Source organism: Lonchura striata, chromosome 12 (assembly GCF_050655825.1).
Source record: "Lonchura striata isolate lonStrDom1 chromosome 12, ASM5065582v1, whole genome shotgun sequence".
NCBI classification, from domain to species: domain Eukaryota; kingdom Metazoa; phylum Chordata; class Aves; order Passeriformes; family Estrildidae; genus Lonchura; species Lonchura striata.
Genome location: NC_140714.1, coordinates 4513501 through 4637441, shown reverse-complemented (window position 1 = coordinate 4637441; position 123941 = coordinate 4513501). Strand labels below are relative to the sequence as shown.

At 40.9% G+C, this 123941-nt stretch overlaps 1 protein-coding gene and 2 long non-coding RNA genes across 9 annotated transcripts; 2 read left to right on the top strand and 1 right to left on the bottom strand.

The window, feature by feature from the left end:
• Positions 1-20294: 20294 nt before the first annotated feature.
• LOC110482200 (uncharacterized) lies at positions 20295-35993 on the top strand. Its single transcript, XR_002467375.4, has 3 exons — positions 20295-20432; positions 24308-24445; positions 28520-35993. It is a non-coding gene; the product is annotated as an uncharacterized LOC110482200 (long non-coding RNA).
• A 5324-nt stretch (positions 35994-41317) lies between these two features.
• On the bottom strand, positions 41318-85460 carry MDFIC2 (MyoD family inhibitor domain containing 2). 7 transcript variants are annotated; one of them, XM_077786170.2, is made up of 5 exons: positions 84862-85460; positions 84095-84182; positions 50518-50586; positions 45405-45626; positions 41318-41810 (listed from the first exon to the last, which is right to left on the bottom strand). In XM_077786170.2, exons 2-5 carry the CDS (start codon positions 84180-84182, stop codon positions 41551-41553), a joined length of 639 nt encoding a protein of 212 aa, XP_077642296.1. In that variant the 5' UTR covers positions 84862-85460; the 3' UTR covers positions 41318-41550. The 7 variants fall into 7 exon arrangements, with proteins under 7 accessions (XP_077642296.1, XP_021406435.2, XP_085446425.1 ...); XM_021550760.4 differs by having other exon boundaries at positions 84849-85457; XM_085590299.1 differs by having other exon boundaries at positions 41318-41695; positions 84849-85437.
• LOC146766232 (uncharacterized) lies at positions 58020-79906 on the top strand. Its single transcript, XR_014958104.1, has 4 exons — positions 58020-59255; positions 59987-60092; positions 74280-74340; positions 75757-79906. It is a non-coding gene; the product is annotated as an uncharacterized LOC146766232 (long non-coding RNA).
• Positions 85461-123941: the final 38481 nt, after the last annotated feature.

Genomic DNA, 123941 nt, shown 5'->3' with positions numbered 1-123941 from the left:
AATTCACAAGATACCTATTTTTTTCCTCAACAGTTTGTAACAGCTTCTTAGATGTGTAAACTGGCATTTTCAGGTTTGTATTAAAATACTGAGAAATAGATTTATGTTTCCATAGGCTACTTCCTATGTCCAGACAGACTTCTGATACTACCTTACATGTACAGTTGTTGCATAAATGATATGTTAACGCATGAGAGAAGCCATTCACTTGAAACTGTTCAGAATGATTAAGGGCTTTAATTACAGCCCTGATTGAAACAAGGCTTTTGGTAAATAGCAAAATGGCAAAACTACACTGTTTCATTACAAGCCTTCCTTTGATGACAATGTGGTTTGTCTCTGTTTCTCCTCTTATTGTCATTTCACTCATCCAGCTCTGATGTTCAAATCCCACCTAAGAAATGGTAAGAGGCTCTACTTTAATGCTTACCTGTGAATAAGATGTTGGAAGTGCTGGTTTACTTTTGACACGCTGCCAAGTGCCTGTGCTGTAACAGAGGAATTAGATGTGGGGCTTGGTTCATCTCTATGTATTACTTTTCCCAGATCTCAGGTAGATGTACTCATCATCTTGCATGAAACCACGTCAATGCCTTTCAGCAGGAATTCTCAGGGCAGTGTGATGATCATCTGGGAAACCACTTTTCTCCTCCTTTGCAGGGGACTGTTGCCTCTGGTGGCAGAAACTTTGGTTATATTTAGATCCTCCAAGCAGCACCACGCAGAACACAAGCTTCCATGAACTTCAGCATCTTTCTGTCCAAGCATTTCACATGCTCCTGAATCGTCTACATAGATTTTTTTTTTTTTTTAAATTTCTAATTTTAAACAGATCTTTCACTGTAGAAATGTTGGAAAGTCTCTTCTCAGTGCTAGAAATGGCTTGAGTGGGTCGCAGATGCTCAGGAGTCATCCTCCCTCCTTCTCTCCTCCGGTACTTTCTGGAGTTAGTCTAAGTAGTCCTGAATGAAGAAGCAAATCTTCTCTCTTCCGAAGCTCCTCATAAATGTGCTTGCAGTTAATATGAGTCCTTTTATATTCTCTCCCTTCAAATTCTTTGGATTAAAACAAATACCGTCTGGTTCTTTTAGCTCTTTTGATTATATATTCAGAACTATTGTGTATCCTGGAAAAGGAATTCTTTTCAGTTTTCACTTTTCTTGACAACAAGCTGAAAAATTTCCCCAAATGAAAATTTCCTGCAAAAGTCTTGGTTGGTTCCAAGACCCATTTTTCAAATAAGTAACGTTTTGATGAAAAAATGCCAACCTGTTCTACTTAACAACTGTTCGTAGAACTGACGAGAGAAAAACAAGGAATTGGAGAAAAAAATTACCGAATCTTTTATGTAGAGTTAATCTTTGAATATTCCTGTTGTTTCAGTAACAGACAAGATGTTGGTACAAGTAGATGAATATTTAAACATTAGAGTTGACACTGACTTATCTTCTCGATAACATATTGATCGTGTTCTTTCTATAGAGATTATTCCGGACTTCCCATGGAGTCAGGGAGCAGCTTAATGAAGTCACAGGCTGGATGTTTATGTTGGTATTTCCTTAGAGGTTGGTTACACAATCTGTGCACAGAATAAACCCCCACAGATACACCTCAGATGTAAAATCAGTGCATGTTTCTGCCTTTTCATCACTGGTAGCATGTGTGATAAGGTGGAGATGTTGGTGTTGTGATGCAGTCTTGACTTAATATCTGTTATTCATTGCATTTAAAATGACCAATAGCTTTTGTTTTTACCGAGGCATCTGGAAACTGATTCAGGATCCCCTTCCTATGGAAATTCATGTTTGTCAGGCATCAAAATGATGTCTGGAAAGAAAAAAACAACACAGCCCTCCCCAGCAGCACCTGTAAATCTGTGCCCATGATTTTGGAAAGCCTCTGAAGGGTGCTGTGCCCAGAAGGGTGTCCCAGTGCAGGAGCTGTCACCAGGTGAGAGGATGACTGCCAGGCAGCCATCGCTGCTACAAAAGCTAATGGTGATAGAAGTATCCTGCTTGGATTAATACAGGATCTGTGTTGTATTAGCAGCACCAAATGAATTTTGCAGTGGATGGAGATGTATGGAAAGAGAGGTTCTAAAATGAAAAACATATTTATTGCAGTAGGATATATGCTAGTGTCTTTCAAGAGAACTTTTTTTAAAAAAATGAACAGTGCTAGGAAGGAAAAACATAAGTACACAATAAATCATGACTCAGAGCAAAACTCTCATTGACTTTCAGAGGAAGGCAGGATTTAATTTTCACTGTAGTTATTAAGAAATGCCTCTTACTTATGTGAAGATGAGAGGCAGAGAACACTGATCTGTGGGACAGTGAAGAGTTGTTAAAGCCATTAATATTTAAAGTGGGCAGTACGTTTGGGGTTCTTATAAATAGCTGCTTTTTGCAAGCTTTGCAAAGTCATGCCCGTGCTCCAAGAGCCTAAAAATCTTCAAAGAATTATTAGTCAGCCTTGCTGCTCTCAGCCTCTTTCTTGCAGATATGTTGGGCTTCATCCAAAGGGTGCTCAGGGCAGCTGCAGTTTTGGGCTGTTGAAATTGTTTTCACTTGGGAGGTGCTCCCAGTGAGGTTGGAGATGCCAGTTCTTGGTGGGGAAGGTGTTTCCCCTCCCCACTGTGCTCTGGGGAACAAGCAGGCAAGTTTCTGAAGCTGGGGAGTGCGGCCTTCCTCTGCATGTGGAAATGCTGAATGCCATCTGAACGTGGTAATGAAAACCACCCATTCCCCAGGACATTTTTGTGCTTCTCTGAACGTCAGCATCGGGCAATAGGGGAGACTTTATGTCACGGGATTGCTCTAAATATAGGTCGCCAAATTGTCTTCCTTGTCCAGGTTCCATACAGACATTTTTAGGTTTCAGTCCAATTAGGTTTAACCCTAATTTGAGATCCATCCTTGAATGAACCCTATATTTGGAGCCAAACTTGAGATGTATGATACAATTTTTGATAATACAAGGATCTGGAATTTGGACAGTGCCAGAAAAAATGCATATATTGATCCAGGGTTGTTTTAAATTAAACTGGGTTCCCTTAAAATATTCATGAACTGGAAAGGGTCAGTTAAAACCTTCAAGCTAAGAGATTTATAACAGACTTATCAAAGCAGATGCGTTTTGCATCATTTCTAACTTTTGACTGGTGAGAAGTTTAGATTTTTTATAAATACATATACATTTTCTCTAGCAAATGTGTGTGTATATTTATATAGATATAATTTTTTTTCAAATACATCCCCATATGCACCCTCACTCTCAGAACATTTTGCTTTTACTCTCCCGGCGTTTCAGTTACTTTGCCTCAGCTGTGCACCGTGTTGCCTTCCAAATGCAATGCATCATAAATTCATGATGGTTTGCCAAGTAAAAGAGGGCATTGAGCTTCTTTATGAAGAGGATATTTTTGCAAACTGGACCTCATCTCTATCCCAGTGGAATTTTCTGATGCTTCCCTATTACTCCCGTACAAACTTTTAGGGAGTTATAGATCAGACATCAAAACCAGTAATTAAAGTCCAACTTACTCCTCTTCAATATCTGTCTATCCTTTTCATTAGGGAGCAGAGACATTCCCTTCCTCTCCTATAGCAGTCAGTTTAATGACCAGCCATCAGCTCTTCTGCTTCTCAGATTTCTGAGCCTTCCAGGTTGAAGGATATTGCTTGTGCTGTTGTGTGTCCTGTAAGATGTGTGTTGTGTCAGTCCCATACACAGAGCTGGGTGTTCCAAAATATTGGCACACATAAAATTAGGTGCAAAACAACAGTTACCAGGTGGCCAGTTTGGTTTTGTGCTTGGAGTCTGGATGGATGTGGGCATTGAAACAGAGCTGGTTCCTCTTTGCTGGGAGGAGTCACAAGGGACTGGGAAATTCTGAAATGTCTGAAGTAAGCCTGGTGTCTTTTAGGGATATAATTTTTTTTAATTCAAGCATATTTTGAAACCTTCCAGAGTGCAATAAGCCTAAAGAGGCCTGTGTGTAGCACTGACCATCAAGCCAAGTTTGATGTTGGAGGTCATGGCATTACTGCAGTTTGTACTAGTTTACCCTACTCTCCACACACATGTCCTGCTCCCATGCAGTTTGCTCTCCTCTGCTCATACCACCCCAGATCACCACCTAAAAACCTCCTGTAAACAATAAGCATAAGAACACAGCACAATTTCCCTGGAAAACACACGTCCTTGGGTTTTTGGTTGGTGTTGTTTTGTTAGTTTGATTTTGAGCATTGGCAGAACCTCACTGCAATGTTTCCAGATGCTCCAGCTAATTTTGAGTTAAGAGTAAGTTTCCAAAAAGCCTGGAGAGAGGAGAAACCTGCCCATAGCAAGGGGTGGAGCTTGTTCCTAGAACAGCTTCAGTGCCTTATGGAAGAAAAACAACCCTGGGGAAGCAATGCAGGTTTGGTAGATCTGACCTCACATGCAGGCAGGGTTTAGCTGTGTAAAGACCTAATGGACCTCTATAAACTCCTTTCAGCTTTGGGAATGGGGCTGAGAAAACCCTGTGCAAAGCAACACTATCATGGTATCAGCAATGGTCTCAGAAGGAGGCACAGGACGCTTTATGGAGATCCTGGGTCTCCCTGCTTCAGGACACAAGGGAGCTTTTAGCACTGGCAGATGAGAGCTCACACAGAGTACAGCTGAGGAGCTTTCATTAGTCTGTGACCTCTGCTTTAATGACCTCTGATTTAATGGCCTCAGGAGCAAAGAAACTCCTGAAGCTCTTGCTGGGATGATGGGCCTTTGCAGAGATCTGGCTCTTCACTGCTATTCAAGCCTTGGAGGGGTAATTATGCTACAAGTGATTCATTCACAAGCAAGAGAAAGCTTGTAGGCTTTCAGCTGTCTTTAATTTTACATTAGACAAAAAGTGATAAAGAACTTGTTTTCTGTAATCTATGGATTTAACTTTGAATAGCAGGTGGTAAATGTTCCAACAAATATGTATATATATCAAATCAGTGAGTGCCCAAATATTTACATCTTCAGCCAAACAAAGGCTGGAGACTCACGTTGCCTGAGGGGAAGATTGTTTTAGAGAAACAGGTTGAGAGGAAATCAAGAATGGGAATTACAAATCCTCTTTCAGAGATGAGGGGTTATGGTAGAGAGGAATCATGTTCCTGATAGATCACTGGCTTAGGGAGATAAGCCGGCTTGCAGAAAGGGGTGTCCCGTTGTCTTTTGGGCTGTGGCCTTGTTTCTTTGAGTACTGTGCACATTTGAATCAAAGTCTGCACAAGGAGCACGCCAACAGTAGTCAAAGTTTGTACCAGGTTTCCCAGCATGGGCTGTCAATCTGGTTGTATGGCAAGGGGATGTGATCTGAGGCTGATGGATGGATCTGTGCTGGATGGCAAGACTAGCAAATCTATCGGTTCTCCAATGCTAGGGTGGCAATCCGTAGGGGCATCAGTGGTTTTGTGGTGGTCCATGAGCCCCAGAAGTCTGGGAACTCTCACATTAGTATTGTAAAGCCTAGCAATTATGTAACTGGTCTGCCATTTACAATTTTCACACTGATCTGACATTTAAAATCTAAGAATGGCTAAAACGATGATGTTTTGTGTTTACCAGAGGGCTGCTAAGCAGAGCCAAAACTTCTCTGGATAGTGATCTCACATGTTTCTAGCCTTCAAGGGCTTTCTGTTGCACTTGAAGAAATTGGGAAAATACAAGTAACCATCATTTTTTAATTTCCCATTTTTATGTTCCTTTTATGTTTTGACTCAGAGAGACCAAAAGTCCTAGCTGATCTCTATATACCTGCTTCTCTTGTATATCCTTTCCTTTAAGGTAAATAATTTCCAGCTCTTCCCATAAAGATTTTTGCATAGGTTTGATTATTTTGTCACTCACCTATAAATTACTTCTGAGTAATACCAGTGTGTTAGCCCATAAAGCAGGTTCTGATTCATACACTGGAACAATTAATCAAATTTTGTGGTTTCTTATGGAAAAGTTGTGCATCATTTGCATATGCAAAACTTCAGTAGGACTTACGGAAGTTAATGGCATATTTTCCTACTGAAAAACTCCCTGATTTTTTTTCAAAAGGTGTTGCATGTCTCTGTTGCCAGACTATCACTGTAGAGGATAAAATTTTGTATGTATCTGTGCACTAGTGCGAATTCTTAATCTTCAGGAAGCTTTTCTAGAGCATCAAGAAAAACACCATTAGCATAAGGCACAAGATAAAAGTCTGCTTTTGACCTTTGCTTGTGGGCTATTTACAAGAAGCTGGAATCAGGCTCACACTGCACTGCCTGAGCAGTGCAAAAATAAGGCAAGTACAGGCTAAATGCCAGGATGAACAGGTACACTTTGCTAAGCTTTGGATGTGTTCAGTGACAGATGCTGCAGCCTGGAGGTTTTCATGGGTATGTGTCACCTGTCATGAGCTCCAGATAGATCCAGGCCCTTTTTAGTCAGGGAAATGCAGGCAGGCACAGTGCTCAAGGCAGAAGGAGGAAAACAGTGAAGAAAGTAATCTCTCCTCCCTCATGGCTGGTGCAGCCTTTCCTGTACATCAACACAAGCTAAATCTCTCTTGTCCAGACTTCCACCTCCTTTCATCTCTGCTGTTGTCCCTTTTAGTGTCGGACACAAGCTGCTTCTCTTCCTATGCAAAGCTCTTCTTAGTCTCTCTTGACCTTGTGTTCATCATTGGAATTCCACCATTCCATCAGTAAATAGAGATGGGGCTTTTTTTTCTGACTTACTACAATGGAACAGAGGCTTCCTTGTCCGTTGGTTAAACACTGTAATAATGCACAAGCCTTCTTTTCTTCCTCCAGCTCTTTCCCTTGCTTCCATACTTGAAAAAATAGTTATGGCTGGAATTAAGGGTTACCCATTTCCAACCAGGAATAATTGACAGAACCCTTACAGGACTGGTACTTGGTGTTTCTTGACCAGGATAACTGAGGTAATAAGGAATGTATTAGTCATCCTGACATAAAAGTAGGAATTTGCATCATATAAAAAGTTTACTCTGACATCCTTTACTGGCCATGTCACATAGGCAGGATTCTGCACAGTTTGGTAGAAGATCAGATTGAAAAATGAAATGATTGAAACATGAAATTATTAATTGTTGTACATCTCTGAAGCACAGCAAGTAGGAAAAATCCTGTGAAGTTGAAGGGACATTGAATTTTTTTGGAATTAGATTTCAGTGTATCTGTAACTTCATGAAAGGAAAGATAAAAACATTCTGGAATTCAGCTATTCAGTTTGCTATATTTTACCATATGATTGAGTTTAAATGTATTGGTGTATTGGATATGTTTTTTCCATTTAAAAAGCTCTTGTAAATGAACTATTTATTTACATGAAAGAAAAGGATTTCCAGTGCAGCCTACAATACTTCTCCCTCCAAGCCTGCCTTGAAAGAAGCTTGCCTTTTCATATTTGGCTCCAGCTTTCAAAGTTCTCAAAATGAAAAAAATAGTATTCTTAAAACTAAATAAAACATATATATTAGTATTTCTGGCAGAATGAAAGAGCACTTCTTCTGAATAGACCTATTTGAATGGCTACTCAATGTTTTGTAAGAAAAATATATTAAAAAGTTGAAAAAGCCTGCTGAATGAAGGTAAGGGAGAGAAACAAAATATAAAATGTGTCATGTGAAAAAAAAAAAAAAAAAGGGACCCTTTATCCAAGAAGATCTTGGTAAAACTTTAAATGGAAAAGTGACACTCATCAAACGATTTCTATATCATCTGCACTGAATAATTTACTTTTGGGTGAGATTCACTAACATCATTGCAGAGGAAGTGTAATTGAAAATTATGAAAGCTATATCTTTATTGTGTATTACAGCACATGCCTTTGATATGGCGTTATGTCTGCCACAGCGGGAAGTGTTTTTCAGAAAAAGTCAAATCTCTGGGACAGATTCTCAGTGGTGTAAATCAGTGTTACTGCACTGACAGCATCATATGTGAGAAAGCCTCTGCCTGCTTCTTACATGGGTAGAGCTAGGGAAGAGCTCTGCTATTTTGTTTATTATGGACAGCTCCAATGTGACCTTAAAATTCTGGGGTCTTCTGCTCTAAGTTTATATAAATATCTATTTTCTCCCAGTGCAGTTTAAGCCAGCCTCGTTAATGATCACTATTCAGTGTCACAGGTCGCCGTGGTACATCCTGGATCTAAGCAGCCTCTTGTTCGAGGCCTTGACCGTGCACTGGCTTTGACAGCACAGACACTTCAGCTTCAAAAGGTGCTTCAGAAGTGGAGTCTGGGCAGGAGCCGGTCTGAATACAGAACTGGTATCTAAATCGATGAAGATATGCTGGCTAAGGACTTGTAAATGTGTTTTACAACGTACATGGCAAGTCCAATGTATTTTTTAATTCCTCCGAGAGTATCTGAATGGTTTAGGCTGCATTCCCTGGTGATTTAGAGAAATTACCCCCCCTTGCCAAGGGCTGGCAAAAAGGGGCAATGCTGGCTTAAGGCACTTAAGCAATGTTTGAGCAAAATGTTTTAGTCTGGCCACGAGTGTTGGGCTGAGCTCTGGCTGGGCAGAGCCCCAGTGCCTCAGGAGAATGGCCACCAGCTCCTCCAAGCTCAGCTGCTTCCCAAATGACTTGTGCTGGTGGAGAAAGCCTGCCCAAAGTAGAACACCATGAGTGACATTAGCATTCGGAGAGCATCTGTTCACCCATCCCCAGTTAGCGTATGACTGTCAAACTGAGACACACGTCTCTTCCCAATCCAACTCCTTAACCCCTGCTTTGCCTAACCCACTGCCACGGCTCCCAGGGCCGTTTCTCAAGGGAGAGGCAGGCCTGAGCTGTGCTCATCCCATGGCACATGAATTAATGATGAAGGCCTGACTACCTTATTAGCAAACATCCCTCTTGGCAGTGCAAGGAGAGTGCCTGACCCCACTCTGGGCAGCTCTCAGATGTACCTTATATCTGACTCTCTTGGCCGTACGCCCTACCCTTCTTGGGGACGTGGGTTTACTGTTCTGGAGGAGAGGTGGGAATTTTGGCAGCCTTGGCAGCTAGGAGGTGTTAACCATCATGAGTGAAAATCTGTGAGGGTGGTGTGGGGACCTGGACTCAATGAGGTGCAGGTTTCTTCTGACTTCTTCAGGTGAGCCTTAGCTAAAAAAAGGCCAGCAACCCCTCTTGTAGTCAGTAAGAAACAGTGCCAGAAAAAGCCCAGGAAGCAGAATTCCACACCAGAATTGCCAGGAGTACTTATTCACAAAGGGCAATGGCACAAAGCACTTTTTCCTTCAATGCAGGTTTGCATGTCTCCTTAGTGCAATTTCTGCCCATGGCTAACAGAAACCCTAATCTGTCCCACTCTGCTGAAGTGTGTGTGTATGTGTAGATGAGTAGAATCTGAGTATTAATTAATATTTGAATAATAATTCAGAGCACCTTGCATAGCAACTGCTGTTTTTTGAAGAAAATGAGGTAATTTTGTTATTTTAAGTAGTGGTCTTACTGTCTTTGCGTTGGAGATAACTCCAGAGCTGACACCATTAAACTGTCAGCATTTGCCAAGAGACACCACGCAGTAACCACAGGTTTTGTTGTGCTACCCACCATGGAATGCTGGCTTCTCCAGGAGCTCAGGATCAGGACTTGTGGTATTGATCCAGAGAGGGTTTTGGCTTTCAATATCCTTTCAATGCCATTCATTGACAGTCCTGTGAGAAATGCATCACTTGCTTCATCCCTAAGTCAGCAAGGGTGTTCAATTAGCAGCTGGCCTTGTGTTGGAATATTGGATTGAAACCCTCAGGGGTGCAGGTTTGACTGTCCAAAGGGCTCCTCGTGTGACCTTGGGCAAACACCTTAATCCCTCTGCTCATGTGGCCATCTGCCCCCTGCCCAGATGTTTGGGGAGGTTCTGGCACTCTTGTGCCTTGATCTTGTTTTCAGCTCTCACAGTGCAACTGTGATGTGAATATCAGTACTTAGAAGAGTGCATTGCTTGCTCGGCTTCTCTCTTCAAGAGATTTTGAACTTTCTCTGAGTTAATTTATTTCCTAGCACAGAATGATTTTTAATCAAGCTTGCTGCTTAAAACTTTGCAAGCAGTCAAGGGGGTTTGCTCAACAATGGCAAATTTATTGTTTTCCAAGACTAGTGAAAAATGCCAGTGTGCTTGTATTCCAGTCCCTGAACTGTTAAAAAACCCATTCTCATAGGTGTTTTAAATGTAATGCATTTTCAGATACCATTTTTAAATGTCCAGTGGATAGAATTTTATTATTTTTTTTTAATTTCCTTCATCTGATCTAGGTCTTTGATAAATACTACAGACAAACTGAGTGCTGTAGGATCAATCTTGACAGTTCTTCAATAAAAGGCTGTGTGGTTCTTCGTCAGTGTCTTCCTTTCAGTGACAGCTGCTTTGTTCTTTTTCAGTCAGATTTTCTAGTTAACACATCAAAAGTGTATCTGTGTACATGAAGTACTGAGAAAACAGTTCAAAGAGGCAGGAGATTCACTTTTAACTCTTCACTGCATCTCCCTGCACTTGTCACAGAAGATAGCTTATACTGAAAGCTTCAGAACAAGGTGAGTAGTTCACCAAGGAGCACTGTGAAGTACAGCACATGTGGATTAGTCTTAAAACACAACCTGGTCAGTCAATCCACTTACCATCCCAAATCAGCTTTCTTTTGAGCCAAGCCATTAAGTGATAAGAAGTTTTCAGGTTTAGGCAGCAAAAGCCTCACATTGGACACAGATAAAGCCATATGTTTGATCCCGCACTGAAGTTTTGTCTGATGGTTCTTGCTGTGGTGTCAATACCTTAAAACTAATTAAATTGAGTTCAGTGTTCAGTTTAAACTTATTTCTTTGGAGGGTTGCCATTAGCTTCTAAACCAAGGTAAATAGTAAGGACAAGCAGGTGCTTTGCATATCATTTATCTTATCTATTGCGACCGAAAACTTATTTCTGACTGCATTTTTAATTGCTCACGCTTCAGCCACCAGTTCAGCAGTGTGGCACAAAACTTGGGATGCTCTCTGCTACTTCACGGCTATTAAGCAGTGCTCAGGTAAGGAGCCAGATCAGCAGAGAATGTGCTAACTCAGGAGAGCATATTTCAGGCATCCTGTCCTAATCTGAGCAAGGTTTCAAACCTGTGCTAAAAATCTGGTAATGTTAAATCTTACAGGAAGTTCTGGGTTTGAGTGCCTGTTCTCATGAGCTGTCTCCTGAGTAAGACCAGAGAAAGCAGTGAGATTAGCAGGGATGTGAGCCTCCTCCAGGATTTCTATCAGCCCTGTGGCACTACAGTAGTCACAGTGGCAAACTCTTAATTGCTCCTATTTCTCTCGTTCATCCTTGTTTTTATTGTACAGCAGCTCAGAGCATCCTTGTGCCTTTGCACTTAAAGCTACTCATTGTATCCTAAGCTAGAGGATGTGCCACACGTCGGTGGGAAGGAAGAGGAGATGTCACTGTCCCAGCAGTGCCAGGAGGCAGGAGGGGAGCAGTGACCCCTTCCCTGCCTCCCTCTGTCCTTCACCCGGTGCTGCTCGCTCCCCTGTGTGGTCTGTGGTGCAGGTAGGGGCTACAGCCTCTGGTGGGGAAATTTCCTGTCTTAGCCAGACCTTGCCTGTGAAGTGTGAGCTGTTAAAGGCACACAGGAGCTGTGTTTGTTCAGAGGCAGCTGTGTTCTCCCTAGCTCAGCACTCCCCAGCAGCTTGCTCTGACATGTCCTCTGTTTGACTCCTGCAGATAATGGAGACCAGAAACACGAATCTTCCTGGAATGAGCCCCACCAGACAAGCTCTCCTCAGGCTGCCCTTGCTGCACCCTCCTGTGGGACAAACAGCCTCAGCCACCAGGCGACAGAGTGTGTGGGAAGGCAACATCAAAGCCAGTGCTTGTTACAGACCCTTCCTTGAGTCCTGTCATCTCAGGAGTGGGCTGGACACCCCGGTGGCAAAACCGCCACATTTCCACAGGATGGGATTTATATGGTCAGGGGATTTGTGTAGCAGCTCTGGAAGAAACCATCAAAGGAAGGACAGCTGGTTACAGGAACAGATAAGGAGGTATGTACCACAGAATAAGGATTCTTGCAGGAAAACAAGGGGGAGCTGGTGATTTATGTGCAATAGAAATCAGTCATCATTAAACCAGATGGGTTGGAGGAATGAGAGGGTGGGGCCCTGGGAGGAGGGGAGTCAGTCCAGACACATCCTCCAGGAGACACAAAAAACTGCACTGGGCTCCTCTTGGGTGTCAAGGAAGCAGGAATATGTGCAGGAGGGGTCCTCTGGACCTTAGATCCTGGGTACATCCAGCTGCTCTGCAAACATGAGTGAAGCACCTCTGCCTAGCAAGAGTCTTTATTCCAAATTCTGATGGGACACAAAGCTGTAAGGAGACAGTGCTTAAATGACTGAAAGAGAAAGATGGCCACATCTGAAATTTTATGTGGACATATTTTGGTTACAAATGAAGAGTCAACAAAGTGAAACTATGTATAATTAAAAGCAAGAGGTGGAGAGAACACTAATGAATGCTATAGGGCTTCTGGTACAGAGGATATGTTTTATATCAAATGTATAGTTTCAGTGTTTCTGGAATATATTCTACTATGTGACTAGTAATCATTATTTCTGGAAACTAGGCTTCTCCCTCTCATCTATACTGTATTGTCAAATACTACACGAAATTTACCTAAACCAAACAAAATAAATACTACTGCAGATATGATTTAGGATATAAAATTAGGCACTGAATGGATAATATAATTGATTTTGATATTTAAAAATTCCCAACAGAAGACTCCCTTGGGGTAGCTGGATGAGTGCTTAAATATATTTGTTTTGTACAAAGATGACGTTGCAGGTAGCTGAAGGAGATATCCAAGGAGTAGCTGAAGCAGACAGAGTACAGGGCAGCTGCCTTCCAGAGAAGACAAGTAGGTACAAGAAAGAGGTGCTGGAGCAACCAGGTCTGTCACTTTGTCCTCCCTTCATTGTTTCTCTGTGCTTACATTTCCCAAAAACATTGTCCACCAAGTTTGCAACTCCTTTGTTGGTTCCTTAAACCTCCACACCCATTTTGCTTCCACAAACAGGATTTTTCTTCTTACTACATTGGCTTGGATATAAAATCTGCAATGCTGGCCCCATTTTAACCAAACTCCTGAATCTTTTACCCACCCTGAAAAACATCAGTGGGAATAGCCTCATTAATTTCAGTGGTCCTCTGCCATCAGCTGGTGTTATTAACAGTAGTGAGTGAAGGATCTGGAAAAATGTTTTTTATACACTGTCAGCCAGGTAGAAAGGTGGCAAAAGGAGTGCATTTAAAATCAGCATTTATTTGTCAATATCAGAGTATGCACTGTCAGTAACCTCTGGCTACACTGTTTTATCATGTCAATATTTCATAGCATCATAATGCTATTATACGGCTGACTAATGGGAATGGCTATTAGCAGTGTTGATGTAGTTTGAAAATAGCAATCCATATTTTATGGACCAGAAAGAGACCGAGCCTTTACCTTAGACCTTAGCAAGCATAAAAAGGGAGATAATGTAAATGAAATTTACCTTCTCATTTCCATCTTCCCCCAATTAGTTCATAATTCACATATTGTCCGTCTGCTTTCATGCTTTGAATGCACTTACACAAATTAAAATATCCTGAGGAGGTCTGTTGAAAACTCATCCTTTTCTAGGTTGAGGTAGCACAGACAGCCTTACTAAATCACAGCTGTCCTTTATGTTGTGGGCTAGGCAGTATTTGGAATGATTCACTGAAGTTACTGACTGAGGATATGGACCATCACTGCAGGGTGTCTTGGCAGGCAAGAACCTGGGACTGTGTCTCCCCAAGGTCTCAACTGCTGACCACAATACCTGTGACCACAGCCAGGCTTGGGACAGATGGAACAGCTTAACTGGGAATGTGCAGATCTTACACATGGATATAGTCTTCTTTCAGGCACTGGTCATGTTTACCTGTGGGAGTATGCAAAAATATTAAATGCTTTGGTGCCCAGCAGAGAAACACACAGCTCTGTCCAAAATCCCAGTTCCTCTTACCTAAAAATGCAGCTTCCCTTCAGTTTGGAGGTCCAGAAGGAGACAGACACGTCTGCTCTGAATCTGTGCAAGTTTCTAATACATCCTCTGGAAGGGCCAAGGAAAAAACCTATTAGGCTGTAATCATCCATCTTCTGCACTAACCTGCACTAGACCTTCATGAAGTTAAATCTATGACATTAAAGAGAAGAGAAATGAACATTGCAAATGGCCTGTGAATAGCCTGACTCTGAGAAGCTGCCATAATGTGGTTTTACACAGGCCGACTAAATATACTTTAATAGTAACCTAATGGTGGAGCTAGAAATTAAATAGATTGTGTGTTAATTAGGTATTGGTTAATGCTATTATTTCACTTCATTATTCCATATTCCACTGTTGAAAACTGGAATCCACCCCGGTGCTGAGAGGCTGAAGTTGTCCCAGACAATGCAGAGCTGCAGAGGATCCCAGGCATGTAATTCTTACACCCACCTGAACCTTTTGGGGTGTGACACAAGCACATTTACTCAGTGAGAAAAACTGGAATAACACATCTGAACTTTGTTGCTTCAACAATTAGCAGCATATTATTAGTACATTATGAAATTATTCCTAATGAAAAAAAAAAATCTCCCCAGGCTGCAAGATCATTAGTAAAGTATTCAGAGAAGGTGATGGGAAGATTTTGTCAATACATCCCATTAAAATGTTTTAGATTTTTTACCTTGGCCTTTATTGTCCCCATTACACAGTATGCATTATTTATTAAAAATGCTGGCTACACAGTAGTGGGCAGCAAATTGCCCTTTAAGCCAAGTATTAATGAACAAGTGTTAAAACTTCCCAAGAAAGGGAGGATTTGGAAACACAACCTTTCCCAGATAGAAAGATGAATTGTCAAAATTCATTTTACACGATGGCCACCCTCCCTGTGGATGCAGTGGGTGATAGTGCTGAGATAAACTTGGTGGAAAGAGTGGTAATGTAGCTTAGTGAAACTGAATTTATCCCAAGGCTTCTTTAAACTCCTTTGTCATGAATGTTTCCCTTTGGATCAAGGCACTAACTGTACACAGTATTTTCTTTGGTACAGTCATTGGTCCAGTAATGTCCAGGAGTTACACTGCATTGTCACAACAGTCAGTTCTAGAAAGAAAAGGAGGGGAATGTAAAAGATAATGATGTTTTCCTGGAGGGAAAAAAATTCTTACCTATTTGAGTCAGCATTGTGGATGCTCAAATACTTGATGGTTTTCTATTCAGATTTTGCAGAAAAAAACCCCTTATTTTCTTTTTTCCTCTTGAAATCAGATGCTTTAATGTTCTAGTTATGACAAAAACTAGTTTATTTTTCTCTTTTTTCTTGGGTTGGTTTTTCTGGGTTTTTTTTGGTAGTCATGTCATGTTTAAAAGTCTACACTTTCAAAAACAATTGGCATGCCTTCACCTGTCCCTTGGGACATTTTATTAGCTCCTGATTCACAGTCAGCCCAAGCCTTTGCTCTCTGGCAATCAATTCTCTTGGGCAGCCACCCAAAAAGAGCAGCTAAACCCAGCAATCTCGTCCTGAAATCCAGAGTGATGTGCTGTTTTTTTGTGCTGGGGAGGATTTCAGCATTCCTGGGATGCCTGCCTGGAGGTGCTGTCCTCCCTCCTGAGCTGAAATGGGGTCCAGCACCAGGGACAGGAGTCTAAGCTCAATGACATGGTGTTTCAGCCCCTGGGATCTCAACCAACATGAACAATTACAGCTGTTGATTTGCAGGATGGGACAATCAGATAATTTTCTTCTTTCACTGTTTTACTGTTAGCCTCACACCAGGATTTCATTCCATGAAATCCATATGACTTCAGTCTATATTCTCCCTAAACTTTATAAAAACATCCTTTGAGTACTTTAAACTTCTAGTGCTTTTAGAAAAGTTAATTTTCAGTCTTTTCTTTCTCCTGGTTTATCATTTCCCAGCTCCTGCCATGACACAGCTACAAATCCTCTGATGCAAAGCCTGCACCATCAGAGACCAACAGCTGCTTATCCAAGCGAGTAGGGAAGAATCTGCACTTCAGTAATTAATGCAGGAACCATCAGATCATATGAGACCCCAGGCTATGGAGACATAATTTTGCAGGTAAAAATGACCCATAAGAGCTGCCCTGGAGCTAAATGTAGTAATCTTTACAGTAGGTCAGAATGAAAGAGCAGGCCAAAGGAAATGCCTCCTCCTTGCTCATGTTCCTTACAGGCTGGCACATGTCTTATATTTTAAGACATCTCAAGCCCTTTCTGCTCTAATTATGTGCAATGGTCTCTTCCTCCCACCTCTTTATTTTTAAAAATTTGCAGAGATCCTCCTTTCAAGAGGATCTTTCTGTTGGCAATGGGCTTTGTAAGCTGCTGACTGTGAAACCTTCCTGTTTTAATCTATTCCAAACTAGCACTGCACTGTTAAAACAACTCTACTGCTTTTCATGCTGCTCAACTAGCTGGGTTGGAGTGCTGCAGGAACAGTCCTGATCACAGAGTGAGCTTTAAAAGCATATGATTTAATCTAGGAAATTTGAATGGAAATATTTTAGGGCAATATTTTCATTTTTTCTGGTAGTTAAAAGGCATTAGGAAATGTTAGCTTGGAGAACAGAGTGCAAATAAAGCATTTGTACAGCACAGATAAATTATTTTCACCCCATTTTACTGAAACAGAAATCATAAGGTTTTTTTTTAAAGAAAATTGTGGATATGAATTTGTAATCCAATATTTATTGGCCCAGGTTTCTTCAAAATATATGGTTTCCAAATCTGAATTTAAATATTTATACTCTAGCACATATTCCTGATATAGCTAATATAAGTAATATATTTATCTTTCAAGGCAGCAATATTTTTTCACTCAACCTTGACTTTCAAGTTAAATATGCGGGTGGGAAGTGGTGCTATCTGGAGGTTGTTGTCACTTATTTCTATGTAAAAATCAAGATAATTCCAGCTACTCTTTTAAGAAGCAGCATTTTTTATTTCTGTGTTCCAGCTGATCAAGCAGGTTATAATGGTTCATTGTTACGTTTCATTTTTCCACCTTGAGTGAGGCAGATTTTTGTATGTGCCTTCCAAAATGAGGAGGTGAATTTCCACAGCCACTGTGACTGTTAGGAAAAAGTTTAATGATAAATTATGCTTTTCCCCGTAAAAATCCAGGATAAAATTTTTGTACACATGAAGTCGGTCTTGCATCATTCTCACACTTTAAGGGGCATGTGATGGGTGTATATTTAGAAGAGCATGAGAGGGATTTAGGGTAACTGAGACTCTTGTCCGTATCTCTGAGTAGGTGGAAACATCTGCTTCTGTAGGACATTTTTGATAGATCCCAGAAATATTTTTGTTTGGGATCAAATCCAGTGCATTTATAGCCATTTACTACTGCTGAGGAAGTGATCCCAAGACCCAGCACTTCTTGAGTTTCCAATCCTCAGTTTCCCTCTGCAATGAGTTTTCTTTTTATCAGACAGAATCCATAGATAAAATAAATTTTACTTTATTATCTTTGTGCTGAAGAAATAACTTTTCTCTTGGAGAGGCCTTTCCTCCATCATTTTTTCATCTTTTTTTTTTTTTACATTCCACTCATTTGTACAGCACAAGCAGATGGCAATGGGATTTTTTTTTCCCCCTCTGGGGAGGTTGCTTTTGCCTGCACTGGTATCTTCATCAATGACTGAGGGACCCTGTGCTCACTGCCTGGGGAAAGGACAGGACCCTCTCAGCAGATGTCTGGCTGGGTACATGGGGAAGGGACATGCCAAACGGCATTCTTGTCCTGGGAAGCAGTTTTGTCCTCTTTTGGAAAGTGACAGTGCTGGTTTTCTTCTCTCCTGCTGAGGAGGTTTGAGCCAGCTCTGGCAAAAAGCCCAGAGGTGTAGCTCCAAAACTGATCCTTGTCCTTTTTGTCCAGAGCATACATACAAACTCCCACATTCAATAGTGCTGGTTTGTAGAGGGAGCTGACACTGGGTTTCACTGAATTTTTGCATGTGTAACCCACCAATTAGTCCAAAAGTAATTGCATGGGCAGAAGATTCTGCAGCTGCACCTCATTCACTGTATCTTGAGCTCTTCATACAGGAGGACAGCAGTGAAAAGTCTTCCCTCCCCCCTTCCCAAAATGGAAAGTGTCTCATACAGCAGCTTTGCAAAAGAAGTATTATTCTGTCAATACAATGGCCCTTGGGATGTCAGTGGTAAAAGTTAAAAAATCCAAAGTCAAGAGAAAAGCCTAATACAGTTGCACTGACTTTGCATACACTTTGAATGAGCCATCACTATGTCAATCAAGTGTCTAACACAGAGCAATCTCACAGTGTCAGTGCAAGCTCTGTGCTAAAATCAATGGCAGAGTTCCTATTAATATTTGGAATTTCTATTTTCTTAGACTCTTAAAGCTATTTTCATATCTCTTGAATATTCAGTAATGCATGTGAGAAATATTGCTGCTCTTCAGCAGTCTTGTTTTCTGCATTAGAAGTTGTGTGACAGTAAAGGGTTTTTTATAAGCCCACTTGCTGTCTCCTTTTTTCACAAGGATGCCTTGAAAAGATCTCTGCTCAGCTCTGTGCACATATGCTAAAAGAAAAAAAATGTTCCCTATGTGGTGAAACACCCTGAGGTCTCTAAACCTGCCATCACTGCCCCTTGACTAGAGTCCAAGCAACCTTAGAGAAGAATTTTTTGGTGAAGGCTTGAGTGTTGGTACAGAAAGACTTCTTTCTGCCCCTCTACAGACAGCCCTGACCCAAATGCCTGCCAGAGCTCACTGCACAAACCCAGCCACCTGGAATTATCTGATTCCTCCCATAATTCTGTAAACTATAGAAGGACTTATCAGTGCCTTTAAAATCATTACCCAATGCCCCATTAAATTTCCCTTCAGCTGAGTTATAAGATGGGAAATAAGAGACAGCAAGCAGAGAATATCATTCCTCAGCAGGGCATAGCCACCTACCCCACCAAGGGAGCAGAAGGAGAAGCAGCACTGAGTTTCTGGAGATAATGCTGGCACATCAGCATTAGGCAATAATGGGGAATGTATTCCTCATCCTTCTTCTCCCCCAGACAGCTAGAGGTGATATATCTTTTGGCACTGTCAGCCTAATCTAGGTCAGTCCTATTGTCAGGCTCCTCAAATAGTACCTGTCCACAGTTAAAATTTATGTTGGAAAAGCATTAATGCAAGCTTTTAATAAGATGAAGAATTTAACAGTATGCTGTTATCTGGAGATGATATATTTTATATACAGGAGACATGTTTAATTAGCTCTCGAATAGGCAAAGGGGCTCGTGCAGAGCCATGGATCTACCTTCTCTGCTTCCCTTCTGTAATTAGAGACAGCAAATGCAAAGCACACATTAACTTTTCTGGTGGCTGAGCTGCCTTGTGTGGACCTTCATACACACTGCTGCTCAAATATAAATTAGCCCTTGTGAAGTATGCTCAGTGGATAAATAAAAAGGAGAAAAAGGACTCCTTGAAGCTTCTCTGCTAGGTGCCCACAGCAGGGGAGGAGCCAGGAGCTGCATGACCTGCGAGCAGATCAGGTCCTGCAGGGAGGAGGACAACCCAAAGAGGTGGGTGAGATGCTCCTGATCCAAGGCCCTGCCTGCACTCTACAGAGCCACCTCTGCAGCCAAATCTTTCTCACAATCATCTGGTGGGAATGCAGGGAGCTGGGCTGCTCCCATCCTTGTGAAACCCTTCATTTCCTCCTGTTCAGCCTGTTCCAGAGGAATAATGTTCAGACACTCATCAGAAGGGAGGGATTCACCTCCCTCCTGCCTGGGGGATGCTCTGCAGCCAACAATGTGGGTGAAGGCAGCAACACTGTGAGCTGGAGCCCCCACCGATGGTCCTGTGCAGGTCATTACAAACACCACTTCAGCTGACACCACTTTTCCCCCAGCCCTCCTCTCTTCCTCTCCATGTGCTGCAGAACCAGGACATTTCACTCCTGCTGAGCAGTAGCCAAGGGCATCTTTGAAACCCTGTGAGCTTTTCTGCTCATCATGTCCAGCCCCTGCCAAGGCTTTGCTCCAGACCATGGCCCACCTGTGCACCAAAATGAAGCCCACACGAGTCAGAAGGTTGCAGGGGTGAGTGTGGTGCTAAATGACCCCACACTGCTTCTCCTGCCTTACCTTTTCCTGCCCAGGAGATGGTAGATACCCTTCCCAGATGCTTCTTTGAGCCACATCCAGCCTGCTCAGCCCTGTGCACAGCCCAGACCTCAGAGTGCTCTGCTCCACCATGGATGGGGTCATCTGGCAGCTGATGGCTCAGGGACAGGTTCACTTGGACCCATAATGGGACAGCCAAGGTAAGCACTGCTTTGTAGTGATTTTTGTCTCTGGCTCTGACCTTTGTCCCTGAGGACAGCTTAAATACTCTGCGAGGGACTTTTTAAATGCCAAAATGCTTTGTATGGATTGGTGATAGCCAGCAAGTCTGCTTCAGAGGAGACACATTTATTAATGCACCACCATGTTATATCTATATAGAGAAAAGTCAGGAAAAATACTTTAGTCTTCTCATAATGATGATATATACGAGGCTAAATAGACAAATATGTTTTATAAATATCGTCTTATAGGCTATTAAGGCTTTTCTCCTGGCTGAAAAGATACAAGAAATCACCATAAACTAACTAAATTTAAATGGCTTCTGTTAAAAAAAAAAATCTTCCTGCTATTAATAAGTTGTTGAATAACAGGCATTTAAAGAAAGGCATAACTCTGATATTAAATAGATAAATGTAAAATAATCTGTGTGCATTTAAATGTGAAGATCACATTAGGAGTAGAAAATTACAAAAATTTAAATACTGTAGGAGGTTGTTATGTAGGTAGTCTATAAAAAACAGGCAATTTGGAATTCCTCTAAAGAACATAAACCCTAGATAGAGCTGCTAGTTCCTTTGATAAAGACAGGTCTCAAGCTGAAGGTTTGATGTATAAAACCCCCAAAAGGTGTCTGAGCTATCTTTTTCTAAGGGATTATATAAGATAAAAGCTTGCACTGTAAGTCCCTATTTTAAGAAACAGAGTTGCTAGGAAGTTGCTAATACGAAAAGGCTAATTGTGCATGCAATGAAAGTACTGCTCCATTCACAAAATAAAGTGCTAACGTTTTAATAAGGGCTGGAAACTGTCTGCTCAGGAGCTGCTGCAGGGCGTATGTCACTCAGGGGCTGCTGCCTCCTCCCCTGGCACCGGGGCTGCTCCTGTCCAGTTCCAGCAACAGGATGTGCCATGGACACCATGGAAGAGCTGCTGCCACTTACAGCAGTGCTGGAGAATAAGAGGAATATCCAGGATTTGCACAGATCAGTCTTCCCAAACTGTTCACATCTCAATTACCTACTTCTTTTATTCAGTTCATCATGTTTTCTTCCCCTTCCAGCTTCCAGTTTCTCCCCCAGAATTCCAATCTTCCTGCATCAATTAGCTTGTTTGCCCTGAGATATTTTCTCTTTTGGATGTCAGGACATGGCTGTCCAAGACACAACATAGTTGCTCAGCACTTTTCTTGCTGTCAGAGAACTGAGGTTTTCATCCCTCAATTAATGTTTCATATCTTAAAATGGGCTGGTCCCCCATCTGGTTGTGCCTTCCTCATTCTGTGGACTAAGAGTGCAGATCTGGATTGCTAATTTAACTGGTGCCATTAATTGAATTTCTACAGCTTGTTGAACTTTGTGTAGACTTCAGAGGCTGAACCCAAAGCTGGTGTGAAATGTCATTCCTCCATTGAATTTTCTGATTCATGTAAGCTAGATCCAGAAGTGTTTTGTGGTGAGGCCCTGGCACAGGTGCCCAGAGCAGCTGTGGCTGCCCCTTGATCCCTGGAAGTGTCCAAGGCCAGGTTGGATGGAGCTTGGAGCAGCCTGGGACAGTGAAAGCTGTCCCTGCCTGTTGTAGGGGAGTGGAATGAGATGATCTTTAGGGTCTCTTCCAACCCAAAACATTCTGTGATTGTATGTTTTTAATACAGGATGAAGTTAAAAAAGAGCTGAGTCCAATTGGGGCAGCAGGAACCCTATACCCAGTACCACCACATGACCTCGTGGCTCAGGGCAGACCCCTCTCTTCTCATCTCCTCTTCCTGGGCTGATCTGGGTGAGACCCTGAGTTCCCACTCACAGCATTTTAAGGGCTCATTTTGATTATTGAGGTCTTTTATTCCTGGCAATGCAGCAGGTTATGGCTGCGTATAAGAACTTGTATTAGAACTAGGGAACAGATTCTCAGCTGCTGTAAATTGTGTCACTTCATGAATGTGGCTACTCTAGTGTTATCAGTGTAGCTGGGTTGATGTACAACAGCTGAAAATCAGGCCCCAGAGCTTCCTTTTATTAAAACATTCTTGATCTGTAAAATAAAGTTGCGAATAAGATGCTGGTGACAGAAGGGGATAGCCTGCTTTGTAGTACCTTGTTCACTAACATTTTAAGTGATATGGAAATTCAGTTGATATTTTGCCTTTAAAATATTAGCTAAATCATTCTGTCAACACATATTTTTTAATACATATCCTGCCTGTCAGATTTTACACTTAATCTTGGATTCTGTAGACGGCTCAACAGCATCGCTTTCTTTAGCGACTCCTGCACCAAGGTCTCCTTTCCTGTTATATTCAGCTTGCATCTGTTTAAACACAAGATATGAGATAAATGATAGTGCCAGGCTTAAACATACATCATCAGGACTCTGATGTGAGGCTCTGGAAGTGGCAGGCCAGATGGTGTAACACAAAACTCAGACATCACAGTTTGTCATGCCGTGCTCCAGTCCACCGCACTAAAAATGGACTTTGCTGTGCACTTAGTCAATCATCTCTCTGGTGACCAGAAAGCAGGGGTCAAAACAAGAGGTGGCATCAAACAAAGGCTGTGGTCATGCTCGGCAGCTGTTCAGCCCTCCAAATCTGGCCATCGTCCTTGCTAGCTGCAGAGATGGAGTTAATAGTGGCAGGAAATATTCCAGATAATATCAGTCGATCTGAAACAACCACTCTAACTTTTTTATTGTTAACATAAAAGAAAACATGTTTATTAATTCTGCAGAACAAAGCCAAGAATGTAAGAACCTGTTTGGAATAATGCTGCATTAGGGAACATTTTTTTTTGGAAGACACAAGAGATCAACACATAAATAAATTCCTGTGATGTTTCCTGTAAGGGAACTATGTAAATGCCATTCAAAGAAAAAAAAAAAAGCAACTACCTTGCTATATTTATGTGAAAAGCATTCATCAGAGAGTAAGAGAGGAGAGGCAGAGCCAAAAGACACTAATTTGAATGAAAGTTGTTGGCATTAATTTTGATTTATGATATACAACCACATTTGAAATGTGGCCACACATTACAGTTTTTCCATGCTGACCTCAAGACTATATTTAGAAGCCATCTTACTGCTGAGCAGGACTCAAGGTGGTATACAAGGAATTTCTAGGAACAAGTGTATTTCATGATCATTAATAATCAAACCACTTGTATTTGGAGGCTAATTCATCACTATACTACTTCAGTTTTTGGGATGTGCAATTTCAGTGAAACTTGAGAGTTCAATACTTTTCAAAGAACTTGAAAACCTCCAGTACAGGTGCTTTGCCCCAGTTGTGTATCAGTGCAAATCCTGGAATAATTCGGCAGTGAACCGATCTTCTGGTGCTAGAGATGAGGAAAGCAAAGGAACCACAACTTGCATCAACAGAGCAAACACCTTCCAACCCCACAGAATTCGAAATGCTGCTCCTAGTTATTAGAAGAATATTTGTTATATTACACAGGGCAGGTTTGTTTGTTAAACTCTTTCAGCTGGGGAAAAACACTGCATGGGAATTTGCTTTCATTTAGCAAGGTAAGTTACTCCTTGCACTGCTACACTTTGCAGTAGAAGAGAAGGTTTCTTTGCTCATAAAATGCTCATCTCTGTGAGATTTTGCTTTATCAAGCAGCAACCTCAACATATGTGTGAGGAGTGCAAAAGATTAAAATAAAACAAAGCCACATTAAAAAATATTTGCTTCAATCTACTATTCTTTCTAAATTCTCAAACTGCCCTGAGCATAGATAGGGCTGAGCAAGAGGTCAATGTACCTTTACAGCTTGTTTGGCAACATTTATCTATGCACTGTGAAATCCAGTTTAACCTGAAATGGGACTACATCTATAAAACTTAAATGCTTTTCCAGGCTCCTGCTATGCCCACAGAAGTTACACTTGCTCAGCTGTGGATGTCCTTTGAGCCAGGTAAAGGTGACATGGGAGGAGCAAAGGTCTGTCCCATCTGGAAAAAGGAAATCCAAACACAGAATTATCCCTAAATACAAGTAAGTGGAATTGGTTTTAATTCTTTACTTTACAAGGAACAGATCATTATTTGTTGCCTAGAAAGAAATTTTTGGAAGTGACTGTTGCTGATGCTGTTAACTTTTTGGAAGAGGCCAGAAAAAGTAGAATCAGCCTGTTTTGAAAGTGTAGAGTTAAGCTGAATTGTATTTATGGGAGCAAACCACCAAGAGCCCATTGGTATTTTATAGAGATTTGATTTGATAGGTTATTGATTTTGGCTTCGGGGGATATAGCCCCTGTTGAGAAAGTATCAAACTCACACTGAGTAAAATTGTCAAAAGCCTTAAAACCAGTAGTGAGGGACTAGCTGGCTCTCACTGCAGCACTTCAAATGGAGTGGGGAAGATATGCCTTATTGCCTCCAGACCTCTGGAAGCAGTTATGTGTATTAAATACTGGAATAACTCGATATTTTAAAAGCTTATACGCTCATCCAAGTAAAATGGGTTTAGAAGACTGCTGGGAGTTTCATTATTTTATGGCTAAATCGATACCCAGATTTATGCCTTTTGGACATAGAAACTTGAGTTTAATTGAGAAAATGGATCTAATGAGGATAGACATTTTTCATGCAGGTGCCCTTGTTTAAAAACACACATGCACACAGCTCTGTACCACATAAAAAAAAAAAGCAACTTAATTTTAAAAGCTGAATAGACCCACCAGAGAGAGTGACACACCCTGAAAACTGGGGAACAGCAAAGAAACAGTAATACTTCTGAACTCCTGAGAATCCAAAGAATCTGTTGTTGTTCCTGAATAAAAATTTCATTAGTTAACACAGAAAAGAAAATTATTTTCCAATGTACCAGAAAAATAAATGGCCAGATGGCAGTAACCTGGCCATCAAAATCAGAACTACTACTGATTCAAAAGCAGCATCACTATTTCCTATTTGCCCACTCTCTGGCAAAAGTGTGATATTTATGGCACACTTTTCCTAATACAAGCTATTATCTATAGAGATGAAAATAAGAAGGAAGCTCTATATTCAATATATTTAGCTAAATTCTGCTCCCTGTATGGAACAATTTTTTTAAAAAAGCCCTAGACAAGAATGTATGCTTGTGCTGAATTTTATTCCTGTCTCCAAGACCAACTTTAGACCACATGCTTTGCCAAATCGAAATCAAAGTGCAGAGTAACCCCACTGACTTCAGTGAAATAACTTGTGATTCTGTCCCATATATTTGTTTCAGTACGTGTTTCATTGGCTATAATAAGCAGAAACTATTTATGACACAAATTTCCTGGACTTCAACAGGCACAATTAGCACTCTGAAGGGCAGAAGAAAATGCATAGGAAAAGCTTAAAAGTAAAGAAATGGAGATGGAGAAATCATTAACATCTCATTTCCTCTATACATGTGCTCGCACACACACATACACACAAATGACTCTCCTTCGGGAATGTACACATCCTGAAAATCTAAATTACACGCTGAGAATAGGTTTGTGTTGCAATGTACTGCAAGAAATTTTCAAGTTTGTAGTTGGCAAGAAATTAGCATTTACTATATAGAGAGACAACATGATGGAGTATATTTTGCTCTTTATGCTAAACTTCCATTGATTGCCATGGGAATATTCTATGTGTGGAAAGGCGGTAGGAGCTGTGCCTTTAACAGTAAACAACAGTGATAGTCAGAGATGTTTCTGTCTGCACTGAAATGAAGTGCTAATAAAAAAAATCTGTGTTCTTATTGTTTAAAACCCACAGTCGATAGATTTTTATTTTCCCTACTGACTTGAAGAGTAAACTTCTATAAACAAAATGTGACGTGCCTATCTTATTAAATGTAATTTAAATGAGCGCTTGGTAAAAAACCCAAGGAAGCCTTCAATGGAAAGACTCGAGGATGGGGCTTGGAAAGTCTCAGGTGACACTACTTTTTCTATGTAATTTCAGGTGTGCTCCTTGAGTTTTCTTGCAGAAATTTTGGGGAGCCAGGTTCACGTGAGGTGCTTGGGACAGTGAGGGGACAAGTTGTGAGGGGGGCTCAGCACGGTGCCCACTGAGCTCTGTGGGTGTGGGTCCCCACGCTTTGGTGACCCATACCCAAACCAGGTTTGACCTTCAAAAACGTGAGAGTGGTGCCTCCTCCCTCCCCTGAACTCCCCTGCATGCCAACCAGTGTCTCTTTTCCTTCCAACCAGCTGGGAATTTTAATGGCCATGAGGGGGACTGATGCTTAGGCTTCATGGGGGATGCAGTCCATGGTGTGTCCTCCACCCAGCTGAGTGGACTTTCCTTGGCAGCCAGGTTTATCCCTGTGGTTACTGGCAGATTTGGGTAGAATTATAAGCCCACACAGAGCACAAGACCACAGCCTGCAGCAGCAAACCCCAAGGAGAGGTGCCAGTGTGACTTGGTGGCCCTTGGGATTGCACTCCACGGTCCAGGCTGGCCTGAGCACCCACAAAAGTGCAGCTGCAGCTACCTCTGTAAATACCTCCCAATAAAAACAAAAATCCAGAGTGAATAACTGCAGGCTGTGTGCTTTGTACCTATTACTGCTTGCTGCACTGAGAAAAAATCCCCGGGAAGTCTTCCCTGTTTTATTCAGGTGAGCAGGTTTCTATTGGAGTTAATGGCATGGCTGTCGTGTACACCGAGCTGGATCTGCACAGGGTTTTGCCCCAAGTAATTTTACAGGCAAGTGCATCCCATGATGGGTTGATCAGATGTCCTGCACAACTGTACAGCTTTGTCCCATGACTCCTGTGTGAAGCCTGGCTGTTCCTAACTAATTCTTCAAGTGCTGTGTGCTCAGGAGGAATTAGCTGGTTTTAAAAATAGATTACTTCCCGTCACATCCCAGTATTTTTACTGAGTGTTTTTCGCACTAATTTTCTGTGTCTCACTGATACTGACATTTCTGAAGTTTTTTTTTCTCATAAACAGCATACTATTAGGGGGAAAAAAACAACCCTGGAAAAAAATCTGTAAGGATAGTGCCAAGGAGCTGTGAAGTACTGGAAGAATTAATGTTTTCTGGTATTGATGCAGGTTCAATATGGATCTAATTTTTCTGAAGTTTGTGTGAATCTGGAACACTTGGTGAAAGAAATCATTGTAATGGTTATTAAAAATCTTCCAGGTTGGTACTGCAAGGAGCAGTTCAGCATCTCTTATCAGGGACAAGTCCGGGGCAGAACAGCATTGCCCAGTGAAGACTGACTCTATACAGAGGATACAGAGCCAGCCCAAATTCTAAACTTCTGCCATAACCTCACCTTAATGAACCCACTCACAGCAGTATTGGGGTGTGAACCATACACTGAAAGATAAAGGATATATTTTTGCCTGTTAGTGTCAGATTGTAATGGGATATTTGGAATGACTATGACAGCCCCATCCTCTCTCCCCTACAAAGAACACTCGGGCAAGGGTTATTCCTCTGGCCTCTCCTTAGAGAAGGAGGAGACTTTCAGCTTCATGATTAAATCTATCTAAACTGCTTAAAAAAAGAGTCTGCACTTTCATGCTAGATCAATTTGTGTTAGGTTTTTGCCAAGCAATTTTTTTTTTCAGGCATGTTTTTTTGCTTTATTCTGTACATGAATAGCATCCAGGTAAAATATTTTTAATTCATTTCAGGCTGGATTATTGGAAAAAAAGAGATTTTTTTCTCCCCTTGTTGTTACTTGATTTAATTAGTGCTCTGTTTTCAAAGTGGCAAGCCAAGCTTTGCCAAGTCTGGATCTCTGACTCATGCTTAACAGGGTTTTATAGCCCCACCTGCATCTAGAGGAAGAAAGCCCCAAAGCTTTATTTTTAACTCCATGTACATACCTAGTCCATTCCATTAAAGCACACGAATGTCAGCACCCTCTGCCTGCCCAGTGCTGGTCTGGGGGGAGGAGTTGGAGCCCACCAAAAGCCACATTCTAAGGGATCTGTGGGACAGCCCTGCTGCAGGCAGGGATGGGGCAGGCAGGGACCATCACTGATGTGCTGTGCTTGCTGTGGACACTGTGTAAGTGAGCCTGAGGGGGAGAGAGCTTCTATTTTTGTCTGATTAGTTTTGTATTTTCTCCTTCTCTTACAGGAACTTGCCCCCCTCCAGAAGCAGAGGACCATGTAGGAGGAGCTGGGGCTTCCTGCAGTGGTGACCCAAAATCTCATTTACTTACCCAATATCCATGTGAGAGCTGTGACTGAGAAAAGGTGCACCTGCAATTCTCATTTTTCCCCCTCCTCTTTTCCCTTTCCCAACCCAAATGCTCATTTTCACTCCTGAACCATGTCCAGATGCTGATTGAGGCTGTTGAGGTGTGGATGAAGTCCTTTTCCCACCTCACTGCCCCTGAGGCAGGTCTCCCTCCTTCACCAGGAATCTGGGTGACTAAACCTTTAATCCCGTTGGAAAAATGTTGTGTTTAACATTGCTGAGGCTTTTTGCAGGATGGGGCCTATTTTGATGATTTTCTTCAGTTTGAAAAGGTTTGTGGTGAAAAAAGCTGTTTAAAAATGTGGAACCTGTCCATGTTTTGACTGTTAAATTTTTCATTTTGCTTTGAAATGATCTTTACTTTCTTCTTTGGGTTAAAACCAGTAAAAATGTTTAAGGGAAAAAAAAAAATGAAGAAAAGGTTTCAAAATGACCAAAATTAGTGATTTGTTTAACTCTTTTTTTCCCCCAGTGGTCAGCTCAGAAATAATTTTTTTTAACAATCCCTTCTTTCTTCATCCTGAACAGGGACAAAAGAAAAACCACTGTGAGGTCAAAGCCTGTGACAAGGTGGCAGAGCCCCAGTTTCCCAGGCTGTGCCCAGAGCCACCCTCCTGTGAAGGTGTTGGGGTCTGCTCCTCCAGAGGACCCCAGACCCCTGTGCAGGAGGGCAGGGGATGGGGAAGGATGCTCCAGGAGGTGGCTGATTCCTTCCTCTTGCCTCTCTCAGGGCCAGGATACCCTGGCACAAGGTTTTCTGCTCCCCCTCTGCTCTGCCTCATCCCTTTGGCCTGCAAGGGCCCCAATCCTGCTCTTCCCAACGCCGCTGGCAACCTCCCCACTGGCTTTGGCAGGAACAGGCCTTTTGCTGTTGATTTTTTTCCCCTGTCAATCAGTTAGTTTGACATCTAAATGTCAAATGACACCACATGGCATTTTTTTTTCTTATTTCTTTTCTCTTTTTTTTTTTTTTTTTTTTTTTTTTTTTTTTGTGCTTGTAATTTAATTGCAAGTGCAAAATGGTGGGATCAGTGCGAAGGGTTTTGAGAGAATGTATCATTAGCAAATTCAATTAGCTGGCACTTGTGCCTGCTGGCATGGAGGGCTCTGAGAGTGCCAGGGAGGCTGGTGCTGCACAGAGGGGGCCAGGGCAGCTCTCCCAGCCTTCCTGGCTCACCTTTTCTCCCTATCCCCCAGGGGCAGGAGAGCCTCCTCTCCTAAACAGCTCAGGAGAAGAGGCTGTACAGTCAAATCCTCCCTCTGCAATGATAATAACACAAGAGCCTGTCCTGCTTCCAGGAATTGTCTTACTGCACCAGCATTTCTTCAATTGTAGCATCTTTCCTGGAAATAGTGTTACATGACATGCCCTCACTGCCTGTCTCAGTGTGAATGAGAATACAGCAAAGCTCATGTTTTCCATTGTTGAGATACGAGCATAAATCTTTCACTAATGCACTGCTGTCTTTTATTATAACAGTCACTGCAGCAGAGAAAGGTATGTCAAATCTCTCCTTGTTGGTACAGTCAGTTGTTGGCATTGCCCTGACACGTTGTTTCTTTCCTTAAAATGGCTTTGTAAAGGGACTGAAATGAGTTGCTCATCCTCTGGCAGCACCTTTGCGTGTTTTGACAAATCTGAGCCTTCAATGTTGTAGGTATGAGGGTTCAAAACAGTGGGGAAACAGAGCTGGAATTATAGGATTTGACAAAAGTCAGGGCCAAGTCAGAAGTGATTGCTCTGGATCTCCTTATCAGGGCTGATACCTGCCTGAGGTGAGGGATGAGGGCAGGATGAGGAAGGGACAAGCCTTTGGTTGTGGGATGGCTGGGACCATCCATCCCATGCCTTCAGGATGCTTGTCCATCCTCTGTGTCGCTATAGGACACGTGAAAGAGCAACACGAGCCACTGCTATTTGCAAGGTAAAGCAGAAGGTTTATTTTCTGACTCCAACTTTTATACTTTCCCAAAGGTGACATTGGATTGGAGAATGAATGGGCCACCTCTCCAAAGACATTGGACAAACCACTACTACATCAAGTTTCTCCACCCCCATGAAGGAATGCAAAACAATATGTTGTTTACAGAAATTGTGTGGGAAAGTTTTCTAACAGAATGTAAACTCAGAAGGCTTTAGAAAACTTAAGAATCAGGGTGACACCTCTGCATCACCTGCTGATGTGGAGAACCACGTCCTGCCTGGCAGCCAGCAGCAGGAACCCTCACTGCAGCCTGAGGATGCTGGTTTGCAGGAGCTGAGGGAAGAACAGCTAGCTCAAAATCAGCACGTTTTTTCCCTTTTCTCTGCAAAGGGAGATCTGGGCTGACCTGTGAGGGTCTGAGGTCCCCCCCAAAAGGCTGCAAAGCATTTGGCATCGATGTGAGGAAGCAGAAAGTGTTTGGCAAAGCTCCTTGGCATTTTTTAGGTTTTTTTTCCTCGACGCAGCACAAGATATTTTACAGCTTTTGTGAGTCTGTAGAGAGGCTGGTTTCTGGCATGGGGCATGCTGGAGGCTGCAGGCTGTGCTGGAGCCTCAAGAGTGCAGCTGGTCTTTAAATCCAGCTTTATAGGAAGGAGATTTTCTGGTCCCACTGGAAGGAGGTACGGTCTTGTGACAGTGGAAATAGAGCAGGTTTAGTCTGGTCAAATGGGGAGTATTTCCAAGGAAACATAAGTTTTTTTACAGTGTCCCAAAGCTGAAGCAAGTCCAAAGTTTTCAGTCCAATTGTCTTGCTTTCCCAGGCTAATTTTATAAGGAGGCCCTAAAATGTGAATGAGGAGTGATCTTGTTCGGCCTGAAAAATAAAATTAGCGCCAGTATGAAGAGGGCTGAATCCCAGACAACCTCAAATGTCTTTTTTACTTTTTTTTTTTTTTTTGATGGAAGGATGCAAAGGCTCAACTTAAAATGTAACTGTAGTGCTTTTGGAATAACTGCTTCAGATTTGCCTATGGTTGCAAACTGGTTTTTAGTGCAGTGAAGGAGAATAGTGATGCTCTTTCTCTTGTAGGACTTTCTATTCTATCCCAGGACAATTTTCCTCAAATCTGCTATTTGTCTCAGGTAGGAAACTTCATCCCTCCCAAGTCAGCCTGCCTTTCCTTTTCTTTCCATTTTGTGCTTGGCACTGTTAGAGTTCTCAGGAAAATTTCAACAAAAATCTGTATCCCCCTAGCCAGGAACAAGCCTGGATTGTACCACCTCCCTCCTCATGACTGCTGGTCATGTTTCTTCTCTTCCTTGCCAGCAACTTTGGAGTTCATCTTGAGTCTCTGCTCTTCTTGTTTGTGCCTTAAATGCATTTTGATCCCCTCTCTCTCTTTCCCACTGCAGCCCCACACGCCAGCTCACCCTCTGGCTGAGCCATTCCAGATATGTCACCCCTGGGATTCCAGAGGGGCTGTTAAAGAGCAGCGATGACAAACCCTGGCTAACCTGGGTTGTGATGCCTCGTGGCAGTGGTTGCCAGCAGCAGCTGCTGTAGGTAAACCAAAACCTTGATATTTATACCATTTAGGTTGCCTCACTCCCCCAAGTGCAGCTCCACAGAGTTGCTCTCCTAGGTGTGACTGTTTAGGGTGCAGTCCTCCCTGTAAGTTAGACATTCTCCCATAAAACAAATTTCAGCAACTTCATTCAACTTCTATATATAAAGTTTCTCTCAAACCTTTTTCAAACTAAGTCCTATCTCCTCCCTAGGAAGCATCTGCTCCCCATTGCCAAATTCTTCCACGTTCCTGTCCCTTTGGTCGTGTTTTCTTTAAATCCTTTAAAAAATGTGCATTTTGGCTGTGCGGTCATGCCAAGGAGTGTGAGAGTTTGCACATTTCAAGCAGGGATTGGCCCATCTCGAATTGGTGCATCCAGAGAACCTGTCACAAGTTCCTTGAAGCACTTCTGCCTTCTGTTGCGCTGGCACGGAGCTGACGGGCGCTCATTTTGCATGTCTCGGCTCCGCGCTTGGCTGGGGAGGATATTTGCAAGGCTGGATATTTCTGGTTCTACTCCACGGAAACCTTAAATGGAGTATTTGCTGTGCCCTGCCTCATGAAAAGGAGCCTCATAAAAAAAAAAAACCAACTTTGAAGGCTCCTGTTCAAAACCCTGATGTCAGACCCGCCTGGGTGGTGGTTTGTCTCTCTCCTGGTTGCTAAAGGAGTTTCTGAATTTTTTGGCTGTCGCCACACTCCTTTAGCTCCCCTGCAGCTCTGCTGGCTTTGACTTACCAATGGCTTTCATAAGGCTTTTAATGCCATTTCCACTTGTACTGCTCCAGCCACTTTCTCCACATGGGTTCAAAGATCTGGAAGTGGCTCACAAGGTGGTTTGGGCTATTTTCCACTGTGGAGGGCTGTACTGGTGCTGTTCCCTATGCTTTGAACCACCCCACAGGGCTGACAGCTGAAAGTGTTTATGGTCTGAAACCCCAGAGCAGGTCCTTTTCCATGAAACTATGTCTTTGGAACCTTAAGAGCTGCGTTTCTGCTCGTCCCCTTGGGACTTTTTCATCAGGCAGTGGCAGAAGGAGCCTGTGCTGAGCGATTAGCAAAACCAGCAGCTGTAGATCCCCATCATGCAGCAGGAGCCACATCCCTTGAGGTTACCAAATAGCAGTGACAGCATAGGGATGCAGGTCCATCTCCCTGTCTCTTCTGTCAGTGGTGACTTAATAACCTGGCACCTGGAATCCTCTCATTTACATGAGTAAGAGGGAAGAATGATTGATTTAAAGCCTCCTTTCTCCAAGTAGATGCCAATTTTGTCTTGCCAGATAATATTACTGGTGCCTTCTGACCTTAAGAGAGAGTAATCTAAGTTAAATATCAGGCATTTGGATCTTGGCAAAGTTCAGATTGCCAAAATGAAGAAATACAAATAGCTGGGAAGGCGACGCTGCGCCTTCCCTGGATGGCTGAACAAGTGCCATTAGCGCTTGAGTGTATTCCCAACTAGATATAAAAGGAATCGGGAGTGTTAAGGAAAAACAGAGTAAAGTGAATGCCTCTTACAGCTGTCGCAATGGGAAAGTTGCAACATTTGCTTGTAGGAAAAGATGCAGAAGCACACAGAGTACCTGTTAGCGCGAGCGGAGCCAGACTTGGGCAGGCTTTCAAGTGTTACAGACACAATCCTGAAGGCTATATGCAGAGCAGCATGACTTTTCCATGATGCTGGTTAAGAATACGTGCCATTGCAAAAGGATTTTTTTTTTTTTTTAAGGCTGCCTAAGTTTTCTTGGGCCTTTATAGAGCAGATGTAGCTTAGGAGTGTTGAGTGCGAGGGGGACTGAACCGAGGGAACGGCATCCTTGGCTGTGCTATAAACACGGCTTGTCCCTTGGCTCCCCTCGCTGCAGATCAGGTTTCTAGCTGAGAAATAAAGTTCTCTGAGGGAAAAAAATCCATCCTTGGTCCCTTTGTTCTGCTTTCCCATGGCAGACTGTGCAGTCTTGTAGTGTTCCCTCTTTTGTCTGTGAAGTTATGAGCTCTCTGGCTCAGACGTAGCTACTCCTATAAACAGGGGTTGTGACAGAGCCATTATGGGCAAAACCAGAGCGAGTTATTCCACCAGGAATTCTGGAGTTTGGGGAAAAATATTTGTTCAGATAGATTTTAGAAAATTAAAGACCTTATGCAGGAGGATTGTCAAAGAGAACTTTTTCTGGGATAAAAAGGAAGGTTTTTCTTCTAGTTATTATTTAATATTTTCATGAAATTAAACAGAGTCTCCATTAAACCTGAGTTTCCAGGACTTTCCAGGCTGCCAGGCAAGGGCCTGGGTCATTCCTCTTTCTGTGGGGTGGCAAAGCCCTGTGGGACTCCCCAGGGAAATGAGCATTTCCCAACACGCATGGTGCTGCAAGGTCTGCTTGAGCAAATGATCTCTCTGTCATGAACAACCCTTTCACTGGAAAATTTATCCTCAGCCTCAGCTGGGATGATTATACAGCTTCTAAGGGTATTAACAAATAGTGTTGGCTCTGGTTTTGTCTTAAGAAGGTTTCTATCACAATTAATCTTTGCCTACTCTTCATCCTTTCTTGTTTCTTGGAACATAGAGACCTTGCTATAAATATCTGTGAGTTTAAATATGGATTTCTATGTGCACATATAGACCCAAGTGCACAAATGGACATTTTATCATATCATACCATGCTGCATCATATCATTTAATACAATATTGTGTGTCTGCAGTGAGAAGACACATTTTTCTGTCCTGGTTAGTCAAAGTGAAGCATCAAAGGTTAATTTCTTTCTGTCTGAAATTTGCACGCAGCAAGTTAGACATGACTTTACTGTGCCACGATAAACTTTGCATAGTATACCTTGTATAAAGGTAAAATACATTTTCCATGACTTAAACCTTTGTGGATCGGTGCTAGGCTAAGGGCAATTAGATTTAACATCCCTGGAAACTCCAAAGGCATTTTAAAGGACTCGCTCTTTTGTTCCAACTCTAGCACTCAAAAAGACTGAGACATTTTTGGAATAGGTTTTGATGGACTTATATGAAAATTTATATGACTAAGAATTGGATTTGTTCCTCTGGAATATTATGGATTATTTTTATGTGGGAATTACATAAGTGTGCAGAGCTGCATGCAGTTGGCTTAATGTAGCTAAAAATATATATTCTGATTTCCATTTGGAAAGGTAGCTGGATTTTTCCAGCTTCCCCACTCAGTGATGACTTTATGGTGTGTACGGGTTATAGATTACAGGAAAAATTGAAATGCATAGTAAAATCAAGGGGTTTAAAATGGATTAACATTTGATTATATCTTTGAGAAGATGAATACTGATGTGTGTCCTTCTCCACTCTTGATTTTGAACTGTGGTGAAATCCCTTACAAATAAAACATATCAGAGAGACCACCTGGATGTAAACAAGGACAGGAGTGGGCAGCACATGAGAAAGCAGAAATCTTTGAGGCCTGGGGCAAAGGCTCATCCTGCTTTCATCCCATGGCTCATTTGCCTCTGGTGTGGCAGAAATCACAAGGATTACCCTGACAAGAGAAAACTTCACAGAGCAATTGGACATCACAAGTGAGGAGCAACTGCTCTCAGTTACATTACTCAAAGATACTCCATTTCTCCCTGCCTCTCTCTTTCTCTCTCTCCATATAGGAGAATTTATTTGACACAGTAGTATCCAAAAAACGCTTCTTGAAGAAAGAATTTTTTCCATCTGTATTTTTGATGAAAAGCCTCATGAAGTGGAGGCTGAACTCTCCTGTTCTAACAGAGAACACATTAGAAAACCTGATCCTTTTATTTTAAACTATTGGCTGCCCCACTAACACCAAAATTTGGTACATTTGGTACAATTCCACTTCCTAAAATCTTTTGGGGTATTGTAACCTGGTGTTGCTTCACCTTCCACATGAAGCAACACCAGGTTACAATATCCCAAAAGATTTTAGGAAGTGGAATTGTGGTCCTGTGGGCAGCACTGCTGTTCTATTAGAAGGGTTTGTGTGATGTCTGTATCAAGTGATACAGTACAGTGACTCTCTAAAGGGAAAAATGATGTAAATATACTGCAAGAGAAATGAACAAAGGGTGTTCTTCTAAATTATCTGCACATCTGTGACTCACCTAGAACAAATACAGTATAAAATTGCAGAGCTGACAGGATGCTTCCATCAGGTTTTTAAATGTTGTGTGAGATGGAACATGTTTTATGGCATAAAACCCAAACTCTGCTTTTATTTTGCTTCTTCTGTATGTTTTCTAAAATGGACATGTCACTTTGGCTGTATAATCATATCATATTTAGATTTGATTTAAATCCTGTCTTTTCTCAGCTGTGCTCGCTAATGGAATCATTCATGCTTTTTATACAGTTGATCTAATAATATTTTCCTCAGTGCTCTCTGGCATTATTTTTTACTTTGTTGGAAGCATGGCAAAGCTGGCAATATAAATTGAGTCTGCATTTTAATGACATTGGTGGTGATTTTTTCATGCATTTGGATAAGGTGGGGTTTTTTTTCCTCTCTTTGTACCATGGTCATTTCAATATACTGTGGTGTGGCCATGTGAATGACTGATTGATCTGCAGGATTCTTTAATAAGGAAGAGGAATTTTCCAGTATTACTTTGCTGCTTAAACTGCTCTGTTCATGCAGGCCATCAATAGAATGCCCATGAGATATCTTCTCTCTTTATTTTCTAAGCAATGTACTCCAATGACCTACGAACTTCTCTGTTTTATGTCTCTGGTCCCTCTTCAATACAAATAAAATGGTGTCTCCTACTGGAAAACACTAGGAGATGACTTTCAGCATTTTCTCATAGGAAGGTTTCTCAAATTTCAAATGAGGATTGGTGAACAAACACTTCTCATTTAGTGACAATATATTTTTTTCTGGATACACTTAGAAAGAGAACAAATTATGGACTGCAGCAATGACTGTCTCCACTACATTTTATACTTGCACAACCCCCATGATGACTTTAGTGATGGTGGGGGAAGAGGCACAAGTGTGGCCCTTCAGAGTGGGTTTTCTTCTTATTTTGCAGAGGGTCCAAGATGTCATGTGCTACCTCAGGAGAGTGAAGCCCTTTACAGAGGCAGCAGATGCAGTTCAGCATTGCTCATTCTGTTGTGCTTCAACTCTGACCACGGAAGCGCCAGCTCCTGGGACAGAAAGTGCTCTGTTTACACTCAGACCTTGGCATTTTTCCTAAGGGTACCAATTATAATGGTGTTTTTTGTGATATGGGCACACATCCATTATGAATTGGCTTGCACCCACCAACTCATTTTCTACAGGCCATGGAACATCCATCAGATGGCAACTATTCCCATTCGTGTGCAATGTTAAGGAAATCTAGATCATTACCAGCAGAATAATGAATTCCCTAGAATTGTTCCATTGTGCAATTATATGAAGTATGCTAAGAAAAAGGGCAGTTTCTCAATAAAGTACTCCTTTTTATTTTCCTAAACCACAGGAATGATAGATTATTAATCATGATTAATGCTCAGTTACAGTGAATTATAGTGGAGCAGTGCCTGGAAATCCCAGTCTGCTTGGTAAACTCATTTTCTTGCATAATAGGAAACTTACCTTGCATTTAAGAGAACGCAAACAGATGAATGCAATGGAACTAACCATTTCATACAATTAAAAGAAAAATGTACTAGGTACATACATTCTTAGTCTGACAGTCTTGAACTTTTTTGATACTGTACAAGCATAGTAGAAGAATACAATTGCAAACATCTTAATTGTTCCTGTATTTTGCTTTCTTCCTGAGAACCAGAGTCTTCTAGAGCTCAGCTGTGTCACTCATCCTGAATCCCTAAGCAGCACTGGATTTAAGGCAGAGCTGTACATTTTCTGGACATTTGGAAGATGTTGGTTGTTCTAGCTGATGATTGCTCAAGAGAATACAAATGCTCAAAGTGCTTTAGGAAGCAGAGGAAAGTCGAATGAGGTAAAGTAATATATTTCATCCCTATATTTGGGGTTGTATATGGGATAATTTTTGCCAGCCCCACATCTAAGGGACTCATTGTACATGGAGAGTAAGGCACCAGGATGACATTATGGAAGGGCTCATGGTCAGTCAGAGAACTTAATATTCTTTGAGATAACTGAATATTAAACTTTTGGAAGCCATCAGAGGCTTTTCCAATATTTAGCAAACATCAATTCCCCTAAAGTTTACATCCTAATCTGTATTGTATTCTGAGAACAGAGTGAAAAGAGGTGAAAAGACATTTTTGTCTCAAGGATGAGACTGCTGGGTCATTTCCAAGAGGAGATCCTTAGAGAGGATCCCATGGTCCTTTCCTGTGGAAGGTAGCAAAGCAGCTCTCCGTTATTCTGCCTGTCTCTCTCTTCCCCCAAGCAATCTGTCAGTGCATTTCTGGTGCCGGGGAGAGGCGTCGTGTCGGAGCGCTGTTCCCGTTTGCAAAACGGGAACTTCTATTTGTTGTTCTCAGGAGCTGGTTTCACGCACTGACATCTCCCCAGGAGCACAGCTGAGTCCAACATGTTCCCAGCAGCCATCCACCCAAACGCCTCCCACTCGAGCACCCAGACCTTCCTTCCCAGTAAATAAAAAATACAGAGACAGCCTCGAATTGTTCCAAATGCTTTGGTTTCACTGGGATGTCTACCCATGTTCAGATCTAATAAATGGGTATTTTTCTGCACTAGGAAGTCAGTTTAGTGTGGGAATAGGATGGCTTTTCAAAGAGTTTCTGGAATAGTTAATGGAAAAGTCTGACTTTCTCTGTTGTCAATGTGTTTAAATGTTCCTACGTGTCGTGAAAGTACAATGTTGCAATTAACAACTTTGTGACAGAAAACAAAGTTATCATAGGCTGCTGATTCTACTGTGTTGTATGAAATAACATGTTTTTCAAGGTTTCACTGCTCAAGAAATGTCTCAAAAATCTACTTCCTAAAGCAGGAAACTGAGCAGTGGGCCCTTGTACACTTCAGGCAAGGAGCTATTGCTGCATTATTTAAAACACCACCCACAGCAGCTCTCAATACATCCCAGTGCGATTCCATTCATATTGCTGGGACATCCTGTCCAATCATGGCTATAGTAATTCTGTCTTTGACCTTACCTGTGCCCTGTATTAGACATGACCTCAGTATGCCAACCTATGGATTACAACACACATAAAAAAAAAATATTCTGAATAATGATTCCTAGGAAAAGAGTTGGAAAAAATTCCACATTTGTGCCAAAATCCCCCAGTCCAGTTCCACAGCTGAATGAGTTCACTTGCCATGAGTTATACTGGTGTGGTCATTGTGTTTTTCCTTGCAGACTCAGAATTGGTACAAGACATCCTGGCTTGAAAGGCAAAGTCTCCATCTCTGATTCCCTCACTGACAATGTTTTGGGGTATGCACCCTCTGGTTTCCCCTCTTGGGCTCTGTCCAGCCATTACACATGAAATCTCCCATTCTGGAGGTTGGCATCAAAAGCAAGGACTGCCAATGTACATTTTTATTGGTGCTTCTCTAGGAAATGGTATGTGGAACAAGCATCCCTCTTTTCTGACTCCTAAATGCCTCGGGTCAGAGTTTTTATTCATAAACACTCACATGCCACTTTGTAAAAAGGATTTAAAGGATACCAAGGTGGTATAGAGTATAGAATGATCCAAGCCTCTGTGGCCTGGTATGTAGCAGTGAGAGTTTAGCTTAGCTTTGGAAGATTTAAGATCAAAATTCTGTGGAAGAATGCAAATCGAAGCACTAAAACTCAGCACTGCCCATCCTGGAGTGGGTGACCCAAACCAGTACCTCCTGGAAGACAGTGGGTTGTGCTGTGGGGTTTGGGAATGATGTGGTGATGAAGGACTAATGATTTAGCTCCTTTAGGTGACTACAGCTCACGATGTGACAGTGTAAGATAAGCAAATCTCTTCCATTCCCCACCAACATCCTGGAAGGAGCAGAGAAATGAGGTGTTCTGGGCTGCTCGCTGCATTGCTGAGGTTTGTTGTCTTCTGGTCACTAGGCTTTGTAAGATGCTTGGAAAAAGGTTATTAGTGGTTCTACTTTTGCTTTCTGATTTTTTGAAAGCATGAGTGTTCCAGAAGGGGGATAAGGAAACTACATACACATGGCTGTTTTCTCCCATTAAATGTTTGTGCACCAGGATTACGCTGATTAATAAACAAGTGGCTTCAGTGATTTTAGAAATACTTAATATTCCAGTATCTTGCCAAGGATCCTTGTTTGGGATTCCACAGGCTCTTCTGCACTGAGATCACTGAGGGTTTTGGGAGAAATTTTAGTGCTTATATAAAGAAAACACTGACTTTGTGTTAGTCTATAAATACCTAATATGAGCAAGCAATTCTGTACTTTCCTCTGTGCTTAATACCTGTGTTCTGCACCCTCAGGCAGATGAATTTACATGCTTTTCTTGTCATATGTGTAATGTGCAACATGTATTTCCTTTTTATTAATCAGACCTGCCATCAGAAAGGAGATAAAAGGAGTTTAAGCCCAACCAGGATGGATACTGTCATATTGTTATCTTTTGTGCACAGGTGGAGATGCCTGTTTGCACGAGAATCAGAGGCAATATTCTGTTTCTTGCAGAAGTCTTACAAATGAAAATCAAGCAAAGGAATTACTGGATATCTATGGGGTAATTTTCCTCTGGAAGTGTGTAGTCAATTCCCATTTAGGCTAATTACATTAAGAAGCCCTTTCCTATAACTAATGAACAATAGGCATAACCTCTTATTACATAACCATGGGCCAGCACATTAATACACTGTCAAATTGAAATACCCTGTGAAAATGCTTCCTCCACAAAAATCACTGGAGATTTTCAGTGACATTTGCTGTAATTACCAGTAGCATGGTTTCTAATTAATTAATTTTTTTTTCTACCTATACTGGGCATATAAGAGTGTTTTAAGAGATTGAATAAATAAATTTTTAATTATAAAATGATTATATATCATACATTATTTATAATAACCAACAATGTGTAATACATGTTTAGGTATGAATCCATTAGGAAGATGAACTAATATATATATCAGTGCTAAAATAATGTCCTAATTTGTTCTGTGTTTATGAATGGCAAAATCAGTGTTTAAAGCAATTAAAGGTTTATAAAAGCTTGGATTGACAGTGGGTAAAGCAGCAAGCACACTTGGCACTTAGGAATTCTGTTGTCATCTATGGCAGAGAAGACCCCTTTTTGTCCTTTATTGGTTTCAGCAGTTTGTGATATCATGCCACCAGAACAGTACAGATAGAGAGACCTCCAAGGAGGGAGCAACAAGATGCACATAGTCCTCATTGACAAAACCTCTGGCTATGATTAATATTTCAAAGAAAAAAAATCTCCTTTGTAATGTGTCAGGTAGTTTTGAGGAATTTTGTCAGTCATTTCCCTATTAGCGGTAGCAGACTTCTGAAATCTCCATGGCGAGTTCCAGGCACTCCCCGGTCTCGTGGCAGGACTCCAAGAGGCTGCAATCAATGTCACAGTCACAGTTGCAGTCGTTGTTGCTGTGGTCTTCGTCAGAGGTCTGGTAATATCTATTGGATGGACAACAGGTATCTGTCAGCCAATGTTCACAGGTATCAGGCAGCATTATAAGAAAGTCCCAAAATTGGCAGAACAAGCAGGCCAGGATAAGTGTTGCGCATTCATCTAAGAGAAAGGAAAAGCAGGGAGACGTAAGAACAAGGCCAGTGTGGCTACACAGAAGTGAGAGGGTGGGCTAAAAATACATTGATGATAACTACTTCCATAGAGACAAGTGAAAAGTTTATTTTCTATTTTAATTGCTCTGGAAAAACAACAGCTGTATGAAAAGAATTTGAATGGAAATATTATGTGGTAGTGAAATGCAGAAGAAGAAGCCCTTTAAACCAAATTTTATCTTCTCATGCCTGGACAGCAAAGAGGCAGAAGAGACACAAGAAGCTGGGAGGGGACACAGCCAGGACAGCTGATCCCAGCTAGATAGAAGGATAGTCCAGACCATATGGCATCAACATAAATTAGGCAGAAAACAAGCAGGGGTTTCTGCTCAGATAACTGATTTGGCATCATTTGGTGAGTGCTGAGCAATTGCAATGTGTATCCCTTGTTTTGTATATTCTTATTCTTATTCTTATTCTTATTCTTATTCTTATTCTTATTCTTATCCTTATTCTTATTCTTTATTATTATTATTATTATTATTATTATTATTATTATTATCATTATTATTTTGTTCCTCCCATGTAAAACAACTACAATTTTCCTATTACACTGCATTTATCTCATCCCATGAGATTTCTTCCCTTTTCCCTTCTGGTACCCCCATTCTGCAGTGGGGCAGTGGGTGACGGGTTCTGTGGGGTTGAGTAAACCACAACATCAGCACAGGTGACACTGGAGTTTATTTTCATTTTCACAAGAGTTTGCACTAAAAATATTTAAAAACTACCAAGGACAGGGAGGGAGAGCAGGTCTGGAGAAGAGCTTTCAGGAAGGGCAATGTGCCTCAGCTCAGGGTCCTGCCAACTCCCCACCAAGCAGGGCTCTTACCTTTTCATTCACCAGTGTCAGTTGTTCAAAGGAGACAAAAGTTTGGAAAATAGATTATGTAGGATGTGTATCTGGAGCCAGTGAATATTCCTGAAAACTTGCTCACCATGACTAAAACTCTGTGTTATGTTTGTGCCCTCCCAAAATCAACTAATTAACTCCTCACCCCTCAGCCTCCAGCATCTGGGGAGACTGCTTGGGTGTAGCAGGTGTGAGATTCCAACTGTGTGAATCCAGTTGGAGCACAGACCCAGACCTTTCCTTTCCCTTTTTTTTCTTTTTTCCCTTCTTGTTTTTGGAAAGGAAAAATGCCTTCAACAATATGAGTGTCTTTTCATTGGTTCCTTCAGGAAAGCATATGGTTATAACCACATTTCTTGCCCTAGGATGACTAACTGTGAACTCATTCAACTGCATTGGTTCTGTTGTGGCATTTTCTAGCTCACGTAACATGAAGTTAACTGCCAGGAAGTTTCCAGAATTATGCTTTTTTTTTTTAGAAAGCTTTCTTGATGAAAAAAACAAAATTAAAAAAAATCATTCCAGCTTCTTTATTAAAAAGGCAGTTAAAGCAGGTAGAACGAACAAACAGCATGTGACTGAACTTCTTTCTAAATGGCATATTATCACCAATGTTATCAATTTTAATACTTATTTAAATATGTCAAGATCTATTTAGGTTCAGACAAGCACAACTAACTTCTAAGTCAGTTCTGTTGAATAAGAATGACTAGATTTTGGTGATACTCAGTAAGTTCATGCTTATATTTTTTCCTAGCTAAATGAACTGAAATAATTATAAAATTGAAATAGTTAATAAGGTGACACCACTGTACTTAATTGTATGAAATTTACACTGTAGAAAATGTAATCATTTTATCCAGTAATTCTTGGTGTAATTAAGACTATTCTTTTTAGATCTCTGATGTTTATGAAATTTCTTTCCTATACATAGATGTGAGAGACAGAATTCAAAGTTATGTCTTAATTAAGGATTTGGCAATTTTTTTCCTCCCTCTCCAAAGATCCATTTTTTTAATAACAGGTTTTTTTTCCCTGAATGTGTTAGCCATAATGGTGATTATGTAATCTGGAGAGAATAGATATGATTCTTAGGGCTTCATCCAGGAAAGAGAGCACACAAAAAGCACAAGATTTTAATAATAAAGTAATGTTTCAGCACAGACTCTGTGATGTGCAGTAAAGATGCTTTTAAATTCCCATCAGAGCACACACCATGAACTGTGATAATGGATGTAACACATTTCAAAAAATCTGCATGTGTGAGGCTTTTTGGTCCTGTTTTAAGTGGGGTAATGTATATAAATAATAGATATTAGCAATTAGACATCGATTCCTATGCATTCATTTATATATTTGAAAATAAATTAGCCACAAACTGCATAAAAGAAGATGCAATCTCTTGTTTTCCCCTCTGTTTTCCCTGCTGTTTGCCAAACGGCATTACTGCGTTCATCTCAGTGAGAACAATGACCTCAGCTCTCGTTCTCTACATTACTAGATTAATTAGCACAAAAGAAGAATTTATAATCATTTTTCTAGCATGCCACATCTCTAAGTTTTCCTGCTCTTGTTTGGTGGCATCTGCTCACACAGATGATGCTCTGAACAACCCTGGTCCAAAGCTTGCTGAGGCCTTTCTGGTCATCCTTGGTGAGACCTATGAGTGTTGTGTTTGCTCTTGTCTGAGCCCTGGGGACAAAATAATCACCAGTTTCCTCATCTACTGTTCTGCCTTCAGATGTTCTCCAAGCACCAGCAAACAGGATTTGGCCTCGTGCATGTGGAATAAGCAGTAAGTTGTCAGAGTGGAGTGAGCTGAGTATGCAATGACAACCACAAATCTGTCTTCCTTTGGTTTTCTTGGCCTCTATCCAGCCCTTAACATTATTAATTAAGCACAGATTGGTTTGGGGTTTTTTTTGTTGTTGTTGTTTATTTCCTTCACGTTTAGCTTTTTTTAAGGAGAATGAAATTTGTTATTTGCATCACATGGCACACACCTGTGTGCCAGTAGTGGTTGAGATAGACCTCAAATTCAAAAATATGGAGTGTGTGAACAAGAGGACAAGTCCCCTAAATAAAAGAAATACTTCAGATCATTATCTGAAATTAAGCATATTCCAATAGATGTATCACAGACATCCCTTTTGTAAGGATCTGTGACACAATAGAGATGTTAATGATTCTTGGAGAACAGGGCACTTTATTGTGTTGATCTGTATTTAGAAATGCTTAATTTAGGAATTGTTAAATGATATGCACGACAGATCCCAGCTCCATTGGATATAACACACTAATCCATTATTGCAAAAGGCACTCAAAAGAAACTTCTGAAATACTTCACAGAGCCTTTTTTTAACATGCACTGGAATAACCAGGAATAGATGTATCTGGTACTGACACTGGTGCCTCTGTGCAAACTCTCATTACTAAAGTACAAATGCTCTGTGGCACAATAAGCTCTAAGCTCCTCTTCTATGACTTTAGTATCACTGACAATTTAAGATCATCTTCTAGAAATTCTCATCTACCACACAAATGTCTGCAGGGCAACTTAACATTGCTTTTGGCGATGTTCTTGAACCTCCTGTTCAACATTTAATTTCGAGTTGGTTATACATAGTTCTTTTGCAGTGGGCATTATTTAGAAATCAGCTCAAATGTGATCTGTTTTATAAAACATACCATCACTGTCTCTCTGATGTACTGATGCATCATCTTCAATGTAAGTGAATTCTCTGCATTTCTCCAGGGAAGCAATGGATGATCTGCTTGCATCTGACAATTTCTTCTCATTCTTGGTACCCTTTGATGAAGCGTCTGTGATGCTGAATTCTGCGACAGAACTCATAACAATACCTTTCATAGGCTTTTCATCTGTGTGTTTTTCATTTGTAAGCTGGTTATCTGGTGGGATTAGGAAAAGAAAGACTGTGATACCAAGGCAGAGATCTAAGAGAATAACATATGCAGAATTTTCAAACCTCCAGTTGTTTACTTCCAAGGCCTAACCCTTCTCACCTAATGATTTCAGTCTCTTTACAGAGGTTTATTCATAGTAAAGGTATTTGTGAACTTGCCTTCTAAGGTTTGCCCTTAAACCCAGAGGACTTAGAGGCTAAGTAATAATTCACTTCCAGTGTGTGGGATCAGGTTTGGAAATAAAACAGAACTATTGCCTCAGGTTGACATCTATTTAGTGTTTGATATCCTAACTTCAATTTGTGACATAAAAGAAGGCAAAACAATTATCTTGCTATTTTTCAGCTGCAAGTTCATTTCCCTAAATTAACAGCCAACAATGTGCACGTAGGTGGTACCTGGATGCAGATGTGCCAGCTCACTGTGGCTCATAATGTTGTAGAAAGACAGCCAGATGGTCTCTGTTTAGCATCCAGATTCCTTATTTCATAACTTCATCCCCACTTGCGTTGTTGGCCTGGAAGTTAACCAGGAGATGGGATACTTCACATGCTGTCAGCGTGCCAGAGAGGCAGCTCAAAAACCAGAGGGAGAGCTTAATTTTAAGCCCCAACTAGGGGAAAGGTTAAGAAGAGTTCTGAGTTCAATTTATTCTTGAAGAACTTCTCAGACACAGATAAACATGGGTTGATATATAGTTTCACCCACTCTCTGAAGTGATCAAGTGGCCAAGAGACACAGTCATTCTCTTCGTGGCAGGGATGATAAAACCTCATCAGTTCTTATCTACAGCTGATTAACTCCTGTGCCTCACATCAAGCACAGCCTCACTTTTTATCTCACTTAAATCTTGTGATATGCTTGCTCTTGAGCTATATACAGAAAATCAATCTTTACAAACACCTCAGTTTTGCAAATGCTACTTTCTGAGAGGAGCAGTAAGTGCTCTGAAGTGGTTCATCTGCACTTGCCTGAAGGAGTCTGAGGAGAGGGCCTGAGTATCTCTTGGTTTTTAGGTACCTTTGGCTTCTGACACAGGTTAAAGAAAAGCCAAGGAAAGGCAGAGAATGAAACCTTGGTGAGACTGCAGCTGCTCCATCAGTATCCTTGCAGCAAGAGGAGAAAAAGTGGATGGGATGGATGGATGGATGGATGGATGGATGGATGGATGGATGAATGGATGGATGGATGGATTGCAAGGTAAGTGAAAAACCAGGGCCACCATAAGGCTTGAGGAGGGGGGAAGCAAGGATTTGAGAGATAAGTAGCACCTAGTTTGAGTCCAGTGAAGGCCACTGAGGTGGTAAGGGGTCTGGAAGACCTTCTGCATGAGCAGAGGCTGTGGGAGCTGGCTTTGGTTGGCCTGGAGGAGAAGGCAAAGAACAGTGCTGGATGCTTGGCTCCCCTCCAGAGCCAGGATAATGGAGAAGCCAGACCCCAACTCCTCCCAGCACTGCACAGATGGAAAACAAGGAGATGACATGGTCAGAAGCTGCAGAAAAGGCAGCTGGAACTGCCCAGGGAATTAATTCCTCATCATGGGAATCTGCAAAGCACCAGAACAGACCACAGCAAGGCTGTGGCTGTGTGAAGAGCTCAGCTGGGCATGGACCCCAGCAACCTGCTCTTACTGTGGGTTTCTGGCAGAGGCCAAATGAGGTGATTCTAGAGTCCCTTCCAAGCTAATTTTTCTATTATTTCTATAACTCCATTTACTTAGCAAATGAATAAGCAATTAATTTAAATTTCTAGCCGTGTTTCTAGCCATTTTAGACAGTTTTACCTGGAGAGATACACAGAAGCAGAAAAGGTGGGTAGAGGTTAGTAGAGTGAGATCTTGGGATAAGATAAGCACAAAAACTAGGCTATCATTTTAATTTTAAATCACTGCTTTAAAATAGTGTGTTGGCAGAGGTATTGTCTTGATTTTGAAGTCATAATGACAACAAAGTCTACTGTGATGGAAATGTGAATTTCCCTGTCCTGGAGAGTTGGCCTTGGGCAGGGAGCGAACGATGGGATGGAGGCAGTAAGAGAGCAGTGGCACAGAGAGGAGGTTCAGAAACTTAAACTGTCAGGTTTTTTGAGTATTGTGATGAAGGAAAGCCACAGGCATGATGGGAAGACTGGGAGAGGCAGTGGCTCCACTGGGTGTGACCCAGCAGTGCAAAGCACAGCAGTTCTCCCCTGAGCTTGTACCCTTGGTCATAAGAAATCAGCATCTGAGGCTGGGCATGTCTGGTTTTGTCCATCTGTGATGATTTGTTGATGGTTTTCCCCTCAAAGTAAGCAAATTCAGCTTTCTCCCCCCCCCCCCCCGACTCTTTGGCCAGCCTCTTCAGTCCTGAATGTGACTGTTTTCCAGTGTTTGTAAATCAGTGACATTCCACAGGTTTGCCTGCACTTTCATTCAATAACAAACCATCTTCAGGAAAAGTTCTGCTGATTAAAGCAGCAGAGCTAAGGAGGAAGTGATGTCCTGCTTATGCATTGGATTTATTGGATAACAATTGTTTTTTGAGTCCAAAAGACACAAGCCCTACCTGTTAGCCAGGTGCCAATATCACAAATGGGTCTTGCTTGTTCACACTGAGAGCTACACCCAGGCTGAACCTTTAGATACACACGGATCAGATCAAAAGGCTTAGGCAAGAATAACTATTATTTTCCACCTTCATGATCTGCCCAGAAATCTAAACTAGTTATGTTTTAACTCATGATATATTTGTTGAGTTCCCCAATTCTGCAACAATACAATGGCCCACAGAATGCATTTAAACATTCAAGAAGTGAGACTGAAAAAGAAGTCTGACAGAAGTAATCAGTAAATGCCAGACTGACATTTACTGTATCCACCGACTTCTACTATTCATACTTGGAGTCAATTTTTATTCTTGAAGTGCTGTTGAAGAGAAATCAAAACCAGAAATAGAAAGGCATAGACATAACCTGAATTTTTCAATACAGCACCATCAAACAAAAGGGTAACAAAAGCTGTCACTCAGGGACTCTTCTGTTTGTTAAAGCATACTACATCTTGGAAAATACAGTACATTTTAGTGTCAGACTCTTAGTTTGAAAAGCTCCCTTTCAGTAATGTTATACTTGTCTTGTACAGCTAGATCAAGCCTTCATGCAATCACTGTAACAAGCAACTTGCTATGACAAGCGAGATCCTTGCTTCCAGAAAACACTGCAGGAGAGGCTAAAGCAGTGTACAATTATAGGTCTCCATTTCATTTTTATGCAATTACCTTCAGTTCAGCTGTGGGTCCATCTACATTATGTCTTTTATCAATTTAATGTTTGCACAAAGTGTCTGAAGAAATAAAGATTGTGCTAGACCAGCAGAAAAAAAAAGGTGGTTAGCACTTTTTTTTTCCTATTATAGTTTGCTGCTGGATGGAACAGTAGTAGTTTGAGAGTTTGGAACAAATAGATGTAACCAAATAGGCTTTAAAAATATATTGCATACCACTCATAGTATTTATGATTATTGTTAATCGAGAATATAAAAAACCCTAAATTACAGTTAGAGATGGGAAGAGGGTCAAACTTTGCAACTTTCTTTTAAGAGCCAGTGTTCAGCTTCAAATGTCCACGTCTGTGTTTTTAATGTATAGAAATCAGCCACTGAAGTGAACTTAAAGGGAAAAATAAGTGTATCATGATGGAGAAATGTCAGATTATTCAGTGTTAGACTGTTAGGCAGAGGCTGCTAAAGGTACACCCCCACAATGTGCCATTTTTAAGTAATATGAAGTAGCAACTTTCTTCCTCACATGGGGAAGCTGAGACTTGCCTTGGCTGTTGCAGTAGAAGACTGGGATTGTTCAACCATGTTTGTATCAAAGATAGTCTCAACACTCACATGGAATTTCTTTTTTCTTTTTCTTTTTCTTTTTGGAGTTGGGCGATTCAGATGGCTGACTACAAGTGTCTAAATTCATGAAAGCACAAAGTAAATCACTTACTTTTCACTGATGCCAGCTCCAGATCCCTCTGGTTAATAGGGAGGAGCAGTGATACCAAGACTGGCATTTGCAGTATGTCCCCTGACCTCTATTTCTCTTCATTGGCTTTAGGCACAAACCAGCATCTCGCAGTCCTGGAGAAGAGGAGTCTGCAGTTTCCCTGCATGCTTCTGAAATTAGATTTAATATAGAGATATACAAGGGCTCTAAGTCTATTTTTGATAAGGGACAGAGGGTTTAAGATGTGCTCTGTTCTGCTGGACAGGGATTGCAGCAATGCAGGTAATCCAAAGCAGCTCTTGGAGCAGCTGTTTAGGAGGAGAGTCCACTGAAGGAGAAGGAGAATTGATCTCTGACCCTCCTAGGGCTCATCCACATCCTACAAGGAAAGGACAAGGGAGCCTGTGGCTCTGCTCAATGCTGGCATTTGTTCCAAATCCATCCTGGCAGTGGTTCTTTGTCTCACACCCCTGTAGCGAGGTGTCCCAAGGGTTAATGCTAAACTGTGTGGAAAACTGTGGCAGTTTAGGACCTGTAACTTTTTAATTTTCCCCTGGGGCATGGTGGTGTAGCATTCATCCCGTGCCCTGCTGTTGCTGCCTGTCTGTTTAATGTGTCACATGCTCATCACTGAAAGAGCTGTGTGCCACATCCGTTCAGTCCCCAGATGACACAGGCAGAGCTACATCAGACCTGATGCATGAAAACTTGCACGTATGAAGGCTTGATCTGACCTCACTTGGTTCTTATTGTACAACGAAACCCAAACCTCAGGGTTTGACAGCAGTTCTTCAAAAAGGCAAAAGCCAAAGGAAAACAAAACACTTTTTCTTGATCATTTAAGGGATATATTAATCTGCCAGGGAGGGAGTATCTCTGCATGCATGGGCCCAGCAGCTTACCTGGATGGTCCTCACTGCTCGGCGTCACCCCAGGGAGGGCCAGTAGAGGCAGGGAGCTGGTGCGACGGTCTTGGTGGAGAGAAGAAAACAAAATTGAAGAGGGATAAGCGTCAAATAAATGTGGTTTGGCACAGTTATTACCCTCAGCCACTTAGTAATAGGCATTGACTTCAGGAGTAGTTGGTCTGAGGTCAAACAGAAGCAAATATGCTTCCTTGCAGAGGGAGGTTACATGGCATGGTGTGCTGTTTGTGTTACTCTCTGTCTCTTTTCAGGAAAGGAAGCATAAAAAAAACCTGCTACAACAGAAAGTTTCACCCAAAAAGGGGTGAAGTGGATCACTAGCAAACACAGCAATTCAGGTAGGTACAGAAAATTTGAGAGCTGGGAGGTCTGACATGAAATGTGGGGCATCATCCATGCCCAAACACCTCAGAAACCTTAGATGATGATCCCAAATCATGAGCAAAGGAGGAGAGAGGAAATTTAAGCCCAAACTCCAGCCTTCATGGCCCGTCAGTCTTGGTGGACAAGATGCTCAAGATCCCTGTGGTGGCAAGCCCAGGTCCCCACATGGAGCAATGCTGAGCTCCTCCACCTTGGACACACCTGCCAGGCTGTTCACTCCATGTCTAAGGCTCAGAGGCTGAACTCTCCTTTCCTTCTCTCCCCAAGTGTCAGGGGGGCAAAGTAGGAAGGGGTGTGGGACTATCCGAGCCATGAGTGCAGCAGATGGAGCAAACTCCATGGGAACTGCTGTTGCCCACATGGGAGAGGCTGGAGGGAGCTGCTCCAGACCAGTATATCACAGGGGCTTTCAGAGATTTGTGCCCATTACATTCTGCTGAGCTCAGGCAGAAGGATGCAGGGGATTTGGAGACAGTTTATTTTTGTCATGAGGAAACAGGAAATAGTACACAAGGCTATAAATATATCCCAGGCTTCAGATGACATCATGAACTCGTGCAAGTGCTTCACTACTGATTTACGATGATGGACTGGTAATTCACAGGAGCTTTGGGTTTACTTTATTATGCTGTTGCAGTAACAAAGCTAAGGGTGCAATCCCGGGAGGGGGTATTTTATCAATAGTGAATTTTTGACCTCATTGCATGCATTTTAACTTCATGAATTAGTGACCCAGCTAACTGTAAAGCCTTCTATAGGCTTATTGTAAATCTATCACAGGACTGGCAAAAACTTTTGGCCCAGGTCCTAAGCTCTGACAGGCATGTGTTGATGGACTGCATAGCAAGCACTTCCACTAATATTTCTCACTAATTATGCCATATATTAAGAAAAAAATGAATGAAGCCAATGTTTATATGCCGCTTTAACTGCTTTTCATATAAGAAAGCAACACAATCCCTAATAAATTTTCACCTTCAACATTTCTATTCATTATAATTTTTACCATGATGAATGAAGTTAGAACTGGAGAGGGAGGGGGTTCATCTTGAAATCTGTTCAGTGAATGACTGAATTTACTTCCCCAACTTGTGTTGAGGAAGGAGGGAACAGATGGACACAGGAAGAAGAGGGAGGCGAGTGCGGAACGAAGGAGATGGGTGAGGAACAGATGGAGTCAGGAGAAAGTGAAGAGGAGAGTCAGCAAGGATGGTAGAAAAGTTTTCCACTTGACCTTGAGTTGAAATGAAGATCTGCATGCAGCATGGGGCAGCTAGATTTTTGGGATGCATCCTTTTTTCTCTCCATGGCACTTATGCTATAAGGTCTTGTGGGCCATCCCAGCGGCCCAGTACACCCCAGGGGACCTGCAGAGCCAGGAGCTGAATTGTCCCTTGGGGTCACCTGCTGCAGAAGGGCACCTGCACTGTGTTCAGGTCATGTAATGGTAATGGCAGGGGAGAGCTGCATGCCAACACAAGAACAAAAATGTGTTGGGACGTTGTAATTCTCCCAGGCATCCTAGCCAAGCCAGAAATTGGAGTGTATAATTTTGAAGAAGTGTACTACACCCAGTTTGTTAGGATCCAATGGCCAAAATACTCAGAGTAATTTATGATTTTACCTGCTTACAGCAAGACATTTGAGATGGCCTGATTTTCAGAATATGCTGAGCATCTGTGTTTTGATGTGTATTGAATTATATATCCCAAATCACTAGTAAGTCCCGGAAAATCTTGATTGTATTCTTAATTCTGTTAAATTGCCTGCATACACTCCACTGGTTCTGGCTTTGCTAGCTAAAGAATGGAAGAGGTGAAAGCTAAATATTGGCCATGTGTGTCATTCCCTTTGAAGAAAATGGGAGCCATGTGCACTCACCTAACAGCAATGTTTGGCCCCAACTATGATTTCACAGCTGGGCCCTAACTTCAGGAATGCCAAAGCACTAAATGACTCAATTGGAGTAATCTGATCAATGCTGTATTTTCACTGTGGATTTAAATTGCACACACAGCAAGAGCAGAGTTGGTTTTCTTCTCTCTCAAAATCACTTTTCTCTGCAGATTTGATAGCATAAATATGAAGTATTGCTCTCATCACACAAATAAGTGAAATGGCAGAAAACGTATGTCAAATAAAACGTACAACATTACGTCCTTTTTACTTTTTGGAGGCTGTTTAAGAAAATGGCTTCATTAATTTTGACTGAATAAAAGGTTCCTTTAAGGGATTTCAATGGGTGACATGAAAAATGTTAATACGAATGATCAAGACAATGGAGGTTAAAACTGTTTTGAAAATATGTTTCATTTATAGATCTCGGCTGTTGGAAGAGTTACAGAATAAATATACGGTAGTGCTGACATCCAGTGCTGTTTCATCTTAGCAAAGAGTTTTTAATAAAGAAAATTCTTTTCAAGGAATGCTTTCTGCAGCCAGTCTTCGAAAAGAGGTTTTCCCCCCTCCCAGTTTAATAAAATTAAAGTAATTTATGTCATATTGATATGTCGATATGTTTTTCAATAAACTTTTTCACAGAGATTTTTTTTTAAATTCTCTTCACTTTAAAAATTATAATTATATGTCTTCCTCCCACTTTGAAAATGGCACAAGGTGCTCATTTGCAGAGCTCTACTGTTCAAATCTTCACTGAGAATAGAAATGTCATGACTCAGTTAACAATGCTTTATTATTCACATTGATCTTTTTTTATAGTGTTCTTTATCTCAAAAACATTGTAAATCAGATATCTTCCTCCCACTCTTTTGTTCATTTGCAAATTTTTATTATTCTAGTTTAAAAAAGCAATGGAGTGTCAAGAGTCAGTGTATATTGTTTATGTTCTTTTTTTGCTTTAAAATTACTTTTAACTATAAAAAGTAAGAGGTATAGCAGGAAAAAAAAAAGAGCTGGATTTAAAGATGCTTAAAAAAGAATTGAAGGGATCAGTGTGAATTTTATGCTGTTCTTTTACACCTTAAGAGTTTTAACAACTTTGCAAGAAGGGGGACTGAGCAATTTTTAAGAAGGTTTTTATGTGTTTAGTCCAATGTCCCTGTTGCATCAGACATCATCATCTGTGTTAAAGGCTGGACATAATTCATGCCCTAAATTACCACAACAGCAAAATTCAGAGTGTGTTCACTGGCTGGTTTGCAGGGCCTGCCCAGAGCCCTTCCTGTCCATCACTCCCTGTCACAGCCTGATGAGCGCCAAGGAAAATCACTGAATTGTCACAGAACCTCCCAACTTTGGTATCAAGTGTTAACTGCAGCAGAAACACAACATCAGCTGGTCCACAGGCAAGGCAATCCCTGAAACTCATGGGGTTGGATGTGGGATACAGGTGTGCACCCTTCGGGAGAGCTTCTCCAGAGTTTTTCAGGATATGTTTGTGGATCAGCTCTCCCAAATTCCCCTTCAGCCACTGTTTTCTTTCCCTGTCATGCTTTTCTTTAGGTCCATATTTCTGTCCTGGCAGCTGTGACTTTTTGAGTGGCTTCCATGAGATAAATCTCTTACAGGAGTTGGGGATAGTCCAGGCAGCAGCAGGATCTCGTGGTGTTTCACATGCTTCTCGCTGTTAGGTAATTTTTTAATCATCTTTCCCCTGTTTTGAATTTTATGATCAGAGCATCCTGGCACCCTGTTGTTATTCCAGCAGGTCTTGAAAGAGATCATCCTCTCTGGGAGTCTCTGAGATGGAGTGGCTATACCTGAACTTGTATTTAAGCCCCAGACTGGATTGTTTTGTCTTATTGAATTATAGAGTGGTTTGGGCTGGAAGAGATAGAAAGAGCATCTAGCTCCAACTACCTACCATGAGCAGGGGCACTTTCCATTAGACCAGGTTGCTCCAAGCCCTGTGGAAAGTGGCCTTGAACACTCCAGGGATGGTGAGGACCTTGTAGGTGGCCCTATTATATGAAATACCCCTAAAAGTGTTGTAAATGAAGCGAATGTCTGCTTTCCAAATTCTTTTTTTTTCTTTATTTTTGTTTAAAACTGCACTCTGCTGACATTTACTAAAAGGGATAATTTAAAAACTCAGAAGAAGGAAGTCACAAACTGAACCTGAACTGAAAGCACAGAGCCCTGTCCTTCCCCCTCCAAGTGGAGAGCTTAGCAATGTTTGTTTTTATTAATGTCACCATATGTCTGTGCCAGTCCCTGTCCTCTTCCCCAGGCTGGGATTTGGGATACAGAGCCCCTGAGGCCACCCTCTGATGGGGCTGCCTGCACACCCCTCAATGGGTCCTGAGGCAGATCCATCCCAGTGCTCATGGACACCTTCTTGTTGTTTTGCAGGGCAAACTCAAACCTTTCAAATTCTCTTTATCCCTCATTGCAGAGAGTGAAACTGGAAAGTTTGATGTATTGTCTCATTTCAGTTGACCTTGCTGTTTTCAAAGCAGAGAAAAAACAAACCTTACAATTGTTATTGTTATTGTTGTTGTTGTTGTTGTTGTTGTTGCCTCGATGTCACTGCTGCATTAATTCACTTTCCTTCCTCTCAGGGTTAATGACTCACCCCACAGTGAGGTTAAGGTTGTCTGTCAATATGACCAAATTTCAGAAACAAAACAATAACCTGAGCTGAGTAGCCAGAAGTGGATGGGAATTTATTTTAAATAATCACTGGCACAGTAACTAAAGGTAGGTCTAACCCATGGACATCCTTTTGTAATTTCTGACTCTTTAGCTGGGGAAATTTGTAGGTAATATAAACCAGAAGATGCTGAGTTTATTACAAAAGAATTCTTTTCCATGTAAAACTCTGTGTCATTAAATTTGGAAAGCACTTAAAATTCTCAGTTTTATTTTTGGTAATCACTATGTATTGAAAAGTGAAAATATCAGAGGGATCTCTAGGCAGAATTTGTGAACTTTCCAATGAAAAGAGAGCACAGTATCTTCCTTTCATGTCCCAAGGTCTGTGACAACTCTGCTGCTTTCTGAATGACATAGAACTTGTTTGCCAAGAATTTATTCCCAAAGCGGGCATTACCCACAGTTATGGTCACAAAGATATCCTTGCACAGCATTAATGCCAGAGCTGCTCTGAGACTGTCAGCATTCTCATTTGGTGGGGGGAAACACCAACAAATCCACATATATTAACACCATCAAACCCATATATATTCTTAAAAGAAATCCAAACATTTTAAATGCTGTGAAATAGAGCTGCAAGTCACAGAAGATGCAGCATTTCTCACAGATAGTCCTGAGAACTCTACTGGTGGTAAATTGACACATAATAATATATGACTACAATTCTCCATGTCTTCTAATAAGGTATAAAAGTTTTAATTTGATTTGAACTCAATGATGAGTGGCAATCTGTGACAGTCTTATGTCTTCTATGAGACTTTTCCAGCAAACACTTCCATTTGTTTCTCTCTTGCCTGCCTGCCATGCTGGAACACAACTGGGAGCTGGACTTGCACACTGTAATAAACATTATTAATCTTATTGCCATCTGAGCACCTCCCCAGGTGTTGCAGAACAGGCTGTGCTGGACCATGCTGGAAAACAACTTATTTATCTTTGCAAGGGCTTGATCCTGTACCACCAGATGTCAAAGAAAACAATTCCAGGGAGCTCAGATTAGGCTCCAAACCAGCCTCCACTATGGTGGCCTTCTCTGGGTTTCTTCACTCTTTTCCTCAGAAAAAGGCACAGACAAAGCAATTAGCAATATCTGAAGCAGAAGATGTATCATGCTGTGCATCTCTTCACAAATCCTTTTTTTCCCCTGTACCAAAGGTGCAGAACATCTATTCTGGGGGCAGACAGATGACATCCACTGTTACTTATATATGTAATAAGTACTCTTAGATTGGTGTAATCTTGCCGGCTCTGGCAAAGGCAAACATGGTAAGTGTTCTGCTCACAGCATTAAACACACTTCTCTCACTGTGCAGTGGAAGAATGTGTTTAAACTCGCAGTCTATCACTATTCCTGGATAGTGTAGGAGAGTCAGGAACACTCAAGATGTCTTTTCCTGTGTATATTAACTTGTTCTGAAGAAAATAGTGTTCTTAGAAAACACGAATCTTATGGCAGAAGAAAGTTTCCTTCGTGATTGTGCTACAAAGGTTTCCGAACAGCTGCTTGTTCCTTTGGGTGCATGAAATATGAGGTTCAGCCTGCTCAGAAGTGCAAACACGTAATTTCTTCTCACCGTGGCACCTTCACTGCAGTCATTTCCACCTGGCTTTGTGATGCTGGCAAGTGCAGCAGTAGCACAAGGTCTGCATTGTGTGAGCTCTTGGAGGAGAGCTGGAGAGCTCCACAGCCCCAGGGAAATGCCAGTCTCCCCAAAGCTGTCTGTTTGTCCTGCTTCACCAGGAGCTGCATTCACAAGGAGTTTTGTTAGTCTGATATGGGCAGTGAACATCAGAGTTCCAGGAGATGCTGAATGGTAGCACAGCTCCCACCTGTCTGTGCACCATGCACAAGGAGTGAAGGGTTGTTGGGCAACCTTCAGCAGGCTGGGCTTGCCAAGGCTATAATGAGTGGCATCCCTTGTCCATCCACCTCGAGCCTGCCCAGGCACAGGGACAGGTGAGAGCCCAATGCTGTTCCCAGCACTCCCTGAGATCAAAATCATCACTGAAGTTTTGCACAAGTCTCAGGTGTCCAACCCCTTCCAAACGAGGAGGCCACAGCCCAGGCCCTGAGTGGAAGAAGTGGGTGTCAAAGAAATGGAAGAGGTGTCACTATTTTAACATAGATTAGGCAAAATCGAACCCCCATTAATCCTTCAGAGCAGGGCCACTGGTTTGTTCTTTTTCAATCTGTTCTGTATTCAAGGCAAGCACAGTTTTTCCTGTCGCTATACTGCTATTGTTAACAACTATAAATGTATTAAAAACACAGGGGCATTTTAGTATGTGTATTGTGCATAAGAAATATTGTTACATGACAAGCTCCAATTGGCAAGTGAAAAGAGGTTTTATTGAAGGAAATAGCAGTAGCAAACAGTGAACTATGCAGAATAATGGTAATTGTTCCTTTAACATTGGCAGCAAGTGTTCACTTAATATGACTGCTCCTCTGTCTCTGCCTCATCCAGACCCAGAGGACCTGTTAGACAAGCAGGCAGCCACCTCTCTCTGGGATCAAGCTGTCAATGCAAACTTGCTTCCTTTCTATTTCTCCGAGCTAAGCTATACCCCCAGAGCTCCCGAAGCTTTTCCTGAGTGAAAGCTTTAAAAAAGCTCCATTCTAAATTACATCACACGAGCTGTTCTCGTCAGACTGACAGAACAAAAGCGGGAGTGGGGGGGAGATGCCAAAAGTACCATCTGAATGACTTGAGTTGCACAGGATGATTTCCCTCCTCATGCTTTATCAGAGCAGGTGAACATCTTGACCTTGCCTACCAAAGCCTCATCAGTGTCCTCTAAGTAGCAGAGAGTGTGTTTCCAGTACAAATAGAATCTTAGGATGGTTTGGGTCAGAGGGGACCTTAAGGGTCATACTATTCCAAGCCCCCTGCCATGGGCAGGGATGCCTCCACCAGATGAGGTTTTTCAGAGCTCCATCCAGCCTGGTCTTGAGCATTTCCAGGGATGGGGCATCCACAACTTCTCTGGGTAACCAGTGCCAGAGTCTTGCTACCTTCACAGCAGAACATCTCTTCCTAATATTGAGTTTTAAGCTGTTCCCCCTTACCTATTACTTCATGCCTTTGTCAAAAGCCCCCTCCCAGCACTCTTGTAGGCCCTCATGAAGTACTGAATCCATCAGGTGTAGGCTTTTTGATTTCAACAATGGGGTCTTGGGTGCCCATTCCTAATGGGGTGACAGTGCTTTCTAAAATTTTTGGATGATGTGGTTTCTAACACAGCCAGCTCATTGCTGTTGGAGGAGCCCAGCCTGTGGGTGCTGCCCAGCCTGGTGTACTCATCCTTTAATCAGCAACACCCCAATTAATGGTCATGGTGATGAGCACTGCTGAGGGTGAGGGCCATTGCCAAAATCTAAAAGGTCTCTTGGGTTGGCTCCATCTGGGATGCTCCAAATGACATTTTCAGAAGTAATTGGAGCAGATAAGCATTACCCACTTCTGGAGTGGCTGGGTAGAAAGCAGATAAATTGGCATATCTTCCCATTCTAAAGGCTTTCAGATGGTGTTAATTGGTATGAGAAGCCTCAGTTAGGAAAACATCCTCAGCTGGGAGGGAACAGGGCCACAGGCCTTGCTTCCCCTTTAGTAGATAAATGGAGAAGAGAGGGCAAACAACATCATGGTAATGTGCAAAATTAGTACCCCTGGAAAGGAGGCAGCTCAAGGGTTGCAAATCACCAAAGCAATCAGGTGAGATCCTGCAAATGGGAATAAGCAGCATTTTTGTGGCTCCTAAGATGACCCTTTTGGGGTTCTTGCTCAATTTTCATAAGAGAATGGTGGTGAGGTTATGACCTTGTTCTCATGCTCAAAAGCTCTTAGGCTTAGCCCTCTGCACAGCATTTTTGTGTTTGTCCTGCTGTTTTGAGTAAACTTCAAAATGTTTCTTTAGCATCATTAACATAAAAAATAATCTCAATTTAAAGATGGGATAAAAGCTGAAACAGATGAAAAAATATTAAAGAAAAAATGTTGCTTCCATCCCCCAATGGAATTAGACTTATGGAGCTATTTTTTTTTCCTGGAAGGTGCTATTTCAGTAGCTGAAATGATGTGATGCCCTGCTCTAAGAGCTGAGAAAGTGAGGGGTTTACCTGAGTGTCTAAAGGGCTGTCCAGTTTGAGAAAATAATGGGAAAAGAAAGTTTCACTAAGCAGGAGAAACACATCAGCTGGTGATGTACCTTTGTTATCCCACATGGGTGTTTTGTGAACAGATCAAAGCTGTATTGTTATAAGAGGAAAGAGAAAACTCAAGCTATGTCCCCTAATTGACTTCACGAGTATGTTAAAAATAAACCCTAATTATTAGGAGTTAAGAGATATCCCTTCCCTTTAGTTAATGTCCTGTGGCCTCTCACTGAGATGATCTTGGATATGTTTTCCAACCAAAGTGATCCTATAATTCTGTGTTTTCCCCAGGGAATACAGCAATTTTCATGCAGATGACACAACTTGTCTCACCCAAAATGGCAGACTGCTTGGGAATCCTGATTCACTGATGCAGCATTGAACCCTGAGTTTCTGAGTGAGTAAAGTTTGTCTTTTGCTTTTATTTGGTAGCCCATGTCTGAGTTTTCTTTATACATCTCACCAGTGAAATGAATCTGTCTCAATCCATGAGGGACCATCCTAATGCCCATTAAAGTTGATGGAAAAGTTTGGCTGCAGGGCAAACTATAGCAAGTGTTGTATCTGATACCTACACCAAAATGAAAGCCTTAATTATGTAAAACCTTCATTAAAAGATCATAACTGTGGTAACCACTGGTAATGAACTGTATGCTTTTCACATCTCTGCTGCTACCAGTGGTACAGATAAAGATGCTGGACTTTTGAAGGTCATGGAATAGGTTATTAAATATTACCCTAGTCTTGTTTTCTGAATCATGGGTTTAGGATATTTTGAAAGTTCAAGTTCAGCTCACCCATCTTTATTTCTCTGTTTCAGCATAGCAATGCTTCCTATCTTTTTAGGTATTTTAGGCTTTTGCATCGCCTTTTACCACCATGACCTCTGAAAATCTCAAAATCTTTAACTGGCAAAGTTGAAAACTTGGTGATGTCTGTAGCACTGTGTATTTCTCCTCTGGAGGGGAAGATGTCATTCTCATCTAAATGACTGAATGCTTGGGTGGCACTGGGGTCCCCATGGGTGTGGAATTTTGTGCTACACAGAGATCACTAAAATAATGTTTTGCAGTTTTTTTGGTAAATCTTGATCTGAATACAAATTGTATCTCAAGTTGTGCTTCTAATAGTGCTAACCAGTAGCTTACTTTGCTATAAAATGAGGACAATTATATCTGGAATTAACCTTCAGATAACAGACAGGGTGCCGTATTCCCAGACTCAATTCCAGCATAGCTGGCCTTCCAGCTGGACAGCAGTGAAGCTTCTTGTGGCTTGGGGACAAGTGTGCTTGTAGGCAAAGGCTTGTGAGACAAGCAAGACATGGAGTCCCTGGGGAGCTGTGTGTCTGAGAAGGGATTAATTTGCTTTTGCCACGGTGCAGACCACACTGCCCTCTGCTCCCACTCTGATTCACAGCCTGGCTGGCACACTGCTGCCTTCAGCCTTTGGGGGTGGAGAGGGAATTACTTATTCCCATCTGGACTGAGGTCCAGAAAATGTACTTGGAAATCTGTAGATATCATTTCTCCCTTTTATTCTCCAAGAATGTGTAAGACAAGCTTTATGTTGTCTTTGAGCTTGCTAAAAAGGGAACAGAAATTCATGCCTTTTTCCATGTGTTTGTTTTGAGTCACGACTCTTCTGGGAAGGGTGATTTGTTTGTCTTTCCATGACAAATGACAATGGTTTAAGTTGCATCTCTGCCAGCCTCTTTCTAAGTGGTTTCAAATAGTTTACTTACAGGGATTATTTCATCTGCCACAGAACATGAGGCAGCTCTGAGGTAGTGTCTAACTTCACTGAATAAAACCATGGAAAGTTAGCTTAAGGCAGGAAATTTAAGGTTCAGTAGACAGTAGGATCACAGGAGCATGAAGTGATGGTTTGTAAGTGCTTTGCACTTGGAGGAAAAAGAAATTATTTGACTTTTCTTCTCCTGATGGCACCAGGAAGACCAGGAAAGTTTTGTAACATTGGATGTGCTGACTGCTTAAATTCTGACTGTCCCTCAATAAGAGCTCATACTATTTAACCCCCTACAAAGTGGGAACATACAGTATCTAAGCATGTATGATTTGGTGCTGAAGTAATTGCTGTAAGCTAAGATAGGCTTCATAAATGTCATTGTCAATGTCTTGTGGTTGCCTTGTGAGCTTCTGAAAGAGTCTGAAATCTCCATGCAGCAAACTTCTCCAGCTCTCACATCTTATGGTCACTTGTTATCTACAGCAGGAGGGTCGGACTTCAGAGACTGCAGCTTCTTTCCAGCCTGCAGGTTTCCTCCCCCTTCAAGTCTGTTTTTTGCTCTTGCCAGTACCCTGCCTTCTGTTTAAAAGCATTAGTAATACCAAATAAAGCTGAAGACGCTTGCTATAACAACTAAGTTGTTTCCTTTTTAATCAGAGCACATGCTTATGCCAGGTTTGGCATGAAGAATCTGTGGAAGTGTTTGGTTCAGGGCACAGTAAGCTGATCATTTGTTAGAAGTAGTGCATTACATATAATTTTGCTTTTAGTGGTACAATTTACTGGGAGGTTGGTACAAGCATTGGTAATATAATTTTTGCTTGGTTGGAGGTGGTTAAAACATAAAGACTAGGAAATAGTTCTATTGCCATGTGTGTTGAATTGTGGTTTGGTCGCAGCAGTTGTCTGCAGCTAAGTGGCCATCAAAACCTTTCTTGGGGTGGCAATAAATTATAAAAAAATCTTCTGAAAATATCAGTTTTCAAAGAGTAAAAGATGCAGCAATTATTGTAACACAGGTTTGCAGTCTGTTTCTGATTATCTTTTTGGCTGGAGAGTTGGGCTTTCTAATTGTAAGGTTAAAGAATCCTTTTTATCTATCTCTTGCCTCCTAATCCTATGCTAGACAGTATTGATTTCTGTGCCTTTTGTCTTCTGGGGAAGGAGACAATCTCTGGCTCATGCGAACATCTTGTTAGAGTCTGCTGAGGATTAGGGGGTGTGACAGTTTTCTTGCTGAGCCTTTTTATTGGGGATTTTTATGCCTGCTTTTCTGGGAGGTCTTTGAAATGTCTTTTATGTAGCAATCATTTCACTCTTTCTTTGTTGTCTCAAATGTTGAGGCTGTATTCTTCTCATCTGTTCCTGTTTATATTCCATACTAGCTGGTCATAACAGTTTAGCTTGAAACTACCATCACACCGTGTGCCTCTGAATCATAGGAGTGTTGATAACAGCTCTAGGATGACTGCAAATCTGAGGGTTTTTTAGGGCATCTGAAAATTTAGCATGGTAGTTTAGTATGAAATACTGATAAAGAGGTTCCAGATTAAAAGCAGTCTGGGAATTGCATTTTTCAAGCATCCTCAGCCAGGTACAGGCCCTTAAAATTGCTCCTGCTCTAATGAGAGAGGTGCCCCTTAGGGTGGTGTTCATCACTCCAGCTCTACCTGATAGTTAGGATTGTTGTTTAGTCCTGCCTAAACTCCTACAGAAATCAGTGGAAGACAAATCCATCCTTCTGCAAGTCATATCACCTTGACTGAAGAGATTAAGCCCAGGAAAAAATTGCTTTTTTTGAAAGTCTGGTTTTGTCCCTACTCTCATCCCTTCCGCCTGCAGTTGGCTACAGATAACTATTTAGACCAGAAACCAAACTTCTCTGTAGTCAGATGATTGAGTAATCCTGGCCAAAGAAATTAGAGAAACTTAGCTTTTCATAAGGTTCTTCATCTCAGTTTCAGGAAGTAATGGGTTCAGTCAATGTACGTCAATACAGGTAAAGCAGTAGATTATGTTTCCTAAAATTTTCATTAAATCAATGCTTCTATATCTTGAGTAGCAATCTTAAAACATATGGAATTCTCATATCTTTTAAAATGAGATGGTATTTAAGTTCAGGTACCAGCTGGGCAGATCCCATATTTAAGGTTGGGCAAGGAGCCAGGGTTATGTAACCTTGCTGATAATGAAGATATGAGAGACAGGTTTCTGAGACATTCATAAGGGAAAACTGGTTGCATCACCTTCCCCTTAGATAAGATTGCGGTAAAAATTTTGGCATTGTGACTTCATTACCAAAACTGAGTGTCTGATGTGCACAAGATGCTGTCTCCAAATATTAATCTAGCTAAACTCTTTATTTCACTTAACTGTGTATCATACCTCTGTGGAGGAAGAAGCTACCTGCATACATGCTTACATTTTGCTGCAATAAATACTTTCCTGAAAGCTGGTTTCCTTTTTTTTTCTCTCCCTACTAAAAATTTGCCCCATAGAACAGCACTTCCACCTCCCTTTGTGTACTGCCTCTCTAGCCTAATTTTTAGTGTCGAAAGCCATATTTAATACAGTTCAATTTCACACATAACCACAAACCCCATTCTTCCAGATATGGCCTCAGTTTATTTTATATCACACATCTTTTTGTTAAGGTGTTTTATACATAGCATAATATGCAATGATACGGCACTGATGTTTATCAAAATTGTTTTACACTGTACTTATTTCTATTCCTGTCTTTTGGATCAAGTATAATACAGCTGCAGATTAATGCCACCTTTTAAAAAAGGCTTAATGTGTTTATTTTCTTACCACATTCACTTCATCCACTAACTTGTTATATGGATTATATTTAATGGGAATCTTGTGGCACTATCAAAGGGCATTTATTTTCTATTGAAATAACAATTAAGATAACACTCAACTAATATAGTAATCAAATAAACCTGACAAATAACAAAAACTTTTTTAAAGCTGCAGAGGCATGCTAACAAATCTATTTGATCAATATATGGGATGTGAAAAAAGAGGAGACAAGATTGACTGATGAATAAAATGGAACTGACACAAATAGGCTGACAGCCAGTCGCAAGTCTCTTTAGGGCAAATGCAATTAACTTAGAATAATAGACTCAAATTTGATGGTTAGAAATGCATTTTTATTAACAATCACAGCCTGAATCATTATGCACTCTTATGAATAAAATTGTAGTTGTACTGAAAGTCTGTGTATACATGTACGTACAAAAAAGCCTTGTTGAAGGAGAGCTTTATTTTTGTGACAGAATGGTTGTGTGGGATTTAAAACATAAAGCATACACAAGTATAAATCTAAATATTCAAACCAGTGATATAAAAATTACATATTTAGTGTGCTAGTATTAATGATAAAGGCAATAAGCATCGGTCCCAGGACTGCTTGTTCTTTTGGGATGTGAAATTGCAATCAGGGATTTACAGATTTCATTCTGAGGCAGAGAAGTCATTACTAGAAACATAAGCTCATTCTCTTTACTTTAATAGCTATTTTAAATCATTCATTTAGAAAATACATTAACTATTTATTGTATAGGCAGTACGTTTCCATTGGCATTTCATTTTCATGCTTTTTTATAATCCTTTTTAGCAAATTATTTTATTAAAGGAAGATTAGAATTAGCAAAAGGATCCTACCAATTTTTGAAAATGCTACTCTTGAAGAAGAATATTTCCCATTATTAACAGGTATGAAGCATTAAAACTTTAAAGGAAGGGAAGAGATTCAATTGTTAATGTGTCCTTTTTCTTTTGACCTTCATTGCAGTGGCTGATTGCTATTTGTAAATTGCTTTCAAATTATTAATCTCATTTAATTTCTGAATAAATACATAATCTTCTTTTTTTTTTTTCTTATCCTCCCAGAAATCCTCAGGCTTTAGATATAAATAGAGCTGCACAAAAGTTGTGTTGCAGACATCTCTTGTTTGTGGAAAAAGAGAAAAAACACCACTTGATGCAGACAAGGTACCAGGACTACTACAGGGTACTAGTAAAATATGACATGAATATGAAACCACAATACTTGCAATGCTTGGTGCTTAAATATCTTCAGATAAAGGTAGAATAGTAGGGATTAAAACTGCACTGGGAGTTATTTAAATCCCATGTTCTCCAGGTTTATGTTTGTGGTGGGCTTCTGGCTGGGCAGGGACAGGAGAGCAGCAAAACAGAATGGCCTGGTAGCCTACAGCATGAAAAACCTCACTCTGGTTCTCAGCCAGCTCCTGGGGCTGCTGAGATGAATCCAAGCAACATCCACGCTTGGTTTTCTCCACCTTGAAGGTGATTTTAAGCCTTCCCAATTCTCCAAAGTGAGAAGTGCACAGACATACTGGGGAGGCAGAACACCTCCTGTCTGGCAGGGGAGAGGCTCGTGGAGACCACTGAGAACAGGGATGGTGTCTGGCTGGGGAAGGGATTTTTCTGGTAAACACCTGGTGTCTGGGGAATTTGCCGTTTTGGTTTCCTGCCTCTAATTAGCCTTAAAGTCATTACTGTGAGGAAAAAAACTTCTTGGGAACTCCAACAGTTGCTGGAGATGTTCCAGCCATTTAATTCTCTCATAATCTATTCTAGATAGTTGCAGCAGCTCACCACAACGCTTTCTGAGCTGGCTTCTTGAATAGCTGGCATTGCTTGTTCTTAGAGATAAGATGGATGGATCACATGTTGTTCTAGCACCACCAAACCTGGTGTGTGCCTAAAATGGCAAAAATCCAGTTGGTTCTGGCATAGTTGTTTCTTACTTTTACCCAGAAATCATGAAAATATATTCCAAGACTTGGCTTGCTGAAGATGTCTCTCAGATCTGCATTTAGTGTAAAAAGAAGCCTGAGTAGTTCAACTTGTTTTATCTATTTAATGTCTCTTTTGTAGATATGTTGCTGGAGACTAATGGGAAAAAAAGCTACCTTTTTGAATGTGTTGCTAGGAAAAGAATGTTCTTTGACGACAGTTACTTCACATTTTAAATGAGAAACAGCTCTTACTAAACTTTGCTAAATTATTTTAGGTAAACAGACTAAAGAAGAAAGACCAGCTGATCTCCTGATTTAGATGGGCAGCTCCTTTAGAGTCAGTGCACAGCTGCTATGTGGAATTGGGGCTGTGGGCTCAGTGCTATCAACTTGTTGGTTTTAGGCTACTGAAATACTGACTAACTTCACAGAGTGTTTCCTGATGTATGGGTGATATAAAAGAACAGAGGCTCAGGCCCTGCATGATGATAATTCTCCACTGATGCAATCATCCAACCAGAACAGGAATGACTCATTCCATCCATAAATATCTTGAGGCCTTTGTGTGATCATTTAAACTCGTTCACACCAACCTCATCTCATTTGCTTGAATGGCCCTTCTCCTGAGTTAGGATGATACATGTAAGAGAAAATCCAGGCCCTTAAAAATAAAATCATAATTAGTTTCTCTTAATAGCTGCTCTATTAAAAAAAGTCAGGTCTTCAAAAAGTATATTAGCAAAAGACAATGTATCTAAGTACATTGGAGTTTTTTTTCCTAACTCAGCAGCCATAGGCTTGTTGCTGGTGTTTCATACTTGCAATAGGTTTGTATTGGCATTTGTGTTTCCCATTTTTTATATTGCTTTCTCAGAAATTAATTTGTTTAAACAAGAGTAGAACTACCAAAATATGGCTACCAGGTCTTAAACACTTATCCTGAAAAAGATATTTCTCCCCAGCACCTGCCACTTTTGCTCCACTGTGTCTTAAACCTGCTCTAGTTCTGAACTCTGATTTCACTGTTTCATGCTCCCAAAATATTAAAAGATTACATTCCCCATCGGTTTACACTTTCCTCAGTTTTTACCTTCTACAAATAAGGCTTGGCCAAAATGTTCTTGATGAAATAAAAATACTTTTGCTTTGCTTTCTGTTCACCTCATCCTCGAGCAGGTGCCAAGCAATCTGCGGCAGCTTTTCTGCTACCTGAGAAATATTCAGATATAGAAACACCAGGCCAGCCTCTGTTGTCACAGCATGGAAAGCCAAAAATAGATGACATGAGAACATATTTCTTCCAATGGAAATTTTTGCAGCTACGTGAGTTCTTCAGATAAGCAGGTTTTAGTGTTGGAAGAGAATAGTGCTGGAATGAAGAATCTAGAATGTACATTTATAATATAAAAATAGTCTATAATATAGGCTTAATTAGATAGGGATGGGCATATTTGAATATTCCTTCTTCCTGTGGTGAAGAATTGTGGCAACAGCTGGTCTTCCATGTCAGGTATATGTTTCCTCCTATTAATATGGTTGGAAAGCTACAAAATAAGCAAGTTTCTTTGAAAAGCCATATTTGTAACATATTTAGCTTGCCCTTCCCTGGTTTGCAGTGTGATTCAGGACTGCCCTGAAGGATGGGTTGCACAGACATCATCTTGTGTTAGGGCCACTGGCATGGGGGAATGATGGACTATTTTAAAGCTGAGGAGTGATGCCAAAAATAATTACAGGTCATGCAGATGCAAAGGAGCTCAGTTCAGCTAGACCCAGTCTTCAGGACATGAAAATCCCTGTGTGCTAAACACTTAGGTGTTTTCCCTCTTATTTCTCCTTAAACATCATTAAGTGACAGTGCCTGAAACACTTCCTAGGGCAGAGCATTGCCTAATCATCCTTGCTTGGAAAATATTTCCCTAACATTCAAGCTGTGTTTCATTCTTTTCCCCAAATGAGCACAAGGGCAGGTGTCCCACTGTGAAAGTGGAAAGTAATATCATGGATAAGTAATTCCAAGTGGAGTAAAGAAGTCAGCACATCAGATTCTTCAAAGCTTGATATTTCTGGAATAATTTGTTTCCTCCTGGTCTTGGTGGTGCTGCTTACTTATGCTTTTCTTCACAGTAAAGGGTCACATTTTGTTCTCTCATGTGGTTTTCTTTAAAATCAAATTACTCTTAAAGACACCCAAGGCAATTGCCATTTCAGTTAGGATCTAAATATGTTTGATGGATATCTTATTTATAATAGGCAGTGTCAGTGGTGCTAGGACAAGGGGTTGATTCTTCTTTAGCTTTTATGACAGTGCTAATAAAGTTCTCTGGTTTCCAGATAACATGTAACAGCCCTGTTACTGCAGTACAAAATTATGGTTAAGACTCAGCTGGTGGTTATTGTCCTGTAAATGTTCAGCATATTTCAGAGGTGCATTAGCACAAAGTTGCTGGAGTGATGGTGATTTCTGCCATGGCCAGAAATTTGTCACACTAAATGCTCAGTGCAGATACAGGTGAAACCTTTCTGTCCCTGAAAACTTGAGGTCTACATAGACAACTGAACTATGGTGATTTTACACATGATAAGCTGCAAGGTGGACACTGATTTATTTTTTTCTGAAGAACACAAAAGCAGCTCAGGAAAAGTCAGGTACAAAACTGTGTTCATTTGAGTGCTAAATGGATAATGAAAAGTCTATTTTTTCTCCAGTTTTAAGTAGTGTCAGCTATAGCCTTTATCCTCTCTATTGCTTAAAAATCCTTGCTTCATTTTCTGCTGTCATCAGGGAAAGAGCTACGTTGATTTCACCTTCTCGGTGGCTTTCCAGCTGTGTATGGTGTATATTTTTAATTCCTTTAGGTTCAGTTTGAATTGTTCATAGAACACTTATGTAATTTCAGTGAAGGTTCTAATATTCTCCCAAGAGAAGGTGAATTTGTGAGGGTTGTCATCATGCTTCTTTTCAAACAACCTCTCCCAAAATTTTAAGGAAGGAAAACCACAAAATTGCACTAAAATGGCAAAAAACACTTATATAAAATGTTGCTTTCTTGTGAAAATAAGCAAAAAAACCTGTAACTACCTTGGAACTCAGAGCAGTCTATGGAGCTCTGTGATTTTTGGGAACAGGCTGGCCCAGTACAATTATCCTCTCTGTCTGGAGCTCACAGAACCCCTGTCAGGAATTTTTCTCTCAGAGGGATTTATTCTTTGCTGCATTAGTGAAGGCAGTCAAACCCCAACACATCAGCAGAGAGCCCTGTCTCTAAATCTAGGTGCTGCTCCTTGAAAGCCAAAGGGAGTTTTGCCATCCACTTTGGTGAAAGTAAGAACAAGCCCTTTATTTGCAACTTAAAGCAAGTAGGTTAGAATTATGAAGAATGATTATTTAAAATAGCAATGATGTAATATCAGTGTCAATTCCATTATTTTAACAGATGTAAATTTGCTCTGCTCTTGAACTCTGGTGAATTTTAATGGCAATATTAAAGAGATACTATTAAGACTACTTAAAAGAACTATTTGTAAAAAGTGTCTCCAGTTGGGGGGGGGGGAAAGTTTAAATTGCTTTTTTATTCAGTCTGCACAATTATTTATTGAAGGGTTTTGTATATTACAAATTAATATGCATTAGAAGCTGAAAAGATCACACAATAATTCCAGTAGTCATTGAATATGGGAGAGCTTGCACTGTTTAGACAAAGCAAATAGAGTCTTTATCCAGCTGGAGTTTAGGCAGTCTTCACCATAGTGAAAATAAGGATTTTATAATATACATTATGGGCAATGTAGATGAAGAAAGCAGTTTAAAATCAGCTGCTTAAATAACTGTAATGTAAATTTACACACGTTCCAAGGCAAGAGGCATGCCAACAACTTCAGTGTTGTACCTGGCTAATGGTGACTGCTGCCTCTTCCCTGGCAGTCCAAGGGAATCCAGGATTTGGAGGTACATCAGGACTCGGATCTAATTTTTAAAAAAACCTGTATTCCAGTGGAACACTGATGGGAGAAGGAGGTCAGAGTGAGCAGTCCTGGAGCCAGACCTCTTAAAATTTATGTACAAAGCTGCGAGCATCTGCCTCAAAAAAATGTTTATTTTCTGGAGTGAAAGTTTAGTTTTAAAACCAATTCTAGGGCTTCAGTTCAAAGCTGATAAAATAAAATGCCGTATTTTGAACAGGCTGATACTGCACAAACAAGGTTATCACAGGCCAGAAAAGCAGATGTTGCCACTTTTTTTTTTTTCTTTTTTTTTTTTAAGAGTGATAAAACAACAGAAAATGAGACTGAGAATCAGTGGAAGCCAGATTCTAACAATTCAGCACTGGCATTTTTATTAAGGGTTCATTTCTCTCACTAAAGTCAATGTCAGTCCTTTGTGATATTTTACCTCATCTACAGCTATTAATTTTGGGTGCTAAAATTATTTCTGTTTATTTCTTGGCTATATGCAGAGTTCATTAAGAGGTGCTGGGCACTGGAAACTGCAGTCAAGGGTCTCAGCTACCCATAAAGCTGGATATTTAGAATATCTAAGTATTACATATACCTAAAGCAATCACATTTCTAAGTAATTGCTTCACCTCCACTCCTATTAATCACCTTCATGAAGCAAATAGGCTGCTTTAGTGTTTAAGTGCTGAAAAGGATTTGAGAACCTCAAGTGAAAAGTAAAAATTTGTCAGGTTTTTTTACCTCATAAGGGAAAACAAGGTGCCTGAGCAAAGCTGGACTTTGTGAATCATTTGACCTCACAACTATTTCTTCTGAGTAAAGTCTGGGAATGCATTCTTGGAAGAATTCAGTTTTGATCATAGAAAAAATGTCTCTTTCCATTAGTTTTTATTTCCTTTTCTTGCTGCACACAAACTTGAATGTTACAGAGGGCAAATCCATCAAACTTTCTCTAATTTTCCTTTGGGAGGTGAATCAGGTTTCATCTTCAAGTGACAGTCTTTCAGTTGTGGAAAAAATAAATGTCTTTAATTCTATAAAGCCACTTAACTAAGAACTCTAGGCTGACCTGCTGAGGCAGGAGAGAAGGTGGAGGGTGAATTTGACTGCAGCATCTGGGGTAAACTCCCATACAGACAGATTTAGGCATCATTGCATATAAACACAATCTCCAAGGGTGGAAAGAGATTTTTTCTGTCAATGGAGACACGCCATAACTAACTTTTTTTTCCCCAATTTCTCTGCATATAACAAGGTTTTCTATATTATACAACAAACCATATTGATCAGCTGCTCAAAGTGCATCTCCTTGGCCACCAGGTCCCCCTGGCTGTGGCACGACTGACCCAGAGCAGAGGGGTCAGTGCAGCCTGTTTGCATCACAGTTGACCCAAGCAGCCCTAGCTCAGCACAAAGTTTTAAAGCACAGCCAAATGCAGCCAGGCAAAGCTTGGAAGAGTTTCTCAAACCCTGTGCTGCCAGTTTCCTTGTAACTTATTGGTTTGGTCTACACGGCGCCCTTGGGATTAATAAATACATAATCCCATCTCCCATTACCATGCAGTGTTTGAAACATTCCCCATTAACAAAACACTGCACAAAGCAGGTAAAAATACCAATGCATCTCATTAGTGAGGGGAGAATGGAAAATATGTATTATGTTAATGCCAAGTTTTGGGCTTCTGGGAGAAGTTTAGGGGGTTGGGGTGGGGAATATATTTCTCCAGGTGGTCTCAAGTGGAAGGATAGAATTTCTTGACTACACCAACAATTAGAAACAGCACAACACTGTAGCCAAGATGTGGCCTCTAATCAAAACCAAGGCATCCTTCATCTTGTATCAGAAGCAGATTCAGCAACAGGCCTAAGCACAAGCCTAACTTCAGGCATATGAGTAACTCTGGTGTCTCTGCTCTTGAAATCTCAGCCTAAAGAATCATATCTGATGTTTTCATTTTGTCAGCATGTGCATGGGTTGTTTTGGGTTGCACAGCAACCTGCAGTGTCCTGGGCTCTGATTTTCCTCAGCAGTAACAGAGAACTTGAGTGTGACAGGAATGAAGGAGGGGCTAAAGTATGGGGGGGATTGAAGCCTTGGGAAAAATAATACAGAAAAACTGTGTGTGATGAATCCATGCACTGCAGAGCCACGGCCTGAAAACCAAACAGACCAAACTGCTCAAATCTTTGAGTGGCAAGATCTTTTTCTCCCATTTTATAGGAGTGCTGGGGACTGAAATCAGCACTGCAAAATACTGGGAGAGGAACACTGACATTATTAATTTCAGTGAGCAGCTTCTGTTCTCTAAGTCCCTAAGTATCTAAGTTCACGGCTGACTCTGTTAAAACACCTAAGCCTGGGTGTAGGAAAGCAAATGTTTAATTTTTTTTAATTTGTTTTGGGTCTGGAAGGGACCTTGGTAGTTGCTGCACTCTGCCTGAAAGATGAGGTTCAGATGGACCAAAATCCTTTTATCCCTGTAAGGTTGAGCCCATGCCAGGGGGGTGGGAACAAGATGATCTTGTGGTTCTATGTAGATCAACAGCTCTTACCTGATTTTTTTACTATTTAGGTTGAAACAATCAAACCCATAATGCAATGGGTGGGTTTTTTAGGGAAGCAGCTCTACTTGGTGTAGATTTAAAGATATAATACACCTCCTCTTGGTTAAATGCAAGCAGGTAGTAAATCCTAGCAGGTTTCCTACCATGGTTTAGGATACCTTAGGCAAAACCTGGAGTACCAGTTTTTACCTGGGATCTTTCTAACTCACTCTTAATGGGGTGTTTCTGGAAAGTTCTTCATGGGGAAAAAATGAAAGATGGCCAAAGAAATTAGAAGCTTGGAATAGGAGGCGTGTTGGTTTTCTGCTCTCATAAATTGCCTGGAAAACACACGTGGCTGTTGAAGGGCCGTGCTGTGGGGATAATTCCCCTGGCAGGGCAGCACCACATGTTCCTGTTTGTCCATGTGCTCCATGCAGCTGGGCAGTGGATCACATAACGCTGCCAATGCCAGCTGCCCATCCCTGGGGACCCCCAGAACTGTAAATAGAGTGGGCAGAAAAACCTCCCGGAGGCGCAGCACTACCTGTGGGAGCAGGAATGCTTGAGCCAGATGCCCAAGCCTTGCCGTCAAGGCCACTTGACAGGTGGCCATGCCTGGCCCAGGGATCTTATCTTGTCCCAGGCTCGTGGTCTCATGCCTGGAGCCTGGGTGTCTTCCAGAGTGGTTAAGAGGTCACTGAGGGTGGTTTGGGGGCTGAGGAAGTGCTGTGCCCTGCAGAACTAAGGGCAGGCTCTTCATAAGGTGCTCAGAGTAACTGGAGCTCTCAAATGCTCTTGCTGGCGTTGCACTGAAAAATCATTCTGTGAGCACAAGGGGCACGTGGTGTGTGCACAGCTAAGATTCAACTGTTATTTGATTAACACTAGTTATTAATTTAATTAATTTACGTTTTTAATTAATTGAGAAAAGTCTGGACTACATAATCAATCTCTTGTACAATCTATGCCCAGCTTTTCCAATACCTACACTCTTACGTGGTGCTGTGGTCACCCTCCCCACATGAGATGTCCCATCCCACGTGGTGTCCTGAAGCTCCTGCCATGTTTCCACCTTGTCCATCCTCCTCCCTGTCCTGAGGTAGCCCCAATGCCTGCCCAAGGAGATCCAATTAGAAATGGGGGCATTACAGAGCCAGCCAGCAGGGATGTCTGGCTGTCAGAGCTGTGACCTTGAGAGACCGACCCTGTAAGGTTGAGCAGCAGGAAAATATGAAGAAGAAACTTTTGTCAGGCAGGATGAGAGTCAAGGGAAGATTAGGTTAGATGTGGCCCAAAAGGCACTGCCTAGACATGTGCACCCCTTGTTTTTCCAGAGCTGATGAAGATGCATATTTGTAGTCCAACCATCCATTGCTTGCTGTTCTGACAAGTTCCTGTTTTATGAAAATGTACAGAGATAAAAAACTCCAACTTGGGAAAATTATGGCATTGTACATATAAATCTGTTTTATTCTGTGTGAAATTTAACTGTAATGATCTTAATGATTTATGTAAAGTGAAATATTGGGTTTTTCTTTTTATTTCTCTTTCAGCCCTGGTCTCACACAGGCATATTAATGATTATTTGTCAAAGTCACACTGTTTGCTTACAAGGTACGAAGCCTTTTTAGACACTATAATGACAGCTTTTGATTCACTTGATAATATTTAGAATAAGCCATAAAAGCCAATCTCTGAACGAACAGACCGCTTTTATTGGCTTTTAGTGCTATTACTGCTATCATAAGTGGTAAATTGGCCTAATGCAAGTAATACTGCTGTGTCATACTGTAAAAACCACTGCTGAGTTTTTATATTTTATTTATTTTTCATGAAAAAATTCAAGGCATGAGAACTGTACTATCCTTCTACAAATATTGGTGATTCCCTCCAAGCCACTGTTGGGGAAGCTTCCACTGCTGTTTGGAATTTCTTTGCTCAGTGGTTACCATTTTGATGGAATAGGGCTGATTGTAAAGCTGGGGACCAAGAGCGTGAAGTGAATATCTTCTCAAAGCTCATAGGCTACTTATTTATTTAAATCATAAATAAACTAGGAAAAGAAAAAAAAATGTCTTAGCTGGAAGCTGTATTGGATATAGTTCAAATACTTTATGCTAAATTTTATATGCCTTGCTTTATAATAGCAATAGTATTTTTTTTTTAAATAGTAAGCACTTAAAATACCTGCTGACAATAAATTTGGTCACCACGTCATCTAGCCAGAATGACTACCAGGTGCCATAATTGCCTTTTCCTATGATTCTCTTGGCTTTCTTCCCCTAATCTCATCATCTCTTGTATTGTTTTACTCACTCCTGGAATATAAGCATGGACTTCAGAGCTTCAAAATTAGCCTACAACTTCAGTTTCTTTTAATAAGGAAATCTGTTTGTTTAGTATTTATAGATGAGGGGAATTGTTGAGAAAGTGAAACTGAAGAGATTTGAATTGACCTTTGAGTTTTCATTATTTTATCTTCCCTCTTCTTCCTCTTTGCTCATGAACTTTCATAGTAGATATTTTTCAGTCGTTCTTGTTTGAGGGGGAAAAGTGTAATGGGTTTTAAATTTACTTAAAACTTGAATATTCTGAGGACAAATAAACCTTCATCATGGTATACTCTGTGATTATTAAAAAACTAGTCTAGTGACAGAGAAGTCTGAGTAATAATCAACAATTTAACTTGGATGCATGCTTGAAATAATTATTCATATTCAATATGCTGTAGGAACAGGAAGAATCATATTCCAATTTAACTTCTGGCATCCAAGCATTTGTAGATACATGAAAGCATTTTGGCACAAGTTTTAGTTGCCATGGGCATGTAACTAAACACAATTTTTGGTGCTAAAAGGGTTTAACTTCTATTTAAGACAACTATATTTACAAAGATCACAAAGCAGAAAGTTCTCTAAATCTGATGTCTGAGTTTTCTTCAGTTGGAAGATACTGATTTGACCTGTATCTTACTCTGAAAAACTCAAGTGGTCTTATTTGCCCAAAATCTACACTTCCTTTGAATTGCAGGTGCAGTGACATAAGCAAAGAGTGTTCCTAGTTGTATTCCTGCTGCAGTAGCATCTCCTTTCATTTGAAGCTGTTTGTAGACATATTTCAGCAAGAAGAACATAATCTGTCAGCAATCAGTTCTCCCGTGTCTCAACAATATCATGGCAATGTTTGTTTTCTGTAGAGCACAGCAGTGAGTGGTGCATCTACTTCTCTATATCTGGAGCCCATTGATGTATTCAGGGAGAAGTTTTTTTTCCTGGGCATATTTCTGTGCTGTGTGTATTCATTTATATGTGAGAGAAGACAACATTATCATGTTTAACTGCTGCAATCATAAGCACATTAAGTAGACAGATAATAAACAATCCATCTGAATTTATGATTAAGTTAATTGTGTCTGCGTTTTTCTAATGTGTTTATTCAGATTAAAGACTGAAATTGGAATGAGGCTACATAATCAAGAGACCCTAAGAGACTGTTTGACTCCTATAAAATAAAAATTAATTTAGTTTAGGGGAATAACAAAGATCTCTGCAACACTGAAATATCACTTAGGGGGTTAAGAGGCCTTGTGCAATTCTCTTCAAAGAGGTGAATCTCAGGAGTAGTAGGAGTTATTAAGGAACTCAGCTGACACTGAGGGCTTCAGCACCTCATTTTTGCACGTGTCCTTCTGTCCAGCAGGCAGCAGAGCCCCAGGTTCAGCTTTCTGCACAGTGCATGCAGAGCACCAGCTGACTGGGACTCAAAAGGTGAGGGGATAGGTGAGGAAACAAGGAATTAAAGTTGGATGGGGTGTTGAATCTCAAAGATTTTCCACTTTTTACTGATAACTGAATGCTGTCCCTGACAGGAGTTAGAGGCCATCCCTTCACTCGGGTGTCCTGCCCTCTCTCTCTCTGGAGCAATGAGATTTAAGTGATCAGTCCTGACAGAGACACTTGGGAATCTTCAAACCATGGTATTGCACAGTGTCTGATATCTGGGGATGAGGGTCTTCTTCTGGAAGGAGTGAGTCTGAGTACTCTCCTATGTTCATGTCCCCTGAGCCCAGATCTGAAGTCCCAGATTTAATCACCAAGCTGTTCTGAGGAGGGGTTTGTGTCCAGGATTTTATTATTGGTCATTTAGAACAGTCACTTTTAATATCTCTTTCCATTTGGACTTAGTTCTAAATACTCATTTAAAAAATAGATGGAAAATAATTCTGTTGAATCTCAGCTAACAAGAAATGTTTAAACTAATTTCACTTCTGATCTTTTTTCCTGTAATATCTTTCAAAAGCAACAGACCACCAGCCTGCCCAGTATTTAGCCCATACACACAGCACTTTGTCTTGAGTACTTAAAAGCAGTTGTATTTTAGAGAATGATTGGAAATCTTCAGTCATATGAGGGGAGGTCTATTTTTTTTCATAACCTAATTGTATTTAATCTGAATATTTCATTGAACTGCTCCAATTATAAGGATTTTCCTACACCTCTGTATGATTGTGTCTGTCAGTTTGACTCCACATACTAGTGTGTAATATCCCAGGCCTATAAAACATTTCCTGAAAACTGACTGTAAATATTCCATGATTATTCTGCCTTCTAACTCAAAGTAAATCAGGCCTGCATAGTTTTTGTTCTGATGGGCTTACACTGCCTCAGATCTAGCAGACCAGTTTGGCATTTGACCCTTCCCTCTATGAACTGAGGTGATAAAAAGAGCCATGGCTTTGTTCCTCCTGTTGCAGTGATGCCCTGAGATGATTAGTGCTATCCTTAAGCATATTGGGACAAATCAGATTTTTTACAAGCCAGTGCAGATCTGTTTCTTTAATAGAATTATTCATCTCTTTAACACTGACCCTTAGGCTAAGATTTTCCATGCATCAGTTTGTCATCTTAAATAGGAAGTGCTATGGAGGCCTTTGGACATGTGGGCTCTGCTTTAATGTTTATGTTCCGAGATACTCAACAGCTGAAGAGTATCTATAGTGTTATTTCATGTTTTGTTCTACTGACACAATGATGGGCAAAATTCTGAATATTTTGCCCAAGTACAGCGAAGAATAGAGTTGGTCTGGAAAACTTCCAGTAGTGAATGGAACAATGCATTCAGGTCTTCCCCAGCACTGGCAGTTGAATGAAATAAACTTTTCCTTTGTAGAACAAATTTACTTCAAGCAATCAAACCTAAATAAACATTCACATATATTCTTATAATAGATATCCAGGATATCCACACATAGGAGCATGACTTTAAACCTTTAAAACTTTAACACTATCACCCAGAGAAGTACCCTTGTCTTTAGTGTACATCCAAAGTCTTACATCTTCAGGGATCTTCCAGCCCAAAGGTCAAGGACCCCTCAGTTTATAACACTGTAATTAGGAGTGGTGAGCTGGGACCATTGCAGATTTCATATACTCCCTCTCCATTGGAAGAGTCTTTAAATCTGCTATTTTACAACTTAAAGGAAGGGTTGTCTTCATTAATTCATTTGGTCATAGTCCTGAAGCTGACAAGGCATCTTCCAGGAATTTGAGCCCCCTGGGATCCTTGTCATCAGTTTTTAAATGTGCTCTTTTTTTTGTGTGTGTGGTGTTCTTATTTGGAACCCGTCTACTTGGATTAGAACATTCATCTGAGAAGCATTTGGCATTTTCTGTTACGTGAAACTGAGAAGTCTTTCTTTGCTATCATTCTTCTATAAAGCTTTTCAATGCAATGACTTAATTCAGGCTGAAAGAAGAGAGTGAAAAAAGCTTCTGGACCCAAGTCAGCAAAATTCAGGAAACAAGTGTCCAATGTTGTATGTAAAATTGCATTCACTTACTTGTGAAATTTTAGGAAGAAATTCTAAAAATGTAATTTAACTCTATAAATGAAGGGATGCAAGTCAGATCAAAACACTCTGCTGAGAATAGTCTCAGCAAAAGTAAAAGCCTTGTACTTTTTATTCCAGTCCTCCCAAACCAGGGATAAAGCTGGAAGGTTGCAAAAACTGGGAAATTCCCTGAGTGTCTCCAGGACAATTCTCCCTCTGCAATACCAGTCTCGTGGCATTGTGTCCTTCCCAATTTATTAATGCTTGTAAAAGTCTCTTCAAGCCCCTGCATACATGGGAAAGAAGTGTTCTTGGAAAAAAGCACTTTTGAGTGCTGCCATATAGAAAGGTTTTCCTCTTATCCCAGGGCCAGGCTGTGGGAAGTTTTGGTGAAGGCAGGAATAGTCTGCTCCCGTGTTGGGATGTACCACAAAGAAATGTGGCCCAGTCTCACCCAATGGGACTAATACTGGAATAAAGTATTATTTGAATAATGCCACTACAGCCAGGTCTATGATATAAGTAAATCTCTCTTTTCATATGAAATGTAGTCCTTTTAAGGGGTGAAATATAATCCTGAACAGAGGCTCTATTTACCACTTAAGCCCTATTTTATGGTTTAAGTGCTGACCTTGCACTGACCCTCAGTACTGGGCTGAATTTCACCCTACAGCAAAAATCTGCTGGCTGGAGCAGTGGATTAAAGAAATTGGGGCTAGACTTTTTACTATTTGCAAGACAATGAAAACAGGCTTATTTTAGACAAAAATGTTTCTGATTTATGAGAATTTTAGTGCAAAAAGGGGCTATTTTGGAGAAAGTCTCGAGATTAGACTTTCAGTTATATTTTTGGCAAGAGAGCAAGGAAGCCATTTCATTAACTTTTCACTGGAAGTTATATATGGAGGACATTTGTGTACACAGCTGGGCAGCATAAAACAGGAGGGCTTTGTGTAAAAATATCCTGAAATGAAATTTCATTTCTGTGTGACTTGGATCTGCGTTCCTGGGCTGCCGTGGCCAGTTTGGGATGAAACCATGGGAGGGCAGTGTGAGGCCCTCAAAGATTATTATTTTTTCCCTTGCTTTTGCAATGGATGCAGAAATAGTGAACAGACCAATGCGGTCCCTGTGCAAAATCAGTGTCACCTTTTATAGCTTTATGTCCGTCAGATAAGCTCCTGCCTGCTCCCACATTTCCATATGGCTGTAATCACCCAGTGATACCAAGAGATTTGTTTGTGAGGAGCTCCAAAAGCCACATGCTGGGGCTGGTGTGAATTTAGCTCTGCTTTGACCTCCCTCCTTCCCCACCAGATGGCTGCTAATCTGGCACTAAATCTGCCATGGTGGAAGGAGCCACTGGCCCATCTGGCTGTGTCAGGCAAGGTGGGACCATCCCAGTGAGCTCCTGGGAGTGCTGCTCATCCTTGGGTACCGCCTTTCTAAAGGTGTGTCTTGTGTAGCTTCCCGATTTTACGGGACCCTCTAATGACCATGTTGGGTTAGGAGCCCAGAGGTGGTTCTTGTTTGAGGTGTGATGATCTGCTTGCTGCTCATCGAATCACAGAACCCTAGAATGGCTTGGAATGGAAGGGATCTCTAAGGTCATCCAGTTTCATCCCCTGCTCTGGGCAGGACACATTTCACTATCCCAGGTTGCTCCAAGCTCCATCCAACCTGGCCTAGGACACTTCCAGGGAAGGGGCAGCCACAGCTCCTCTGGGCACCCTGTGCCAGGGCCTCACCACCCTCACGGGGAAGAATTTCTTCCTAACATCTAATTTAAATACCTCCTTTTTATTTTGTTTTATTTTTTCAATTTTGAAACACCTCCCACTTTTCCTGTCACTCTCTCTCCATGGAATCTTGTGAGTGCATGAAGTAGGTGGGGATGCAAGGCCTTGCAGAGGACATTTCTCAAATATTATCTTCAAGTTACATTGGCTGTTCTTTATTTATACATGTCATATAATGACACTGTCATTTATGTTAATTTGTGCATGTCAGGGCAAAATGTGCATAAGTGTGAATAGCACATGCACTGAGGATTCCTGCTCCAGTTTTCCATGGAAGACAACTTTTGAAGTACTTCTTTGCTAATGAGCCCATATTTCACTCTGCCCTGATGTTTTGTAAGCACTGATATGGGGATCTCTGAATCTCCATCAAAAACCAACTCCAGCAACTCCCCTTTTCTTCCCATGGGAGGAAGAAAGCACCAATAACTGTCTCCCCTCCTCCACAAAATAGGAGTCATTGTCTGGTTTTGCTGCTGTATCCCAGGTTTTCCTTGGGTTGGTTCACATCAGTGTTCAGGTCAGACAAGCAAAGCTGCCTTTTCTCCAAGCTCATTCATACATTGAATTCTGGTTGATTTGCATGTGATGGTCTGATGCATACCCTCCAGATGCAGGGTTTGTGTGTTCTTTAGAAATAAATAGTCCTGAAGAATATTCCATATTACCAGAAAGCATTTCTGGTGTATACAGTCCTTGCCATGAAACATCTTGGAATAGGACTGTAAACATTTCACCATCCTTGCTCTCACTTTCAGCTCTGGGAGTCTTTCATGTTATCCACGTCTAGACTTCAGTGCTAAGTGCCTCAAGAGATAGAGATGTTTTGGAACTTTTTAAAGTCTAAGCTAATCTAGAAAACACACTTAACACTCTTCTTCCCTGGTTACATTTTGATTACTATTTCATTATGGTCCTACATTCTGCAGGTGCTGTAGAGGACCCCTGACCAAAAAAAGGGTTGTAGTGCAAGGAAAAAAAGAAAAGGAAAGGATAAATTTGTCACTATCCTTTAAAAAAATTACAGACCAAGGCCATGATTATGTCTGTCCCAGACTGTGCTGACTTGTGCAACATTTTTGTCCCTGTGTCATCTTTAACTGCCATCAGTTTCCTGGTGCATCCGTGGCAAGGGTGTGAGGGCACATCAGTGAGTAAAAATGACTTATTTAGAGGCAGAGCCACAAGCTGAACTGTTTATACTCTTCCTGCTGATAAGATACAATTCTAGATGCCCAGCCTACTCTTTTACTGTAATACTTTTGACAAGGCAGGTTTGGTTTCTGTTTTGCTTTGAGAAAGTTCTCTCTCAGAATGAGGCTTTGATTTCTGCTCTTAGAGGGTTCACGACATAAGTAAATTATCTTCTTCCAAGAAAAAGTAGAAGATAAATAACTGGCAGCCAGATCAAAATCCCCCTGCCCTGATTAAACAGTTTCTAGTGCTGAAGGACAACAAAAATTTATAGATACCTTATTTTGCTGTTGACCCACTGTACAACCAGTCCATGAGCTTTTACTTTGCAAAGCATTAGGAAAAACTGAAGTCTAGGAAAGACACTAAAACCACAGCCTAGTTGTTTATTTCTGATACTATGTGGTTCATGATTGTTTCTTTTAGAGGGAACAAATAATCAATACAAAACCATGAATAAAAATAACTTTTTCTTTAACACTGGATGCTAAAAGAACATATAGTCTTCTTACTGTGCCTGATGGAAACAGTACAAGTCTGTTCTCCACAATTCTTTGTTTATTGGAATGCCTGAAATCTATACATGAGGTATTTTTAAAACATTTAAACATAGAAGATAAGCTTCTGCTCCAGACAATTTGTTTCACCATATTCTAAAATCCCAGTGCATACCACAGAAGTGCTTAAAGCAAAGAAACAACAACAAATTTTTTAAAAACAAACTTCAATTTAAGATAAAATAATTTCCATATTCTTATTTCAAGGAAAATTTGCTTTCCTCATGAGACACATTCAGTTATTGACTCAGCTGCTGTAGGAGATCTTCAAGGCCCAATTCTGATCGGTGGCACTTTGGAAAGGAGAAGTGCCAATAGTCAACATTTGGCTCTTTCTGAGAGATTGTAGCTCCTCCAAGCACAGAACAATCTGAACATTGCTAATGATCCTGAAACTCTGCATGAAGAACTGGAGGAATAAAACCTTGTGAGGTAGCCTAGCTAAGTGACATGAGCTCAGGTAGCGTGCAGCTGTGAGGGATGTACCTGGCTCCTAGAGGAGGTCTGGACCAGAGGATGAATTTGGGACTCAGGGCCCTGCCATCAGTCTTACCCTGCTCAGAGATGTGGTAAAATCCCTTGGACTTTTATATCCCTTTGTAGAGTCGCAGATCTCTTACGTTTTACTCTCTAGTGATGCAATAAATACTCAATTCAGTTACATGTTTGCTGTTTGCCCACGCAGCTTTATCCCTCTCTGGGACACTCAGACTAGAAAGTTTCTGCCTGCTGTGTTGTTGTTGAAGTTAAGTGACCCCTCGCAAGCAGAGGACTTTGGGTGTCCAGTCAAGGACTGGAGGTTGGGCAGTGAGCCCTGCTGCTCAGTGGGTTCTGCTCCAGTGGCAGCTTTTCATTCTGTGCAAATGCTGCAAAAACATGGAAGGCTCCAATGCAGGGACATTAATTCAAGCCTGCTTTGCTGCAAACTCCTTTGCAACTAAAAGGTCTAACATACAGCTTAATGACATGAGCTTAAAATAGCGATGCACATCTTACAGATGACGTAGCAGTGGCTATAAATGTGCCTTTTGCCCAATACTCCCATAGTTGGCATTTTCAAAATATGAGGTAACTTGTTGAGTCTTCCCAAAATAATTTTTTTTAGGATTAGAATACAACTGTTCTCATTAAAAAGCATAATTTGCAGCCAGCCATGGACATTTAATTTCTATCTTGTGCATCTTGAAAGCTTACTCTTGGAAATTTTATTTAATTCAAAGCCTACTTGTCTGTAATAAATGCAATAAAGGGATTCTGCTATGACCAACAAATTTGCATAAAGATGTAATAAGCTATGTTCTAACTTGGCAAATCAAATTTTTTCAGCAAGAAATGTATCCAAAGAAGACTCCTTCTTTATGGGTACAAACAATAAGGAAATATTTCAATTTTTTTTTTAAATAGCTTAAAAAAATAGAATATAGTATTTTAAATACTGGTGTTTGTTGCAAATTATCTACTTAATGCCATTTCTTTTTCAACCTTTTAAACCTGAACTGTCCCCATACTTATCTTTTATGACTTGCCAACATTTGAAGTTCTATGTTTCTGTACATCCAAAGCGCTGACAACTGATGTTTCTTTATTCTAAGATAAGACACTGCCAAATCTGAAGATTCAGGCTTGATTTTTACTCATGTTTCAGAAAATAATTATTAATAATTATTAATAGTATTAATCAAATTCAGTTACTAAAAACTTTTCATCAGAATAAGATGATCAGCCATACTTATAGGTAAGGTCAAATAAAACTTTCCCAGGAATGCAAGGACATTAGAAAAATGCAGGTTACTCTGAAATTTGATAATTTAGGCCTTTCTGTACCAAAAGAAATTGTACGTGCATATTGCACAGAAGTCAAGCTATGGAATTTTTATGGTAGAAATTTCAGGCCACATTCAAGCCTATAGGCTATTTTCTGCTTTTTTTTTAAGAAAAACAGAAATGTCTGAACACAAAACAGTAACTAATAACTCAAAGTAACTTACCTTTTTTCAGCCAAGAAATATTCTGCTTTTCATGTTCAAAACTTTCAGCTGCTTTGATTTTTACCTTGTCTGTCTTGTCCTCTGACATCTGTGGGAGAGAAAAGAATTTGGGGATGTCAAGTTCTCTTAAAGAAAGTTTGACAGAGAAAGATGTTCTCTGTTTAGGTTCCTGCCATAATAAATTGTGCATACTTACACAGACACTTTTTTTCCCTGCAGATTATTGATACTACATAATATCTGAGCCGTTGAATTTATGTTCTGTACCTAAATGCTTTATCAATATTACATGGTTGCTGTTTGCAGAGGGAGATGCTTTTGTAATGTAACTATAAATTACATTATGAAATAAATTATAAGCTCAAAGCATGGTGGTAATAGATAAACATATAACACATAGAATAGGTACGGTCAGGCTGAGGAGGAAGCATCCAGGCTGCCTGTTTATTGTGGCTCAAAGTTGCTGTAAAGCCTGCTGTCAGAGAGCTATAATTATACAAATAGTAATAAATATTTATAAAGGCAACTTGAACAAAGTGTACCCCCCACACCCAAAAAATAAATTGGTGCAAGCTGCAGTAAAGATTTTTTTTTACTGTAACACCAAGGATGCCGAAAAAGTCCCGGTACCTGAGGGCATTACACAGCCCCTGCGCTGTGGCTTGTGCTAGGAATAAGATCAGGCAGCCTGGGCTTCTGCTGCCTGCATTCAGTGGCAATGGAAGGCAGTGATGTCGAGCATTTCTGTTTTTACCTGTGTCTCCCACCCGGGCACAGAGCAGCAGGGTTCAGGCGCCGAGGAGAGGAGCTGTTGGCCGGGTCCCTCGCTGGGTGTTGGTGTCCAGCATTCCCACGCGCGGCGAAGCGAAAGGATGAGCAGTGCGCTCTGTGCCTGCCTGCTGTGTGGTGCCAGATTTGTCTTGCTGCCAGCATCAGCCAACTTACTGCTGAGGCTTTGGGGTTTTTTTCTCCCCCCACCCCCCCCTTTGTTGTTTGCATGCACTTCTAGAGCTGGGGAGGGAAGGAGGAGGGTAATGAGTATCCCAGCACTAGTGGAGTGATTTAAAAGAAAAAAAAAAAAAAATCAGGAGCTTTTCAAGTAGAAAAAAATTGGTTTGGTAATGTTATTACTGCAGTTCATAACCCAGTGAATCTGTGAGAGGAGGAAGAAAATAGAAAAAGAACCAGGAAATTAATAGCAACAAATCAGATAAATGTGTCATGGTTTTGGCTAAATATAAGTTAAGATACAGAAGGATATAGAAATTAGACACTAAATATCTATTTACAGCTGTCACTTTGGCAAAGGAATGGTCTCAGCCCGTGGGGAGCTGAGTGTTGTGACCCTCCCCAGCTCAGCCCTTCCCTCCAGTGCCATGGGGCTGAGTGGGCTTGGCAGCAGCACAAGGGGGCAGGGGACCACCCGGGTGGGCTATGGCACACCTTGAAGGCATACAAAGTTCAGTTTCTTAGTTGGTTTTAAAAATTCTCTTGCTATAGTCACCATCAATATTGCTCTACTGGTAGTAGGAGTAGGGTGAAGCCTAAAGAGAAAACGATTTTAGGGTTCTCAGGCATTTTGTCTTTTCATATAGGACAAAAAAATGCCACTCTGCTTCCCAGAACTGAATTATTGAAAGGTTTTGTTGTGGAGTATGTGCAGAATTACTCATTTATCATACTTTTTAAGTGATATTTACAAAATTTCAAGCAACATTTGTCACCAGATACTATAATCCAGGATTCCAGTGCTTAAGTGTGGCCAATAAATAATAACATATTCCCTTTGTTATGACAATTATCTTCCTCTATTCTCCCATCACATGTCATTCTTGCTAGAAAAAAAAAATGTTTTCTTGCTTTTTTTTTTTAAATCTCCTGTGCCAACCTGACTGAGATTCTTCTGCCATCTTTAGCTAATTGTGAACTGCATGCTAAGTGCCTACTTACATCTCCGAATTGCAATGATTAGTCTTGCATGGTTTGAAAACCTATTTTAAGCAGGGTACTTCAGAAAGGATTGCAACCACAGTGGGGGGAAACTCTAGGGGTAGTATTTTAAGATCTTTGTTCATTCTCCTTGGATGCAGCTTTGAGAATTATGTATTTTCAATTGCAGTTCCTTGTTCTCCCAGAAACACTGATTTTTCCATTCTATTGCATCTACAAAGCTTTAAATTTACCAGTGGTGCTGGTTCTTCAGCTGGATTTGCCAGGCTGTGGAGCTCCTGGTGGGCCCTAATAAAATAATCTCAGAGCAGTCTGAACCTCTCTGATTGTAGCTTGGATCTGGTGCTACTCTGCATTTCAGAAGCCACTGTTTAAAATGAAGATATGGGTGGTTTCCAAACCAAACTAGAGTGAAAGTTCTCTGGTTCATCTGGCACATCCTCACTGTTTTTCTAGGGGTTTTGACAAAATCCCAATGCCTTTCCCAAAGAAAGTAAAACAGATGAGGAGAAAGCCCTTCTAAAACCACAGACCTGAAAACTGCTGTGCCTTGAGATAACAGCCCCTGAAGTCTTGTCCTTCGGGGATTTTGTCACTTAAACTCTCTTTGGATCCAGGATTGAGCCTGGATTGGGCCTCCAGGAATGTGAGCAGCCAGTGGTGCTTGAAGAGAGCCCATTGCTGAATGTGTCCCCCAAACCTTGACAAATACCCATTTGTCAACACCGAGCAAACACAGACCTGACTTTCCATCAGGTTTTATACCTTTGTATTTGAGCATTAACAAAGGGAATGCAGATTAGTGCTCTGAGATGTTCTCTCCACCTGCTGTCCTGAGATGCCCTGCAGGACCCCCAAGTGTTGGCAGCTTGCAAACCTGCAGAAGTTACTGAGCATTAAATAACCCACCAGTGAGTTCAGAAAACATTAAATAACTTTCTTACTCTTTGTATTTTCCATTACTGATATTCAATTAATGGTCCTTATGTTTTCAGTCCAGGAATATTAAATGTAACCTTTCATGATCTTGATCAGCTCCAGTTTTCTACTGAGACATGTTCCTGTGTGCTATTTTTTGCTTCATTTAATTAAGTTATTTTGGATAAATGCATCAATATTTCTGTTTCCTAATCAATCTTAAAGTAGTTAGAGGAAAGACAACCTTGCCATACATCCTCAGTAATGCCAGGCTTTGCAAAGGAAGAAAAAAACATTATGAGAGAAGGTTATTAAAATATTGAGTAAACTTGTTTCTGTTAAAGCTGTAATTGAATTTTTAAAGCCCTGGCCCATTTTAAACACTGAACTTTAGTTTATGGTTTGATAATTCATTTCACTTTCATTTTTATAGGTTTTATTTTATAGCTACTAAATATCTATGGGCCGTCCCATGTTCATTTTCCTTCCTGGTTGTGAAATAGGGTATTTAAATGGAGGATTAAAAATAAAAATCATAATGCCAAAATAGATGTGGTATCAATCAGTTCCCAGATAAATGTACTGTATCAAGTGCTTGTTGAGATTCAAGAATATATTTTTCTGGTCTGCTCAACTGGGTCTGCAGTCAAGTCTTTGCAGAGTTGAAGAATAGGAAACTTTAGTTGGTTGTAATAACCATCAAAGCAGAGGAAAAATTTCATTGCTGGTTCTAGCAAGCATCAAAACTGTTAAAATTTCCTTAATATTAAGGTCAGGCGTCCAGTACTGGATCCTGTCCTGAGTACAAGGGAGGATGTGTAGCCATAGTAAAGAGAGTTTTTGGTTACATCTATGAGTACGGCATTTAAAATATTTAATTTCGCTACCTAAAATTACTTTTTACTGGAGGATATGAACTGTGTGCCTAAAAGTTGAAGTTTCCAGTGTGAATTTTACACAGCTCAGCATTAAATTAAGCACTTACTTCTTTCTTGCACAATCCAGGTAAAATACAGCCACTTGTCCACTGGCAAGTGGCGCTCTGTAGCTTTGGAATACCCCACACTGCAGTAAATGTGGTTTATTAAAAAAAAAAAAAAGGTATGATAAAACTATGTCTTTGCTCCATTTGCACCCTGGGGTGATCATTTCCAATAATAAATTGAGTATAATGTGATGTGCCCTGTCAAAGTTAAGGAATCTCTTCTTGATCACGCATCTGTAGGTAGAATATTAAGTTGTGGGAACACGATCTACAGCCAAATTATCCTGGTGATTTCATGTAAAATGCATGGTTTTTTAGCCGAACCATCATGTCCTGTGAATGCTTCAAATGCAAAACAGGCTGTTTAGAGAGACTACCTCAAACTGGCACTGACAAATGATCTATATGCTGCAGAGACCCAGAGCAGTACAAAGATAAGATTTTACTCCTCATCACTCTGCCTTGTAGAGACTCCAGATAATTTTTCAGTAATTCTGTGTCCTGCAAGAGGAGACACAGGGCTTTATTTCACTTTTCCACTCGGTGCCACTGTAGGTCAGCGAAAGTCTGGGAATGTGTTTAGGCTGGAGGATGGAATAAAACCTTGAAAAGAGTTGCAAAGGCAGGTTAGTATAGGGGTGACTCATAGTATGGAGAAAGCCCAAAGAAGTGAAATTAAAAATGGTCCATATTTCCACTGAGCAGTAAAGAAAAGAGAGAGACTGTACATCTTTTGTTGTCCAGGAGGGCAGGGAGGTTACTTGGTGTCGGTGTGAAAAAGTGACATTTGGGACACTGCTAGTTAAAGAGGATGAAGCTCCAGTGTGAAATAAATTTGAGGATGAGTGTGGAGGTGGGATGGGGAAGGCAGAGAGACCCTGGCAGTAGCCCTGGAGCCATGAAAGCCCTGTCCCAGCTGGGAGAGGGTCTCTGAAGGCAGCAGTGGCCTAGGCCATTTTCTCTCCTACCAGTCAAAATTCAAGCCCAGAGTTTAAAAAGGGTTTGTACTAACACAGAAGCTATGTGTGCCTCTGCACATCCTGGCCTGTAGCAGGAAATCCTCCCTTGCTCTGTTGTGTTTTGCCCATCATTGGCCATGTTCTCTGTGACCTCTGTGTGTACTCTCTTTACAGATCCTTCTGCTTTGCCCTGTCATATGGGTGGGAAGTATCTTAAACCCAAGAGGTTTTCTAAACGTGGGTGTATAGTGTGTTACAGGGTGATTTGACATTTTAGAGGCTCGGTTTGGTGCATTTGGAAAGGCAGGTGAAACAGGCCCCTCGTGTCCCTTGACCTGGAGGGATCCATCCCTGCTACAGGAGACTTCTGGAAAAATAACTGGAAGCTTCTTGGGCATCACAGCAAAAATTGGGACAGACTTGTTATGATAAGATGGAAAATAAGCTGAATAATTGCTGCTGCATCTCAGAATGTACTGGTGTACGTGAGACTGGAATGTGACCATCTCATGGAGGTGTAGCCTTTGGCAGATGGGTGAAACCAACAGAAGCTACAGGACTTTTATGGGAGTGTACAGGTCAAAAATGAAGGTAATTCATTGAAACAATTTTTTACTGCTTCTAGGAGCTAGATATCTTGGATTATTGCAATGCTGCTAGCTGAATATTTTTACAATCACCTCCTTGTTTAGCTCAATGCAGGATTGTCTTGCCAATGCTCAGACAAGCTGTCCTTGAAGTCCCATGAAGATATTCAGGCACATGCCCTTTCCAGGTAGTCCAGTGCTTTTCAATCCTGGTAAGAAATACATGAATTTCTCATGATGTCTATTCTAACTCTTCCTTCACTGTAGATTTAACTCATAACTCTTACCCTTTCTGAAATGCTCATGCAAAGCTGAGTTTCCTGTTCCTTTGCAACAATCCCTGCAGCAGATGAAGGAACATTATCACACGTTCCCTCAGTTTTTATCAATATTTATATTTAAATCACATTCTTCAGCCTGTGGTCGTGACTTTTGCTGGTGTCACCTTTCTGGTGATGAGCTGTTGTCCAGAAGTGGTCATGTTCCTCCTAAGGCCTTGCCCACATGGGATAGAGCAGTGAGGTTACTGGCATGTTTTACAAGCTTTCTTCCAGTTTGCACATCCCAGAGTGATGTTTGTCTTTTTCATGACAGCCTGAAATTGTTGTCTTCTATTTTGTTTATAATCCATGCTGTTCCCCAGATTCTGTTCTGCAGCACAGCAATGTTGCCAGTTGTTTTCCTTTTTATTGTTTTCTCCTACCTAAGCATAGGATTGTGCAGTGGTGCTTCCAGAATTTCACCCTAATCTTCTTCACACTGTTTTCCTGGTTTTTGAAAGGTCATTTTGAACTCTCATCCTGTCCTCTAACACACTTGTTAGCCCACCTTGTTGTGGTCCCACTATCATCTGGTGGACATTTGCAGAATTTCTGTGGAAATCCCTTGCTTCTGCAATATAGGTGCTTGGAGTAGGTCAGAAATGAAGCTCTGTGCATCCCAAACTACACATGTGCCCCCACAGTTCATTCCCTTTCAGGAATCCATAAATATCTTTAATTTCTGACACTTCATGGTCTGCTAAACTGCAGAGGCATCTTCTTGATCATCAGAATAACCCATGTGGGGACACAGAGAAAAATCCTCCTTGTCTTCAGCAAGTGCATACTGGGAGCACTGACAGACAGATCTGTCTTTAACATTATTTGTGAGCCAGGTAGGCACAAGAGTGATGTGTTACATCTTCCATCAAATGTAAAAAGCTGGTGGCAAGTATTTTCTAATGAAGAGGAACCTGAGCACTTACGGACTCCTTTGTTGACTGGCAAAGCTTGACAGCAGCTCCCTAAACAGCACTATCCCAGAAAAGATGTCAATGAAATCACTGTGCTTTTTAAACAGAGAGAAAACTGACTTGAGTGTTTTCCCCTCATGCTTTTAAATAAGCTGCTTCCCAACAGTGGTTGAAATGTGGTCGCTTCTCGGAGGTGCTGAGTGGAGCTGAGAAGGAGGGGTTTTGTCTAAATTACTCTTACAAGAAAAAGACAAAATTAGATCTCTACATTACTTCAGGAGGGTGTCAAAGGAATTTGTAGCTGCCTTGGAGTCAGCACTATTATTTCCTAGCTAACCACTACTGAAATGAGATTTTTGCATTTTTGCTAAGTTCGTTTGGCTTGTTTAATCCTGATTAGGCCAGATACAAGGCAGCAGTAACAACAAATTAGCAACTTGGTGAACTCTCAGGTATGTTCTTCCGGGGGTATAAGAAACCTCATGTCAAGCTCCTTCATGATCATGTTTCCTTCCAGCTGGAGGGAAACAGGTCTGGCAGGAGAGATATTAAGAGATTGTCCTAAAGGAGAGAATAGGTTGTTGGTCAAGGGGGTTACCTGGAATCTTTCTTGCTAATGCTTCTATGAGATTCTTTGTATGGTCTGTGATTTGGACTGATGAATGGTCTGTGATTTGGACTGATGAAAAGTTGGCCTGGAAGTGTTAAAGGCTGGTTGGATGGGGTTCTGAGCAACCTGGTCTCAGGGAAGTTGTCCCTGGCCATGGAAGAGGGGTTGAAACCAGATGATCTTTCAGATTCCTTCTGATCCAAACCATCCTATGATTTTATGGAATGGTGAAAATTGTGAAGTCTCAAAATTTTGTTTAAGAGGAAATGTGTTTCTCCCCTGAGCACATGCAACTGCAACTGAAGAAAACGTGAGCTCCAGGAGTTCAGAACCCTGAAAATAAGGCCTGATGTCTAATGAAATTGAACTTCAAAAAGAAAAGTAGTTTTCTGTCTCTTTTGGAGCCAAAACAAAGAAGTATTTATTCTATTTGATCAACTATTCACAAATTATGTCTTTGTATCTTTAAAATAGCTACAAACCAAATTTAAAACTAGAAACTCTCATCTTTGATGTTATCTGCAGATAAGATAGAGCTTTGAAGCACTAACAGAGGCTAATTGGAACAGAATACCAATACAACCGAAAATTAATGGAAAACACAAGAACTGTTTGGAGCACTGTCATTCTAAATAGGGAGCATTTCTTTTCAAACCCTACAGAATTTCAGGAATAAAGTGCAATGCTCTGGATTGTACTTAAAAGGGGAGATTTTTCTGATTCTATGTACCATAATACTTCAAACACAATCATTACATTAGTTATTTGTTGTATATTATTTGTGTATTGTATTTTTAAGTATCAAAATCTTTCCAATATGTAGCAGGCTGAAATGAAGTGGAGGAAGGTGTACCACAGGTGAAATAATATCCCATTAATGTTTGCATTTGAAAGAGTCTCTTTTTTTCCCCTGTTTTGTTTTGAGGATGGCATTACTTTCCATCCTGAACTTGAAAAAAATGTGTTAAAGTTTTTGGAGGTTCGGTTTGCTCCTGGTGAGAGACACCATGAAGGGCAGATCAGAATGGGAGTGTGTTTTATTTTGGGGAACAACTTGCCTGGGTATGAGTTCAGACAGCCCTTGGATTGGATTTAGTGCTGCTTTGCCCTATGGACAGCCTCAGACCCTAAATGGGGATGAGGGAGTGGAAGTGAGCTGTGTATGTTTTATCCTCACTCCAGCAGTGTGAGTAGGCAATGTGCTCTCTAGACTTGTCCAAGAAACCCCCTTGGTAGTATAAGGAAATGATTCCTGTTGCTTAGCCAAATACTCTGATATTAAGCAATGCCAGAGCTGAAGTTGCTCAGGCAACCTTATTTCTACTGCCTCATTCATTAACATGCGAGGTGATCATATGATTGAAGCTACTAATTCTTATTTCATGCTGCATCTTGGGTTCAGACAAGGACTTGTGCAATACAACTTCTCCTGCCATGAAAAGTCTGAGGGCAGGGTCTCAGAGTTTTTCAAATACTTCACCTGCTTTGCTGGAAATGTGAGGGGCAAGCAGGAGGTCTGTGGTTATTCTGAAGAAAATAAGTCAGGTGTGAATAAAATCTCTGAGGAGAAATGTGCTTCTGTGAGGTCCTGGCATGGAGACCCTCTGCCTTCTTGGGGACAGCACTTCACCCTCTGCTCTCTTAGCCAAGGGTAGCACAGGTAGCCCAGCCTCTGTATCCACATTTCTCTTAGCTGTGGTTCTCATATTAGGCAGCATCTTTCTGTCCAGACAAGTATCTATGGACTTCAGGGACCAGGCAGCTCTTTATCTCTTGTAAAGCACTCCCTACCCTTGCCAAAATTGCAATTGAAAATACTGTTGATGTCCCTGCCTCCAGTGTTTCAAGCCACTCACCATGGCTGTTCTATTTTCACAACTGGTTTACTACAGGAGTCATTAGCCCTTAACTAAACCAACAGTGACTCTATTTTCAAATATTACCTGGGTGGTAAAACACTGGATTTATACATTTTTGCAAAGGTCTCCTTCTGCTGTGCAGTTTGGATGACAAGCACTCTAATACTTATCTAGCTATGATTAGTCCTCTTCTTGAAAGCAGAAGATGTGTCTCATCTGTAGAAGTGAAAAGTTGTAGAGTATCAGCAGCTTTTGTTTTAATGCCTACTGCTTTTCCTTCTTCAGAACTTGGAATTTTGCAATCCTGTTAAGTGCCTGTATTCTCTGATAAATATTCTGCGCTGTTTCTGTATTTCAGTTGTTAGGTTTCTCAGGGGAAAAAGGCAGTAAAGAAAGAAAATGAATAAATAAACAGTTCAAAGCCTTGAGTGTCCAAAAATATTGCAGTGTCTTGATTTGAATAATCGAAAATTGCGACACTCTATTTGGATACATTTCATCACATTGAAAGCTTTGAATGCAAATCCAAACCCTGCTATTCCCTCTAATCCTTGGAATACTTTCATTGCCAATCTTTTTCTATTTTCTTGGATCAAAAAAAGAAAAAAGAAAAAAAGCAAGGCTACTTTTTATTTACAAATAAATTAAAGCAAAAAAAATTACCCACCAAATAGAATACAAGGATTGTATTCCCACGTTTGCAATTACTAAAAATCCCTTGATTTTATTCTTTTCTTTAACTGCAGAAGATGAGATCCATTTCAGATTATGTTAAGCTGCATTTCTGTTAATCTTAGCTGGAAATACTGGAAATCTAAGTCAAAACAGCAACAAGACCCCTTCTCCAATATTCTACTGAGAAGATGGACTTAAAAAGGACTTAATGCCATCATCCCAAATAAGAGCATTTTAGGGGACTTCTATTTCTACTTAAATTCCAAAGAAAAGGCATGGATCAGCTTGGTCTGAGTTCTCTCAACATTTGAGTTTGCCAGGAGGGATTGTTCCAATTACATCTTTGGTCCAGATCTGTTTCTTTCCATGTCTCATCACAAAAAACAAGGAAACTATCACAGAGAGATTTGAAGAATGAGGGGCATAGCTTCATTCCTAGCACCAAGCCAGGCTTTGGTTCTACACACAAGTTGCTCTCCATAGTCCCTCTCTGCCTAATCCTTTCTTTCACATCCCTTTTCCTTTAGTTTGAGCTATGGTATAAAACCCTGCTGACCCAAAGCACTCTGAAGAACCAGGGAGCACTTCTGAACATCCCCAGATGTGCCCAAATCCAGGGAAAAGTGCTCAAAAGGCATTGGTTGGAGGGGGCATGGTGAAGCCTGACACATCCCCCAGAGATGGAATGAGTGACGTGAGTGCATTGGGGTGGGGAGCTCCAAAGGCTCTCATTGCCTGGCCCAGCTTGTTTGACAGTACTTAATTTTTAACATGTGGAAATTTCTGAAATATGCGTCTTGAAATATCTGCTTAGCTTGCCTAGAATGCTTTAATAATTGATGGAAATTCAGACTTGAGGTATAGTAATGATTTATATGGGGAGCTGTCTTTACACAATCAGCTCTCAAAGCTTTCTAGAGTATTACTCTTAGTGTCTAATTAACTTCCGAAGAGTGATACTGCTCCTTTCACTACACTGATTGATCAAGGGCTTAACTGCAAGTCATATTTTCCAAGTGATTCCCCTGTGTCTTCTCAGCTCTTATGAGCTCTTGCTGAGGAATAGAACTGTCTTGGACACCAAGAACTGCTTTCAACTTTTCAGATACTCCATCTTTTACGTCAGGCTGTTCCTGTTGCTGTTTAGCCCCTGGAGCCACTGCACAGAAGTTTCTAGTCCTTAGATATGGCTTTGAGTGGTGTGATCTAAACATTTTTCCTCTCCCCCATAGCAGTTCTTCATAGCATATCTTTTGGAGCATGTTCCTTTCACTCTTTCGAGACTTGTGATGATAAAGATTATACTAAAATAGACTAAAAATTCAAGTAACTAATAATGATTTAGAGCTAAGATGTGGTAGTGCAAGTCCCAGCTACCAACTAAGGACCTGGAAAAGACAGAGTCACTTCCTTGTTTAACCATTTGCACACTGAGGGATCTGTGTAAATCACCTATGGAGACCTTAGGATGATCACAATTAATACCATGTATATTTTCTGACTGTTGAGTACTTAATTTGTTTAAATTAAAACTTAAAGGGAATGAAAAGAAAGGCTGACACGACAGTGAACAGGGAAGGTCTTATGAATTTCGGGGTATGTTCTTCTGTCAGTAAATTTGCTGTCCCAAGTAATACAAACTCTTAGAGATCCATGGATGTGGGAAACACAAAGTGCAGACAGCTCTTCGGCTGACTCACTTTTTAAGAAAATACCAGGTCGTTTTGCAGAATAATTTTTAGGGTCACCAAAGGATGGTGGAGGAAAAAATGCACATTTTCTCAGTAGTTAATTATCTGTTTAAGGCATTTTTGTCCCACTACTTCCCTGTTCCTTGCTCATGAGCTCAATGAATGTCTCAGTTTTTGACACAACTTGCCTTGTTACCCACAACCAATGTGTTTTATAACTGTTTTCCTACCCATATCTACATTGACATTTGGTATTGGCAGCTCATGGTTGGCTGATGCAAACCTCGAGGAGGAGCAGTTCTTTCTGGGCCACAGACAGGCTGCCCTGACCCCAGAAATCACACCCCTGAAACCTCTTCTCAAATATATCAAGTTCTGTAATCTGCTGTTTTCTTAACCACTTCCCTCCCCATTTATGGTGATAAGTCTTGTCCACTAAAGGCTGTTCTTCCAGCAGTATTGTGTCTGCCATTTGTTCCCAGGATAATTTTTTAGAAATCTATTTTGTTTCTTTTAAATTCTTTTCACAAAATCTGTCCCTTCACCTTGCATCTGAGGGCTGTGCAGTGATGAAACTGGTTTCAGAGACTGTGTGCTCATGCTCATCTATAACTGAGAGCCACCAGCTTGAGAGGATCCACATTCTTGAGATCCAAATATTCCTCTGAAAGGATTAATGGCCCCATCTTTTAAGAAATTAGCTATACCTCCATTTCCTCTTTCCATCCAAACAGCATTTCTGGTACTAACACCAGCCAGAGCAAAAGAGGAGATAAAAGCTCTGGTGGCAGAGTTCCATGTGTGAAGGAAGGTGTCATAAAGTCTTGGAGGGCTCATCCAAAGTTTGTACCAAAATTAATGACTGGCTTTGTCATTCAAATCACTCTGGAACCCCAATGTATTTACTGGGAAATTTCATCAGGCAAAAGCAAGTCTGAGAGCACTACATTGGAACTTCTAGGAGAATTTCATTTCTCTGGAGCTAGAATGAGGATATTTAGGGTATCTTCATAAGTTACAAGCAGTTACAAGCTGATAACTGGATTCAGGCACTTGATGGATTTTTTTCCTCTTTCTTATATGGAATTATGTTGTTCAGTTTTCAGCTCATTCTGTTTAGATGTGAGTGAGTTTGGGAGCTGCTTTGACAAATGCCTTATGCTAGAATTCCCCAAGGAGAGCTTCAAAGGGAAAGATGAACATTGTTGGTCCAGCATTTCTTCCAAACTGAAGCATTAGGACTTGATGCAAATTATATTAGAGATATTAGGATCTTGCTTCAACTGGATTCTGATATACTTTACCAATGGGAGAGAATGTACTTAAAGCATCTAATGAAGATATAAGGCTCTTGTCCAATCAGTTGTCTTATTTAAAACAATTTGAAAATATACAATTTTGACATCTAGATGTTGATAATTCATTCTCCAGTTTGTATTATTACTTCCAGAAAATAAGCATTTTGTCATGATAAAAAAAGTGCTTGGTACAGGTGGAATATAAATATAATTCATTGTAGATGATGATGCTTTGTCCAAACAGGAAAATGTGACCCTGGGATTATCCAGTGCTTTGTGTTGGTCTAGTACTGCTCCTAAAGAAGGATAAACCTAGTGTTACATTTTCTGCTGATTTTATAAGACTAATATCTTGCGAAAATCTCACTCTTAATCAGTTGCACAATTAGTGAAATGTACTCATAGAATTGTAGGTATAGTTCTTATATGTCATGTCTTAGCAGCTTTGATAGAAGCCCCTTAAATATCCTAAATGAAAAGTTTCCAAAATATGGCATGGCAGCAATGTCAAAAATTTGGTACATCCCTGTTTCTGTTTCTGGTGATGCCTTCAATTCTGAGCAGCTATTGATAGAAAAATTTGTGACCCCTGTGCAAAAAAGGTGGAGTTTGGGTAACAGAAAGTGTTAAATCATGTAAGAAACTGATGTCTCAACAAAAATACCTGTATCTCCTACTAAGATGTCTTGTTTATCATCCTGCCTCCCTCCTTGTGGTACAGGATAGAACTGCCTTGGCTTAAAAACAAAAAGGTGGGTGGAAAACCCTTGCAAATGAAGGCACACAGTTGCCTTAGTGCACTTACGAATCACTTTGAAAAGCTCACATTCCTATTACAGCAATTTTAATAACAAAACACATTGCCCAGACAGCCTGATGTTAAATGTGTGCAGCTCTTTAGAGAAGAAGGGCTGCAGACAGCAACATTTAAATTGTGGGGCTTCTCCAGGGTGAGGCTGCACAAGAGCTGATCAGTAAAGCAAGAAAATCACTGCTGTAGTGTGTGCAAGGGAAGGAGTAATAGGGATGCTGCTACCTGAGGAAAAGGGCAAGTCCTCTCACAGATAAAGGAAGAGAGAGATGCAAGAGGAGAAAACATGTAAGGAAAGATTAGAATTTTTTTTAAATGTGGAAAATTGTTTAACACTGAAGTTGTATCTCAAGCAGTCCTGTCTATCCCAAGACCACTGCACATTTGTAACCTCAACTTTGCAGACCACACTGTTTCTCCTAGATAACAGGGATATGCAGATAGTGAGAGGCACAAAAATAAATTAGAAAAGGATTTCTTTAATGCTTCTAATAATGTATTTGGACATGATTATCATAATGAATCTTGTAAAAGGAATTTACTGTTTCCCCTTTTATATGATGTATTTCTGACCTTCACCCGCTTGATATGCGACTCCTATTCAGTGAAGGTGCCCATAATGGAGGGGCAAGAAGGATGATCAGAGTTCAAACAATAGGGTAAGAAATGCAGAGTAGAGGGAAAAAGCTTCCATTTTCCCATAAGCTGGGGCATAGAAGATACTGCAGCCTCAGCTCTACAGTATCTTATGAACAAACAAATTATGCATGAGTTTGCTCAGGGGACTACTCAGCTACTCAACAATAATGGGTAATTGCCCTCACAAACTTATCCTCATATCACTCATACACACCAACACTTATACTGAAAAGAAAAGACGCGAAGAACAAATTTCAATATAAAACACATTATTATTATGAAAATGACACATTTCCATTTAACCCTTTTCTAACAAAAAGAACTCACTGCTTTTCAAAGAAAATGGGGCTGGGGAATTTTAAACGTTAGTCTCAGTATTTTCCCTTGGAAGGCACACTCAAGATTGTTTTACTTGGCACATTCTGTACTCTTCATTGTAGCAAAGGCTTGCGGGTATCTAATGACACAATCACAGAATGCCATAGAAATTTGGAACAAAATCCCCATCTTCGATACAATTCAGCAGATTCACGCCATATGGAAATCCTGCTGTTTAATGTAACACCATTAAAAGCCACATATTGCTAAATTCATCTCTCAAAGATTTTTGCAAAAGTTGCAGGAACAATATTATTTCTGAGTTTTTAACCTTTATTCAGCCTCCAGCATTCTTAGGAGTCAAACGTGTGTTTCATAACTGGAAATCCAACTACTTCATATGCTGGTGATATTTTGATTTCTCAAACATACATAGTAGTATAATGGTCTTGTCTCCTTCATAAAGAACTAGTAAGTTACAACTTGATCAATAACTGGGAAAGAGATGAACCATAGCTAGCACTCAGGGTTCTAAAATATAGATTAATTTAAATTTATTCTCTACATCTTCACCCTGAGCATCTTATTCATTCCTTTTCTTTGTCATATACTTTCAGTTCTAAGTGGCAAGCTCCCTGGGTCTGAGATTGTGTGTTAACATTTTGAATTGCAAAGCTCTTTGGTATTTCTGGACTGCAAATGAAATCATTGATAAAGCTATTTGCTGCACAACCACCCATTTGCATTTTCAGTCCACCCCTTTAGGAGAATCTTCTACTGAATTTAGTGTTAAGGACACAAAAATTGAGTAGAAAGAAGGTGGTTCTGGTTGCTGTGTAGATGCTTTGCCAAACCTTTACCCAACACTTTAAGTGTCTGCATAGATCTCAGCTCTTCTTACTGGACTACTCATAGGTGCAAGGATTTCCCAACTTTATCTGCTTGCAGGAATTGCATCAGAAAGGAGACAGAAAATGGTAAGGAATCCATCCCCTTTTTACAGGGTGTTTTCCCAAAATCCTGCTGAAATCTGAAGCAGTGTTTCTACCCAATATTGAGAGTGTGGCTACAGAGACATCATGAAAAAGTAGTGTGGTGCAGTTTGCCATGATAAATGCAGTATCTTCAAACTCAGAAGTACCTTGTGTAAGATGTGTGTGCCAGGGATCTCAGAGGCACTTGGGAAGAGTCTTGCACTAGCTGTAAGCTGCCTTTTCAGTCTGAACTTATTCCAGGTGTATCCACTTCCTTCCCATGTCCAAAGCTGGGTTAGAGATCATCACAAGACTCAGCATCTCCAGGAGTGGCAGGTTCAGCCAAACTCCTAAAGAGCCACCATTTCCAGATGCTGAGCCCTCCTGAACATATGGTGGCCACAGGTGTCTAGAGAAGGGTCAACATCTTTCTGAAAATATAATTCAGGGAGGATCCAAAATATCTTCCAAGTCAGCAAGAATAATGGCAGGTGACTAAGAGCCTGAGAAGTGTTGCAGATATTTTTGTTATTTATATAATCGTGTCACAGATGTACAAGATGAGCTGGGTCCAACACCTCCAGGAGATGACAGAGGAGTATAGAGAGGAGGAGTGAGTGGACTAAACTAGGAAGAGAGAGGAAACATGGGTAGCTGTCTGTCTTTTTTCTGCAAATTCATGGTTTACGAGAATGTTGCCCTTGATCTAGGTGCCCAAACTTCTGGTAAGTTTTCAGAAGTTGTTGGCAGCCCTGTAAGTCCAAGACTTCCACTCCAGAATTGCAACAAGATAATCACTTACTTTGTCAATACAAGCAAAGCAGGCTTTACATCTCTTTAGGGAAAACTAGCAGAGCAACAAAGAGTTGTAATGGAAGGAGTAGCTCTTTTAATAAGATCAAAATACACTGAGTAAGAAATTACCTGGGTGAGAGGGAAGCACCAGTCCTAGGACCATTCCCAGATTTTGGCTGCTGCATTTCCAGCAAGTAACGATGTGTCTCTGTAGTGGGAGGCAGTGAAGCTGCATTTAAGGGCTTTGATGACATTTGTATGTCCCTAATATATTTATAACTTAGGACAGAGTACCTGTGTGTATGTCTCTCATTTTTTTCCTAGTAGATATGCAGAGATTTAAACAGGTGAAAATGTGTCCACAAAGGACCATAAAGAAGAAAAGGAGTTATAAGGCAATGCAGCAAGAGCGCTGGTGCATGGTTATTGAAAGTAAAAATGGTTAACATGTGGAAAGAGGTATATAAATGACTGCAAGCCACTTTTTCAAATGTCTCTCCCTGTTGCTCTCTGCAATATCACTGAATGTGATCAAATCGTTTTTCCGCTCCTTTGGCACAGTACCTTCCCCAAGTTAACAGCCACCTTAGAAAGAGGGCACAGGGGCCACGGCAGATAATGCACGTTCTGTTGTGTGATTCTCAAATGCTGTTAGGGTTCTTCGTGTGGGAGATTAAAGCCACTCACCACTGGTTTGCCTCTGCTCCTGCTGCTGTCGGTGTGAGCTCCCCAGGGGCTGTGCACAGCTCCCAGCCCTGCTCCTGTGGAGGCTGCAGGATGAGGCCCTTGGCTGCAGGTTTGGTAGCATCCAGCCTCCCTCAGATCCCCATGTGTAAGCATTGGTATAGTTTTAATTTATTTTTAAGAACACAAAGATCCATGATTTAAATATTGTGAAATCCTGTATATATTTTGGCTCAGTCAGTCATATGCCTGTTTACTCACAGATTCCCCAAAATCTGCATTTCCTCAGGCATTCATGTCTTTCAGACTCTTTATGCTGCTTTTTCTGCCTCAGTTATTTCTTAACACCATGCTGCCTGCTTTCTCTTTGATCCAGTAGAATGTGGCCTTTCTGGTAAGGCTTGGGTTTATCATACATGGTCGAGTGACCACTGCTTGATTCCTTCACTGAACAGCCAACTACTTTTTGTCAAGGTGGGAAACACCCTTCTGCCCCCTGCTTGCGTCCATCCTTCTCTGGGCAAAAATTAATTATTAAATCTAATTGTGAGCAACACCATAACCACAAGATGAGGAATGACAAAGGAGCCTTGTAGGGTACCTGGCTACAGAGGAGCAATATCTGTTGTGTTCTTCCAGGAGCAGGGCCAGAGCCTTTTCACATTCTGGACAAAAGCTGTTTAACTGAAATACTTGTTTAAATTTAAAAGGGGATTGTGAAATCCCCTCCTTGGGTCTGTGTGTAGTGCAGGTTTAGGTTGCTGGATACTGAAAGGGTTAATTTTGGAGTGTGTATTGTTTGGAGGTACCAGACCCAGGAGATTGATGAAGGATTGGGTTTCCATTCTGGGGGACAGTCACCCACCTCCCTGTCTGGGTCTCTGCACCTCGATTTCCTCACTGCAAATGGGAAAGCCTCTTCCTTTCCTTTCCCTTCAAAGGTGCCATCCTAGGGATGGGGCCATGTGCTTGTGCTGCACCCCATGTAATGGGATTCTGCTTTGGGTTGGAACATCTTGACGTTAATAAATCAAATTAAGAAGGTTGAAGGCTTTTTTTTCCCTGGGTATCACGAGCTGCAGGAACAAGCACACCTGCAGACTCCAGTAAATGTGGTCTTTGCTGTCATTGAGAAATCTGTCATTGAATTCCCCTTTCCCTCTCTTACCAGAAAGGGTTTTATTTTAGAAGAAGTTTAGAGTACTTGCTTTATCAAAGAGTTTGCAATCCTGATTAGAAAATCTATTTAACCTGGTGTCAATTGGTCTTCTTGATGTGAAAATACACCCAAATCCTGGGAGAGAGGGTAGGCAGTGCCCCAGTCAAGCTTTCCCCAGGAATAACTAGTTTTAGGAAGAAGCAAAGGCATGCCAAACAGTCAAAAAATGAAGGGAATGTCTCAGTGGAGCACTGAAGGAAATAGATGCTCAAGCTGGTGATGAGATTTTGTTTTAATCATAGTGATAAACCTTTTAATTTTGGTGCGCAGTAACAGCGGCTTTAAAAATGAAATAAAGGGTTTGTGACTAGCAGGAGTCCTTGGTGTTGCTTCCAGAGCATTGCTTGGGCTGTTATTAAAGCCCTGCCAATGGTTTCAAGTGGAACAGCTAATGTTTCAAGTGTTCATAAATAATTGTTTAATGTTCCAAGCACTTTAGGGGCAGGTTTTAAAAACTAGCCTTGCACTGATTATTTCCACTACTGTAAAAACATTCTTTTGACAGTAGCTTTGCCTGCTGCTTGTAAAAAGGAGAGAAGAAAACAACCATTGTCCTTTGTGAGCTGATAGAGGGATGCACCCAGTTATGAACCTGTAAAATAACCTAAAACTAGGTTTTCTCTCCAAAATTAGCCAAAATTTGGAAACTTTGTGGTGTTGCAAGACCAGGGCCACATCTATGGCTGGTGTTTGAGGGGTGATGATGGCCCATCTCTTCTTCTGTGAGTGCAGGAGGGGTGTGGGGGCACTGGATGCCAGAGAGCTTGTGAATACCTCAGTTTACCCACTCTTAATTTTTTGCTCAAATCAAGATTTTTTTTTTTTAACATTTTTATTTATTTTATTTTAAAGCTAGAGCAAAGAGTAAGGAATTTTCATAAGCAATCATCCTATTAAAGTGAAATGGGTTACAATACACACTGACTCCTAACTATGCTGAAAATTCCCAGTAGTTTAGAGCCCCTCAGTTTGATCCCTGTAACTTCCTAGTAGTCTGAATGTGTTTCCCTAACATAGATGATGTTTTAGTGTTATTTGCTGTCGTGTATGTCACATTCTTTTCTGATGGCGGATATCAAGTTTTTATTTAGTAAGAAACTTTGTGCTCACATATATTTTATATGTATGTTCATATTTATAAATATCTGTAGAAGATGCCCATGTGTAAGCTCATGAAGGATTGTCATACAAGCCTCAAGCTTTCCATGAATGAATGTTTTCAAGATTGATCCCTAGGCCTTAGCCCTCCTGAGAGGATTTATCTACCAGTTCTCCCACTGCAAAACCACATTTCCTTTTGTTTGCTGCTATAATTTGAAGATAAGAAGCACGACTTTATTCGTGCTGTTTGTTAGAGCTGGATCACGCAGTAAGTCTGGGAAGTTCTGCAAACAACAGTTACCACTCTGGTGATCACTTTTTCAGGATGGGTGGGGGTTTTTTTCCGCTAGTAAACATATATTTTAAAAATCCCACCAGTTACCTGAGCAGTGCAGCGCCTCTTCTTCGGGTGGAGAGCGCTGGGTGAGAACAGCGCGCTGCCCTGCCGGGGATGCGCGCGTCGGGAAGGGAGGGAAAAACTGGAGAGGGGGGGGAAAAAAGTGTTCAGAGGCCAGTTGTTTGATGTGAGGAGCACCTGGAGGCAGGATCCCTGCTCGGCTGGATTATTCCTGCTTGGCTGCCCTCTGCCGGCATCGCTGAACGGTGCAAAGCCGGGAAGCGGCTCCGCGCCCCGCGCAGCGCCCGCGCAGCGCCCGCGCTCCTTGCGCCTGGAAAACCGCCCCGAGCCCCTGTGCGCCAGACAGCAGCCACACGATGCCTGCCCAGAAAACAACTGGGTGTTACTGAGTGAGAGGATTGCTCTAATTAATCCAAAAATTATCCCCACTCTTAATGGGGTGAGGAAAGAGCACAAGGATAGATTTAACTCCGGAGCCGAATACAGCCGAGGCAAGGGGGCAGTTTATGACTCAACACAGTAGAATTTCTGCTTGTAAATGGGATTGCTAACATTTTTTTTTTTTTTTCACCCCTCAGCCGCAATTTTCCTAAGTTGCAAATGAATCTGAAATATCTAGAAATAATAGTGTCTGTCGGGTAAAATGAATGCAGGTTTTTCTTCTTTAAGGTTTTATTTTTAACTGTCTCTAGTAAAAGTGCTTTAGTCATATTTATCTCACTCATGAAAGAGCCTCTTTCTGTAACTCGTTTTGGATTTAACCCCTTTAGGGTTACCTACAGTGTCAGCATACTGTCTGCTTTAGATAATTGTCTATCCTTATTTCTTTTTGGTTGTTTTCTTGACATTTGGGAGGCCATGCTGTGTTAAGAAACAGCAGAATATCACCACTGTCTTCTTTGTGGTCAAGCAGCCTTATCAATGCAGAGGGAAAATAAAGCAAGGGAGGGAGGGCTGCTTTCTCCTCCGTTCTCCAGCATTTCCTTTCCCCTCCTCACCGTTTCCATTTCCTCTTACATTTCCTACTTTAAAAGATGGACGATCAGTACCTGTGACCCTTAAATATCTTATTCTCTGCTACATTTACACGGAGAAGATTATTAAATCTGCAGATAGAATTAGAAGGCAAACTAAATTCTTTTGTATTGATATAATCATGGGGGTTATTTAAAATGTGATGGATGTAACCCGAGACCAGAGAACGTCCAGGATGTCTAAAAGGCAGACACTGTATGAGTATTTATGAAAAAATCTGTGTGCTCTTAAGATGTCACGCATAATCCGCACTGTGTGTCTCTTCAGTGTCACAAGCACATTTACATAGATTGTCATGAATTTCAAATTGCACCTCAAATCAATGCCAGAGTAAAATTACCTTGGAGCACAATGCAGCCTTCCTTTAGGAGTTAATCATCCAGGTCCTGCTCCGTTCAGAGGCAGTGCTGGCCCTGCAGTGACACTCACAGCTCACTGCCAACATCAGGTGCCCCAACAGGTTCGTGGCACCTCCATGGGACCAAATGCCACCAGAGTCTGGTGCCACCTCACACACTCCAAAGAGCACCAAGTGTGAAAATCGTGTATTACAAATGCAGCCACTGCCTTTAACTGGTGCTGGCAGTGCCTCCAAAGGGTGCCATGTGCATGCTTATGGCTCTGCTTTGACAAACCATTTGCAAACATCCCATGGGGACTTTGCTCCAACAGGTATGAGCTCTGATCAAGCATTTTCCCAATGCTGTAATGCTGTTGCCGTCATCTAATTGCATGTGCCTCAACTGTGGGGAAAGATGCCTTAAGTAGGCTGTTCTCTGGTTCAGTCTGACCATAAAAGGCTAAAAACAGCCTTGCTCCAGCTCCACTGGCTGGCCACATCCAAATGGGATTAAGGCTTAGGCAGCAAGCCCTTCTGGTTGTGTGGAGACAATAGGAAGTGGAGATTTTACAAGGACCAACCAGCCCAGGGTGATACCACTTGGTGAGAACAGCTGGGTCATCTGATCCCAGGCTTCTTGCCATGTCCCGAGGCATGTTGCATCTTTCCAGAGAGGATGAGTGCTTCCACTATGCCCAGAAACAGTATTTATCTGGTGTAATGAGTTTATTTCTGGAGCGAGACCATATGGCTGAAGCAGTTTCTCATGGCAGATCGCCGGTGCTGTAAATCGTGGTGCATCACATAATTTTGCCACGACTCTCTCCACTACAGGCCACCCTTCTACTGTGCAAATCCCTGTATCCAGAAGCAGGCTTCCAGCAAGCCTGGCTATTCAATCCCCAAGCTGGAGCTACCAGATGATGCTGGGTCAGGATGCTCCTCCTGTGCTCCTGCTGCCTGGGGAGGGAAGGGAAGGAGTGTTTGGGCCGATGGCAGCACAGCAATGAGACATGTAAATGCCAGCAATGCTTTTTAGCATTTCTCAAGCAGGAGAATGGGCCAGCAGATACGTCGTGGAGCCTCGCCAAGCATGTAGGGGGACATGTTGTTAACTTGCTGGTGGCTGCTGGAGCCAAGAAACCGAGTAGCCATGTAGGGACTGCGGCGGGCGGGAGAGAGAGGGAGAAGAGCACATGTAGAAATAAGGCTTCTCACTCAACAAATTCTGCTGTTTGCATGCAGAAAAAGAGGTATTTTTGCAAGCAGGGACTTAGGAACAAGATGAAATCTTCCCACTTTTATCAGCAAGGCAGTTAGTGACAAGCACATGGTGAAAGGCTCAAATTTTGGTGCAAATTACCATGAAAATAACTGAACACACAGAAAATTTGGAATTGCAAATATCAGGAAACCATGGCTTTGTGGACTGATAAGATGGAAAAGACATTCATTCTAAGGGCTTTGAGGTATAATTTAGTCTTCTGGCCACTATCCTCCTTTCGTGGGTTTGCAGCAGGTTGAGACATCCCCTCTAAGAAAGACAACAGGTATTTTATGTACATAGAAAACACAAATATCCCAGGCACTTGGGACATCTAACCAAGTATGGAAACACTGCCCAGGACAGGGGTGAGCTCTCCTGTGAATATTCTCCTGGAGATCGGTTCTCTGTGTACTTAACTGGTGACTTGAAACAATGGAGAATTTATTTTCCTTTTCTGATCTCATTCTAAAAGATGGAGGGTGCTGGAAGTGAGTGCTTTGTTCCATCCTAAGGTAGCCTCAGTCTGGTGGTAGGTGAAGTAATGACTATATATAGTCACTAAAGTGCCTTTGGATAGTTCTGGAGAACAACTGCTGTATAAATTTAAGGTATTATTATTACTAAGGTATTATTATCCCAAGTTTGCTGCAAGTTAGAACAAGACTTCAAGAATTACCTTGGAGCAGCTAATACTGGCACAGTTGTGGAGTTTAAAGTTCTCTTTCTGTCAATACTGTGTTAATTTTATCTGGTGGTTTTGATTAAACAAACTAACCTGGAATAATTTCGGTAACTGATTTTCTAAATAGAAAAGGCACTAATAAGTGAACATCAGGTTGCCACCCCCCTGGCATCCAGAGAAAGGAAAATCCTTTATGAACAAATCAGATGTGGTCACACTGAGTCCTAAACACTACTCAGCTACCATCATGCTGATTTAATCAATCCACACGGGGTAAAAGAGGTAGAAAGTGGAATAATACCTCTGATGATGAGATATTTTAATGACATGCATTGGGATAATTTAGTGAGGAATGAAAGTACTATGGATAAAAGTGAGTCAGAAAGCATGAAAAAAAAACACTGAACAGATCAGAACACGTATAATATCAAACGGAGGCTGAACATCCCAAATCTGTGCTTCATAGGTCAGGGGATGAATTGGAGGTGATTTGGCTCTGAGCCAGCAGGGTCAAAGAGGAGCTGGTGTAAGAATTAAATGGTGGCTGTAGTCTGGCAATCAACAGGAATAGGTCTTTTGGGATTCTGCAGTTGCTGTATCTTGCTGGTTCATTAGAAATCGTGCAGGGAGAGCTCCTGGAGTGGGGAGATATGAGGAGCCAGTGTCCTGTAAGTGTGAGCACACAGATTTGTACTGCTGGCTGTGAAACAGGGTCCTCAGTGTCTTCATAAGAACCAGCAAAAACAGCAGACTGAGCTAAAATAAGTGGCTTTGCATGCTGGGAGCAAAGCAGATTGCCTGGGCTCTGTGGTCCTGCAGTGCCCTCCTGCATGATCATCATCCTTCATGCATGATCTGATCAGTGTGAGGGATGCAGAGGGGTGTAAGGGATGCTCAGGGACTAGGTGCATGTGCTGGACTGTTTGGACCATGACCTGAAGGTAGAGAAGCTCACTGTAATTTGTTCCTCAACATTTTTGTCCATGAGGCTGGTTTGAGATTGGTGTTTGGGACATAAAGGTCCAGCCAACATGCATGGTCAGGTAATAAGATTTCAAGGAGAATTTGGGTAAAATCCCAAGTGAGCCTGAGCACTCTTGGTGCTGGAAGGCACAAGAGATGCTCCTTAGCCTGATATGTAATGTTGGATGTGTGTGAACAAAACATTGTAATTGTCCCATCCTTTGTGTACCATCAGATGTGCTGTTGACAGCTGTAAGCAGGACCTTGTATAAAGACAAAACCAAACCAACAAAAGACAAAATGACAATTTAGAGAAAGGCCCACATAAATAACAGACAAAGATGTATGTGTTTTGATCTAACAAACTACAAAGCAGGAAAACCAAGGGGCAGGTCTTGAATGGATGTTGCTTCCCATATCTTGATTATCCATCTGGAGATTGGGCCCATAGATTTTCTGAAGCAGCTTTTTTTTTTTTTTTTTTTTTTTCTCAGAATGCATAGAAGGAGCAGATCTTTTGAGTAGGAAGGTGCCATTTTTACACAGTCACTGTTCAGACCATAGCCACACTTGAAGCCAAAAATAGAAAATATATTTTAGAACTTGTTAAATTAAAGGAAAAAAAAAAAAAAGAAAAAGAAAGAGGAAAGAAAAGCCTCCAGCAGAACTTTGCATTCTCTGACTTTTCAGACTTTCAGGTCTGCTCTCCTGATTACACATTTTCTAGCTGATGACATGCCATCAGCTAAAGATGGATTTTAAACACAAGTCATGTCAAAAGTTTCATTGAACCTCTTCAATATAACAAGCTGCTGATGGTTTACATTTCTGACAGTAGAGGTAAATTAATCTCTGATGGATGTTTGGAAGGGGGAGAGAAGATCTGCAAAGAGTAAGGAAGAAGTAAGATGGTAACTGGTAAAGGCAGTGGACATCTTCTGGAATGTAGTGAGTGGTGGGTGGGATGTGGGTGTGGTGATATTTCTAGATCTGCATCTCCAAGTTTAGATGCATCACACTTGCTATGTGTATGGATGTGTGGTTTTTAAATAAAAGTAGTTTTCCATTATACTGTGCAAGTCTGACATTTGATGAGGTAGAATATTTCCAGATGGGTTGGATTTTGGAGAATAGGGAGTAGGTTATGATTTGTCTAATGAAATGTTAATTTTTTGGCAGTCAGAGGGGTTTAGGGTAAATCAGTTAAACCCAAAGATGATTAAAAAGGGATTTGTGAAAGTTTGGAGTAGTAATTAGTATTAATTGAGGCCATCATTATTTTATATGGTAAAGGTAGTATGCACGTGTAGTTGGACAACAAAAAGAATGCCAGGCTCGTCTTCCTGATTTCTGGGGGCTGTAAAAGTTTGGGAGGGAGTTCTTGTTAGTAAGTAATCCCGAGAGACATAACACTGGAAAACCTTGACACAAGGAAATTCAGCCAGGAGACAGCTGATTTCTCAGCTGGGAGGTACTTCAGCAAGAGATGGCATCTTGCCGTCTCCACCAGGACTTGGTAATAATTCTCACTATTCATGAACAGATGTCTTTGGTTGGATTCCCTAGGTGCATTTGAATTCATTAAAGGATCTAGGGAATCAAGATATTAATTCTAAATTATTACATATTATAGATTTTATTTTCTGGAAGAATGGGAACATGGCAAAGAAAAAAGGAGGTTGTAGCAGAAGTGGTAAATGATATCAAGGCAGCAAAATCACAGAATACTATTATGCCACTCTAGGCTATATTGTGTGGTTTTTTTGTTGTTTTAACAGTGGCTATCTAAAATAGAGTGACTTTTAAATTTTGTGTGCTATGAGACCACAGTGGGGATCTTCATAAGTGATATTTGCCCTGTTATTCAACTGAAATAAAGTATTAGAACCCTGTTGAAATTAGTGAGGATGCCAATTTATAGCAGATGAGGATGTGACCAATGAACCTAAAGCATGCTGTAATTCCAAGCTTAGCTATTTAATATCTAACAAGTAAGGACTGAATTAAGGGGCCATTAGGTCTTTGTCACGTAGTTATTCTCACTGACCAGTACTTTTTTTACTGGGGCACTGGAGGATTGATAAAAACTCCCTGCTGATGGAAATTGTATGTGTTAAGAGCAGCTTGCAAACTTTCCTTTCCCAGGCCAGCTACTTAAGGAAACCTTTAGAGATGATATTCTGAAGCTGAACATCCAAAAGCTTTTTGAATCTTCATGACTAAAACTATATTCCATTACGTAGTTGCATTAACAGATGTGATTTTTGTCAATGGAAACTTGGCAGAAGAGCAAATTTCATCAGTTAATATTTGTAAACTACTTTGAGATCCACTGATGGAACCTGGACTGAGAATAAGATACACCAACTACTGAAGTCTGTTTCCTGAATTTTCCATCCTTGAATCTATATTTATAGGATTTCTTAACATTACTTTAATTATCGCCTTCCAAATTTATTCCTCTTTATTTCTTCCCCATTTCCTGTGTACAGATTGTTCTTTAGTCAGGGATGCATTTCTTCAACTTGCACTTGAAAAATTTCTAACTGGACACTTTTTCTTAGTAAGTATTAGTAATATTAGTAACATTTGTTACTAAATATCTTAAATAAAGTAGCAGCACAAGATTTTTGTTTGTAGTTTGGTTACTTTTTGGGTTTTTTTGGTTTGGTTTTTTTTTTTTTTTTGGTGTTTTCTTTGCACAGACTTCAGAAATGTGAAATTTTTACACATATATGTTGCCTGGGCAGGCATCTCTTCCAAAGTCAGTGTGTATGTTTTATTCCCCCCCAGCATATGTTTCGAGCCAGTCCTGATAAGGTTTTTCAGTGGTATTAATCTGTGATATTTGTAGTGAGTTTCCTGGTGTAATTGTAATTCAGAAGTTGTCTGTAGCCCTGTGATATGTGCATCATTGTCCCTGTCCACTGCAACCACCAGCACCTCTTGTCAGCAGGATTGATGGTAACGGTTTGGTTCCATTTTTGATAATTAATTGCTGTTCCTTCCAACAACAGGGGACTCAAGCAGAGCTTTTGTTGTTCTAAATTTGAAATCTTAAATCTGTGGAGATGTTTCCAGGAGGTATTTTCTCCAGTTCAACATACACTGTAACCACATGTGTTATATCATCAAAGAAAAAACCCATATGCTAATATAGAAATAACAGGCCTGTTTATTGTTGCAGTGCATCACCATCAAAGCAAACAACAACAACCACCTGTCTTTAGCTGTATAATTAAACTGATGGGTCTTTATTCTGTGCTAAATGATATGGTAATATATGGAGAATAAGAAGAATCATCCTTTTAAACTTTTGAGATGTTTGCAGCACTGTTGAAAGCTGGTTTATAAAATAGTTTTTTTTTTTTTTTTTTTTAACAAATCTGTTCCTAGTAAAATGTTTTTCCTGGTGTAGTTGTGCTTTGCTTAGCACTTTTTTCCATGCTGGAAATTCATCTTTCCATAGCTTTGGATGGCCACCTGTTCTGGTATCTTTTTCTATGAGGTCTTCAGTGATTCATCTTGTTTCATTTTTATCACCTTTTACTTTATCACTCTCAAGGGGCCATTTTGTGTTTCTCTCTGCAGTCAAAGGCAAGCTGAACCCCAAAGATGGTCAGTATCCTGAATAGATATCTGGCACATGCTTTTCTCCCTCTCTGTCACACCACAGAGATGCAGCAGTGATGGTTCCATTCTGCAGACAGCAAAAATCTGTTGATTCTTTTAAAACCAGCACAACACTGATGTTCCCCCCTGCTGAGTGCTAGCAAACACCTCAGGATCTCAATGTTGACTTCTCAGTGCAGGAATCAGTTGGGAATATGTATAAAAGTTGCTTTTGTATACAAGTTGGACCATTTGCACATTATACCCGCTCTGGAATGGCTTGGTCAGACCTTCATGGCCAAATCTTCTGCTAGTTGACCAAGTTTCCTACCAAAACCAAGCACTAACAGAACATGCCTACTCCTACAGTTACTTTAATTGGAGAACAAATTATAATGTTGTTTTCACAGATCACTCTTCCTCCAGAAACTCTTTTGACACAGAAACTTGCATAACTAGTGCTCTTAGATGAGTAATCTGAATCGTGTTTTCTTTTAAAAGGCCAGTCCTAAGTCCCTTTTGCTATCCACTAGACCTGTTAGTGCAGGCAGAAGGTTGTGCTGGCCTGCAGGGATGTGTCATATTGAACCTGTCATACAGGACATGGCTCACAAAGAATTTGGAGCATTAGGAATTTAAGAGTTTTGACAAACTGAGAACTTTCGTTATGAATTATGTATTTCTGTTCAAGAATTAGTGTGCCCTGCTTTTTTAATGATGCCTTTCTGCTATGCCCTTATTTAAATATTTCGGTCTGATTAAAGAGGAAAGGTATGGCAAGTCAGCTGGGGGGCTGTGCACTTTTCCCTGTTCTTCCAGGGATAGGGAAGGGGGAGACCCAGCTTTCTGAAATCCCCTCTTTCAGAATTCAGACTAATTCTTCTTGGCATGTTATCACTTATGCACCTTCCTATTGTTTGGGACTCTCAAGAAAAATCTGCTTGTCTGAGGAGTGTGCCCCTTGGGCAGAAATACTGCCATGAGGCAGTGGGCTGAGATCTTCACCTTGGCAATTGTGGGTTTATTATTCTGAGGGCAGTGGCTGGCTTTTGAGCAGATGTTCTTCACTTCAAGGTGGTAGAAAGGTTTTCAACAGGCTACTGTGAATGAGTTAATGCCAGGCAGGAGTGCTGCTTTTGGAGATGTTTTGTGGCCAAGGATAAAGATTTGTTTATGAACTTGGCAGTGGGAATTCTGTTTATATCATATTAGTTCAGTTGTTATAATCAAACAACAAAAGTGATTTCGTGAAAAGAAACCAATGTATGCTCAGTGCTTTCTGCACAGGCAGGAGTAGTGGTCTGCAGAAGCCACATCAGTCACTGCTCTTGTTTAATGAGGATTGCAGTGAACCTGACAGTCTTTTCCATGTGGATGTCTAAGCCACAAATTAGCCTCATTAGCCTGTTAGGATTCTTTGATCATTTACACATAAATGTAAACTGTTTTACACTTTTATCTCAAATACCATCCTGCAAAATGCTTCATTTTGCAGCACAGGTCCCCTCCAGACGACGTTCTGCACCTGTTTGCACTGGCAAATCTCTCCTCTACTTTTTTCTAGGACTCTGTTCTGTAGATTTATTTCTAATCATCCATAAATAGACTCATCTGTGTTAGGTCTGTATGTCTGAGTGAGGGAAGCCGCATGACAGCACGCCTCACTTGTTGGAGCAACAGCAGATCTGGGGAGAAAACTTGGTTTCATGGGAGTGGATGGAAAATTCTCATTTAATTAAACACCTCCAAAATCTCTGACAGCTTCTTCTGCAGACTCTGCTTCCTTGTGTGGGACAGGATGAGCTGCACAGGCTTGGTTTATTCTTCAAAATATATGGCTAGTAATACTCAGCTCTGGAACTGGGGAGAATAAGTCCAAAAAGTTTGTTTTGTTTTGTTTGTTTGTTTTTTCTTTAAACAAATGCAGCACCGTTTGGCTTGCCTTTTCCGTACAGTGGGTTTGCCCATTTTATTTTCTCAAATATGCATGTTATAAAAAGTTTAGGGATATGACCTTATGGCCAGATAATCATGGTCATTATGGACATAGGCATGTGTTGAAGGGTTTACACGATGTGTATTTACATTTCACGATAGAGCTGGGCCAAAAGATAGTTTTTCAACCATCAACTATAGTTGACAAACTGTAGTTGTCAACTATAATTTAGCAGTTTCAGCTTGTTTTTCTATTTTATGACTTCAGTGATTGAAGTACCTAACTGGCATTTAAGATAATTGATGGGAAACACAAAAAAATTTAAAATTTTCCAGTTTTATTAGTCAATGAAATTGTTTCTTTTCCTGATGCTTTTATTTTTAGGAAAATCATAATAAAAATGTTCCCATTTTAAAGCAGTAATTTCAAAATTACCACTTTATAACTTTGAGAAAATCCCAATGATTTCATCAGAGCATGAACGATGATACAAAAAACCTAAACCAGTGAAGACTAAAACAGGTCTGTGATACAATCAGAACAGCATTGTGAATAAAAATGTATATGTTGTTTGAGGATTTTTTTCTCCAGGAGGGCTACAATTTTTGACAGTTTTCAATAGTTTTAAAATGTTATTTAAAATAATTCTGCAGTTTGGGCTATGCTAGATAGGATTCGTGTGCTGCCTGTTTCCCCAGGCTGCAGGATATCAGCCCCATCTTTCCCCTCTCTCCACCTTAAGGCAGAACCACCTGTACTTGTCAGATCTGATGGACACTTGTCTAATCTATTTTTTAAGACCTTCAGGGTCAATCTCTCCATCCTCCCCAAGCAATCAATTCTAGTGCTTCCTTAGCCTCATTGTTCAGTAATTTTCCCTAATGTTTAACCTTAATCTTTCTTCCTTCAATTTAATCCTATTACTGCCTCTCCTCTCTGTCATGGGCATGGAAAATAGATTCCTCCCTGCTTCTTTGCAGCAGCTTTTTATGTGTTTGACTCTGCTCTCCAATGCCCTGTCTGAGTTGTTTTCTTAAAGCTAAGCCACCCCAGTCCTCATTTCCTCAGAGGTCCCTGTGGTCTGTACCCCTGCAATGACTCTCCACATTGCACATGGGTGGTTTTCTTCTTTCTGCAAACATATTTCTCAAGTTTTAGTGCTGCATTTTGTTAACTGAGGGAGCCTTGATGCTACAAGGTCTTGCAGAGTGGGAGAGCATTAAAGTAAATGGGATGAGTGGTCAAAGCCCCCACCTTTGTGCAAGTCTGTGGACGAGTGTCCCCATCACTGGAGATGTCACAGACCATTCACTCGGGCCAGTTGCTCCTTGCCTAGAGAAGGGGAGGGGCTGTGTTTTGCATTTTTCTCCTTTGCAAAATAGCTTTTAGCTCCTGGGGGTCCTAGAGCAGCTCTAAAAGGGCAGCCAGAGACATTCTGCACCTTCCTGCTCCCATTGCTCCCAGCCCTCCATGCACGTACCTGCCTCATGCCATGCTGAGGTGTTATTTTCTGCCCTCTCCTACAGCCTGGGCATATGGACCTGGAGCAGAAACTTATGGGTATATGCAAATGTTTTAATGATGCTATTTGCATATCTGGAAGTGATTTACAAAACGCTGCACATGGAGCTGCTTAAAACTTGGCACCAATAGTTCATGGAGGATCATGGCACAACACAACAGAAACTGAATTTCAGCTGGTTTTTGCCAGCTCTCGCGCTGCACTTTTGGCGAAGGCTGAAGCGAGTCTGTCAATGAAGGAAACGCCTGAGTCCTCATGCGAGCTTCAGTCCTGCCCCAGGGCAAAACATCCCATCATGGACTGCCTTTCCCTGCTTTCCTGTCACTTAGGGAGGAGCAGCCAACTGCAGTTGGTCCTGGCGGTGGGAAATGCTCTCTTGAAAACCCTCGGGGTGCAGGCAGGCAGGGGGGTCCTGGGGGTCGAGCAGCCCAGGGAAGAATATTCTGTCCTAGAGCTACAGAATGGTTTGGGGTGGAAGGGAAATTAAAGGTTCTTCTTGTTCCACCCCCTGCTATGGGCAGGGACACTTTCCACTATCCCAGGTTGCTCCAAGCCCTGTCCAACCTGGCCTTGGACACTTCCAGCCAAAGCTTCTCTGGGCAACCTGTGCCAGGGAAGAATTTCTTTTCACATTCCTCTTCTTTCTCACATCCTTTAAATTCCTCTTTCAGCTTAAACCCATTTTTCCCTTGTCTTTTATGCTGAGATCTATGCTGCTTTTACAGATTGTGTTTATTTATTTGTTTTTCCCTCCTGGGATATGCATTTATAAGACTTGGAGATGCACTAAATTTAAATATTTAAGTTTGAATCATTTTCAGAAGCACTTAAGTAGCATTTTACATAGATCTGCAAATTTTGGTTCTACCTGGACTCCTTTTTTTTGGAGCCCCTGCACTATGAACCAAACACACTTTTCCCATTCCAATTTGTAAGAGCTGATAGTGTCAGAATCATTGCCTATGGAAATGTGTGTGGTAGAGGGATGGCAAAGATGAGCAGAGACACCCTGAAGCACCATTTTCCTACAGGAAGTCAGTTTGCACTTTTTTTGTATTTGCTTTTACATTTGCCACTTCTATTTGCTTTACTTTCCTTTATTCTGGATTTTATGTTAGCAGTAATAAGAGTGAGGGCATTGAAACTTTTGGAGAGTGCCTAGTAAATATGTGCTCTAGCCAAAATAAAATCTGCTCTCAAGTCCCTGTATACAAGGCCATCACAGGTGAAGCTCAAAATAATTTAGCAGATTGGAGTTCTAGCACACAAAAAATTTGGAGATTTTTTTTTGCAGACAAGAAGCTCCTTGCAGAAGGGGCTTCCATAAGTCCAGGTGAAGACTGGACACGTTCTTGGAGTAGGAATCCACAGACTGCTGTTAAAAGAAGGAAATTGCATATGACTAAAACCAGAGTTAAGTGGTATTTAAGGGAAGAAGTTTTATTTAAGCTTGACCTGTCATTGCTGCCCAGGCATCAACTTGTGTCTGGAGGTGGAGACAGACCCAGGGTAAGAAGGACTTTTGCCCAGTGCAGCCATTTTTATGGTTGTTTGACTGCTTTGCCATCAGGTAGAAAATTTTGTGCTGTCTTAGAGGAAGAGGAAGGAGAAATCCAACATAATTCTGAATAGCATACTTAGTTCTCTGAGGGTAAACAAACCCTGTCTGCCCATGATGCAGATATCCCTTTCTCAAATGCCCTTCATTGTGTGAGTGAAGGGCGTAGCTGAGGGCCTCTGCAAATTAAATCACACGTTTCTCACCTACTTATGTCAAGAAACAAGTGGTTACAGCAGATGAGGGAAGTGCAAGGAAACAGCAAAGCAGGATATCTTGCAGTGCACCAGCCTCTGAGCCACTGCCAAGTATTTTGTCAGCTTGGTTAGGGAAGAAAACCTAGAAGAATTTTAAAGAGAGAGAGACCAGTTCAGGGCTGATTCCTCCAGCTGCTCAAGCCTGTTCTTCACAGAAATATTTACCTACTTCATCCTAGTTAAGGGGTTCAAAGTACTTCACTCTCTGTCTCTGGGATGGAGTGCTATGGTGGGATAGTGAAGGCCAAATATTTTCTCCACAAAGAAATAAAAATGTCCTGTTGCAAAAGACAAAATCATTCTCTAGTTGTCCCTGCTACAGACAATGCACAGCTCCCATACCACTCACAGCATGTTTTGTTGCCGTTCTGCTAACATTGCATGTACTTTATATTTTCTCTGCAATTGTATAAATAGCATATAGGAAGAGAGAGACTATTTAGGGAAAATACTAATTAAAATGAACAATAGAAAATAGGAGACCTTATGTTTCTAAAATTAGAGGCTGGTTATTCAGTAATAAATAGCCCTGTCATTATTAGTTTGTAGTCCCTCCTTTCTCTTGCCTGACACACACAATATCGCTGTTATCCATGGTTTGCCTGTCTAAACATGGTTTCTTTCCAAAGCTCTACATTGTTTGCTAGCCCTTGTTAAAAAAGCTCCCCAATTCTGGGCTTATCTGGCAAAAGAAAATAGGGAGAAATATTCTTTCTAAACAAAATGAATTTGATGAAGGAAAAAAAAGGACATTAACAAAGGTACTTTCATGCGCTTCCTGCTGCATCTCGCTATTGGTCTCTGGTAATTTCAGAATCCTGGGAGCATGGGCCATGGTTTTATTTCCTAATAATTAGCAAGCATGTTGATGGGTTTGATGGCTTTGTTAAAAATGTGCTTGCTTAGCTTAAAGGGAAAGTGTGATTTGAATCTCGGCGCAGAGTGAGTAATTGCTGTGTGCAGGCATGGCAGCGGTTGGGGCTGTGCTGGTGAGGAAGGCAGCGAGGTTTGTGCCTGGGTCAGGAATGGCCTCGATGTGTTTTTCTAGCCAGGCCCCATGCCAAACCCAGGAGCAGCTTCAGGACTTTTACATCCCAAGCAAAAACATGGAGATGGGTAAAATTTATGGTGTTTCAGTGTACATAATGGATTTTTTGGCTGATAGATGCTGTACCCCTGACAACAAGGACTGAGCAGAAATGTCCATTTGAGGGTGCAGTTAGGGCAGCTATGGATTACCTGAGCTTCTCACTTCATGGAAAATCAACTTCTTCAGGAGGACCCAGCACCACAAGGTTCACAAACTTGTCCTCCTGTTGGGCTTTTGAATACTCAGGAATGAGTCTTACCCACACCAGTCTTTTCTAGTTTTTTAATGCTGAAACTGTGTTACTCATCACTGGATTGTGTTTTGAACCTGTTTGAAAGATGCTGGACTGAATGAAGTCACCTTGTGCTGTCATTGCTTCATTTCTATGGTTGTCTGGAACAAAAAAAAACCTTTGTGAAAGGTGAAAAATGGATGTAGAAGGTGAAGGAATCTCTGTTAGCTCAAGGGACAGTAATAGGGGAAACAGAGAAAGGAAGAAAATAAAGTTCCCAGGGAAAATGATAAATACAAAGGAGGAGCAGGAAAGGAAAATACGTGAACAGCCATAAAAATCCAGTGCTGTCAGCTGAAAGCTGGAGTGATTCTGTCATATTAATGATGGGAAACCATACTTCTATTGGCTTTCACTGATAGAGCTGCAAGCAGCTGCTGTGGAAGGAAGGTGACTTAAGCACAAGTGAAACTATCTAAGACATTGTGCACTTGTTTTGTAGAGTGAGAGTGTGGTGAGGATTCATCTGTCATCATCATATCCTCTGCTGAATGTATTGCCCTTGGCAATGGGTACTCAACAGCTAATTTAGCTTTTTTGTTGTTCTGTAGCAAGATTTTTGTGCTTAGTTCCTTAGCTGTGATTTTTCATCAGCAAAGAACAAACAAATCCCTGAAGTAAAAACTAGAATTTATGAGACGCATATTTTGGTTTCAAATGCTACTCATCTGCTGGCATTTGATGTATCAATTGCAATTAGACTGCTTGCTAATTGTTTTTCTGGACCTCCTGTTTTCACTCATAACTGCATATTAAGGGGAGGTGGTGATAGCAGTCAGAGCTTTCTGTTCTGCTAAATTAAAAGAAATTGAGCAAAACTTCTACAAAGCCTGAGTATAAAGTATAGGAGATATCAGTGGACTTTACCACCCACTTGATTCTGAGCATGGGGCCTGCAGTAAGTCAAGGTGCCAAGCCCAGGCCTGTAGCAGTCCAGATAAAGGGAAACCTACAGCTTTCCACAAAATAACATATGGCTGTGACACTTGAAGCAAGAGCATTAAAATAAATTTTATTTTGCAAAAAAAATATTGAAAGTGGTAATAGACTTGGCCATATGAACAAGTTCTTTCCAAAAACAAGTGCAAAAAGACTTCAATAAAAAAGCTTATAATTGTTTATGTTGGATTTAATTTATTTAAGTTGAGGGGGAAAGTTGGCTTGACACTGCTGATATACTCTCATGGAGCTGGCAGTTTAGGTAGTCCCAACCCAGTACTTTGGTCACTCAGTCATGCCATGCTTTGCATTTATCATTTCACCAGTGTAATATTCTATAATAAAATGGAGAAGTTAAGATACTGTGCACAGCGGCCATCAGCTCATATTTAAAGCCCTAAGTGAAGGAGCAGTAAAATCTTCGAGGAGTGTAAAACCCAGACACCTTCTCCTAAACCTGTCTGAGGCAGCTCAGAGGATGAACTTGAAAAAAGCAGCACATGGTGTGATAATGAACATTTTGCGATCATGTGCTGAGTTTTGTAGACTTTAAAAACTCCATGGCAGCTCAGAAAAGAGGCACCAGTCTGAGATAAGAGTTTCTGGGAACGGACTCCCCTCCCTTCACAGCGCAGATTTCAAACCTTTGCTGAGCAGAAGCTGTTGCATTAGGGGGAAAATACTGGTTTTACATGGGTTTAGTTTAAATCCATCTGGTGAAAGCATAGATCACTGGCTCATTATAGTGCTCTGACCAGAGGACTGGACCTTTTCCCTTCAGTGGGTCTCCAGGGTGGCCTCTTCCATTGTTTGTCCATGTGGATTACAGTCCCCTTGGGCAAGGGATCCTTCTGCTAAATATTGTACAGATCCTGGGGGAAACTTATGGCTATTCTCAGTTCAGTCAGAGAGAAAGGAGAGTTTTCTGCCAGGCTAGGGCCTGGGAAAGAGTTGGAAAGGAATGTAAATAATTCTCTATCTCTCTTGTTGTTCACATTGTTTATAGATATGTCGATATGCCACCGTACGTCATTCAGAGCACACCAATGGGGTGAGATGTTTTTACTTTAAGACCAATTAAACTGGTCTGCACGATGCTCTCTATAAAATAGTGATGTATTTGAAATAAATCAGTTAAGTTCACTTCATCCAGCCTTCTGACTGGAGTTCTTTCCCTCCCGTCCTGCCCCATCAGTGACAGAAACCCCCTTTGGGGTCTGACTCGGGTGCTGAGCAGCCCTGACCTCCCCATGCTGGCTGAGTGAGGAATTGGTGGCTCCTGGTCCCTGGGTGCCTTCCCTTGGACAGTGCCAGGCAGCCCTGCAGAGAGAGATGGGGCAGAGGACAGGCTCTTATATTTTGGAGGCCTGTCCTTCACCTCTGCACCTTGTCTGACTCACTGCATGAAGTTCTTCCAAGACTGTTTCTGCCTTTCCCTCCTCTTCCCACTTATTCTTTATTCCTATATTCCTCCTCCCCTTCTGACTAATTAAAAAAAAAAAATTGGCGGACTGGAATTAAAGTTACTGGGGAGGTGTTGTAGTTTTCAGACTTAAACAACACTGAAAAAAAATACTTTCCCTTCGTTTAGTATTTTAAGAAAGTAATAAGTAACACGGCAGGATACGATTGCAATAATATGAAAAACTCTGAGGTATCTGAAGCTTTATTCAGTTGCCTCCTGCCTCTCCTGATCACCATAAGTCATGCATGAGCTATTACTTTTACTGTACATAATTTCTGTTATCCTTTGAGATGCAATCACTCCCCTGACAAAGTGATTTTCTGACTTTTTCAGCCATGCTTACCTACCTGTTTGTGTATGTGTGGATGTAATTTATCTGTTTATTATAATTCCAATAATGAAAAGAAAGTGAAATGCTATTATGAAGCTCAGCATGGTAATCAGTTTGTTGTTATTGCTGGCCATGACCATCATTCTTAAATCTCCATTTTGTTAATGACACACCTTAGATTTTTTCCAAGTTAGATGGGATTTAGCCACGACTTTAATGAAGATATGTGATGATAGAACAGGGCACTTGAATATGTGAATAAGTTCACTTACGTGAGTAGATCTACATATTTTAAGTGGACATTTCCCACATAACTTAAAAATGGTAGTTTTTAAGGCATAAAATTAGGGCTCTTATGCTGCTGCCACAATCTAGACTTGTAATATCTTTGTAAATAAGGTCATTAAAACTTGTGCCAATGAGAAATAAACTTATATTTGGAGTAGCTTTCAGGAGAGAAAGAAGATGTACTTCTAAATCATGCTTCTATACTGAAGTAAATTAAACAGAACAATACATAGTTGAAGGATAATGGATATTTGCTGTTTGTAGTAAATACTTCCAAGAGAACCATCATAAAATTAGTTTTGTGACTTGTATGGTAAAAGCAGTGAAAACAATTCCTCAGTCAGTGGGTAAACAGGTTTTCTAATATTGATGGATACAAGCTAGGAAAAGTATTGAATCTTTTTCTAATTAGCCTTTTTTCCCTACAAAATTACCTCTTCATAATTTCCCTCCATGTCCAGTGCATAAAGGTATCTGTGTATATGAATGCAATTTATATGCCAATGATGTTTTATACATTGTCCTGTGTGCATCTCATTACTGTCATTAATAAGCACTCCAATACATCTCGTTACAAGGTTAATTGGGACAAATCTAAAATACATCCCCTTTTATATTGTAAATATGATATCTCCTGGCAGCACAGTCCTGGTGGATGGACACAAAAGTTAGGATGTTTTATTAAAGGTTCCTGTAAGGTATCATAGCTGCATTCAATGCCTACATTATACTGTAAGCACAACTGTATGGAAAGTTTGGCTGTGTGCAACAGAATCCAGGTGAAACTTTCACTTTCCTAGGACAGGATGGAATAGAATTTTGTACAGCTACTCTGCTTTTGTTTTGGTTTTTGGCCACACTTGTGGGCCAAAATCTTTTCTATTATGTTACATGTGCCGATCTTTTAAACAGCTGATTTCTGGTTTTGAATGTATGGTTTAAAAAGTGCATTCCTTCACAAGGCTTGGCTGCACCCAGGTATGACAAATTTAAAAAAGGGCATTTTTCAAGTAAAAGGTGTTTTCTCTGGGCAACATATAAGAGCCTTTGTGTTTTCATATCAAAATTCATCTCATGTCAATATCTGTCAGTGTCAGCTAAGATAACACACTGGAACAAGTACATGGGTCACATTTATGGCTTTACTCCACAACCAAGGGTTAAAACTCAGGGAAAGTGGGACTGAAAGGTTCTCTCCTGCAGATGTGGCTCACACTGCCAGACCTGGGATGCTTCACCTGCTGAGCACAATTCACCTCACAGGTTTTGGGACTTGAGTTTGTCCATTGACTGCATTGAGCGTGAAGGGTTAAAAGCTTCCACAGCACCTGTGAGTGGTGTTAGTGATGCTCCTTACAGAGAGATTTATGTCCATACTGCAGATGAAATGAATTATTCTCCAAAGATCTGGGCTAAGGCTAATACGCCAACTAAATCCCTCCAAAAGAAGGCTGTCCTGGCCATTGTTTCCTCTTTGCAGAGTTGAAATTCAGTGATTCTGTACCCCTTAGTCAGGAGATCGCTCTGCCACAAATTTTTTATTATAAGCACTCCCAAATTGGAGACATGATCAGGAATCCTAAAGAAAGGGCTTTAGGCAATGGCCTGAAACCCTGCAGCTCCAGCCTTTCCTGTGATGTTACAGCACTGTGATTCATGCTTATCTTAAGCTGAGACAAAACTTAATTTAGTCCACTATATACCTGGAAGAAAAATAGACTTCCACAGAGCTGTTTCTGTGGGGGGCACAGAAATATTGTTTGTGTTCCAAGTTGAGGAAGGAAGCAAGAATACAAAACACTGGAAAAGAAAGTGAGTGGGTATTGCAGAAAATGGTAAATTCCAGCTCCTCATTAACACAGCAAGCCTATCCTTTCTTCCCTGACACAGAATGTAAATTTTCACATCCCCAAGCATGAGCTAAATAGCTTAGGCAGGCTGTGTACCATAGCCCCAGTTTAATTGATACAGTACTGTCACTTCAAACAAGCCATATTAGTGGCATGTTATCTCTACTGTTGTTTGTTCCAGACCCTAGGCAACAATTAATTTTGTCATGCCAACAAATACTTCATTTAATTTCTAATGTACCATTGCCATAACAACTTGGATAAATATACTCTATAAAATCTATAGATAAGTTTTTAAAAAGGCGGCTAACTGATAAAAATCTGAATAAAAACCCAACCAACCACCAAACAAAACCACAAAAAACATCCCACCACAGCCCTACTATCTTGCAATTTGAGGTTTCTCAGTGGATCCTTATATGTCACAACAGGAAAGGCTGTGACAGATTAGGTTGATGCCATTGGATACTGGACTGTCCATGTATGGTTTCAGTGACCAGTTTTACAGTGCAAAGACACTGCTCTGGTCCTGGTGTATATTGGACCTAAAAAAAATTCTATATTAGTGATACTGATGCAGAGATGATTAGCTAAATAACTTTCTTAATTACATTTTTTTTTGTCTAAAGAGTCTAATGAATCTTATATAAGTCTTATAGGAAATACCATAGTATTTTTGCATTAGTATCAGCCTTCAGTAGCACTCGGTATTGCTAATATTAAGTAAATGTTTTAGCAGATTAAACAGTTATTAT

Excerpts from the sequence above, each read along its gene's own strand:
- MDFIC2 (XM_077786170.2), bottom strand. The coding sequence starts at position 84,182 with ATGTCAGAGGACAAGACAGACAAGGTAAAAATCAAAGCAGCTGAAAGT. Across the intron at positions 45,627-50,517 it reads GAGCAGTGAGGACCATCCAG|ATAACCAGCTTACAAATGAA; the intron begins GTAAGCTGCTGG and ends TAATCCCACCAG. Across the intron at positions 41,811-45,404 it reads ACATCAGAGAGACAGTGATG|ATGAATGCGCAACACTTATC; the intron begins GTATGTTTTATA and ends CCTTTCTCTTAG.